At 47.0% G+C, this 130,899-nt stretch overlaps 7 protein-coding genes across 18 annotated transcripts; 5 read left to right on the forward strand and 2 right to left on the reverse strand.

The window, feature by feature from the left end:
* Window positions 1–6,190: 6,190 nt before the first annotated feature.
* Cavin1 (caveolae associated protein 1) lies at window positions 6,191–20,939 on the reverse strand. The gene is given in 3 exon segments (XM_090350903.1): window positions 6,191–6,737; window positions 6,739–7,011; window positions 20,305–20,939. Coding segments are annotated over 3 exon segments (1,179 nt in total). The 5' UTR covers window positions 20,779–20,939; the 3' UTR covers window positions 6,191–6,305.
* A 12,975-nt stretch (window positions 20,940–33,914) lies between these two features.
* Window positions 33,915–82,307, forward strand: Atp6v0a1 (ATPase H+ transporting V0 subunit a1). 7 transcript variants are annotated; one of them, XM_090350905.1, is made up of 23 exons: window positions 33,915–33,984; window positions 36,192–36,351; window positions 42,848–42,926; window positions 44,009–44,106; window positions 45,087–45,215; window positions 52,072–52,175; window positions 53,580–53,706; window positions 55,262–55,344; window positions 56,902–56,995; window positions 58,163–58,375; window positions 60,107–60,257; window positions 61,457–61,596; window positions 61,889–62,046; window positions 62,686–62,776; window positions 63,978–64,096; window positions 64,899–65,115; window positions 65,955–66,062; window positions 66,858–66,932; window positions 70,548–70,655; window positions 71,618–71,635; window positions 76,036–76,153; window positions 76,455–76,626; window positions 82,116–82,307. In XM_090350905.1, the coding sequence occupies exons 2-23, from the start codon at window positions 36,235–36,237 to the stop codon at window positions 82,207–82,209; spliced, it is 2,613 nt and encodes an 870-aa protein (XP_090207031.1). In that variant the 5' UTR covers window positions 33,915–33,984; window positions 36,192–36,234; the 3' UTR covers window positions 82,210–82,307. The 7 variants fall into 7 exon arrangements, with proteins under 7 accessions (XP_090207031.1, XP_090207033.1, XP_090207032.1 ...); XM_090350907.1 differs by having other exon boundaries at window positions 52,093–52,175; XM_090350906.1 differs by lacking the exon at window positions 71,618–71,635.
* An 11,987-nt stretch (window positions 82,308–94,294) lies between these two features.
* Naglu (N-acetyl-alpha-glucosaminidase) lies at window positions 94,295–102,381 on the forward strand. Its single transcript, XM_090350912.1, has 6 exons — window positions 94,295–94,680; window positions 95,542–95,689; window positions 96,250–96,396; window positions 96,525–96,610; window positions 98,339–98,595; window positions 100,945–102,381. The coding sequence occupies exons 1-6, from the start codon at window positions 94,298–94,300 to the stop codon at window positions 102,153–102,155; spliced, it is 2,232 nt and encodes a 743-aa protein (XP_090207038.1). The 5' UTR covers window positions 94,295–94,297; the 3' UTR covers window positions 102,156–102,381.
* A 795-nt stretch (window positions 102,382–103,176) lies between these two features.
* Hsd17b1 (hydroxysteroid 17-beta dehydrogenase 1) lies at window positions 103,177–106,203 on the forward strand. 2 transcript variants are annotated; one of them, XM_090351728.1, is made up of 6 exons: window positions 103,177–103,420; window positions 103,728–103,895; window positions 104,021–104,200; window positions 104,361–104,454; window positions 105,716–105,893; window positions 105,981–106,203. In XM_090351728.1, the coding sequence occupies exons 1-6, from the start codon at window positions 103,324–103,326 to the stop codon at window positions 106,194–106,196; spliced, it is 933 nt and encodes a 310-aa protein (XP_090207854.1). In that variant the 5' UTR covers window positions 103,177–103,323; the 3' UTR covers window positions 106,197–106,203. The 2 variants fall into 2 exon arrangements, with proteins under 2 accessions (XP_090207854.1, XP_090207855.1); XM_090351729.1 differs by having other exon boundaries at window positions 105,716–105,884.
* Window positions 106,204–112,279: 6,076 nt separating this feature from the next.
* On the forward strand, window positions 112,280–116,457 carry Coasy (Coenzyme A synthase). Its single transcript, XM_090350913.1, has 10 exons — window positions 112,280–112,359; window positions 112,595–113,299; window positions 113,859–114,073; window positions 114,302–114,433; window positions 114,573–114,762; window positions 114,842–114,906; window positions 115,043–115,127; window positions 115,639–115,736; window positions 115,826–115,972; window positions 116,075–116,457. Exons 2-10 carry the CDS (start codon window positions 112,606–112,608, stop codon window positions 116,132–116,134), a joined length of 1,686 nt encoding a protein of 561 aa, XP_090207039.1. The 5' UTR covers window positions 112,280–112,359; window positions 112,595–112,605; the 3' UTR covers window positions 116,135–116,457.
* An 858-nt stretch (window positions 116,458–117,315) lies between these two features.
* On the forward strand, window positions 117,316–123,282 carry Mlx (MAX dimerization protein MLX). 3 transcript variants are annotated; one of them, XM_090350916.1, is made up of 8 exons: window positions 117,316–117,409; window positions 117,757–117,793; window positions 118,270–118,359; window positions 118,615–118,721; window positions 119,149–119,248; window positions 119,396–119,495; window positions 119,857–120,058; window positions 122,202–123,282. In XM_090350916.1, exons 1-8 carry the CDS (start codon window positions 117,368–117,370, stop codon window positions 122,256–122,258), a joined length of 735 nt encoding a protein of 244 aa, XP_090207042.1. In that variant the 5' UTR covers window positions 117,316–117,367; the 3' UTR covers window positions 122,259–123,282. The 3 variants fall into 3 exon arrangements, with proteins under 3 accessions (XP_090207042.1, XP_090207043.1, XP_090207044.1); XM_090350918.1 differs by lacking the exon at window positions 117,316–117,409 and adding an exon at window positions 117,557–117,577; XM_090350917.1 differs by lacking the exon at window positions 118,270–118,359.
* Psmc3ip (PSMC3 interacting protein) lies at window positions 122,892–128,950 on the reverse strand. 3 transcript variants are annotated; one of them, XM_090350920.1, is made up of 8 exons: window positions 128,843–128,950; window positions 128,664–128,764; window positions 128,459–128,548; window positions 124,616–124,727; window positions 124,056–124,165; window positions 123,832–123,885; window positions 123,635–123,694; window positions 122,892–123,556 (listed from the first exon to the last, which is right to left on the reverse strand). In XM_090350920.1, the coding sequence occupies exons 1-8, from the start codon at window positions 128,874–128,876 to the stop codon at window positions 123,500–123,502; spliced, it is 618 nt and encodes a 205-aa protein (XP_090207046.1). In that variant the 5' UTR covers window positions 128,877–128,950; the 3' UTR covers window positions 122,892–123,499. The 3 variants fall into 3 exon arrangements, with proteins under 3 accessions (XP_090207046.1, XP_090207047.1, XP_090207045.1); XM_090350921.1 differs by having other exon boundaries at window positions 123,652–123,694; window positions 124,056–124,201; XM_090350919.1 differs by having other exon boundaries at window positions 124,056–124,201.
* Window positions 128,951–130,899: the final 1,949 nt, after the last annotated feature.

Raw genomic sequence — 130,899 nt, forward strand, 5'->3', positions numbered from 1 at the left:
GGCAAAAAAAAAAAAGAAAAAAAAAGAAAAAAAGAAAGAAAGAAAAGCTGGAAGTTGTGCTGTGACTAAAATGGTAGAGCCCAAGGAATGCCCAAGGACAGTGCTCAGGCCCTGAGTTCAGTCCCCAGGACTGGCGGGGGGGGGGGGGGGAGGAAGGGGAGAGAGAGTCCCAGAAGGGTATGGTAGTGTGTATGTGTGCCCATAATCCCAGCACTCAGGAGGTTGAGGCCAGAGGGTCACAAGTTCAAGGCCAGCCTGGGCTACATAATAAAACTTTGTCTTAAAAAAGAAAGAGGGCTAGAAGTGTGGTCTAGTGGTAGAGTGCTTGCTTAACGTGCACAAAGTCCTGGACTGAATTCTTCCCTACCACATATACAGAAATAGACAAAAGTGGTGCTGTGGCTCACATGGTAGAGCGCTAGCCTTGAGAAAGCCCAAGGACAGGGGCCGGGAGTTTGGCCTAGTGGTTAAAGTGCTTGCCTAGCATGCATGAAGACCCGGGTTCGATTCCTCAGTACCACATACATAGAAAAAAGCCGGAAGTGGTGCTGAGGCTCAATTGGTAGAGCTCTAGCCTTGAGAAAGTCCAAGGACAGTGCTCAGGCCCTGAGCTCAAACCCAGGACTGGCAAAAAAAAAAAAAAAAAAAAAGCCCAAGGACAGTGCCAGACCCTGAGTTCATGTCCCAGGACTGGCAAAGAAAGGGAGGAAGGAAGAGACGGAGGGAGGGAGGGAAGAATGAATGAGGGAAGGAAGGCAGGCAGCAAGCAAGGGAGACTCTGGTGGCTTCATACCTGGAATCCTAGCAACTCAGGAGGTTGAGATGTAAGGATTGCAATTGAAAGTTAGCCTAGGGGAAGAAAGCCTACAAGACTCTTATCTCCCACAAACTACTAAAAAAGAGCTGTAAAAGGAACTGTGGGTGAGGCTACAGTGTTAGCCTTGAGCAAAACAAAACCAAACAAAACAAAAATCAAGACTGGAAAAAGGCAGGGAAAGGGAAGAGAGAGAGGGAGAGGGAGAGAGAGGCAGAGGCCTGAGATTGCTACCAAATTCCAATGAAGAATATATAACCACACCTTAGGAAAAGCAGTTCCAAGAAGTTTGTGAAATAAACTCCTGTTCTTCCCTTTACATGTTATGACTTGCCTGAAAATACTTGGCTCCTAATTCTAATCCAGACAGAACGGATTTCATTGGCTCAACAGGACCTTAACAAATTAGCCATGTTCAAGGGCTTCATTCTGGTCAGCTGTGTACGAAGGCACAAGGCTTTGCAGAGCTGGACAAATCAGTTACCTGAGATAATGTTTATGGAAGCAGATTGAACCAGCAGTGGCCTTTTATTCTTTTTTGCTATACTGGGGCTTGAATTCAGGGCCTCATATTCTTGCTTGCTTTTTCTGCTCAAGGCTGGCACTGTACTACTTGAGTCAAACTGTCAGCTTGTGTGTGTGTGTGTGTGTGTGTGTGTGTGTGTGTGTGTGTGTGTTGCCCTGGGGCTTGAATTCAGGACCTGGGTGCTGTCTGTTTTTCTTTTTTCTTTTTTGTCAGTCCCACTCAGGGCCTAAGTTTCTTTTGTTCAAAGCTAGTACTCTACCACTTGAGCAACAGCACCACTTCTGGCTTTTTCTGTTTATGTGCTACTAAGGAATGGAACCCAGGCTTCACACACGCTAGGCAAGCACTCTACCACATTCCCAGCCTACATCTGTTGTTTTCAATAGCTAGATACCTCTTGGTATTCTAGCTCATTAATCCTTTTCCAGGATTTTCTCCTCCCAACTCACCAATCATACACCAGAATGTAACCCCTTTGGTCACATCTAAGATATGATCCTATCCCCCTGGCCATAGATAATTAAAGTAATCTAGGGGGGGATACTAGTGTTAACTGGGTTTAATCAGACTGTGTGTCAAGAATCTGGAATTTGAAACAGTCTCAGAGCTTGGAAATCCTAGGAGCAGGAGAGAGAGAGAGAGAGAGAGAGAGAGAGAGAGAGAGAGAGAGGAGAGAGAGAGAGGGAGAGGGAGAGGGAGAGGGAGAGGGAGAGGGAGAGGGAGAGGGAGAGGGAGAGGGAGAGGGAGAGGGAGAGGGAGAGGGAGAGGGAGAGGGAGAGGGAGAGGGAGAGAGGGAGAGGGAGAGAGGGAGAGAGGGAGAGAGGGAGAGAGGGAGAGAGGGAGAGAGAGAGAGAGAGAGAGAGAGAGAGAGAGAGAGAGAGAGAGAGAGAGAGATCCTTCAACAACTCCTGCAAAAGTCCCCAGAGATTCTCTAATTCCTACTCTTCCAGCCTGTACTCCATGATTCCTTGAAGTTCAAAGGATATCTTGGCAGCCATTCCACAGGAACTTACTTGTTCTCTTTGAGCTGGCCAGTCATGTGCCACATAGCAATGTTTCAGTCAATGATGGATGATATATACTATAGTGGTCCCCTAAGGTTATTACTTCCTAATGATGTTGAAGCCCCTTGTGTTGTATAAATTACACTCTGGAACATCACTCTGCCATGTTGCACACTGTCGAAAATCCATTAAGGACTTCAAACAATGTGTAGCTATACTTCTAACTGAATAGGAAGAACCAATGTAATAATATCCGAGACATTTTCTTAAAGATCCAGTGGCCTGAAAATCAAGTTCAATGCTGCCTCTGCCTTCCAGCAATGTCTCCTGAAAGCCTGCCCATGTTTAGAGTAGGAACTTAAAAGCCCCTTTCCTCCTGTTTTCCCATAATCCCCAAGCAGAGCTGGTTTTCCCCATTACCACCTCGCCCCACCCCTGACATTGACATTGAGCCTTGTTTTTCCTCCTACAAGCAGCTTTTTGAGCTATTTTGAACATCTGCCTCTCCCACTAATTGCAAACTCTTTCGAATCAAGAGCTAGATTTTGTTGTCTTTGTCATCACTGGCTCCTAGCACAGTTACAAACAGATCATTGGGAAAGAACAGTTGGTTGTTTTGTCTGCCTGCCTTCCTTTCCCTTTTCTCTTAAAAGAAGCCAACATAATTTCCCTCTGGCAAATAATGCTTCTTCACTTTTTTCTTTAAAAAATAAGAAAAAAAGAAAAGAAAAGCCCTGGTATCACATCTTTATGTAGCCCAGGCTGGCCTCGAACTGCAGACACTCCTGCTTCCCAAGTGCTGGGATTATATTGGTGCATCACTATGCCCCCCACCCTTTTAATTTTATTTATTTAATACTTATTTGCTCATTTAAGTGATTGAGAATGACACCAGGGCCTTGCTGTTTTGCTATTCTGTACCCATAGGCTTTCTTTTACACTTAATTACAAGTTTCACGTGTTCACATGTCTATTTGGCCAGAGACATACTTGGCTGTGCATACTTAGCAATGGAAATCATTGCTAAGATGCTAGCTGAAAGGATCTGGAAATACATTCACTGCACTGTGGTTGCTCTGCTGGGGAGGCCACAATCCTGCAGTTGTTGAGGGTCCTCTTCACTGCTATGTGGGGAGAATTTAATGATTAACAGAAATTAATGTTGTAACAAACACAGAAGAGCAAAGATACAAGAGAGATGAGTTCCTAGTAGCATCTTATCAGGAAGCTGTGTATGTCAGCCACCCTGGACCTATTTCTGGGGACTTTTTCAATTTTGTAAATTCCCTCTGAGCTTATTTTTGGCTTTGATGTTTTGTTTGATTTTGCTGAGAGTGGTTTGAGGCAAGTTTATGCCACTTGCAAAGGAAAGGATCTTGTAATTCACTCATTGGACAGTGTTATTGATTTTTTTTCTTTATTCTTTTTTTTTTTTTGCCAGTCCTGGGCTGTGAATTCAGGGCCTGAGCACTGTCCTTGGGCTTTCTCAAGTTTAGAGCTCTACCACTTGAGCTACAGCATCACTTCGGCTTTTTTCTTTGTTACCGAGCAATTGAACGGCAGTCTTCATGCATGCTTGGCAAGCATTCTACCACTAAGCCAAACTTCTGCTCCCCTTTATTGATTTTTTTCTTTTTACAAGGAGTTGTCAGGGTCAGAAGCATGGCCTAGTGGTAATATGCTTGCCTAGCATATACAAAGCCCAGGGTTTGATTTTTTAGTACCACATACACATACAAAAAGCTGGAAGTGGGGCTGGGAGTTTGGCCTAGTGGTAAAGCACTTGCCTAGCATAAAAAAAGACCTGGGTTCAATTCCTCGGTACCATACATATTAAAAAAAAAAAAAAAAAAGCCAGAGTGGTGCTGAGGCTCAAGTGGTAGAGCTCTAGCCTTGAGAAAGCTCAAGGGCAGTGCCCCAGGCCCTAAGTTCAAGCCCCAAGACTGGTAAAAATAAATAAAATAAGAAGTTCTATGAAAGTCTGAGAAAGGGATGGTTAGGATGACTAGGCTAGAACAGAGAAAAAAAAGGTATTTTAATGGGAATGGTTGAGTAGCGGTTTTATTTGGAATTCAACCTCGTAATAGATTAAATAAGTACTTACATGCCACAGGGCTTAGATCCTTTCTAGAAAAAAAAAAAAAAAGGTCCAATACATTATCATTCTCTCCTCCACCCCTAGCCCAGCCAGCTGAGTAAGTATAACGGGCCAGTCCTCTCTCTTTCCCCCTCTCTTTCCTTCCCCCTATCCAGTCTTCTACCTAAATTAATTGCTTTGGAGAACATAACCTCACACAGATCCTTTTAGAAAAGCAGGTTTTATTGGTCGGGCTGCTCACCAGGACACAGCAACATAAGAGGCTCCCCAGAACCCACAGGAAACTGCATCTGCCCATCAGCACCAAGGGACCTCGTCCCACAATCCTGCATCTCCTTCAGCTGACAAATCTCCAACCATTCAAAGGAGAGAAGGGAATCAGGAAAAAAAAAAAAAAGGGAAAATTTTAAGGTTTGTGTCCCCAGACTCCTTCCCTCCCACCCCCTTAACACAATTAGCTATAATCCTAAAAGGAAAAAAAAAAAAGCAGAGCCAAGAAGACAAGGAGTTGGGCAGAAAGTGAAAGCCCCCAGCAATCCTTTGGGGCTGTGACTTGGGAAAGGAAGAGGGCTGTCCTTACTCTGACAGGACTTTAAAGGAGAATAACACGGGAACTAAAATGTCCTGCGGATAACCTGGTCAGCAGATGACAGAAATCAAGCCTCAGACTGCCCCAAATGTTTCAGTAAAGGCACTCCCCAAAGAGAGGGAACCAGCAGGGTCTGGACAAGACCTACAACTGTATGTTAGAGAAAGATCTGCAATTGCTTCAGTGGGAACAGCTGTTCAGTCTGCTCTACCCCACCCTGCCCCGACCTCCCCTCCAGCTATCAGCTCACACACAGCCAATCCATTAGCAACCCTTGCTCTTTCCCCCAGCCTGGCTCTTAACTCCCAGCTCTCCTGCAGCTTGCTGCTGCCCCTCTGGGACCCTAATTTCATAGAAAGACACCAGTCAAGGGATCTCCGGGAGAGTCATCCCTTGTTTCTCTTTGCATCACCCCTCATCCATGCTGCCTTCCCTATTTCTGAAAATGGTCCTGGGGTCCTGGGACTCCCCTTCCAGTGGGATTTTATCCAGTGTTTTCCATGCTACTAATAAAGACGCTTCTCCCTTCATCCTTTTCCTAGTTCCTCCTTCCTCCAAAAGCCATAGCCTTGTGCTCCAGTGTGCAGACAGAGTGCAGGTGTGTAAAAGTGCCCCTCCCTACATGTGTCCCCACCCTCTTCTTTCCCCTGGCACTGCAGCTAACCCACCACCCAGCCTCAAGTTCCCACAGAGACTCTCAAATCTTCTTGTAGGAGTCTATGGGCATGGGGGCTCTTTATGATAATTGCATTCACTCTTCCTGCAGTAATTTTGTCTTCAGAGACTGCTGGGGTGAGAACAAGAAGAGCTCAAAGTGCAGGAATGACATAGCCCGGTGACCAGGTGTGGTGGCTGGCGGCAGGCCGTTTCCAGCCCCACCCCCACCCCCATGGGACCCTCCAGGGATCACCAATATGGAAAAACATAATCCTCTCCAGGCTACGTCCACGGTGGGGACTGGGCCTGCCTCCCGCCCACGAACCGTGATTGGCAGGCCCACTCCACAAAGCGGGACGAGGGGAGCAATGGATACTTTTAGAAAATTCTCAACCGGAAAGGGGCCGAGGAAAATGCAAAAGAGCAAGTTTGGAGAGGGGAAAGTAGGGAGGTAGGGGGTGGGAGAGCTGCGGCGGGCGGCGGCGGCGGCGGCGGCGGGGGGGGGGGGGGGGGGGGGGGGGGGGGGGGGGGGAGGCGCGGCGGACCCAGCCCATCCGGGCCCGGCCCCCCCCACCGCGCACGCGCACGCGCACGCGCACGCGGCGCGCGGGAAGGGCTCAGTCGCTGTCGCTCTTGTCCACCAGCACGGCGTCCGACTCCTCGGTGATCTCCAACAGCGTGTGCACGTCGGGGCTGCTCCCGCGCAGCAGGTCGGCGGCCTCCCCACGCGGGGCGCCCTCCTCGTCGTCCTCATCGGGCGCCACCTCCACCATCTCGGTGGCCTTCAGCACCTCCACCTCCCCCTCGCGGATCTTCTTGACGTGGAAGGTGAAGGGCGGCACCTTGTAGACGGCCGTCTTGGAGCGCGCGTAGACCACGTGGTCGGGCGTGAAGGACTTGCGCAGCTTGTCACGCGACGTCTTGAGCTTCTCGCGGCGCTCGGCGGGGACCAGGCGCGTGCCCAGCTTGTTCATGCGCTTCTCCAGCGTGTGCCGCGTCTTCTCCAGGTTCTCCTTGGTCTTGAGGCGCGTCTTCTCCAGGTTCTCGCGCTGTGCGCACCTTGGTCTTCTCCATCTTCTCCTTGGAGAAGGCCTTCTTGAAGTCATCCACGCGGCGCAGGCCGCTGCGCTTGATGCGCTCCGCGCGGGACTCCTCGATCACCTCCTCCACCTCCACCGCCTCGTCGGAGGATGAGTTCCAGCACCGCGGCGTCCTCCTCGGGCGCTCGCCCTCGCCCAGCTCGTCGCCTTCCTTCTCCGGCAGCGCCTCCGACTCCTTGAGGGACTTGCTGACGCTCAGTTTCGCTGGCAGCTTCACGTCGTCCTGGGAAAAGATCAGTGCAGGATGAGCGCGGGCCTGGGGCAGGGGCCAGGCGGGCGCGGGGGGGGGGGGGGCAGACCCCGGGCGGTTGATCCTGGGGACAGAAGGGGGACCCTTACCTGCGTGCTACCCCGGGAAATCAGCCACCTGCGACTTAAGTAGTCCCTGAGCCAGCAGCACCAGGTGGGAGGGTGGCCGGCATTATAATTGCACTTAATGTCTCGGAAAGCCTCCAACCCCCACAGCTCTTAAAGCCACCGGAAAAGGCTTGATTTGGGGAGATGCAGTGTAACTTTAGAAGTGGCATGGCGCCCTCTGGTGTCCAGAATTACGTAACGCCCCAGCCTGGCCAAAAAGCAAGAGTTTAGTTGAGACAATCTGATTTGGAGACAGGGGATGAGCTCACAGGCCATAGGGTAGCTTGAAGGTGGGGGCTCGGCACTGCGTTTTTTCCAGCCACTTAGAGCCATTTCAGAAACAGGGAAGGAGACTTGAGCCAAACTCACTCCCCTCCCTCTCTCTCTCTCTCTCTCTCTCTCTCTCTCTCTCTCTCTCTCTCTCTCTCTCTCACACACACACACACACACACACACTCTTCCACAACTTTCTCATATTTTTTGGCTCCACCAGTGGTCATGATCCCCCCCCCCTGACATGTACAATATCCCCACTTTCAAAAAGCAGAGGACGTTGAGCACAGAAAGGAGCCTGAGCCAGAACATAAACAGGAGCTTCTATTAGACTGGCTTCAGCTACTTCAGACCAGCAGATGAGACAGTAGTAGTTTTTCTAAAAGGTTTTCTGAAGACGTTTTCCCAAAATTGTAAGAAAATCCCATCTCCTAAAAAAATGAGGCAACACAAATTGACCCCTCTCTTGCACAAGCACACACACACACACTGCTTGGAATCTCTTTGGATTCCACTGGAACCACTTGTTACAGAATTCATTCCCTCCTCCCTCCCCCTCTTCTTTAGTTTTCCTTTGCATCAACATCCCTCCCTGCCCCCCCCCCCCCCAATTTCCTGGTTTACACTGAAAACTAGGAACACCTCCTCCCAACTTCCTTCCCTCCCTGTCAATAACATTAGCAGGGACAAAGAGAGAAAGCTAGCTCCACCTCTTCTCTCAACTGGGCAACAGCTCTGTTGGGCATCAAGCCACCTCTAGCTCTCCATTACCCTACTACACCTCCCAGCAAGCAAGGTGTCCTGGGCACAAAGCATGCTGGGACTTGTAGTCTCTACCTGCCATAAGTGGCTTAGTGCTATCATGGGCATCCTGGGCATAGTTCTGCCTCTTATTCACCAAGGCAATGACAGGGAAAGGTTTTGTTTTTTGTTTCTGAGTGTAGGAAGGTTGCAGCTTCTCAGCACTCCCTCTGATTTCAGCTGTATCTTTTGAGTCTCTGTGTATGCCTGGGCACAAGTACCTAGGACTCAGGGTCTTGTGCTCTCTCTTGGCTTTTCTCACTCCAGACTAATGCTCTACCACTTGAGGCACAGCTCTGCTTCAAAGTTTTTAGTGGTTAATTGGAAGACTTTTCTCCAGTCTGGCTTCAAACCTCAGCCCTCAGATCCTATGATTACAGAGGCCTGAGCTACCAGCATCTGGCTCTTTTGTAGTCATCTTCCTGTCTGCCACTGGAGATTTCTACCATTAAGAATTCATCATTTTAAGACTCACTTGAATTAAATTCTGTTGCTAGCAGACCACCCCTGTGTGTGTCCTACTGAAAGATGAGGTAAAGATTCTCCTTTCCCTAAGCTCAAATACTGTGGATAGATGGGGGGAATTGAAGAATGACTGCAGAGAAGAATCAGGATATAGTCCCAGCTGCTAGAAAGCAAATTTTCTTTCTCCTGCCCAACTCCTGAAGGCCAAGCTGGTTTTCCTGGCCTCCTCTGGCTTTCTAGATAAAGGGTTTTTGCCAACTACGGAGGAAAAGGAGATTGAGAAGAGAGCTGCATGCTTCTCCTGGCCAATTCTGTCTTCCTGGCACCCAAGGAAAGCTCTTAAAGTACAGTATCAGGAGCAGTCTCAATGTGGGGACATTTATTCTTGAATTTAGGGGCATCTACCCAGACCAGAAAAGTAGTTGGGGGGCATAACACATTTACCATGGGCTTCCACCTTTTTGGTGGAAGGTTGGAGACAGGAAGGAACAACTTGACCTGAATGCCTGGACAATGTCTTGTAGGCCGGCTCTGGAGAGAGTGTATCCTTAGCATTTCCCTTCCATTAGTGGATTTCTCCCCCTTCCTTTTTCCAAGTCAGGTTTCCCCCATGACTCACAGCCTTGGAGTGTTGTCTTGGGCCCACCCAGTCTACCAGTTGCTACAACAGCCAAGAGTACACAAAAAGCACTTCCCCCTACCCCAGACACACAAGGTCAGGCACCTTTGTTCCACGCCTGCTTCCCTGGCAGAATTCCTAGGCCCATGGAGGGGCCTTAGGGGGTATAAGGAGATGGTTCTGCTTATTTCATTTTCCCATTTGTATTAAACAAAACCACCACTCCCAACAGGCTTGTTTTCCAGAGTTACCTTTAATGACCAGATCTGAACAAAAACATGCAGTTTCCCCTGACCCCTGCCAAGTACACACAGCCCCCCCCATACCCAGAAGGCATGAGTCCAGGATGGAATTAGAGGAGCCCCAGGACAGCTCCCACCTCTTCCACTCTACCTCCACCTCTAGAATCTGCTATAGAAATTTAAGATCTTCTGGCTTAGGAAGATCTTTATAAGATCATAATTTGAGTGAGCACCTACTACATACCTGGTCCTTGGCCAGGCATTTCACATTTGTTAAGGAGAAGGGAAAAGTGCCAAATGGCTCTAAATAGCCATTTGATTTAGTGCTAACCAGCTCTGTCTCCACTCACTGCTGGGGAAGACACTGGAGAGGTAATTCAGAGAACCAGGAACAAGGATCAAGTGGTTAGAGTTCTGGCCTAGCAAGAGCAAGGCCCTGAGTTCAATTTCCAGGATAGAGAGACAGACAGGAACTACTGCCTAGGGAGGTAGGTTAAAAGGATGTGCAGAATGAAAGGAGAATCCAAAGACCCTCCGCTTTAGGCTGCCAAGATAAGGAACCACCAGGCACTGGTGGCTTGTGCCCGTTATCCTAGCTACTGGGAGGCTAAGCTGTGAGAATCAAAGTTTGAAACCAGCCCAGGCAGATGAATCCATAAGACTCTTATCCCCAATTAATTGGCAAAAAAACTGGACATGGAGCTGTGGCGTAACTGATAAGAGTACTAGCCTTGAGCAAAAATATAAGGGACAGAGCCGAACTCCTGAGTTTAAGCTCCAGTACCAGCACCAAAAGAGAAAAGAGGGCCAGGAGTTTGGCCTCGTGGTAGAGTGCTTGCCTAGCATGCACGAAGACCCAGGTTCGATTCATTGGTACCACATGTACAGGAAAAAAAAAAAGCCAGAAATGGTGCTGTGGTACAGGTGGTAGAGCTCTCTAACCTTGAGAAAGCCCAAGGACAGTGCTCAGGCCCTGAGTTCAAGCCTCATGCCTGGCAAACAAATAAATAAATAAATGAAGGAAGAAAAGAAAAAAAATGCCCCAAAGTGCTTCTTACTGAGATATTTATGGGAAAAGAATTAAAAAAAAAAAAAAAGCCTCACTATAGGGAAAGGGAGAAAGGAAGCCAGAGCCAACTAAAATATTCCTCCTCTTTCTGACCCCTTCCCCCTCTCTTGAGCTGGCAGCTTCTGAGAGCCCTGCCCAAGGCAGAATCTGGCAAGCATAAGGGATTCCTTTGCGAAATGTTTTCTGAAAAAAAAAAAATGGAAAAAGTAAGTCTAAATGTTTTCCTCAGCTACAAGGAGCTGGTAGAGAAGGCACAGAACAGTCCCCCAGGCCTAGGCCTCAAGAGGCGCTCCCCCAAACAGGCTCTGAGCCAAACTGGCCTGTCCCTGAGGAGGCCAGGAAGAGAAAATCCAAAGCCACACCCAGTTTCCTGCAGCTTCATGCAGGGCAGATTTTAGGTGCAGTTTTTGGGTGCCGGGAGCTCTATCATTAAAACAGCTACCAGCTGGGAGGTACCTCCATAGTAGAGAGCTTGCTGTGCACATAGGAGGCTCTGGGTTCCATCCCCAGCACTAAGAACAAAAAACAAATGAAACAAAACAGGCTGGGCGTGGTGGCACATGCCTGTAATCCTAGCTACTCAGGAGGCTGAGATCTGAGGATAACAGTTCAAAGCCAGCCATCCTGGACACTAAAGATTCTAAAGAACATGAGACTTTTATCTGGAAAACAGGAAGTGGTGCTGTGGCTCAAGGGTTAGGGCGGTAGCCTTGAGCCTCTGAAGAGCTCAGGGACAGTGCCAGGCTCAGAGTTCAACCCCCATGACCCACAAAAAACAAAAACAAACAAAAAAAAAACTGAAAACAAAACTTGTAGTTCTGCCTATAATAAATACTAGCAACTCATGAGACTGAGATCTGAGAATGGAGGTTTGAAGCCGGCCCAAGCAGACAAATCTGAGAAACTCTTATCTCCAATGAACCAGCAAAATGCCCAAAGTAGAGATGTGGTTAAAATGGAAAAGGGCCAGAGTTGATTGGGAAAAAGCAAAGGGGAGAGCATGAGGCCCTGAGTTCAAGTGCCTGTGCTGGCTGTGGGAGGGGGGAAACCCGGAAAGCCCTTTCCCTTTCCCTCCCACCCCATTGTACACATCACATTCACCCCATGTCTCCAATGTCTATGAGCCACTCACAAAGGCAGTGGCTTAGAAGGGCTGCCCATCCTGGCTGATGGAGGACTGGAGTGACATCCCATGCCCAACGGCCCCAGAGGACTAACAGATCCTAGATGCCCCCACCGGCTGTTGGCTCCTCAGTGGTAGACCAGGGCCCAGGTTCTGGGTAATAGGGCAGTGTCCTAGGCGTCTGCTCAAAGTCTGGGAGCTCAGGCTTCAGGTCAAAAGGCTCAGTCTCAGGCAGAAGGTCAAAAGGCACGATCTTGGGTAAGGCCCCGGCAGAAGGTGCATTCGGCTTCTTCTCAGGCTAAGATGAGGAAAAGGGGTTTAAATTGGGCTTGGGATGGGTGTGGATGGGGTTGAAAGAGGTCTCTGTAGCATGCTGGTAAGTAGGGAAGGGAACACATAATGTATTAGGGCAAGGGGGAAAAAAACACCCACATTTAAAATGCTTCAGCCCTGGGGCTGAAAGGGATGGGACAAACCCAAGCCCATGAATTAATAAACAGCTTTAATGGAGCCTCCCTTCCTCTCCCTAGAGGCCTCCCTGGTCCTGTCTGTGGGCTCCCATCTTCTGCCCTTACTGGGTATGGCTGACTACTCCTACTAGGGCTAGAGAGATGAGGAGACGCTGCTGGGTTTTTTTTCCTACTGGATCAGTGTGTACTCTAACTGGTAAAGAGAAGGTACACATTTCTTTGTCTCCTTGTTCCTGAAGGTAAGGTGGGTACTGGGTGCTGTTCTGGATTAAAAGAGAAACAGACATGCGCAGTGGCTCATACCTTGAATCCTAGCTATTCAGGAGGCTGAGTTCAAAGAATCATGGTGGAAAGCCACTGCACGAAGACAAATCTGAGAAACTTTCATCTCCAAGTAATCAACAAAAAGATGGAAGTATAGTGTGAGGTGTGGCCTAACTGGTAGAAGTACAGCCTTGAGTAAAAAAGCTAAGAGGCAGGTAGTGCTCAGGTTCTTGAGTTCAAGCCCCAGTATCAACACACACACACACACACACACACACACACAATGCACAGGGAAATCAGAATCTAAAACTAAGCTTTTTTTTTTTTTTTTTTAATCTTAACCACAGGTAGATCTTTGTCCTGGGGCCCCATTCTTCCTCCTCAGGAGCCAGTAAGAAGACTGCTTCTGATTGAGGAGAGGGATAGCTAAGGACACAGCAGAATTAAACAAACAATAGCAGCATTTATTAAGACCTGTATAGTCACAAAACCCCAAAGTAGCAAAATAGCAGGTCCTAACCTGACAATGAGAGTCTGTCAAAGATGCAGATAAAAGAGAAAACCAAAATGCCTCTCTTCTACACAGGCAGAGTCCAGGCTGGGGAAAACTGTGGTCAGCCAGAAGCTCAATCCTTATATTTTCCACCTTCCTACTCACTGTCACTGGGATGGGAGACCCTGCAATGCTTTTGCTTCAGCACTCATGAAGTTAATAGCTCTAGTGTTGACCACTTGTAGCCAACAAAGTGTGCATGTACTCACACCACACGCAGTCACACAGAGATAGCATCCTCATTCTAGGAATTCAGTCTCTCAGAGAATAAGGAGCCCTCAGGTTAAGGGTAGCCCTCATCCTGATTTCTGCTGCTTGCTTTGGAACAGGAGATCAGGGTGGGAGCATTCACTGAAGCAGAAGGAAGATCTAGCCCCAGTTTGGGCCTCCCAATCTTTTTTTTTTTTTTTTTTTTTTGCCAGTCCTGGCTTGACTCAGGGCCTGAGCATTGTCCTTGGGCTTTCTCAAGACTAGAGCTCTACCACTTGAGCCACAGAACCACTTCCAGCTTTTTTCTATGTATGTGGTACTGAGGAATCATTCCCGGCAAGCATTCTACCACTAGGCCAAACTCTCGGCCTGGCCCCTCAGTCTTATGTAACAAACAAGTGACTTCTTCTTTCCTAATCTATACAAGGAGAAAGATAAAGCTGATTGCCATTAAGGATCCTTCCAGGGCTGGGAATGTGGCTTAATGGTAGGGTGCTTGCCTCGCATGCATGAAGTCCTGGGTTTGATTCTTCAGTACTACATAAAAAGAAAAAGCCAGAAGTGGCGCTGTGGCTCAAGTGGCAGAGTGCTAGCCTTGAGCAAAAGAAGCTCAGGGACAGTTCGAAGACCTGGCAAAAAAAAAAGAAGGAAGGAAAATTCACAGTTATATGATTCCAAAAATGGTACAATCCACCACTCATCTCTGAAGCTGTTGCTCAGCAGTGATACTCCATTCCCTCTCGCTATCAGTAGCCCCTCTGTACTAATGCCTCACCTTTTGACTTTGGCCTTTACAATATTCATTTTTTGGTTGTTGTTGTTTTGGACATTAGATACATGCAGATACTAAAATTTTTGTCTTGGGGAATACTCCTAAAACAAAAATACCGTTTCTTGGATTCAATGACCAAGAAAAATAACCTAAACTCAACTTTTCTGGAGAATAGGTATAGTAGGCACATTCTCCAGTCACTAGATGTTTTTGTGGGGGTGGGGGGGGAGGTGTCATGGGGCTTGTACTCAGCCTGGATGCTGTCCCTGAGCTCTTCAGCTCAAGGCTACCACATTACCATAGAGCCAAGCCCCACTTTCCATTTTCTAGAGGTTAATTGGAGATAAGACTCTCAAATCCTTTTGTGCCCAGGCTGGCTCTGAACTTTGATCCTCAGATCTCAGCCTCCTGAGTAGCTAGGATCACGGGTGTTAGCCACCGCCCTGGCTCCAGTCACTAGATTTAAAGGCTGAAAGGGGTCTGAACACTAAGCTGAGAGGCTTGAGTTTCTTTTGGAATAAAGTAACCTTGATTCCCATGTCATCTAGGAAGGGAAGAGCTAAAGGCTGGGTTAGGATTTAGGGCAGAGGAATCAGCAAACCCTCATTCCAGACCTGCTGTCATCTCCCTTGGTGCCTATTAGCCACATAAGTCTTTAGAGGCTTCTCTACCCACCAGCACCTGCAGGTCTGATGGCTCTCAAGTGCTAGACAGCAGCTTTGTCTCATCAAAACTATTCCAAGCCAGGCACTAGTGTCTGTAATCCTAACTCAGGAGGCTGAGATCTGAGGATCAAGGTTCAAAGCCAGCCTGGGCACAAAAGTCCATCAGACTCCAATGAACCACCAAGAAACCGGAAGTGTCTCTGTGACTCAAGTGGTAGAGAGCTGGCTTTGAGCTGAAGAGCTAAGGGACAGTGCCCAGGTCCAGAGTTCAAGCCCTATGACCAAAGCTCGGGGGGGTGGAGGTAGGGGTGGGAGGGGCAAGGAGGGCAGAAGGGGGAAACGATTCCAGAAGTCCCGTGCCAGTGGCTCACATCTATAATCCTAGTGACTCAAGAGGCTGAGGATTACAATTTAAATACAGACCAGGCAAGAAACTATGTGAGACCCTTGCCTCACATAGAGTGCAAAATTGAGCAAAAAATACTCAGGGATGGCACTCAGGCTCTGAGTACAAACTCCAGGACTGATACATATTCAAAGTACACACTATTCCAAAAGCTAGTCACCTGTGGCTCATGGAGAATGCCTAGTTCCTGCATTCAAGTGCACACACACACACTATTCCAGACATAGGCATAGTGGCTCAAGGCTATAATTCTAGCTGCGTGGGATGTGGAGATCCGGGATTGAAGTTTGAGAGACTATGTCTCAACCAAGGGCTATACACTGTGGCACACATCTGTTGCTCCAGCTACTGGGGAAGTACAATGGCTGGGCAGGGATATGTACTTATTATCCCCAGAAATGTAGGGAAGCAAAAAGAGAAGGATCACAGCTCAGGCATATAGTGAGAACCCACCTTGAAAATAACTGATGCAAAAAAAAAAAAAAAAAGCTGGAAGGCAGGCACAGTGGCTCACACCTGTAATCCTAGCTACTTAGGAGGCAGATATCTGAGGATCACGGTTCAAAGCCAGCCCAGGCACAAAAAGACTTGAGACTCTTATCTCCAATTAACCTCTAGAAAAGGGGAAGTAGGGCTTAGCCTTGAGATGAAGAGCTCAGGAACAGCACCCAGGCTGAGTTCAAGCCCCATGACCCCCCCCCCACACACACACACAAAAAGTGGTGGAGTGATTGCCTAGCATGCATGAAGCGAAGCCCTGGATTCAATTCCTCGGTATCACATACACAGAAGAAGCCAGAAGTGGTGTTGTGGCTTAAGTGGTAGTGTGCTAGCCTTGAGAAAGCCCAAGGACAGTGCCCAAGCCCTGAGTTCAATGCCCCAAGAACTGACAAAAAATAAGACCTGGAGTCATGGCTCAAATAGCTATCTAGAAGCAAGAGGCCATGAGTAGCCGGGCATGGTGGCTCACATCTGTAATCCTAGCTACTCAGGAGGCCGAAATCTGAGGATCACGGTTCAAAGCCAGCCCAGGCACTAAAGTCCGTGAGGCTCATATCCAATTAACCACCAGAAAACCAGAAGTTGTGCTGTGGCTCAGGGGTAGAGTAGTAGTGTTGAGCTGAGGAGCTCAAGGACAATGCCCAGGCCCAGAGTTCAAGTCCCACAACGGACCAAAAAAAAAAAAAAAAAGAGGCCATGAATACAATTCACAATTCAGGTACTACATACTAACAAATCCAGAAAATATGTATTCCCATTCCATCTCCCTTTCTGGAAATGTGTGTGTGTGTGTGTGTGTGTCTGTGTGTGTGTGTGTGCGCATTTATTCTTACAGGAAATTGAACTCTGGGTGGGGTCTCATGCTTTCCTTTAGCTTTTTTGTGCAACGCTGGTACTCTACCACTTGAGCCATAGCTCACTTTCAGATTTTTGTTGATTAATTGAAGATATGCAGTCTCACTGACTTTTCAGCTCAGGTTCTCTTCAAACTGAGTTCTTCATATCTTATCTTCCTCCAGTAACTAAGGTTACAGATGTAAGCCACTGGCACACATCTCTTTCTGGATGCTAAAATAGCTCTGAAAAACATCTACATCACTGCCTCATAGGCTTGGCTCTGTAACATTCACCAGTTACCTGGTGTTTTAAGAGTTTTTGTTTTTTGGCCAAGAATGTGGCCTAGTGGTAGAGTGCTTGCCTTGCATGCATGAAGCCCTGGGTTTGATTCCTCCAAACCACATACACAGAAAAAAGCCAGAAATGGTGCCATGATTCAAGTGTCAGAGCGCTAGCCTTGAGCAAAAAGTATTCAAGGATAGTGCCCAGCTGAAAGTTCAAGTCCCAGGACTGGCAAAAAAAAATAGTTTGTTGTTTTCCAGGACTAGGATTGGTCACTTTTGCTCAATGACTGCTGCTCTACCACCTGAGTTATGCCTCTAGCCCCAGAATGGTATTTTAGAGCAAAACCTGGCCTGACTCTCAGTAGTCCCCAGTCCATGCACTCCAATTATCAGTGCACTCTGATTACTAGTACAATTCGCTCTTCTTCATTCACTACCTGTTGCCTAGCTAAGCATCAGCTGACAGGATGGAATGCTAAACTGCTGGCTTTTATTTGTGGCAGATAAGCGAACCCCAACCCAGAAACTAGGTCAGGCCAGAAGTCCTGATTCTACAAGACTCTTCAGTGTCCTTCCCTACCTCATTCCTCATCATCCCCTCCCATCTGCAATGAGAAATACAACATCTCTTCCTTACCTTTCCCTCTAGAAACATTACAGCATCCTAGAAACCACTTCTCCAAATTAATCCATCTCAATAATTCCTCTCCTTCTCCCCTTTTCCCCCTCTCCAATCTCTTTCTTCTCCTGGTTACCCAAGCTTCCTGACTCCTTAGCCTAACTTTCTCATAAATGCGGCCCCATTCTTCCCTATTAGGCCTGCCAAGGCACACAGCTATTTTTACCTCATTCTTTCTCAGGCCTTAGACCTCCACAGACTTGAGGAGGAGAAGCATCTGTTTTTCTAAAGAAGTGGAGGCTCCACTTCCTTTTCCCCACCTTAGACATTCTGTACCACAGCTCAGAGAAGTTTGGCAACCCTGAACCCCACCCATCTTGCTGTTACTGTTTCCTTACCTCTAAGATCCTGTCAAGATCAGGAGCATTTAATTTCTTAGTTATTTCCCCAACAGGTTGAAGGATCAACTTAATCTGCTCTACCCTCACTTTTTTCTCCTCTTCCTCCTTCTCCTTTCTGAAGTGCTGGAAATCAAACTTGCCCAAACTAAGTAAATACCCTACCTACCTACAGCCTTAAGCCACCCTTCTGCCTCAGTTCTCTGCCTTCACTGGACCTGGCTTGGTACACATGCAGTCAAAGCCATGCTGTTATGGATACTCTCCCCAACCCACTCTGCAACACACCCTTGCTATTGTAGACCCTGATCCCTGCACAATGGTGTAAAGAGTGGGACACAGGGATTGTCCTCGGCCTTAGAAGAGAAGTCAGGTCTCCATAACTATCAGAATCTCTGTCTTTAGCACAGGGATGTTTGCTTCCAGCTGAGAACTTTCTCAGGTCTTTTCTCCAGGTTCTACAATCTGGGATCTTTAAAGTGAGATCTCCCATGGTCTTCATGGGAATCCTTTACCACCCTGGGCCCTGGAGAAAAGACAGAGCTGACCTGCTGCCCCAGACCTCTGGGTTGCCTTTCTTCCCTGTATTTCCCACATGGTCAGGCAGATTAAAACAACAAACAATTCAATTCATTCCCCCCCTACACACACACACACACTCTACAAGCAGTTAGGGTAAATGGGAAAAGCTCTGGGTGTACTAATGTGTACTAATATGGAAAGCAAAGGGGCTGGGATATTAGCTGAAATGGTAGAGCAATTTCTAAGTAGCCCTAGATTCAGTCCCAACACCACAAAATAAATACATGCAAAGAGTTTTTTGTTTTGACTTTAAAAATAGGGCTATAGGGCTGGGAGTTTGGCCTAATGGTACAGTGCTTGTCTAGAATGCATGAAGACCCGGGTTTAATTCCTCGGTATCACATACATAAAGAAAAGCCAGAAGTGGTGCTGTGGCTCAAGTGGTAGAGCTCTAGCCCTGAGAAAGCCCCAGGGCAAAAAAAAAAAAAAATTAGGGCTATATAACCCAGCTGGCCTTGAACTTGTGATCCTCCTGTTTCCACCTCCCAAGTGCTACAAATACAGGCATGAACCACTACATTCCCACCAAGAAGGAAAGCTTTGTAAAGGCCCAGGACCATGTGGGAGAAAGGCTGAGCAGTTAGTAGAAGGGAAGTGGGATAAGTGTCATGTCTGCCTCTGACCCACCACCATCTCCTCACAGAGGGGTCAGCTCATCACCTCTGTGTCTCCTTTCTTCCCAAACACCTGTCCCAGTCTGCCTATCTCTTGGTTCCCTGTGGCAAGATCTCATCTCAGCTCAATTGGTCACTAAGAACCAGCCTGACCAGGCCCCGGAGTGGTGGGCAAAACCACTGCTCCCTTCAGGTAGCTGGCGAACGGCTTTCCTTTTTTTTCCATTCCCTCAGAGACCAGAGTGCAAAGTAACCCCTAAAGCCCTCAAGATCCTGACACCTTGGGACAGGAACATCAACCAGGCCCCACCAGGCCTAGGGTGATGGGAGAGGGCAGGGCCGGGCACATTCCTGCCCAGCCCTCAACTCAGACACACTGCTAATGGGATTAAAAAAGGGGAGTGGAGAGGAGCAGCAATACTGACATTCCCAGATTTATCTGAGGATCCTGATACGAAAAAATAAAATAAAATAAAATTGTATCCCTTAGAGAAGAACGGGGAGTTAGGCAAAGGAAGCATCTAACTGCCAAGGGACCTGAGGAGGGCCAGAGGGCAGCCTAGGGCTCAGCCCCTCCTCTCCCCCACACTCGGCCTCTCCAGGCCAGTTCCGGGCCCCCGCAGGTATGTGGGGTGATTCACCGCGCCCAGACCCCGGGACTCCCAGGAGGCTCTTCACCCCGCCCTCGCCGCTCCCCTCACTCCTCCAGCCCACGCCCACCCCTTCCCGTCCCACCCGCTTCCAGCAGGCCAAGGGCGCGGGTGGGGTGCCCCGTGGGGCTACCTTATCCCAAGCTGGGAAGTGCCAGGAGCCGGGGTGGGGAGCCGAGGCTGATGCGGGGGCGCGGGGATCGGGCGAGGTGGGCTGGCGGTCGCGTCCCTCGCCTGGCGCAGCCCCCGCGAGTGCGTGCTTGAGCCCTGAATCACCCGCTATATTGGGCCCGAAGCGCCGGAGGCCCCAAGTCCGGGCCTGGCCTCCAGTGTCCGCTTACAGCGGACCCCAGCGGTCGCCAGGGACCCTCGGAAATTCCCTTGAAACTGCACCCAAATAGGAAAGCTTTTGACAGAACCGAGTCGGGGGACAAGGGGCTGAAGGCTGCGTTCCGGGGTCCAGTCCCCCCAACTCTCACCCAAGTTCCGCTTCTGAGTTTGAGGCCAGAGGGAGGGGCCTGGGCGGGGAAGCGCCGAGTGCAGAGCGCGCCCCCTCGGCGCTCCGCAAGGATGTCCCGCGGGACCCCTCCCCGCACCCCGCACCCCACCCGAGTGGAGCTCTCCAAGAAGAGGGCGGTGGGCCTGGCGGGAGAGCCACGCAACGGGCGCCGATGACGAGGGCTGGGTGTCGGGGTGGGGGACGGGGCGGGAGGCCCGGGAGCCGTCCGACCCGCGGGCTCACCTGGTAGATCATGACTTTAAAGTTGCGGCGCCGCAGCAGCTCGGCCTCGTTGACCTCCAGCTTCTTGATCTGGCCGGCCTGGCGCTCCAGGCTGCCGCGCACCGTCTTCACGTTGACGCTGACCTTGCGCACCTTCTCCAGCAGTTTGCTCACCGTGTTGCTGGTGGTGGCGTGCGCCTTGCCCAGCTTGCTCAGCTCGCCCTGGATGCTCTGCACCGCGCCCTCCATCTCCGCCTGCCGCTCCTCCAGCTGGGTTTGGGTCAGCTGGATCTGGTCGACCGCGCCGATGATTTTATCCAGGAGACTCAGGACCAGCACGCCGTTCACCTGATCCGATTTGATCAGCTCTTCGGAGCCGGTCCCCGACGGCTCTTCGGCAGTCGGAGCCCCCACTGGAGAGGGCTCCGGACTCTCGGTGGCATCGGGGAAGCCCGAAAACGGTCGCTCGACGATCTGGAGCGTGATGTCTTCCATGGCTGACCCGGAGCCGTGCAGGGAACCGGCCGGCTGGGTGGAGCGGGAGATCGGGAGAGAAGGAGCGAGAGTGGGAGAAGAGCGAGCGAGAGCACGGAGAGCGGAGGAAACTCGAGCCACGTCCGTGCGCACCGGAACGGCGGCCAGAACTGTGGGGCGGGGGATTCGCGCACAACCCAGCTCTCGGGCCAAACCCGGAGTCGGGCTGCTCATTGGCTGGCTCCTTCCCAGAGAGGGAGGGATCGGGGCAGAAGGGGGAGACCGACGGCGAGGAGGGAAGCTAACGACGGGGGTGGGGGGGGACACCAAGAACCGAGCGCCCCACCCGGCCTCGGATGGTTGGAATAGTTGGCAAGCGAGACTCAGCCCCCCCCCCCCCGCCCCGTTAGTGGAGGCGGCGGCCGGAGCGGGGACTGGGGCGGAGGAATGTGAGCTGGAAAAAAGGAATCAAGTCCTCAGCGTGTGCTCTACTTTTCCTCTTTTTCTTTTTTTCCCTCATCTGCAAACCCACTTCAGCCTTTTAAGATCTACAGCTGAGAGTCAGGTGGGCCTGGAGAGCCTGGATCACACTTAGGCGGGGTGTGGCTTTCGCCAGTGCCTGCAGGGCCTCCCTCTCTACCAACTCCTTCCAAGGGGCCTCTGACTCCCTTTCCTCCCTTTCCTCTCGCCCCACCCCCTCGCTCAAAGTTAGCAACCATTACCCTGCGGAGTTTGAAGGGTGGTTTGTGGAAAGGAAGGGAGGAGTATAATGGAGTCGCAGCACTTGTGAGGGGCTGCAAAGCTCTTCTCCAATGCTCTGCTCTTTAGAATTGACCTCAGAAAGAGCAAAGTTGCCACCTGCCTAATCACCCTAGCTACTCAGGAAGCTGAGATCTGAAGACTGTGTTTCGAAGCCAGCCCAGGAAGAAAAGTCTGGGAGATTCTTATCTCCAGTAAACTATTCTGATAAAGTGACCCTGTGGCGCAAGTGGTAGAATGCTAGCCTTGAGCACAAATCTATTCAGGGACAGTGCCCAGGACCTGAATTCAAGCCCCAGGACCAGCAGAAAAAGAAAGACTCACCTCTCTTCCATCTAAAAAATCGCCACCTTCTTTGTTCCTCTAGCAGACAAACTCAGAGAATAGGATGTGTGTGTCATGTCCATTTGTCTCTGTAGACCCCAGAGACTAGCAGTAAGCAATCAGGACAATCATGGATTCATTCTCTCCCCCCATCTCTCCCCACCACACACCTTTGCGTCTATTCTGGGGCTTAAACTCAGTAACCTGAATAGCTAGAACCACCAAAACCCAACAGATTCTATCTTTGACAGACAAGAAAAGGAAAGCTAGAGGCCAGGAGTGTGGCCTATGGTAGAGCGCTTGCCTAGCATACACGAAGACCAGGGTTTGATTTCCCTGTACCACATACATAGAAAAGCCAGAAGTTGTGCTGTGGCTCTAGTGGTAGAGCTCTAGCCTTGAGAAAACTCAAGGACAGTGCTCAGGCCCTGAGCCTAAGTCCGAGACTGGCAAAAAAGAAAAGGAAAACTAAAGAAAGGCAGGTAAGAAGCCATGTTGGCTTGACCTGTATACTCCTGTTCCTCTCCTCCACCCGCTCCCCCTTTTTTTTGTACTGGGGCTTGAACTCAGGGCCTTGGGCTTTTGCTTTTTTTTTTCCCCACTGGAGGATGGTGCTCTATTACTAGGAGCTGTGCTTCCACTCCTGTCGTTTTGCTGCTTAACTGATGAGTCTCATGGATGTTTTGCTCAAGCTGGCTTTGAACTGCAATCCTCATAACTCAGCCTTCTGAGTGAGCATGACTACTTCATTGATGCTGTCTTAAGTCAGCGGGCTGGCACAAAGGGACGAGCAGTTCTTAAAGGCCTATGAAGGTTCCATAGGACAGAGTTCTGCAGGCAGAGACTGCCCTGCTCCCACATCTGGCCCTCGGCACAGCAGAGGCTCTGAATCCCTGGAGCCATTCCAGCCCCCTTTCCCACAGAAAGGCTGTAAACCTTTTCCCTGCTTGAGAAACCAGGCTTGGGTTTCCCCAGCAGGATAGATGATGGGCTCGGCAAAAGGTCACTTCTAGCCTGGCATCTACTATCATGAAGTGTGAAAACCTATTCTATGGGGGACCCAGGTATCATCTAACTGTTCAGAGAAGCTACTGATCCAAAAATCTTCATAAAGTTCCATTAAAAAACAAACTGGTTAGAACTGGGTGTGTTGGCTCACCCCTGTAATACTAGCTACTAAAGAGGCTGGGATCTGAGGATCAAGGTTCAAAGCCAGCCCAGGCACAAGAGAACCTGAGACTCTTACCTCCAAATAACCTCTAGAAAATGGGAAGTGGGGCTTGGCTCCAGGATAGGGAAGAGCTCAGGGACAGAGCCCAGGCTGGGTTCCAAACCCCATGACTCACCAACCCCCCCCCCCAAAAAAAAAACCCAACTGGTTAGAAAGCCTGTAATCCTAGCTACTCAGTAGACTAAGATCTGAGAATCCAAATTTGAAACCAATCCCAGGCAGTAAAGTCTATGAGACTCTTATTTCCAATTAACCGGCAAAATGCTAAATGAGGAATGTAGCTCAAGTGATGGAGTGTTAGCTTTGAGCAAAAGAAGCTCAAGGATAGTGTCAAGACTCTGAGTTCAAGCCCCAGGACTAGCACAAAAAATAGAAATAAAGGAGCCAGGAGTTTGGCCTAGTGGTAGAGTGCTTGCCTAGCACACACAAAGACTCAGGTTCAATTCCTTGGTACCACATACATAGAAAAAATCAGAAGTGGCACTGTGGCTCAAGTAGTAGAGCTCTAGCCTTGAGAAAGCCTAAGGACAGCACTCAGGTCCTGAGTTCAAGCCCCAAGACTGGCAAAAAAGAAAAAGAAAAGAAAAAAAACAGGGTGCAGTGGCTCTTGCCTGTAATCCTAGCTATTCAAGAAGCACAAAAGGACCTGAGACTCTTAGGTCCAATTAACCTCTAGAAAATGGGAAGTGGGGCTTAGCTCAAGGGTAGGGTGGTAGCCTTGAGCTGAAGAGCTCAGTGACAGCACCCAGGCCAGTGGAGATCAAGCTCTATGACCCACAAAAAAAAAAAAAATGCCAGTATTTCAGTATTTGTGGATGAGTCAAGTTATGCCCTAGGGATCATCTAAAGAATGCGGTTCTGACTCATTTGATGCCTTCTTAACAGAGAATTTTTGTGAAAGGGCCCTGCCCCTATAGCTATGGTGGAGAAAAGTCCACAGGCACTAGCTTCTCTCGCTGCTTCCCTACTTCTTAAATGCCATTTAATTCCAACAGATGGCGTGCTAATCTTCCTGTACTGAGTTTACAGTACCAGCAGAAACAGATTAGGAGTATACCACTCCATTTCAGTGAAAATAAGCAGTTTCTCTTCTTGTAATTGCATTCAGCATGCCATTGCTTGCATTCAGGGTTGTTTCTTTACATTTTCCATTGCTCATTCTCCTTGATGAAAAACACACTCTCCATTATGTCCTTTGAGTTGCCAAGAAAGAGACCAAAATTTAAAAAGGATTTAAAAAGATTAAAAGCTAACAATTCCTTTGGCCCCAGGTAGAGACCACCAGGACACAATCATGTCAGCAGGTAGAATCTTAGTACTCTATCATATTCCATATTCCATTTATGGGTGTGTGTGTGTGTGTGCCAGTTTACGAGTTTTGGGTCTTAAACTCAGGGCCTGGGTCCTTTACCTTTTCATTCATGAGTAGTGTTTTGACACTTTAACCACAGCTCCACTTCTAGATTTTTGGCAGTTAACTGGTATTAAAACTCTCAATCTCCAAAGGTGCTAGGATTATAAGCATGACCACTGGTACTCCATTTACATCCATGCTTGTGTTCAGTAAAGGACACCTATTTTCCAGGAACCAGCTAGTGCATAAGGGACTTTAATGATGATGAATAGTTTTTTTGTTGTTGTTGTTTTGTTTTTATTTTTTTTTGTCTGAGTGGAGATACAGCATAGCAAGAGATACTGGAGCATAAGTTATCTGTGATGAAATTAGTGCAGCAGCTTAGGGAAGGTAGCCATTCCTTATAGGGAAGTGGGAGAGGATTCCTGGGTAGAGGGATGCCTAGATATAAAGGGAAGGACTCTCCCCTCTCAAGCCTGGTAACAACATGAGGTGTGAAAGTACACGGTGAAGAAATCAAGAGTTGTTCATCTCCTCCTATCTCGGCTCTGTTCTCCTTCTTATCAGTTTGCAGAAGGGAAAAGCAGCCAAAGGGATGAGATGTTCCACTCAGCTCTGGATCTGCGCTGGACAAACCCTGGGGATACAGTGTGTTTTGTTCATAATAAACGGTTGGCATGGATGATGTGTCTTCATGTCACAGAAACCAAACTAGTCCTCAGCAGCTGGCTCACAGCTGTCACAACAGGGATTTTTTTTCTTGCCAGCTTTATATAAAGGCATTGTTTTTGTCTCTATGAAACACACAAAAACTTCCCATACTATTTGTATATTTCTCTCCCTCAAAACAGGTGAGGTGACTCATGCCTGTGACCTCAGCTAACTGAAGAGGAATTAGGTAGGAGACTCATGATCTGAAGCCAGCGGGAACAAAAAGCAGGAGTCTGTATCTGAAAGGTAACTAAAGCAATAAAGGCAGGGGATGTGGCTCAAATGGTAGAGAACTTTTCCAGAGGAGAGGCTATGAGTTCGACTGAAAAAAAATTAACTAAATAAAAGGGAGGTGATCAATGAGGAGGCCAGGCCTACAATGCTACTATTTGAGATAAGATAATTGTGGTTCAATGATAGCCCAGGCAAAAGTTAGGAGACAGCATCTAAAAAAAAATAACCTGGGAGTTCATTTCTGTAATCTCAGATAGGAGATAATGATGAGAAAAAAATTAAGATTTTGGGACAGCTGGGCAAAGTGGTATACACATGTATCATCAGGATGCCATTAGAAGGGTAACAGTAGGAGGGCAGCTGGGGCAGAGGCATGAGACCCTCTCTGAAAAAAACAAACTAAAAGAGCTGGACTGAAGTGGTAGAGTGCTTACAAGGACTAAGCCCCATAGTTTTAGCTACTTAGGACACTGAAAAGATGATGGAGTGCTTGGGGCCTGACTCAGTGATATCACACCATCCTATCAAGCTAAAGGCTTTGAGTTCAAACTCTGTACCATCAAAACTTTTAAAAGTTCTTCCTGAACCATTTGAGTAATGATAACCTAATATATCTTACCATCTCCAAATTAGTGTGTATGGTTGGTGTGTGTGTGTGTGTGTGTGTGTGTTGTGTGTATGCGTATGCATATATATATATATATACATATATATATATATACATACATACATGTGCCAATATTGGAGCTTTAACTCAGGACCTCACAAGCCTGGTAACCTCTTGAGCCACAGCACCACTTCCAGTTTCTGGTAGTTAATTGGAGCTAAGAGTCTCACAGACTGTGGTGCCCAGGCTGGCTTTGAACCTCAGTCCTCAGATCTGAGCCTGCTGAGTAGCTAGGATTACAGGTCTGGGCCATGCCAGGGCCTTTTGAACTTGCTTTTTCTGCTCAAGACTGGCACTCTACAACTTAAACCTCATCACCATAACCTATTTGGTGGTTAATTGGAAAAAAGGGTTTCACAAAATTTCTAGCCCAGGCTAGCTTCAAACTGTGATCCTCGGATCTCAGCTGCCTAAGTCCCTTTTGATCATGAAGTATATCCAGGTAACCTAACTGCAAACACTACTGGGCATGAATTATTCTAATAGTTCAGTTTCCTATTTTTGTTCAAACCCAAGATAAAGCCATTCAGATCTTCTCTCTTAGTCTTTAATGGATCCAGGAACAGAGTCTGGGTGGTTTGCCTTTCCATACCAATCAGAGGCCCCTGGGAGCTACAGAAATTTGTGTCTTGGGGGAAATATGAGTCACTCCACAGATGTACAGCTTGACTCTCACACCCAAAGCACAATGGAAATGTGGAAGTTGGAATGCAGTACCAGGAATCTATATCCCAACAAGAGTTCACACTCTTCCTGTTCTATTACATTGTGAAATGGAAACAGTTTCCTGAGGAAAGGGTCAGAAGGAAAGTATACATAGCTGTTAACACTGTACTGGGCTTGCAGAGACCTCCTTGTTTAAAGGTTTGGAAGATCAAATTCTGATCAGAAACTTGAAAAGAAGGAGTTACCCTCTTTCAATGGAAAAATTTTTTTTAATTATTTTTCTAGCTGGGTGTGGTGGCTCACCCCTCTAATCCTAACTACTCAGGAGACTATATGAGTCTATATGACACTATATGAGTTCAAAGTCAGTCCAGGCACTAAAGACCATGAAACTCTTATCTCCAATTACCCACTAAAAAACCGGAAGTGGTGCTGTAGCTCCAGAGGTAGGGTGGTAGCCTTGAGTTGAAGAGCTCAAGGACAATGCCCAGGCCCAGAGTTCAGGCCCCACAACCGACAAAAAAAAAAAAAAAAAAAAAAAAATTCTAGCCAAGTAAATTCTAGCTGCTCAGGAAACCAAGATCTGAGGATCGTAGTTCAAAGCTGGTCTAGGAAGACAAATCTGAAAAATTTTTATTTCCAATTAACCACCAAAAAGTCAGAAGTGGAATTGTGACTAACGTTGAGCAAAGCCAACCCAAGGATAGCAGCCAGGCTCTAAGTTCAGGACTGCCCCCTCCTTCCATACCACCAGAGGCGGGTTAGGGGCTTAGCTTAGTTAGAAAGCACTTGCTTAGCTGGTTTTGAACCAGGACTTAGATCTCAGCCTCCTGAGTAGCTAGATTACAGGTATGAGCCCCCGGCACCTGACCCTGGATTCTATTTTTAGCACTGTACATATAAGCCAGCACTGGGAAATGAATTCAGGACTCAGGGCCTGACCACTGTCCCTGAGCTTCATTTTGCTCAGGGCTAGCAGTATACCACTTGAGCCACAGTGATACTTCCAGCTTTGTTTATATGGTGCTGAGAAATCAAAACCAGGGCTTTGTGCATGCTAGGAAAGCACTTTACCACTCTACCACTAAACCACATTCCCAGACACACACACACACACACACACAGGCACGCACGCACCCATGCACGCATGCACACATGCACACACACATGCCAGTACTGAGGCTTCCACTCAATGCCTCAAATGCTTCATGCTTTTGCTTGGCTTTTCCACTCAAGGCTAGAACTCTACCACTTAGGCCGTAGCTCCTTTTCTGGGTTTTTGCTGATTAGAGGTAATAGTCTCATAGACCTGCGTCAAGACCAGCACTCTACCACTTGAGCCACAGCACCCCTTCTGGCCTTTTCTGTTTCTGTGGTACTGAGGAATTGAACCCAGGGCTTCATGCACGCTAGGCAATCACTCCATCACTAAGCCACATTCATAGCCTTCTCACGTCCTTTTAATAGAAGGATTTAGGCTAAGTATTAAGTTCTCATTCCATGTTCATTTACTTGTTTATCACAGAAGGATCAAGTCTAATCTGCAGGAAAACTTTTTACAATCAGAGTAACTATGTACAGCAGGCAAATAATAAAGTTGAAATTTTTTTTGTCAGTTGTAGGGCTTTGAACTCAGGGCCTGGGCGCTGTCCCTGAGCTCCTCAGCTCAAGGCTATCACCCTGCCTCTTGGGCCATCACCCCACTTCTGGTTTTCTAGTGGTTAATTGGAGATAAGAGTCTCACAGACTTTAGTGCCTGGGCTGGCTTTGAACTACAATCCTCAGATCTCAGCCTCCTGAGTAGCTAGGATTACAGGTAAGCCACTCAGTTCAGCTTGAATTTCTTTTTAACATTGTTCCCTGGGGCTAGCAATGTAGGTCAGTGTTTGAGCACATGTTTAGCATATACAAAACCCTGAGTTAGAGTCCCTGGACTTGCAAAATTAAAAGTGAACTGTTTACTGTTCTATAGGGTGTGTGTGTGTGTGTCTGTGTGTCTGCCTGCCTGCCTGCCTGCCTGTCTGTGTGTGCCAGTTCTGGAGCTTGAATTCAGGGACTGGGAAGTATCTCAGCTTTGTTGCTCTTAGCTAGCATTCTACCTCTGGAACCACACCCCCACTTCTGGCTCTTTGATAGTTAATTAGAAATAAATGTCTCCAGGATTTTCTTTTTGGGGGAGGAGGGTGGCTTTTTTTTCTTTTTCTTTTTTTCTTTTCTTTTTTTGCCAGTCCTGGCTTGAACTCAGGGCCTGAATGCTGTCCTTGGGCTTTCTCAAGGCTCAAGCACCACTTCCAGCTTTTTCTAGTTGTGGTACTGAGGAATTGAACCCAGGTCTTCATGCACGCTAGGCAAGCACTCTACCATTAGGCCAAACTCCTGGCCACTGTGTATGTGGGGGCGGGGGAGCTTTAATTATGTTTTCTTTTTTATTTTTTTGTGGGTTATGGGGCTTGAACTTGGCTTGGGTGGTGTCCCTGAGCTCTTCAACTCAAGGCTACCGCCCTAACCTTGAGCCAAGCCCCACTTCCTGTTTTCTAGAGGTTAATTGGAGATAAAGAGTCTCAGGTCCTTTTGTGCCCAGGCTGGCTTTGAACCTTGATCCTCAGATCTCAGCCTCCTGAGTAGCTAGGATTACAATGAGCCACTGCACCTGGAATTAATTAAACTGTTTAATTGTGAGGGTAATGTATAGAGGGGTTACAGTTACATTCATCAGGTAATGGGCACATTACTTCTCAAACCTTGATTCCCTTTCTCATGTTTTTGTCCCCCTTTCCCTCCCTCCACCCCCTCACAATCATTCTTGTTTTCCACCTTCCCTATTTCAAATAAATAAATGTATATATAAACTGGGTGCGGTGGCTCACACCTGTAATTCTACCTACTTAGGAGGCTGAGATCTGAGGATTCCAGTTCAAAGCCAGCTTAGCCCTAAAGAACGTGAGACTCGGGCCGGGAGTTTGGCCTAGTGGTTAAAGTGCTTGCCTAGCATGCATGAAGACCCGGGTTCGATTCCTTGGTACCACATACACAGAAAAAAGCCGGAAGTGGTGCTGAGGCTCAAGTGGTAGAGCTCTAGCCTTGAGAAAGTCCAAGGACAGTGCTCAGGCCCTGAGCTCGAGCCCAGGACTGGCAAAAAAAAAAAAAAAAAAGAACGTGAGACTCTCCAGTTAACCACTAGGAAATGGGAAGTGGGGCTGTGGCTCAAGGGGTAAGGAAGTAGCCTTGACCTGAAGATCTCAAGGATAGAACCCAGGCCCAGAGTTCAAGCCCCATGATCCACCAAAACCAAACCAAACCAAACCAAAACAAAACCAAAAAACACATATATACAATAACAAATAACAAGTAAATGTATATACAATATAGGTATATACAGGTAACAAAGTCAGATACAGTAACTACATAAGATTAACCATAAGGGGGAAAAGAGAAAAGATATAACTTCACATAGTACATTAAGAAGAACAATCACAAATCCAGGACTTTCTTTTCATTTCCTTTTTTTTCTATTTTGAGGGCACTGGGTTTGAACTCAGGACCTCATACTGGCATTTTACCACTAGAACCCTATTCCCAGTCAATTATGATACAATTTAATGAAGAATTTACAGTAGGACTTTCTGTGGAGACAGAGTAGATTATTAACAGGTATTATAAGAGAGGAAGAATGGGAGGGGAGAACTAGGGAGTGACAACTGATAGGTGTGAGCTGACTATGCTGACTCTAATTACCTGATCCCCAGGCATCTGGAAGAAAGTAGAACTTAAAGGAATTCTATTCCACTTGCCCCACTCTTTGTGTGTGTGTGTGTGTGTGTGTGTGTGTGTGTGTGTGTGTGTGTGTGTGTGTGTGTGTGTCAGTCAGTCCTGGGGTTTGAACTCAGGACCTAGGCTCTGTCCCTGAGCCATTCTGTACTCAAGGCTAGTGCTTTATCACTTGAGCCACAGTGCCACTTCCTGCTTTTTTCTGTGTATGTGGTACTGGATAATCGAACCCAGGGCTTCATGGATGCTAGGCAAACACTACCTCTAAACCATATTCCCAGCCCTCCTATTCCTACCATCTTCCCCACCTTTTTTTTTTTTGCCAGTCTGGGGCTTGAACTCAGAGCCATGGGTACTGTCCTTGGACCCATTTTGTGTGTGTGTGTGTCTTGAAGCTTGAACTCAGCCTGGGTGCTGTCCCTGAGCTCTTCAGCTCAAGGCTACCAATCTACCCTGGAGCCAAGCCCCTCTTCCTGTTTTCTAGAAGTTAACTGGAGATAAGAATCTCAGGTCCTTTTGTGCCCGGGCTGGCTTTGAACCTTGATCCTCAGATCTCAGCCTCCTGAGTAGCTAGGATTACAGGCATGAGGCACCATGCCACCTGGGACACTTTTTTGCTCAAAGCTAGCCTCTGCCACTTGAGCCACAGTGCCACTTGAGCCACAGTGCCACCTCCAGCCTTTTCTGTGTATGTGGTACCAAGGAACCCAGGCCTTCAGGCAAGCACTCTATCACTACGCTACTCCTCCCCCCCACCCTTTTCTTCACATAAACAACCTCTATTCTGGGTATAAATCACAGATATTCCCTTGGAGACAGGGCTCAGATCCTTGTTTCCTAATGACAGAGATAGATGTTTGCAGATCCTATTGTTTCCCTCACAAATGATTAGCTATCTAGGCTTGAATCCACTGATCATTCAGAACAAACTGCGAGTGAACTAAACTTTCCTAAGCTTTTTCAGCCTTTCTGCTAGAGTCCTGAACTTTGGCCCAGGCTCCCTCAGCTTGAGCCAGATAGGCTGGCCTCACAGGCAAACATTATCTTATTGTTTTCTCTCTAATCAAGGTAGCTTTCATACCATTTCCCACACCAGCTTCTTTACAGCTTTGTTTACCCATCTTGATAAAAGAAAAAAAAAAAAAAAAAAAAAACTTCCTTGCCTAGCCCTTGAGATGCTTGCAGGCCTTAGAATCATAGCTTTCTCTCTCTCCCTATCTCCTGAGGCTTGAACTTAGGACCTTGTCTGTGGGGCAATGCCCAGGCTCTGGGGTAGGGCAGTAGCCTTGAGCTAAAGAGCTCAGGGACAGCACCCAGGCCCTCCAAGCCCCAGGACTGAAAGGCTGGGAGCATAGCCTAGTGGTAGAGTGCTCACCTAGCATGCACAAAGCCCTGGGTTCAGTTCCTTGGTACCACATACTCAGAATAAGCCAGAAGTGGCACTGTGGCTCAAGTGGCAGACTGCTAGCCTTGAGCAAGGACAGTACCTGGGCCCCTGAGTTCAAGCCCCAGGACTGGCAAAAAAAAAAAAAAAAAAAAAAGCATATACTTTCAAGAAAGCCAGGAAAACAGTTCAAAGGAAAAGCCATGAAAAATTTGTGGTTAACAAGCATCTGAGGGTAATTCTTTTAGTCTTTAGAGGAAGGAAGTGACAGTAATTGTGCAAGTTTCTTAAAACTTGGCCAGTTTTCAAATGTGGGTTCCTATCTGCCTTGCCAGGAAAGCTGAGAGAGACAGAAACCAGGGAAAAGTGAGTCTGTTCAGATGTTGCTTTTTAGAAAAACTGCAGGGCCCAGGGTTTGGCCTAGTGGTAGAGTGCTTGCTTAGTATGCACAAAGACCAGTCTTTGATTCCTTGGTACCACATATATAGAAAAATCTGGAAGTGGTGCTGTGTCACAAGTGGTAGAGTGCTAGCCTTAAGGAATGCCCAAGGACAGTGTTTAGGCCCTGAGTTCAAGTCCCAGGAATGGCAAATAAAAAAAAAAAGAAATGTATTCAATACCTTACATATGTAATTTATAACTCACTCTGTATATCTCCCTGACAATACAATTAAATTAAAAATAACAATAAAGTAAATAAAATTTTAAAATTAAAAAAGAAAGAAAACTGCAGTGAAGTCAACTTGTGTCCTCACTCACCAGAAAGAAAATTTCAGCAAAATGCCCATATATGTCCTTCATTATTTCATGTAGGCCAGTACTTCAAGGTTGACAACCTTTTTGACAGGCAGACAAAGAATTATAAGTGTCAGGTTTTTTTTTTCTTTCCTAAATTTGAAATTTTTTTCCCTCATAACACTTGAATCTCAAAAGGTTTCCACCATGCACAGACCAAATAAACAATTTCCCAAGTTCTGATGTGATTCTGGTGATTACAAACCCAAGAACATTGCTCCTTTCACACAGAAAAGAGACTCATTATTAATATTTGAGCAACTGTAAACCCCTATGTGGTCCAATGGATCCTCAGTTATCTGCCAAAGAAGGTTAAAAATAAGACTTTCAAGACTAGTCACTGGTGGCACACTCCTGTAATGCATAGCTATTTAGGCTGAGATCTTAGGATGGGGACTGGAAGCCAGCCTGGGCTTAGAAAAGTCTGGGCGACTCTTCAATTAACTGCCCCCAAAGCCAAACATGGGGCTGTGGATCAAGTGGTGGAGAGCCAGCCTTGAGAGAAGAAGCTCAAGACAGTGCCCAGGCCTGAGTTCTACAGTCCCAGTACTGGCACATACACACAACACAAATTAAATAGCCTTTTACCATGTAGGGTTCTAAGAGGTTTTTCCTCCTAAGAGAAAATGTAAATCCAGTTGCTGGAAGAAATACATCGCATACTTTTTTTTTTTTTTTTTTTTTTTGCCAGTCCTGGGCTTGAGCTCAGGGCCTGAGCACTGTCCTTGGACTTTCTCAAGGCTAGAGCTCTACCACTTGAGCCTCAGCACCACTTCCGGCTTTTTTCTATGTATGCGGTACTGAGGAATCGAACCCGGGTCTTCACGCATGCTAGGTAAGCACTTTAACCACTAGGCCAAACTCCCCCATCGCACACTTTTTAAGGCTTTCCTATTTAAGCGGAATGGACTATTTCTTAGGAATCTCTGTGAACCAATTCTTTTTTGTTGTTGTTGTTAAATAAAGGGAGTACGCAGTCTAGCCAAAAGAGAAGCGTTAGAGACAAAAGATTTAGAAACCCAGGCAACCCAGAAACCACCCAGCCCCGCCCCACAATCCTCCCAGCTGGAGTCACCGGATTGGGATCAAGATGGCGTCCACAACATGAGACTCGCCCGGGCCCCTTGCAACTCCGCACTGCGGCAGCCCCAGCGAGACAACACCTGATTGGTCAACGTCGATGAGATCATCCTGTGGGCGGGGCCCTGCGGGGGCGGGGCCTTACTGACGCACGCACGTCGAGGCGCTTCTGCCCAGAGCCGAGGAGGAGGAGGAGGTGGAGGAGGCGATCTCGGCTGCTGTGGCGGCGGCGGCGGCGGGGCCTCAGGTGGGAGGTGAGCGTGGGTTATCGGTGTAATGCGTCCGGGGACGGCCTTCGAGGGACGCAGGAACCCTTCTTAACATTTATTTCGCTTGTCAGGAAGAATTAGGTCGCTGGGAGAAAGTGGGGGGTCCACCTCCCTCCGGGGTACCCCTGTGTGTAGCTGAGGAGCCGGGGGTTCTCCATCCTGTGGAGGATCTGAGTCCCCTCGCCACACACCGTGCTTGGAGGTGGTGGGGTGAGGCAGAAGAATCCAGGGGTGGGGGGTTCTCCAATTTGATATTATCTCCCCCCCCTGTTTTTCCCCATCTTCCCAGGAGACAGGGTTGGGAGCCCTGAGAATTGCTGCTCTTCTGTGAGCAGAGGGGAAACGGAGCAGGTGAATCCTACCTGGCGGGGACTGGAGGACTGGATTCTTGCGGGCGGTGGGGTTCTTAGAAGGGGGGGCGGCGCGCGGGAGGGGTGTGTGGAGCAATATTTGGACTCATATTTTGCAAAAAAATAAAAAATGCCATGGCTCATTTCCTTGTGCGACAGCGTTCTCCCTCGTCCCTCCCCTCTCCCAAAAAAATAATAATCTCTTTCTGCTAAATTTATTTCCGTGTGATTTCCTTGAGACGGGGTGGGTAGAGATGATTTAAGACGACCTGTAATCCTTGGAGACTTGTCATTATCGGCAGCCCCTGACCTATAATAATCAGGCATTCATTTGATGTTCTGAGGTTGTGGGACGGAGCCTGGCTGAAGGTGGAGGGCTGGTTTGGATGATTCAAATGCACCTACCTCATCTCTTGAAAAACCCTTGCTTTTAGATGAGTGTGTTGGTTTTTTTTTTTGTCGCCCTTGAACGTCACGTGTACAATGTCCTTCAGATTTCTCAAAATGTCTCCCTGTCTTCCAGAAGAGTGAATTGTCCTTTGATGTCCATCTCACCCTATGTCATAAGGAACGCGGATGACCTTGTGACATTAAGAGGAAAAAAAAATGGTGTATATTTTTGCTGAGGGTAGATATTGTGCAGTCTGTGCCTTAAGATTAGCTGATGGAGGATAAAGAATTTGCAGTTTCAGGACCACTGATAGCGCCAGTTGTCTTTCTTATCCTGCAGCTTTGAAAAATAGATGGAAAAAATGTAAAATAGGGCCGGGAGTTTGGCCTAGTGGCAGAGTGCTTGCCTAGCATGCACGAAGACCTGGGTTCAATTCCTCGATACCACATACATAGAAAAAAGCCAGAAGTGGTGCTGAGGCTCAGGTGGTAGAGCTCTAGCCTTGAGAAAGTCCAAGGACAGTGCTCAGGCCCTGAGCTCAAGCCCAGGACTGGCAAAAAAAAAAAAAAAAAATGTAAAATAGATGGAAAAACACAACCTTTCTTGGCTCATGCATGAGATTTGGCAGATGGAAGAAGTTACTTACCTTGAAGATGAGATGAGAAACAGCTCTAGGGGTAGAAAGCCTTTTTTCTGTGGCTTATTAAAACTGCTTTGTCATTACTAATATGTTTCTGTGTGACTTGATTTCAGAGTGATCTTAATATACTGGCAGTATGGGATCTTGAACTCAGGGTTAAAATTGGAGATAAGAGTCTCTCACAGACTTTCCTTTCTGGGTTGGCTTTGAACTGGCATTCTCAGATCTCAGCCTCCTGAGTAGGTAGGATTGCAGCTCATGTTTGAATTCTTCAAAGACAAATAGTATTTTCTGAGGAGTTTGGAAGGTTAAATCGTTTATAAAAGTAAAGTAGCATTGGGATTTTGGTTGTTGAAAATGGGCTTTGTTAGCAGACAGTCCTGTGCTTAAATTAATCTTAAATTAATGGGTTTTGTTTTGTTTACTTTTGCCAGTCCTGGGGCTTGAACTCAGGGCCCGGGCACTGTCTCTGTGCTTTCTCAAGGCTAGAACTCTACCACTTGAGCCTCAGCACCACTTTTGGCTTTTTCTAAGTATGTGGTACCAAGGAATCAAACCCGGGTCTTCATTCATGCTAGGCAAGCACTCTACCACTAGGCCAAACTCCTGGCCCATGCAGACATCTTTTTATAATCACCCTACCCTGAGCCACAGCCCCACTTCCCGTTTTCTAGAGATTAATTGGAGATAAGAATCTCAGGTTCTTTTGTGCCTGGACTGGCTTTGAACCTTTATCCTCAGATCTCAGCCTCCTGAGTAGCTAGGATTACAGGTGTGAGCCAAAGTCACAGCATTTTCTCTCTTATTTCAGGTTGCAGCAAAATCAGAGAGTGTGTTGACAACTTTCTGCCACCATGGGGGAGCTTTTCCGCAGTGAGGAGATGACTCTGGCCCAGCTATTTCTACAGTCAGAAGCTGCTTATTGTTGTGTCAGTGAATTAGGAGAACTTGGGAAGGTTCAGTTTCGTGATGTAAGTAGTTGTGGGGCTGCTTCTTGATACCACCGAACTGTTTTTCTTGTTATGTCTAATGGTTTTACCTTGACTATTTTGTCTTTGTTTGTAAAAATAAAAGAATAATAATACAGAATGGTTGTTTTAGACAGTGCCAATTTCACATCGTCATTCTAGAAGTAAAAATGTTTTCCATTAGTCCTTCCATGCCTTGCTAGCACTTTCTTTGAAAACCATACTAAGCACTCTCAAGATGCTTGCTTAGAAGAGGAAGGATAGGAAACTAACTTCACTTTTTTTTTTCCCCAGTCCTGGGGCTTGAGCTTGGGGCCTTTTATTTTTCCCCCCTCAAGGCTAATGCTCTACCACTTGAGCCACAGCAACACTTCTGGCTGTTTCTGGGTATGTGGTACTAAAGAATCAAACCCAGGGCTTCATGCATTCTAGGCAAGCATTCTACTACTAGGCCAAACTCTTGGCCCTTCATTTTGTTTTGAGTTCCTATAAGCAAAATCTCTAGCATGCAGGTTTAGATACATTGTGTCAAAGTAGGTACTTATACTGATAATCCATTTTATTTTGAATACTTAGTGAAAAGAGCAAAAGAAAATGAGCAGTCTAAGAGTAAAAGTATGAAGCAAGTATGAAGCAAATATGAAACCCTGAGTTCAAACCCCAGTATTGCCAAAAGTGAAAAGTGTGTACTATGAGGTTTATAATCTGAGAAGTAGCACTGTGGCTCAAAGTGGTGTATTACACTGCTGAGGGCCATGGTCCCTAACTCAGATCCTCCAGTTATAATCTCAGAGTTCCATCCATGTACCTCTCATTCATCTTGGTTATGATTTTACATTTCACGTTGGTGTAATTTCTCTATTCCTCTATGACGTATGCATCATGAAGATAGGCATACCTCTGGTTTTGTATATTATTGTATCTTCTCTTTTTTTTTTTTGTTTTGGTCAGTCATGGGGCTTGAACTAGGGATAGGGGCCCTGTCCCTGAGCTCTTTTGTTCAAGGCTAGTACTCTACTGCTTTAAGCAACAGTTCCACTTGTGTTTTTCTAGTGGTATAGTGTACCCTTGAGCCAAGCCCCAGTTCCCATTTCCTAGTGGTTGATTATAGATAAGAGTCTCAGATCCTTTTTTGTCTGGGCTGGTTTTGAACCTTGATCCTGAGTAGCTAGGATTACAGGCTTGAGCCACCACACCTGGCTGGAGATAAGAGTCTTATGGGGACTTTTCTTCTTGGGCTGGCTTCCAAACACAAATTTCAGCATTCAGAGTAGCTAGGATCACAAGCATGATCCACCAACACCTAGCTTCTTAATTTTTTTTTTTGTCAGTCCTGGGGCTTGAACTCAGGACCTGTGCACTGCCCTTGAACACTTTTTGTTCAAGGCTAGTGCTCTGCCACTTGAGCCATAGCACCACTTCCGGTTTTCTTAAGTTAATTGGAAATAAGAGTCTCACAGACTTTCATGCCCAGCTTGGCTTTGAGCTGTAATCTCAGATCGTAACCTTCTGAGTATCCTGGAATACAGGTGTGAACCCCCGGCGCCTGGCTCCTTAATGTTTTGTTTTGTTTTTTAAAGCTATGTTGAAATATTTATAATATTCCATTAAATTCACCTACATATAATGTGTGCTTCAATAGTTCTTGATGTATTTCCAGATACACCCATTTCCCATTATGTTGTAATTTGCTTTTGGCATGTTTAAAGCATGAAAGTTTGCAATTTCAGTTTAGAAGTAGTCGTCTATCTTCTCTGTAAAAGGTGCCATTTGAGTTCTAGGGAGACAGTAATGAGTAAGAGGTTTCAAAATGTCTTTAAACTTTCCTTTTTGCTTTTTTCTTTGTGTGTTTTTTTTTTTTCAACTCAGAGTCTGGGTGCTGTCCCTTAGCTTTTTCATTCAAGACTTGCACTCTAATACTTAAACCGCAGCTTCACTTGTGGCTTTTTGCTGATTGGAGATAAGAGTTCTCAAGTTTATCTGCCTTAGGAGCCACTAGCCCCTAACTCCTTAATTATATACGTCTGTGGAGTGCAGTGATTTTGTTTATATGTGTTTGTGTGTGTGTAATTAACATGCATATCTATTATCATTTTTTGTGGTAGGACACTTGAAATTTGCTCTTTTTTTTTTTTTTAGCCAGTCCTGGGCCTTGAGCTCAGGACTGAGCACTGTCCTTGACAGGCTTTCTCAAGGTTAGAACTGTACCACTTGAGCCACAGCACCACTTCTGGCTTTTTTCAATGTATGTGATACCAAGGAATTGAATCAGGGTCTTCATACAGGCTAGGCAGGTACTCTACCACAAGACCAAACTCTGGGCCCCAAAATTTGCTTATTTTGAAATGTATGAGACTCAGGAGCATAGCCTAATGGTAGAGTGCTTGCCTCATACGTATGCATGAAGTCCTGGGTTTGATTCCTTGTTGTATATAATATAATATTATATATATATATATTTTTTTTTTCTTTTTTTGGCTGGTCCTGGGCTTGAACTCAGGGCCTGGGAACTGTCCTTAGGTTTTTTTCAAGACTGGACCTCTACCACTGGAGCCATAGCACCACTTCCAGCTGAGTGTGTGTGTGTGTGTGTGTGTGTGTGTGTGTGTGTGTGTGTGTTGGTCATGGGGCTTGAACTCTAGGCCTGAGCACCGTCCCCCTACACCTGGGCCTGGGTGTCGTCCCTGAACTCTTCAGTTCAGGGTTACCTTCCTACCCCTGAGCCACAGCCCCACTTCAGTGATTAATTGCAGGTAAGAGTCTGATGTTCTTTAGTTCCTGGGCTGGCTTTGAACCATGATCCTCAGATCTCAGCCTCCTGAGTAGCTGGGATTACAGGCGTAAGCCACCCTTCCTAGCAGTTTCCAGCTTTTGTTGGTGTATGTGGTACTGAGGAATCGAACCCCGGACTTTGTGCATGGACGGCAAGCATTCTACCACTAGGCCAAACTCCCAGCCCCAAGTATAGTACGTTATTACTAAGTTACCTCTTGTGCAGTAGATCTCAAAACTTTTATCTCCTATCCTGGGAATGTGGCTTAGTGGTAGAGTGCTTGCCTTGCATGCATGAAACCCTGGGTACAACTCCTCAGTACTGTATAATCAGAATAAGCCCAAAGTTGCACTGTGGCTCAAGTGGTTACAGTGCTAGCCTTGAGCAAAACAAGCTCAGAGACAGTGTCCTGGCTTTGAGTTCAAGCCTCAGGGCTGGAAAAAACAAAAACAAACCTATAAAACTCTACCTCCTAGCAGGGCATGGTGGCTCATACCAGGAGGCTGAGATCTGAGGATCTGGGTTCAAAGCTAGCCTGGGCACTAAAGACCAGGAGATGCCTATCTCAAATTAACCACTAGAAATTCAGAATTAGCTCTGAGGCTCAAGGGGTAGGTTTGATAGCCTGGAGTTGAAGAGCTCAGGGACAATGCCTAGGCCCTGGGGTAGGGTGGTAGCCTTGAGCTGAAGAGCTCAAGGATAGTACTCAAGCCCAGAGTTCAAGTCCCATTATGCCCACCCCCCACACACAAAAGATTTTATTAACATTGATTTCTTTGGGGGGGCAGTCCAGGGACTTGAACTCAGGGCCTGGGCAATGTCCTTGGGCACTTTTGCTCAAAGCTAGTGCTCTGCCACTTGAGCCACAGCACCACTTCTGGCCTTTTCTGAGTATATATTACTAAGGAATGGAACCTAGGGTTTCATGCATGCTAGGCAAGCATTCTACCACTAGACTACATTCCTGGCCCTAATACTGATTTTTTTTGCATCATACTTTAAAAGTCAAGTTTAACAAACAAGTATTCACGAATAGAATCTCTATATGCAATCGCTGGCACATAAATTTAAGAACAAAATTAAAATTAAGTTTGTATGTTGTAGATACATATCAATCTATATAATGTATCAATATGTCTATAGAATACATCCCATTGTAGATTTATTTGTTTATAGCTATATTTATATCTCTAAGTTCATGTCAATGACCTTGAGTATCCAAGTATTGAGTCATCGCTGTTTTTTTGTTTTTGTTTTTGTTTTTTGCCAGTCTTGGGCTGTGCTCAGGGCCTGAGCATTGTCCTTGTGCTTTCCTCAAGGCTAGAGCTCTACCACTTGGGCTACAGCACCACTTCCAGCTTTTTCTATGTATGTGGCACTGAAGAATCAAACCCAGGTCTTCGTGCATGCTAGGCAGGCACTCTTACCACTAGGCCAAACTCCCAGCTAGAGTCATCGGTCTTGTACTGTTTGTATCTAATATCCACATATCAAGGAGACCATGCACCTTTTGTTCCTTTGGTCTTGGCTTATCTCACTCAATATGATTTGTTCTGGTTTCATCCACTTCTCAGGGAATGCTATTATTTTATCTTGTCTATATAGAATTCCATTGTATATATGTACCACATTTTTTGTATCCATTCGTCTGTCGTGGGGCATCTGGGTTGTCTCTATCACTCAGCTATTGTAAATAGTGCAGTGATGAACATATCCTTATCATATCCTGGGTTATGATGCTCAGGGTAGATGCCCAGGTGTGGTATGGCTGGGTCCTAGGGAAGGTCTGTTTTTAGTTTTTTTCAGGAACCTTCAAACTGCCTTCCAGAATGGTTGTACTAATTTACATTCCCACCTGCATGTACTTGCTTTTTAATAGCATTATGACAAAATGTAATTCTTGGAGCTAAAATGGTTCTTTTAATCACTAATAATGTTTTTGTCTTAGATTCCATTTGTCTAATATTAATACTATTAGGTCCTTAAGATGGGTGTGGTGTCTCAGTCGGAGACTGAGAGGAGACTGAGACAGGAGGATCACTTGAGCCAGGTGTTTAGGGTGAGCCTGGGCAATAAGACCGTGTCACAAAATGAATGAATAACTTACTTGAAGAATGAACAATTGTATACAGAGGTATAGTTGAATTGCATACAGGGATATAGTTGTGTGCATATTTGTATAACACATATATAAGTGTACATATTATATTCTAATATGACCTATATGTAGTATTTACTATATATACATATTTCATTGTGCTCATATGAGTACATATAGTATATACAACTAATATGGCAGTATGTGATGAATTCCATAAAAAATACAAATACAGAAATGTGACATATTTGAATACATGTGTATATATATATATATATATATATGATCAAACTCATTAATAGTTTTATTCAAGGTTTCAGAGTCAGAACTGAGCTTTGCATTTGCAAATTCTTTGCATTTATCCTGAGCCTACTACAGTATCTGGCACATATGTGATATTGTACGTATTTTGAATAATTGTACTTTTTTATTTTGTGTGATATTTATGGAACTTGTTGTATGATTATTGGTTCCTTATGTTCTTCTTTACCTATTAGATTGCCTATTATTATGTAGGAACTTTTTATTTTCCCATGTATATCCTAGAATATATATCATATTGCTTTGAGAATTATGTATGGTGTGTAAATGAATAAACTAGCCTGTCACCAGGGAGTTAAGACTAGTGGGGAAAAAGCAAGGAAAGAATGCTTTTTATCTTCTCTACCTGGGAAGAAAAAAGAGAAGGAAGATTGTGTTCTATGATATCTATTCTCCTAATTTTAGGTGTTAGGAAAGGAGCTCGATGCATTGCCTGATATGCTTTCATTCCAGGAATGTGTTGCAGCTGCAAGGAACGAAAATTTTTACTTTGCTCGTGTGACTGGTCACAAAACAATTTATTTTTTAAAAATTAAAAAAAGCAAATTGGAGTTTATTAAAATGATATCAAAAGAAGCTATCATCAAAATGCTTTAATATGAATGAGTTTTATCTACCATGTAAATTATTCTGTCACAGGTACAGTTCTCTTAGAATGCTTCTGACAGTTTCCTGGACATCTTAATAACTATACTTCACTGTAAAGTTCCTATAAAACTGAAGCTATAGCTCAGGGAGTAAGAGTACTTGCCTAGCAAGTAGAAGGTACTGAACTTACTGTCAGATAATAGCAAAATGGGATTAAGAGTGGTTAACTGAGAAGTTAGAAATAAAATATCATTATTATAAAATAGTGTCCACTTATGGTTTCATATAAACTAAACAGCCCCAAATCTTGTTACTTCCACATTCAACTTTGGGGACACTAAAAGGGCTCATATAGTACACCACCTCACAAAACCGTTTATATAGATCATTAGGTGATTTTGATTAACAATATACACTGACACAAAATTAGACTTTCACTGAAAGATTTGCTTGTTATAGGAAATGGATGCATTTATTGTAAAGTATTTGTTTTTTGTCAGTTCTGGGGATTGAACTCAGGGTCTGGATACTGTCTTTGGACACTTTTTGCTCAAAGTGAGCTCTCTGCCACTTGAGCCACAGCACCATTTCTGGGTTATTCTGTGTATGTGGTACCAAGAAATTGAACCCACAACTTTGTGCACGCCAGGTGAGCACTCTACTACTATGCCACACTCCTGGTCTTATTTGACGTTTTTAAATGGGTTTTTGTTTTTCAGTTAAATCCAGATGTGAATGTTTTCCAACGGAAATTTGTGAATGAAGTTAGAAGATGTGAAGAAATGGATCGAAAACTTCGTATGTACATTTTGGTTTTGTATGATGTTCCTAAAGTTTATGTAGATTACAGATAGGACTTTTAATAAAGGAAGTATTAACAGGAGGAAAAAAGAAAAATCTGTTATTGAGATATTAAGATGAATAATGTATATAAGTAGATTTTGTGGGGGATGGGAGTTTGACCTAGTGGTAGAGTGCTTGCCTAGCATGCATGAAGACCCAGGTTTAATTCCTCAGTACCACATACACAGAAAAAGCTGGAAGTGGTACTGTGGCTTACGTGGTAGAGCTCTAGCCTTGAGAAAGCCCACAGTGCTCAGGCCCTGAGCTCAAGGCCCAGGACTGGCAAAAACTACATTATAGAATGCTGAGAGAAGGAAGTAGAAATTGTCAGTTACAGATATCACCTTTTTGTGTGAAGGGGTGGGGGGGAGGTCATGGGGCTTGAACTCAGCCTAGACACTGTCCCTGAGCTGTTAAGCTCAAGGCTACTGCCTTACCTTTGAGCCACAGTCCCTACTTCCTGTTTTCTAGAGGTTAATTGGAGATAAGAGTCTCAGGTCTTTTTGTGCCCAGGCTGGCTTTGAACCTTGATTCTTAGATCTCAGCTTCTTGAGTAGCTAGGATTACAGGCATGAGCCACTGTGCCTGGCAGATGTCACCTTTTAACTTGGCCTAATGAATGAGTTCTTTATTTCTTCATTCCTCATAGGTTTCCTTCAAGATAAGTGCTATCTGTTTAATAACCAAAGTGCCTAAAGAGCAGATAGTCATAGTAAGTTGTCCAAGAACATAAGTAGTCATAAGATTAATGTCAAATGCTTGTTTATATTACTTTCTCCGGGCCCACCGTGCTGGCTTGGGCTTGAGACTCTTATCTCCAATTAACCTCTAGAAAACAGGAGGTGGGGTTTGGCTCCACAGTAGAGTGGTAGCCTTGAGCTGAAGAGCTCAGGGACAGCACCCAGGCAGAGTTCAAACCCCATGATATGCTAAAATACTTTGTAGCCAGGTTTTAATGCTTAGTATTTTTCCTCTGATAGTTGGAGTTCCAGGCTTGTGTAGCTACCAGTGAATGTTTTTGACTCTTGTTATTTTAGGATTTGTTGAAAAAGAGATAAGGAAAGCTAACATCCCCATTATGGACACTGGTGAAAACCCAGAGGTGCCCTTCCCCCGGGACATGATTGACTTAGAGGTAAATGATTCTGAGAAAACCAAGTATGGTGATTGTTTTTTTTTTCCTAATTAAGTACAGAAATTACTTTCTGAGTAGGTAATAAGTATTGATTGTAAGTTTCTTATGAGTGGAACTGATGTAAATTCCTTTTTTTGTGGTAGCAGGCAGTATCTCCAACAATAGCATATGCTAGTAAATAAATGTTTACTAGTTTAATGACCCTTATTGGATTGATGTCAACTTATCTATTTGTTTATTAATCGTAGAGTAAATGAATAACCTCTGGGAATTTTTATATTTGTCCTCCTAAAATATTTACCAGAGGATTATGCCTACAATCCTAGCTACTCAAGAGGAAGAGATTTGAGGACTGAGGTTTGAAGTCAGCCTGGGCAAGAAAGTCCATCAGACTCTTATCTCCAATTAACTACCAAAAAAAGCCAGAAGTAGGGCTGGCTGAAATGGTAGAGCACTATTCTTGAGCAGAAAAGGGGGGTGGGGGAAGGCTCAGGGATAGCACCCAGTCTCTGAGTTTGAAAACCTCAGGGCTTGCACAAAAAAAAAAAAAGACATTTATAGAGTGTACAATAAAATACATAGACAAGCCAGGCACCAGTGGCTCATGCCTGTAATCCTAGCTGCTCAGGATGGTAATTCAAAGCCAGCCCAGACACAGAAGTCCATGAGACTCTTATCTCCAGTTAACCACCAGAAAACTGGAACTGACACTGTGGCTGGAGTAGTAGAGTACTAGCATTGAGTTCAAGAGCTCAGGGACAGCACCCAGGCCCAGAGTTCAAGCCCCATGACCAAAAAAAAAAAAGACAATGATTATGTGATTATGTTAAACAGAAATATTGCATAAAGAAAATTGGTCCAGCAAAATCAGAAGCATTTTCTGGGTAGGTAAAATATGTCGTTGACAGGGTAAATTCATTGAATTCAGAATAAGCATATTGAGCTTAACTTGATTTAACTTTTTTTCCCCCCCTCTCTAGGCCAATTTTGAGAAGATTGAAAATGAACTGAAGGAAATCAATACAAACCAGGAAGCTCTAAAGAGAAACTTCCTGGAACTGACTGAATTAAAATTTATACTTCGCAAAACTCAGCAGTTTTTTGATGAGGTCAGACTATTGTTTCTTTTAGTTCTTGAGCAGCTGATAATAATACCTGCATACATGGGCCATGATTTGATTCCAGTAATTATTTTAATTTGCTAATTTGGAAGCAATACCATTTTTGCACCTTTTATTTAAAGAAATGTCAGATTATGTTCCATTCTCATGCAGTACATAGCCAGCCATGGTTCTATATATTTTCACATTTTCTGCTAATTTTCATCTTACGATGGGGAAAGAAAGGAGCCCTAAAATCATTGCATAAATGTGAAATTTTTACATTAGATGCAGTTTAGCATTATAAGGTAAGTATGTTCTTAAGGTTTAAGCTTAAGAAAGCAACATCTGGCTATATACAAAATAATAATTATTTAACCAGCAAACCTTTTCTATATTTGTATTTTATCTTTGTGTTCACTTTTGAAGCTTTGGGTACATTTTTCAATACTTTTAGAAAACACATGTTACTGATTTTCTTTTACTCAGGTTTCTCAGTATGTTGTATGGAAATATTGGCAAGCTTATTTGGACTTTCCCCAAATACAACTTCATCATTTTACAGGGAAAAATATTAAAAAGTTCCTGGGTTAAATAAGTAACTAAGTTGACAAATGGTAGTTTGCTCAGATGACCCCCTTGAAAGGACTCAAGAGTCAGGCTTAAAAAAGACTGCTTTCTTCCAGCTAAACCTGAAAAAAAAGTTAGCTTTCATTCTGAAAGCAATTTTTCTCATGACCTAAAATACTGGTAAAATTTTCTGACTGATGTCTTAGTCATGATTAGTAGCATTAGACAATAGTAACTTCTAGTTATTACTATAGTGTATAATTTATTTTCTTTTTTTCTCTTTTTTTTTGCCAGTCCCAAGGCTTTAACATCAGGGCCTGAGCACTGTCCTTGGATTTTGTCAAGGCTAATGCTCTACCACTTGAGCCACAGCACCACTTCCGGCTTTTTTTATGTATGTGGTATGGAGGACTAGAACCCTGGTCTTTATGCATGGACGGCAAGCACTCTTACCACTAGGCCAAACTATCAGCCCCTAGTTTATTTTCTTTCTCACCCCCTTTTTTTTTGGTCAGTTATGAGGCTTGAACTCTGGGCCTACGCACTGTCCCTAAGCTCTTCAGCTCATGGATTCTCCCCTACCAATTGAGCCATAACGCCACTTCCAGTTTTCTGGTGGTTATTGGAGATAAGAGTCTCATGGACTTTAGTACCCGGGGCTGGCTTTGAACCGAGATCCTCAGATGTCAGCCTCCTGAGTAGCTAGGGTGACAGGCATGAGCTACCAGCACTGGCCCCTAGTTTATTTTCTGTACATAGCAAAAATACTTGGCAAAGCTTTTAAATACAGAGGGTCTGTTCTAGTGAGCATCTGATTACTGCCCCTTACACCTACTTTTAATTTCTGTCTCTTGAAAAGAAACCATGTCTCTGTATGTAGTTCTCTAAGTTGGAACACTTCCCCAACCAGCAGCAGTAGCCTCACCTGGGACCTTGTCAGAAATTATCAGTCCTATCCCAGACCTGCTGAGTCAGAAACTGTGGGGACAGACCCAGTCATCATTTTAATAGGTCAGACTGAGGCATGATAGTTTGAAAACCACTAGTCTAAAGAAAATCTGCTAAGAATATGATATGTTCCTCAGCCATTACAGATTTTTTTTTTTTTTTTTTTTTGCCAGTCCTGGGCTTGAGCTCAGGACCTGAGCACTGTCCTTGGACTTTCTCAAGGCTAGAGCTCTACCACTTGAGCCTCAGCACCACTTCTGGCTTTTATCTATGTATGTGGTACCGAGGAATCGAACCTGGGTCTTCATGCATGCTAGGCAAGCACTTTAACCACTAGGCCAAACTCCCGGCCCACCATTACAGATTTGACTCAGAGAAGCCACACCAATTAAAAAGTTCCATGGGGGTAAGGGCAGAAGAAAGCTCATATGAACTTAATCGCTAGGTCCTCTCAAGAATCAGACTAGTGATGTATCAGTACAGGTTTGGTATGAAAGTTCAGCTTGCTCACTGAATTGAGAATTTGAGACTGGTGATAATGTCTTTCATTAGTTCCCAAAATCATAACATAAGGGGTTATGGACAATGATTAACTCTTTCCAAATGTTTTAGGTCTTTTGCAACAGACATTTTTGTTCATTAGAACAAACTACAGGCATTTACCACCATATTTAGCGCCCCACTGCTTCTTTTGTGTGTGGGTGTCAGTGCCACTGAGCTCTTCCACCCAAGACTAGCCTTCTACCACTTAAGCCACAGCTCCACTTAAAACTTTTTTGGTGCTTAATTGGAGATGAGTGCCATAGACTTTCCTGTCTAGGCTGGCTTTGAACCATAATCCTCAGCCTCCTGAGTAGCTAGGATTACAAATGTGAGCCATCAGTGCCTGGCTAGCTTTTCCCCTTAGTTGTTCCCTTTAGTTTACTGCTGAAATGTGATATCTTCCATCTCCTGTAATCCCAAAATTTGGGAGATCTATTCAAGTGACTGAGATCAGAGAATTTAGGTTTGACGTTAGCACTGGCAGAAAAATTTGGAAGACTCTTTATTTTCTATAGCCAGGAAAAAGACCTGACTTGAGGCATGGTTCAAGCGGTAGAGCACTAGCCATGAGCAACAGTTCAAGGCGTTGAATTTAAGCTATAGTACAAGCACCGATTAGCTAGTTAACTAACTAGCTACTTTTAGTCAAAGAGGGTAAAAATGAAAGGAACCTTTTATAAAGATGATTCATAATTTCAGATTTGAAAATTATAAATTGGGGATTTTTGTTTGTATGATTACTAAGTCTAAATGTTAAATGGTTAATGTAGATTCCAGATCTTTATGATGCTCCTGCCCCATTCCCTCCTTCCCTGGGCTTGGAAGTACTTTGCCCATGAGAGCTGCTCCTCGTATATTACCATCCATTTCCCTTTCATCCCTAGCGACCTCACAGCAGTGCTAACATGTCACAAGAGCCTCAGAACTAGTGCTCTTTCTCTCCACGTGCACTATCAATGCTTTGCCCACCTAGCCACAGTTGCAAAGTCTTGGCCGGATTGCTTCCCAGAGGTCTTGCTCTGCTGCTGCTGTAGGCTCAGAGACCTTACAGTGTAGTTCTAGCTGTACATGTATGTTTGAATGACACAAAAAGAGTCAGGTGGTACACATCTGTAATCTTAGCCCTCTGAAGACAGGATGATCTTGAGTTTGAGACTAGCCTTCGTCTATAGAGCTAGTTCACTACGTGATTTGAACCTTGTCTCAGAATAATGATGATGATGATGATGCCAGAAAAAAAAAAATGACCAAACCTAGAGCCCTAAAATATCAGAAACTTAGTTTCTCATCAGATTTTTTTTTCAATGCCTGGAATTTTGATATTTGCAAATGACCTAAAACACTTTCAGTAGTAATCAATAATCTACAGGAATGACTTATCAGAAAATGGATAAATCAGAAAATATTCTTTTCATATTTAGGCATAAGAGTTACAATTGGCAACATGTATAGAAAATGCTGATGAATATTCTTTTGATTTAAGATGATTAAAAATTCAACTTTAGCCATTTCTTATCCAGAACATTTAAAATGACTTGTTAATGATTATCCTTTTCTCAGTCTTCTTGCTTATGAAGAACTGTAAGAGCTGGAGAGGTTTCTCTGCATCTTTTACCATAAGCACCATAACATAAGAGAACGTAAAGAAGACTGGAAAAGTAATGGTTAATGGCATGCAGACCCCTGCCTTCCTTTCCTTCTCAGTTTTTCATCCATCTGCTTTCTTTATTTTTCTTTCCCATCTGCCATCTCCTTTGGGGCTTGGGTAAATACCTCAATGGTGAAATGTAACTTCTTACTGCAGATGGGAGGTAAAGTGTTTGTTCTTAGTAACTGGTATGGCTTGGCTGGATGTACTGTATGCACTTAGGTGTTATAGAAACAGAAGTGAAGTTCTGCTCTCCTACTTCATTTTTGTTAGACTTGGCTTGAATGGGAGAAGGGGTGACCCAGAGAGTATAGCAAGTGACTTAGAGAACCTTGGAAAATACTTTTTATTGTTATAAGAGAACCAGAAGTTTCTATGATCTAAGTTTTGTATGTTCAACAGCATGATTTTAGTGATTGCTTCCAAGGGTCTAACTTCTGGTCATCCTGGTTTCCCATCAGGCACAATTTTATTTATAAATTTTGACCTTTCCTTCTAAGACTTAGCATTCTTATATATGAAATAGTGAAGTCAGTAACTAGGATATTGAACTTTCTGCCTACTTCTATTTTTCTGATTGTCTCTAGAGTGCCAGATAAAGAAGCCTTTGATAGTTTAGAAAGTCTTTGGAGTATTCTAGTTTCTATGTGCTATCTGTTGTTGGTCAGTTTCCTCTTCAGAGTATGTATGTTTGCATGTGATGATGACAGTTTACTTGAAGGGTGATGTGTGAACCATATAGTCCAGGAAGAGAGAGTTTTTGTCTAGGTCTATCCCAAGAATAAATTTAAACATCATCTGAATACTCAAAGTAAGTTACTTCCAGTCAACTAGTTTGAAGTTAAAACAGAAAGAACCTTTTATGTTCCATGTAACTAGCATCCCCACTGTCTCATCTTAAATATTTGCAATCTCATTGAAGTGTTTATTTACCCTTGTTATGTGCCTGTCTTTTGCTTTGCTTCATACTTCACAAAATAATTGCTTTTAGTTTTTTGGCCTTTAGACTTACCTGGTTTGAACTTAATTTCCCTTTTCTTTGCTAAATTAATAGTCGTATAACTTTTTATCAAGGATAAGCATATGGCATGCTTTCATAGTATAGTTGACAGGAATAGGTTCAAACTGAAATTTTCAGATGGAGAAAAATTCTAACATTTTATTTTGAATAGGAAGGTTGTTCTGGCTTCTTTGTCCTTGGTCAAATAATTGTGTGTGGATATTAAAGTTGGAGAAGTCAGGCAATGGAAGTGTTGATGTTGATTGGACACTTATTTTTTAGAGTAGCTTTTCCATTCTGAGGTCAGTGAAGGGTGACAGGACCATTTGTATAGAGGCAAGGAGATAATGCACCTCTATATGGGAAGATCCTTTTTTTTTAAATTTCATTTCATTGTATAAATTGTCGTGGTGGAAATCATTTTAAATTCAGCCAATTAATCTAGCCCAGTGCCTCTAGATTGCTAGTTATTTGCTGGTTTTTCTTCACTTTACTTGATTCTTGAGCTGTCTTAAGAATTCTTCTATAAAGCCTTTAAGAATTTTTTTTGGTAGTTGTGGGACTTGACCTCAGAGCCCGGGCACTGTCCCTTGGACACTTTGCTCAAAGCTAGTGCTCTGCCACTTGACTCACTGCACCACTTCCAGCTTTTTTTTATGTATGTGTTACTGAGGAATAGAACCCAGGGCTTTGTGCATGCGAGGCAAGCACTCTACCACGATGCTATGTTCCTAGCCCTCTATGAACTTTTGATATTCCTATAGTCCTAACCAAAAAATAAGACATCAGATAATGTTTTCAGGCCTATTCATCTGTTGTGCTTCTTATCACTTTGAAGAAATGCTTTTTTTTTTTTTTTTTGGTGCAGGTCCTAGGGTCTTAAACTCAGAGTTGAGATGCTTTCCCTAAGCTTTTTTTTTGCCCAAAGCCAGTGCTTTATCACTTGAGCCACAATTTCACTTGTGGCTATTTTTTTTTTTTTTTTTTGGTAGTTAATTGCAGATGAGAGTCTTGTGAACTTTTTTTTTTTCCTGCCTGGGCTAGCTTTGAACTATGATCTTCAGATCTCAGCCTCCTGAATGGCCAGGATTATAGGTGCAAGCCATTGTTGCCCAGCAAAGAAATACTTTCCTAATACCATGTTTTGGGGTTTTTTTTTGTGTGTATTTTGTATGTGTTTGAATTTCTTTCTTTCTTTTTCTGTCGGTTGTAGGACTTGAACTCAAGGCCTGAGTACTGTCCCAGAGCTCTTTTGCTTAAGGTTAGGGATCTACCACCTTGAGCCACAGATCCATTTCTGGTTTTCTGGGGCTTGATTGGAGATAAGGGTCTCACAAACATTCCTGCCTGGGTTGGTTTTCGAACTGTAATCCTTAGATCTCAGCCTCCTGAGTAGCTATAATTACAGATGTGAGCTATCAGTGCCCAGATTCTTTTTTTTTTTTTTTTTTTTTTTGGTAGTGCTCTGCCACTTGAACTACAACTCCACATTCACCTTTTTGGTAGTTTTATTGGAGATAGGAGTCTCACAGACTTTTCTGCTTGGGCTGGCTTCAAACAACAATCCTCAGATCTTAGACTCCTGAGAAGCTAGGATTCAAGGTATAATCTACTGGTGTCCAGCCTGAATTTCTTAAAAGCCTAGAGAACCTAGAAATTTGGAGATGCTCCTTTCTTCAGACCACAATATGTTCACGATAGCACAGCACTTTGTTCCTTACTGGAGAATCTGTGGCTTTCACATTCTCACACAAGGCAAGTTCTAGTTGGTAGACATTAGAGTAGCATCAGAGCTGTGGCTGCTCACATTCCAAGGGATTTCCTTGTTCGTTCAGGAAAACATTGAGGAGAAAAATGGCTTCCACCAAGTAACAGATTTATACATGTCATCATCACTTAATGTTTTTTTCTATTCTTTAATTCTAAAATCATTTCCCCAGAAGCTTTACTGAGGAAATTATGCTTTCTTTACTTTCTTTTCTTTGTTTTATTCCCCTCTTCTTTCTGTAGGTATGTCCTTTTGGTGGTTTGTTTGGTATTTTATTCTTTTCTTTTCGTTTCTCACTTTTTTTTTTTCCTGAACCTGTCTCCTGGTTCCTCGTTCCCTGCATGCCACTAACTATTTTCATTAGATATTAATTGATTTGTGAATTCAGGCTGAATTGCATCATCAGCAGATGGCGGATCCAGACCTGTTGGAAGAGTCCTCATCCCTCTTGGAGCCAAGTGAGATGGGAAGAGGCACACCTTTAAGACTTGGGTAAGTATCGCTTCAGCCTTTCCATTCCTAATAGGATCGTATTCTTCTTTGCTATTTCCAGGAGCAGTGAGGCTGGACATTGACTTGCTGCCTTGGATGCAGTCTCTTATGAGCCTGTTGAGAGTATTTCTCAGTCTCTAGATTGAGTTGTCAACTCTTAGCTAGGTCAGCTGTGATCAGGATAAGACTGACAGGCCTTTGACCTGCTAGTGTCATGTGTAGTATATAATTTTTTTCCTTCTCTCACTTTTTTGTCATGATAAATGAGGTAAGCCAGCTCAGAGAGATGGCATGTGTTTTCTCTGATATGTAGAAGCTAGATCTCAGATATCCTAGGACATGATAAATTATACAGGACTCTAGGCACTCACACACAGTGAGACCGAAAGAGGATACTCATAGAGGAACAACACAAAGGCACAATGCCTGTGTGCCTCTGATCATTTTTCTTTTCTTTCTTTTTTTTTTTTTTTGCCAGTCCTAGAGCTTGAACTCAGGGCTTAGTACTGCTTCTTGGGCTTTCTCAAGGCTAGGGCTCTACCACTTGAGCCACAGTACCACTTCCAGCGTTTTTCTATGTATTTGATACCGAGGAATCAAACCCAGGTCTTCATGCATGCTAGGCAAGCACTCCAGTAGGCCAAACTCTCGGCCCCCTATGATCATAATAAATAAAATGATACTCATGGAAATGAACTTCAGGAAGTGGACACGAGGGGTTTTTTCTGTTGTTTTGTTTTCTTTTTGTCTTATTCATTTATCTGTCTTTAGGAGGGTAAGGAAGGCACAGAAAGACAAAGGGTGACCAAGTACAGCAGTGATACTCTTTAGACACTATGTTAAAAATGATCTGTATAGGGCTGGGAGTTTGGCCTAGTGGTTAAAGTGCTTGCCTAGCATGCATGAAGACCCGGGTTCGATTCCTCGGTACCACATACATAGAAAAAAGCCGGAAGTGGTGCTGAGGCTCAAGTGGTAGAGCTCTAGCCTTGAGAAAGTCCAAGGACAGTGCTCAGGCCCTAAGCTCAAGCCCAGGACTGGCAAAAAAAAAAAAAAAATGATCTGTATAACTTATGGGTGGGAACAGGAGTGAAAATGGGGAGAAAGCAAGGGAAGGGGTGACATTGTCCAAAAACAAATGGACTCTTTCCCTGACTTACATAACTGTAACCCCTCTTAACATCACCTTTATAATAACTATAAAACAATTAAACAAAAACTTCCCAACCCAGAGTTGGGGATTTAGCTCAGTGGACAAGCACTTGCCTGGCAGGCCAAGGTCTTGAGTTCAGTCCTCAGCTCTACAAAACAAAACAGGTGTTCTCTCTCTCTCTCTCTCCCCCTTCCCCCACTACCCTACCCATATCATCAGCTGGAGTTCCTTATCAGACTCTTTTCCCACAGCTTCGTGGCTGGCGTTATTAACCGGGAGCGTATCCCTACTTTTGAACGCATGCTTTGGCGGGTGTGCCGAGGGAATGTGTTCCTGCGACAGGCTGAAATCGAGAACCCCCTGGAGGATCCTGTGACTGTAAGACAAGGAAATTGTGTCCTGTGGACTAGGTCTTATAAAGGGAGCCCAGAGCAGTAGCACAGCATGGCATCAGCCGAATCCTCCTCTTCACAGAGGAGCCTTCTGTTTATCCCTGCTTTGATCTGAGAGCTGAAGACTGCTGCTCTCATTTAACTTAACTCCTTACATGCATACTTCTGACGTGCACATGACATATGCATATTTTCAAGCCTTATTTCTCTATGGAGGTATTATCTTTATTGGAAATTTTATTTCCAATTATTTTTAAGTTCCAGTTTTATGTATTTCCTGTTACTAATTGGGGGTTTAGAGAAAAATTACCTTTTATGAAAACTAATTCACAGCAAACATGTGGTTCCAAATGTATTAATGTTATTGTGAAAAAGAAGAGAGATTTCCTAATGGAGAGATTTAATGTTTACAAGCTGATAAAAATTATTACCTACTTGTTTACTGGAACATTCAGAAATACAACTTAAGAATAAATATAGCCAGGTGCTGATGGTTTACACACCATATTACACCCTTAATATTCAGAAAGTTGAGATCTGAGGATTGAGGTTGAAACCAGTCCAGCAGCCAAATCTGAGAGACTTTTATCTCCAATTAACCAGCAAATAGCCAGAAATGGAGGTGTGGATCTAGTAGTAGAGGGCCAACCTTGAGCAAAAAAGCTACTATAGGAGAGTCCCAGAACCTGAATGCAGGATCCCAGTACTGGCACCAAAAGTTAAGTTAAAAAAAAATAAATACTGTGCCGGGCACCTGTAATCCTAGCTACTCAGGAGGCTGAGATCTGAGAATCACAGTTCAAAGCCAGCCCCAGGCACTAAAGACCATGAAAATCTTATTTCTAATTAACCACTAGAAAACCAAAAGTGGATCTGTGGCTCCAAAGATAGGGTGGTAGCCTTGAGCTGAAGAGCTCAAGGATAGCACCCAGGCCCAGAGTCCAAGCCCCATGACCAACAACAACAATAATAAATACATACATACATATATATTATACATACATACACTGTACAAGATAAGATTATTTTCCCCACAGAGCACTTTGGGAAAGTAGGAACAGCCTAGCAGTTTGGCATTTGATGGAGTTCATAACCTATACCTATTGGAACAGAGTGAATCCTAGTTTCGGAAATGAATTTACTACAAAAATTACACTTTTTAAAAAAATTATTGTTATTTAGAAGGTTAGAGTTGTTTTTTCTCATCTAGATTATCTTGTAAATGTCTTAAATTAGTAACTTTCCTGTACAGGAAAACAACTTGACTTTTGGGACATGCGGGGTTGGGTGGTATGTGGTTTTTAGTTCCTACAGAGTGAGAACAAGATGATACTTCAGGTTAAACCCTTTACTGGAGCTTGAACTCAAAATCTTGTCTTTTTGTCTGGCCTTTTGCACTGGAACCACACCTCTGCTTTTTTTTTTTTTTTCCTAATGCTTGCAATTCAAAGCCAGCCCCTTCCTAATCACTCAGAAAGTTAAATGTTGAAGAGATTTTCATCCATTCCTACAAGTGTGAATTCTTGTGTTTCTGGGCCTAGGGTGACTACGTGCACAAGTCGGTGTTTATCATTTTCTTCCAAGGCGATCAACTGAAAAACAGAGTCAAGAAAATCTGTGAAGGGTAAGAAGCACCTGCCATTATCTTAGAGGGCTCTGCTATTGTTCAACTAATGAGGTTTAGGATTCAGAACAGTGAGCTTTGACTTGTAATTCTATCATTTATTTTGTGTGAATGTGTGCCAGCACTAGAGCTTGAAATCTGAGCTTGTCAGCGCTCTGTGTCCTTTTTCACTAGTGACTGGTACTCCACCACTTGAACCATGTTCCTTTTTGTGTATTGGGTTATTTTTGGTGCTGATATTGGGCTTTCATACTGAGCTGATACTTGGCGCTGTCCCTTAGCTTGCTTTTGCTCAAGGATAACATTCTACCACTAGAGCCTTTTTTTTTTTTTTCCCTTTATTTATTTTAGTCCTGGGGCCTGAGCTCAGGGCCTGGGCACTGCACTGTCCCTGAGCTTCTTTTGCTTGAGGCTGGCATTCTACCACTTGAACCACAGCACCACTGTGACTTTTTCTGTGTATGTGGTACCAAGAAATTGAACCCAGGGCTTCATGCATTTTCGGCAAGCACACTACCACTAGGCCATATTCCTGGCCCCTGGTCCAGCTTTTATTGTTGTGGTGGTTAATTAGAAATGAAGTTGCATGGATATTTCTGCCCAGCAGAAATGAACCACTGCTGGCCAAATATGTTGTTTAAAATGTTTGATCTAAGGTGCGCGGCTCGTGCCTGGGCACAGTGGCTCACGCCTGCTCCTAGCTACTCAAGAGGCTGAGGTCTGAGAATCGCAATTCAAAGCCAGACCATGAAACTCTTATTTCCAAGTAACCACTAAAAAACTGAAAGTGGATCTGTGTTCCAGGGATAGGATGGTAGCCTTGAGCTGAAGAGCTCAGGGACAGTGCAGTGCCCAGGCTGAGTTCAAGCCCCATGATCCACCAAAAAAAATTAGGTCTATTTTAAACCATTAGAAAAAAAAATCACAGGTATGTGTTTGTTATATTGTCATCAAAACCAGTTTTCTTTATTCTGGAACAGTGGTTTTACATATGCCTATGGTATAGAGCCATAGGCAATGCGTTCTTAAATTTTTGAAATTCTGCCTTATTGACAGACTTTTTTTCTTTTTCCCCAGTGCTGGGGCTTGTACTCAGGGCCTGAGCACTGTCCTTAGTTTTTTCAAGGCTAGAGCTCTACCACTTGAGCCATAGCATCACTTCTGGCCTTTTTCTATTGAAGAATCGAACCCAGGTCTTTGTGCATGCTAGGAAAGCACTCTACCACTAGGCCAAATTCCTCCCCCCCTCAAAAAAAAAATCCAATAAATTTTCTTACTATTTTTTTAGTATCTTAAGAGAACTACATAGCTATGAGAATTTCAAAGCAGTTCAGCTGTTATTACTCTGTCTGCAAGCTACTTCACATAATTAGTACTGGTGAATGCATTAGCCTTACCTCATCCTGTTTGATCTGTTAGAATTTTAAATTCCTTTTTGAGATAGTTTGATTTGAGTATATTTAAAAAAACAAAAATGGGGAGAGGGAAATGGGTACAAACAAAGCAAAAACAAAAACAGAACTTCACTGTTCCTCATGCCATCTCCATACATTTTAGGTTCCGAGCCTCGCTCTATCCCTGTCCTGAGACACCGCAAGAAAGGAAAGAGATGGCTTCTGGAGTCAATACCCGGATTGATGATCTCCAAATGGTACACCAAGGGCCTAGGGGAATTTCGTTTTTGTGAACTACTGCAGTAGAGGTCTTTTGTCTTTCCTTAAATCACTGAGTTTGTTAGGCACCTTTAGCAGTTGAGAATATAACAAGAAATTAAGGGAGGGAGAGAGAGGAGAAAAGGGATGGGGAGGGGAGAGATGTCCATGCATAAGTCAGCCTGGGAGCTGAGCAAGTCTCAAGGAATGACTTAAAAATAGCACTGGTTGTCCTCAGTCAAGTCATGAATGCTATGTGCATCAGGATTAAATCTCTGTGAGTCTGGGATTACGTGTGTGTGTGTGTGTGTGTGTGTGTGTGTGTGTGTGTGTGTGTGTGTGTGTGTGTGTGTGTGTGTGTGTTGGTACTGGGGCTTGAACTCAGGGCCTAGGCACTGTCCCCTAGCTTTGTTAGCTTCAAGGCTGGCACTCTATCATTTGAGCCAGAGCTTGCTTCACTTTTGGCCTTTTGGTGGTTACTAGAAGCTAAGAATTTCTTGGACTTTCCTGCCCTAGCTAGCTTTTAACTGTGACTCTAAGGTCCCTACCTCCTGAGTAGTTAGGATTATAAGTGTGAACTACTGACACTCAGCAAGTCCTATATGTATGTATGTATATGTGTGTGTATATATATATATTTTTTTTTTCCAGTCCTGGGACTTGAACTCAGAGCCTGGGCACTGTCTTTGAGCTTTCGAGCTTTCCCAAGGCTCATTTCTGGCTTTTTCTGTGTATGTGGTGCCAAGGAATCAAACCCAAGGCTTCATGTTTGCTAGGCAAGCTCTGCGACTAAGCCATACTCCTAGCTTGCTTGCTGTTCTGAAGTGTGGGATTGTCTATTTATAAATTTGAGGGCCTGTGCTTCCCACCTCTTCAATTCAGGCTTCCATGAAAGTGAAAACCAGGGACCTACATTTGTTGTGCTTTGGGTTGGTAGATGAACAGAGAGAAAGCTAAAAACTGTTTTCTCAGGTATCTTCTCAGCTGGAAACTAAAATAAAATGTACGTTAGTAAGTAGCACTAATATTTCTTGTAATTTAACCAAGAGAAAAAAATGTAGCCAGAGAAAGAATAAGGTAGTTCTTTAGTATCTTTAAAATAAAGAAAAATGCCATGCCTCTTTGCCTTTCCTGTCTTGAGTTCTTGTTCTTTTCTCTTTCCAAAGGTTCTGAATCAGACAGAAGATCACCGCCAGAGGGTTCTGCAGGCAGCTGCTAAGAACATTCGAGTCTGGTTCATCAAAGTACGGAAGATGAAGGCTATCTACCACACCCTGAACCTGTGCAACATAGATGTGACCCAGAAGTGCCTGATTGCAGAAGTCTGGTGCCCTGTCACTGACCTTGACTCCATCCAGTTTGCGCTCAGAAGGGGCACGGTGAGTTCCTCAAAGCTAACCAGTGACGCTTTCACTAGGAAGGAGGTTCTGACCAATTTCATGTTCATCTTGGCTTTTAGGGTTATTTTTATTTTATTTTTTGATTGGTCGTGGGGCTTTAACTCAGGATGTAGGCTTTACCCTTGAACTGTGTTACTCAAGGCTAGCATTTTACCACTTTGAGTCACAGATCCACTTCTGGTTTTCTAGTTTCTGGTTTTCTGATAAGACTCCCATGGTTTTGAACTGTGATCCTCAGATCTCAGCCTCCTGAGCCACCAGCTGCCAGTTTACTTTTTGTTGTTGTTGGTAGTGGTGGTCATGCAATTTGAACTCTAGGCCTGGGTACTATCCCTGAGCTCTTCAGCTCAAGGCTACCATTCTATCCCTTGAGCCAAAGTGCCACTTTCAATTTTCTGGTGGTTAATTAGAGATAATCATCTCACAGTTTTTAGTGCCCAGGCTGGCTTTGAACCACAACACTCAGATCTCAGCCTTCTGAGTAGCTAGGTTTACAGGCATGAGCGTCCGCGCCCAGCTCCAGTTTACTTTTAGAGTTCTTAATACTATTATGCTTCTTGTATCCTCTAGTCTGTATATATACAAAATAGCCTACAGGAAATTATTTGGTGATAGCCTAGGTGAAATGATTTGATAATATGCCCATGATTCTTCAGCTTGGCTCATGACCAAACATCAGTTTCCTAGAGGGATTCAGAGAAATACAGATGTGCCTCAAATATCTTACAGCTTATTAAGATAGGTGGACATTCTTACTAAAATGGAATGTAAAAATAAATACAAAATAAAATAAACTTTAAAAAAAGACTGGAATGTATGTAGAGAGAGGGCATAGCTTTTCTGATGAAACCTTCAGAATGAATAAGACATTTATCAGCAGTGATGAAAAGAACACAATATTTAAAAAAAGAAAACAATATGGACAAAAGCAGGAAGAATGATACAGTAGTGTGTGGTGGGTAAGAACAAGAATTATAATGGTTTAGAGTAGGAACTGACCAGGCATGGTGGCTCCCGCCTGTAATCCTAGCTACTCTGGAGGCTGAGATCTGAGGATCAGGATTCAGAGCCACTCTGAGCACTATGGAACCTGAGACTCTTATCTCCAATTAACCACTAGAAAACCAGAAGTGAGGCTGTGGCACTAGGGTAGGGTGGTAACCTTGAGCTCAGGAGCTCAGGGACAATTCCTAGGCCCTGGGGTAGGGCAGTAGCCTTGAGCTGAAGAGCTCAGGGACAATATCCAGGCCCAGAGTCCAAGACTCACAGATGGAAAAAAAAAAAAAAAAAGTAGGAACTAAAACTGTATTAGGTTTTTGGAACCTAATTGTGAATGATGGGTTTGGGGTTTTTTTTTTGGTTAGTCATGGGGCTTGAACTCAGGGCCTGGGTACTGTCCTTGGGCTTTCTCAAGGCTAATGCTCTGCCACTTGAGCCACAGCACCACTTCCAAATAGTTCCATGTTTCTGAGTTTCATTTTTGGCTCCACATTTTGCTGGGTCTAAAAGCATACATTAATGTTCCTGGTTTATTTATGGTAAGTATGTTCTTCCCAGAACTTAATTGAACTTTTATACTTACCCTAAATTCCTCCAATAATGAACAAGATCACTTTTTATTGGTTTTATTCAGATGATTTATTCAAAAGAAAAAAATACATTTTATGTGTACAGTTTGAATTTTGATTCATGTGTGTTGACATTTTCCAGGAACACAGTGGTTCCACTGTACCCTCCATTCTGAATAGGATGCAGACAAATCAGACTCCCCCGACCTATAACAAAACCAACAAGTTCACATATGGCTTTCAGAACATAGTAGATGCTTATGGAATTGGGACTTACCGAGAAATAAATCCAGGTAAAAACACTGCATCTTTTTCTTCCTGAAGATTTTGTTTGATTCTTTTAATACCTCACTTTTTTTTTGTGGTTGTGGAACCTGAACTTTGGGCCTGAATGTTGTCCCTGAGCAATTTAGCTCAAGGCTACCGCTCTATCCCTTGAGCCACAGTGCCTCTTCCAGTTTTCTGGTAGTTAATTGGGGATAAGAGTCTCCAGGACTTTAGTGCCTGGGCTGGCTTTGAAATGTGATCCTCAGATCTCAGCCTCCAGAGTAGCTAGAGTTACAGGCATGAGCTACCACACCCAGCTACTATCTCACTCTTATATTCATTGATCAACTGGCTTAAAATTGAAGATGATGTCAAGTCCTCAGTTGACATATAATTCCTGTGGAGCAAGTGTCAATTTGACGTGAGTAGTAAGTTTATTTACTGCCTTAAGAGCTCATTCAATTGAATTCTCTGGACCATGAAGCCCCAGAAACGCTCAAAATTCTTTTTTTTTTTTTTTGCCAGTCCTGGGCTTGAGCTCAGGGCCTGAGCACTGTCCTTGGATTTTCTCAAGGCTAGAGCTCTACCACTTGAGCCTCAGCACCACTTCTGGCTTTTTTCTATGTATGTGGTACCAAGGAATCGAACCCGGGTCTTCATGCATGCTAGACAAGCACTTTAACCACTAGGCCAAACTCCCGGCCTCAAAATTCTTTTAGTTGAGCACTAGTGTCTGGCTCAGGAGGCTGAGATCTGGGGAAAGTCCATGAGGCTCTAATCTCCAATTAACCACAGAAAACTGGAAGTGGCACTGTAGCCTTGAGTGAAAAAACTCAGGGAGGGACTGGGAATGTGGCTTCGCGGTAGAGTGCTTGCCTAGCATGCATGAAGCCCTGGGTTCAGTTCATCAGTATCACAGAAACAGAGAAAGCCAGAAGTTCAAGACCCATGACTGACCAAAAATAAAGGGGTTTAAAAGAAGGGAACCAGAGAGTAAAGCATGTCATCAGGGCTAACCCTTCATTTCCTGTCTTCTCAGTTTAAACTGCATCAGCTGCTTTTCATGGGTGCATAGATCCTGCCTTGAAAGATATTTCCTAAGAGTCCATCTGTCTGGCAGCTGAGAAATATGCTACTCCCATTGATCTTAGAATACAGAGAAGAATGTAGTGTTTGAGAAATTCTTGTGCTTTCATGTACTTTGTGGTTTCTTTGTTTTTAATAGCTCCATATACCATCATCACTTTCCCTTTTCTCTTTGCTGTGATGTTTGGTGACTTTGGCCATGGCATTTTAATGACCCTTTTTGCTGTGTGGATGGTGTTAAGGGAGAGCCGGATTCTCTCCCAGAAGAATGAAAATGAGGTAATGTTCAAGTGATATCTATATTAAACTGAAAAGTTGCTTCTTAAGCATTCATTATGAAATGAATAATCTAGAAGTCAATGAATTTATCAGAAGGAAATAGAGAAGTTCATTTGCACACTGAAAAGACCATGTGGTAAATTTCTCTTAGCAATGTAGTTCTGACTTTAATTCAAGCTTTCTGAATTGGATTGGGTAAAATATTACAAAAGATTAATATGTTCTGAATAACATGGTTACAATATCAGCTGAAATAGTACATTCTCCATCACTTCTTTCTTCTGCTTTCCAGATGTTTAGTACTGTGTTCAGTGGCCGGTATATTGTTCTCTTGATGGGCATATTCTCCATCTACACTGGCCTCATCTACAATGACTGTTTCTCCAAATCTCTTAATATCTTTGGGTCATCTTGGAGTGTACGGCCAATGTTCACTATATATAATTGGACGTAAGTTGCAAAAATAAAAGTCAAAACTAATTCTTTTTATATTCAGCTCATGTTTTTGTAAGACAAGTGATAAACTAACCACCCCCTTAGGAAATACTTGGCATTGTCTCTGTTTCAGAACAATACACGGGCTGGGAAAGTGGCTTAGTGGTAGGGTACTTGCCTAGCATGCATGAAGCCCCGGGGTTTAATTCCTTAATACCACATACACAGACAAAGCCGAAAGTGATGCTGTGGCTTGAGTGGTAGAGTGCTAACCTTGAGCAAAAATAGAAACTCAGGGATAGTGCTCAAGCCCCAAAACTGGCCCCTCCCCCCCAAAAAAAGCATGCAGTGTCATCTCTTAGTTATGCTTTAATCTGAAGTGTTTTGTGATTTGTTCAGCAAGTATCAAAGAATTAGGACTATAACTTAACTGCATTTACTTCTCTGTATAGTAAATATAGGTCCTCCAGATTCCCCACTTTGTTGTGTATATTTTTTTTTTCTTTGTGTCTCAATCCTTCTCATCTTTGGCTATTAGTTCCTCCCTCTTTTATTGAAGAGATTAGTTATTTACAGTTTTTTAGGGAGATCAGTTTTTCCACTTCAGTAGATTCCCTCTCTTAGTCAAAAAGTAAGTGTGACTTTTCATGGTAGGGAGGACACACTTCGGGGGAATCCTGTTCTCCAGTTGAATCCAACTGTCCGCGGAGTTTTTGGTGGCCCATACCCATTTGGCATTGATCCGGTAAGAGTACTTCTTTTTCTGTATGCTGTCTCCAAAGTTTTTAATGTAGCCCTGAAAGGAGAGAATTAAAGTGAAAGTGAAGATAATTATTATTTTTTTTAGTGGGGCATATTTTTTGAAAACTTCAGAGTTTATCCAGATTATAGAAACCTAAATGCCTTGGAGAACCGTGTGTGTGTGTGGGGGGGTGTTTACCATTTTGTTTCTTTCTGAGATAGCTAATAATAATAATATTAACTGTGGGAAAAAAATGAATTTCAAGACTTCCATTTCTTCATTTATTTCTACTTAATTTGATTTTTCTAATTTTTTTTAGTTGACCTGTGCTTCATGCTTATAATCCTAGCTACTTAGGAGGCTGAGATCCAAGGATCATGGTTCAAAGTTAGCCTAGGCAGAAAAGTCTGAAAGACTCTATCTGCAATGGACTACTCAAAAAAGTTTCACAGATTTTCCTGCCTGGGCTATCTTTGAACCATGATTCTCAGATTTTAGCCTCCTAAGTAGTTACAATCGCAGACATGAACCACCAGCAAGCACCAGGCTCATATAATGTATCATATTTCTTTGTCTTCTTTTAAGATTTCTACTTTATTACGGTGTCAAGGAATGTGATTATGATAGATATTAATCAAGTTTTCTTTTTTCAAGTTTTTTTCTTTTTTTCATTTTTTTTGTCATGGGGCTTGAATTCTGGGCCTGGGCACTGTTCCTGAGCTCTTTAGCTCAAGCTACTGCCCTACCCTTGAGCCATAGCCCTGCTTCTGGTTTTCTAGTGTTTAATTGGAAGTAAGAGTTTCTGGGGCTCGGAGTTTGGCCTAGTGGTTAAAGTGCTTGCCTAGCATGCACGAAGACCTGGGTTCAATTCCTTGGTACCACATACATAGAAAAAAGCCGGAAGTGGTGCTGAGGCTCAAGTGGTAGAGCTCTAGCCTTGAGAAAGTCCAAGGACAGTGCTCAGGTCCTGAGCTCAAGCCCAGGACTGGCAAAAAAAAAAAAAAAAAAAAAGAGTTTCAAGGTCTTTAGTGCCTAGGCTGGCTTTGAACTGCTGGTGTTGAACTGTGATCCTCATATGTCAGCCTCTTCAGTAGCTAGGATTATAGGCATGAGCCACCTCACCTGGCTAAGAAGTCTTTTCTTAAATATATGAGTAATTTCTATTGGAGAATTCTTTGGTACCTTTTGTTTTCTTGGGTTATAGATTTGGAACATTGCAACCAACAAACTGACCTTCCTCAACTCCTTTAAGATGAAGATGTCCGTTATTCTTGGTATTGTCCATATGATGTTTGGAGTCAGCCTGAGCCTTTTCAATCATATGTGAGTCACTCTGTTCTCGTCATCATAAAACATCTTTGTGGATCAGTAACTCAGAACCTGATTCGGTATTGTAGAAGTAATTTGTAAAAATACCAAGATCTTAAATGAGTACCCAGTAACTCATAGTTATTCAGGTGACTGAGATCTGAGGATCCAGGTTCGAAGCCAGCCTGGGCAGAAAAGACCATGAGTCTCTTTTGTTGTTGGTGGTGGTGGTGGTCATGTGGCTTGACCTCAGGCCCTGGGAACTATCCCTGAGCAGTTTTGCTCAAGACTAGCTAACACTCTATCACTTTGAAACACAATATCACTTCCAGTTTTCTGGTGATTGATTGGAGATAAGAGCCTCACAAACTTTCCTGCTGAAGCTGGCTTTGAACCATGATCATCATATCTCTTGAGAAGTTAGGAATATAGGCATGAGCCACCAGCGCCCAGTCTCCAGTTAACCACAAAAAAGCCAAAAGTGGAGCTGGAGCTCAAATGGTAGAGCACTATCCTTGAGCACAAAAACTCAAGAATAGAGCCCAGGCCCTGAGTTCAAGCCCCAAGAACCTGCACAAAAGTATGTATGTGTTATTTAACAATTTATAATTGTAATAAAAATCCTTGGAAAAAATCTTCAGCAATTTTTATCAAACTGAGTGAATTCTTTTGTTGTTTTTGTTGTTATAGATTGAACCTAGGGCTTTGTAATAGACAGAATTGTGTGAGAAATCTTGTGAGCCTTCTGTTCCTCTCAATGATGGAATATCCTTTGAGTCTGTTCATTCTTACATTTTTTTTCTCTTTTCCCTTTTAGCTATTTCAAGAAGCCTCTGAACATCTACTTTGGATTTATCCCTGAAGTAATCTTCATGTCCTCATTGTTTGGCTACTTGGTTATCCTGATTTTTTACAAGTGGACAGCCTATGATGCCCATTCATCTGAGAATGCACCGAGCCTTCTGATCCATTTCATAAACATGTTCCTCTTTTCCTACCCAGAATCAGGCTTTCCAATGCTGTATTCTGGACAGGTGTGTCAACTTAGAGGAGTGCTGTCCTATGTGGTTACCCAAGTCAAAAAGTGAAATGAAGCAGGGCATGGTGGTTCACACCTGTAATCCTAGCAACTCAGGAGGCTGAGATCTGAGGATCACAGTTCAAAGCCAGCCCAGGCACTAAAGTCTGTGACACTCTTACCTCCAATTAACCACCAGAAAATTGGAAGTGGCAATGGCTTAAAGTGGTAGAGCACTAACTAGCCTTGAGCTGAAGGGCTCAGGGACAGCTTCCAGGCCCAGAGTTTAAACCCCACAACTGACAAAAAGAAAAAAACAAAAACAGACCCAAGTGAAGACTCCTTTCTATCCAGACTTCAGTTCAGACCATCCTCCTTTGTCTTTGGAGGATCCAGTATAATTTCTGTGTTCAGAAAGAATGCAATTTAACTGGGTATCAGTGGCTCACGCCTCTAATCCTAGCTACTTAGGAAGCTGAGATCTGAGGATCAAAGGTTCAAAGCCAGCCTGGGCACAAAAGTCCATGAGACTCTTACCTTGTTAACCACCAGAAAATGGGAAGTGGTGTTTTAGCTCAAGTGGTAGAGTGCTAGCCTTGAGCTGAAGAGCTCAAGGACAGCACCCAGGCCCAGAGTTCAAGCCCCACCATCGACCAAAAAAAAAAGGAAAAAAAGAAAGGATGTGATTTAGAATTACCACCTTATGGAGCAATTCTGGAACTTTCCATTATCTTTTGATCATTTTTGAGAAACCAGATAGTGTTGTTCATAGATAGATAAGAAAACAATGGGGAAAATTGTGCTGTGCATTGAATGATGGATTTATGTGTGATGTGCCTTGTTCTTACATGGCAGAAAGGAATTCAGTGTTTCCTGGTAGTGGTGGCCCTGCTCTGTGTCCCCTGGATGCTGCTGTGTAAGCCACTGATCCTTCGTCATCAGTATCTGAGAAGGAAGCACATGGTGAGTATATTCCTACATTGGAATTAATAAGCTTTTTTTTTTTTTTAAGATCAGAGCAGTTTCCCAAGGAATATGATTAACATCTGTAGGTTCTTAAAATGCATTTACTTTGTATCCCAGCATGAACACTGGCCTGTGGAAGTCAGAGAAATAAATATTTGTTGTTCAAAGATCTGGATTGAGCCCTTGAGTGGCTCAGGTGGAGAGAATAAATCATGTGTCTGCCACCTTTTGCGGTCACGATTTACTAAGACTGTGCTCTGCAGAATCCAGGCCTGTTATATGCAGCATCAGCCAAAGCAAGGCTATGCAAGCTGCAGACGATGAATCAACTCGTGTGGTTTGCCTGGGAAACCACAGGACTGATGCTGAGGCATTTTCTTTTAAAACAAGGCCATGATACTTTCTCTGACCAAAACATCCTGGAAAAAGGTTTGGTTTAGAGCACACTGATTTTTATTTTCCTTTTTAAGAAACAGCATACATACACTTATTTACTAATGTATGTGTGCATATGAATTCTACACACATACCTACAAAGTTGGCCAGTGTGTAATTTCTGACTATCCAAAAATGCTTATTTACTGCACTGCCTGGGGAAGCCCCAAAGACCTTGTTGCATGATTCTCACGTGGCTGTAAGATTATTCCTGCTGTTAGAAAGCAGCTGAGTTACAAGATGCTCCTTCTCCCTTTTCCGACCATCTTCATCCTTCCACGTCCCCTCCATTCGTCTTCCCCCTTCCCCCTCCCTCTTTTGTTTTCTTCTCCTTTCTTTTCTTCCATTCACTATCAGGAAGGGCAACCTGTGGAGGCCCCAGTCAGCCCAACCCCGAGCCAACAGGGACTAGAAGCAGCAGCGGCTGCAACAGTGAGTGCATTAAACCCATCACACCAAACACTTCGTTGAAAGAGGTGGCAAACAGTGCAGCAGAATTCTTTTTAACCCTATGAGAGCATGGCACTTGTGTGCCCTCAGGAAGTGTGTCCTTGTAACTCATTGAAACACTGGAAGAGCTTTCCACCTCTAAAGAGTAGATTCTGGTATCGTCTTTACATTCGTCTAAAGTTTCTATTCAGGTATATACATGAGAACACAGTGCTTGTTGTACTGTCTCTGAGACCCATCATCTTATGGGAAGGGTGGCAGCTCTTGGATTCATCCACTTTTGTGTCTGCATTCTGTGACCCTGTCCTGGAGATTTGTGAGCATGCAGGCTAGACCATCTCTGATTCTTGAGTTGATTTCTCTGTACTTTAGAATTCTGCTTCCGAGAGATGTGTTGATGTTGGTCCTTTTTAGCAATGACTTACCCTTTTTAGAGTGAGAGTGTATACTTGTTTCCTTTACTGTGAGACTCCGAAGCCCTTGGGTCCTCAGCTGTTTCATTGAAACCTCCGCTCTCCCATGTGTCTTGTGCGTACAATACATCTGGTGTAATAACCAAGTTCATCTTCTGTCTCCATTTCCCTCCTTCTGTTATTAACTTGTGATTCGGTAACAGCTCTTTCACCTTTAGCACATTTTAATACTTGCTTCAGAGATCTCTTTTCACCACCATCTTGTAATGTGCTCTTATCAGCCTACCACATTCTAAACATGTAAAAGCTCAGGAGTAGTGATTACTTGTGTACTCCTGTGAGGAAAATGAAATGTTTATACAGATGGCTACTTCTCTCATTATGGGCTCCTAATCATTTTAGATTTGGAAAACTGCTTAGCCATCCTGCTAGAACTAGTGTAAAAGGGATGGTTTTTTTTTCTTTTTTTTTTGTTGGGGATCAGCAGGAATTTTAATTTTGCTCCTTCAAATTGTTTTCCATCAGGGATTTACTGTCTCCTTCCCTACAAATAAAAAAATGAAACACACCTATCTGTGGTTGATATTCTGGTCTTCCTGCTAGCCTCAGCACTGCAAGGTGCTTCTGAGACAATTTCATTGCTTTGAAATCTAGAATCTCTTCTGTGACACTCTGAGTTAACATGGCCAGTCAGCAAATGTGCACGGTCATTGAGCTTTTCTCCCTGGGACAAGAAGATGTTGTTCTTACTATACTTGCAGTCCTTTTGTGGACTTCTTTTGAAGAAGAAAATCTTGTTATACTTGAAGTCCTCCTTTTCAGAGTGGTCATGTGTCATTTGTGACCAGTCTGGAAGTACTCAGGCTATAGTAGTTCCCATATCTGGCCAAACATCTGAATCACATGGTAAACTGAATTTGTTCCATAAGAGTATTAAATAAGTGGAAGAAATACAAGTGACTTATAATTCTTATGATTCTGACCCAGATAATTCCCTACTGACATTTAAAAATGCAACAGCTACACTTGGCTAGAGGGTGCTTATAGTACTAACCACAAAGACACATTAGTCCCTGCTATACTGAGGCATTGTTAACAACCGGGAGCTTTTTGTCTGTCATCTGTGTGTGTTAGAAGGAGCAGGATGTTTGGAATTGTGTTTTAGATTGAAACAGTTTAGTAGTATTGGGTTTGAACTGAACTTTAGACTCATTCACCTTGATTTTAGTTTTTTGTTTAAACTTTATCTTAGAGGTTGTTTCATAGTGGTACTCACTGTAAAGTAGCCTGTAGAATGTTCTCTTGAATATGCCAAAAATGAGAGAACCACTCTTGTCATGGATGATGTATTGGTTGTTCCCAGTTTTTTGCTGTTAGAAACAATGATACAGAATTAATCATTGTTCATATACACCTTGTTAAAGCTTTCCAGCCATACCATTATTGATTCTCAAGGATGCATGTGCTTTTGTTATTGTTGTTGTTATTGTTGTTGTCAGTTGTGGGACGATAGTAGTTCTTAAATAAAGATTTCCTGTGTCCTACCCAAGACCTAAAGAGCAGCTTCTGAAGTGATTCGAATGGAGCTGGTTGCCCGGCAGCATGTAAGGACCATAGGGAATGCTGAGAACGACGGGACACTGGCCAAACCCCTTACACGCTTTCAGGAGCTGCTATCCAGATAGCCCTCCATATCTTTCTTAGACAGAAGTCATCTAAAGTATGAGGGAGCCCCTTCCAAACTCATATTTATTTATTTATTTATGGTTCTTGTCCTAGGGCTTGAGCTCAGGACCTAGACACTGACTCTAAGCGTTTTTGCTCAAGGCTAGCACCTCTACTACTTGAGCCACAGCTCAATTCCAACTCTTTTTTTTTTTTCCCTCCCTAGGGGTTGGGGAGGAGGTCATGGGGCTTGAACTCGGTCTGGGCACTGTCCCTGAGCTCTTCAGCTCAGGGCTACTGTCCTACCCTTGAGCCAAGCCCCACTTCCCGTTTTCTAGAGGTTAACTGGAGATAAGAGTCTCAGGTCCTTTTGTGCCGGGGCTGGCTTTAAACCTTCATCCTCAGACCTCAGCCTCTTGAGTAGCTAGGATTACAGGTGGCTTGGTTCCAGCTTTTTGTTGGTTAAATGGAGATTAGAGTCTTACACACTTTCCTGCCTGGGCTGGCTTCCAACTGCGATCCTCAGCTCTCAGCTTCCTAAGTAGCTAGGACTGCAGCTCCTGGTGCCTGGCTCCAAGTACCTTTTTACTCAGCTGTCATTTTAACTCAGTTCTTCCTGGATTTTGTACCCAGAGGACTTTTCCCTCAATAAACCCCAGGATTTTTATTTATGATTATTTTTTGTTTTGTTTTTATTGTTGCTTGGGGATCTTCGGGGGGGGGAGTTTGAAGCTAGGGCCTCAGGATTGCTTGGTTTGCTTTCTTGACTGGCATTCTACCACTACCACTTGGGCCACTCTTCCAGCCCAATTGTTTTGTTTGTTTGTTTGTGTTTTGTCAGTTGTGGGGCTTGAACTCTGGGCCTGGGCTGTCCCTGAGCCAGCCCAGCCATTCTGTGAATGGACATACTGCTGAAGAGTGGAGAGTAAACACTCAGTCAGTACCTTCCGGTATGCCTATAGTAGAGTAATTTTAATGTCATGTGTTTTCTAGCCACAAATGAATGTACAGAAAGCTGTAGAAGAGTTGTCTTCCCCAATTTAAGGAGTCCTTTGTCCTAGTAAGAAACCCGTACATATTTGAGAGAGATTGCTGGGATTCTTGAACTCCTATTGAAATTTATCACTAAACTTACCCTGTCATTTGACTTACCCTCCCTCTTAGAAAGTCTAATCTTCAGTTGCAGTAAAACAGGGCTCCTAGCAAGCTTTACGGATGAGCTGCACTTGTTAGGAGAATTTGTTCATGTTCACCTTTTGACGAGGGTGAGGCTAGTGGTGTATCTTGGTGAAGTCAGATGATGTGATAAAGGCAAGTTACACCTGTGGGGGCTGGAACAAGGTTGGGATGGGAACAGTTGTTTGTCTTCACCACAACTGTTCAGTTGGTGAATTTTGCTTTTGTTGTTAGGATGTATGCCTTTCTGAGGTTTGTATGTACTAACCATCACCCTTCCCCACCTCACAGAATGTCACTTTAAAGCTCAGGCAAATTCTACTCTTTCTGTTCATCTGTGTAGGGAACTCTCAACTTTGGTGGGATCAGGGTGGGCAACGGACCAACAGAGGAGGATGCTGAGATAATTCAGCATGACCAGCTCTCCACCCATTCAGAGGACGCGGAAGAGGTAAGATCCAGCGCTGTGGGCATCTTTTCCTTCCACCTCGGTCGGGTCAGTCTAGTCCTGTTTTCCTAAGAGTCTCACATCAGTCTTCTCCTTAAAAAAAAAAAAAAAAGAAAGAAAGAAAAGAAAAGAAAATACTCGTAGTTGCTCACCTTCTGGGCCACTTAGGGCACCACAGCAGGCCTCTCTCCAAGCTCTTGGTGTTATCCAAGGAGCCCGAAGAAGCTTTGCTCTGCTCTTCTTGATTTTCCTGTTGCATGTGACCTTAATTACTAACCGCTCTCCTTGGCCCAATCAGCACCCAGCATCCCAGCTTTTGTTACCAGAAGCACAGAGCGCTTAGGATAGCTTCCTCATTCCTTGATCTTTCTGAGTATTATTCTACTTACACTACTTACCAGCTGTAATCACTGATAGCTTTTAAGGCCTGCCTCTCTGATGTGTTCTTATTGCAGGTATTTTGTTGGAGTTTTTTGTTGTTGTTGTTTTGTTTTTGTTTTTTTTTTGCTGTTGTAGTTACTTGCCTTCTTTTACAGGGAGAGTGGAAACAAGTCAGGTCAAGCTGGTCTTTCTCTTCAGTCACTACCTCTATTACCGGTTGTTGAATCCACTCTCCTTGACCAGCTACTCAGAGCACAAAGCCTCCAAACATAACTATTAAACCTCATCCACTCATCATGTTCTTTTTAAAGCAAATAAGATAGAAAGGAGATGGAGGACCCAGCTTGGACTATTGAGTCTATCTGCCCACTTTGAGTCTGATTTTTTTTTTTTAAGGCCAACTGTCAGGGTGCCTTTTAAAACTATGTGACTTAATGCTCTAACTCCCTGTATCTGCTAAGGAGGCCTGCTTCTGACATGTTAGGCCCATTTAATATTACTGGTTATTCCCAAGGTATGTTCTCATAACTTGTGATCTTGTTTGTGGCGTGGCTTCCCACTAAGTGTTGATTTGTGTTTTCAAGCCTACCGAGGATGAAGTGGTAAGACCAAAGCCTTCATGTTTATCTAGAGCTTCTCTTTTCCCATCCTTGTGATCACTCTGCTGTCCCTGCCACACCCCAGGGCCACGCACACATGACCCTGTGCATCCTGCATTTCATTGGCCATGTCTAACCAGTTTGTGAGCCTGTGTTCTGACAAAGCTCATCTCCATTAACTGCATCTCATGCTGGTCATCTCTGTCTTTGTGTCATTGACTTTGCTGATCTAATACCTCTGAAAGTGGCTTTGGAGGAGCTGCAAGTAATGTCTGAACTGGCATTCTTGTAGTGACTCCTCAGGGTTAAGTCCCATGGGCCTCCACCTTCCCCTCCTGTGATAGCTATCTCTGCCCTGCTCCTCTTGAGTGCTCACGAACAAAGCTTACCTTTCCTCCCTATTTGAGATGCAGCCTGCCTCTTCCTGCTGCCCTCATCAGCTTGCTGATGCTTCAGCTTGAGACCGCATACACCCTTGCTTAGGGTCAGCTCTACCTCCATGTGACCTAAGTGAGAAGCAGACAGCTCTCAAAAGGAGGTTTTGCCTCTCAGATGCATCCTGGGAAAAATAATCTATCTGCATGGGAAGAGTTCATGCCTCAGGCACATATGGAAAATTGCAGAATCGAAAGAAATTGGACTGAATTATTTAGGCCATGTCTAAAGTGCACGGCCTTCGAGCTGGACAGTAATTCATTTAGCAACATATGTTTTGCATTGAGTTTTTACAAAGCCTTGCTGCACTGTTTGCATCTTTCCCCAAAACTTCTCTCTAAAGTCCCTAGACTTATGAACTCAACCTTTCCCGCTCTTGGCTCTCCTGATCCTAAAGGGCAGAAGGATGGAATGGGAAAACCTTTGCTGTTCTGTGTATAAACAGGCAGTGCTTACTCTTTGTGAAGTCTGGAGAGGTTCCTTTGCTGGCTTCAAGGACATCCTTTGTTTCTGGACCTCTCATTTATGCAGTTGCTGGCTGACATGCGTTGCATGGCAGGGGGTTAGGGAGGCAGTATTCCATGTTGGTGAAGAGCCCAACCCTCTCCCAGCACCACTATCTCCAGCAACACTGCAGTGAACATATCTTTTTCATTGAGCTCATGGTTCTATAGTCATCATAAGAATGGTTCAGCCAACCATCTAATACCAGTGTTCTCATTCATAGCCATATCCCTGAGGGTTGGAGATGATGGACTTAGTTCAGCCTTCCCAGCCTCCAGCCACCCAGCTTGCTCAGGTCCAAGTCCCTTGGCTTCCTTAGTAGTCATAACTGATATTAGGGTTTAAACTTAGCCTCTGCTCATTCAGGTAGCTCGCTGGTCTGGCACTCTACTCCCCTGAACCATGTATCCAGCCCAGCTTTTTGCTGGTTATTTTGGAGAAGGAGTCTTGAAGACTTTTCTGGCCTGGCTTTATACCATGATCATACTGGATCTTAGCCGCCTAAGTAACTAGGGTTATAGGTGTGAGTCTTCAGTATTCAGATAACATTTTTATCAGGAAAATGTAGATAATTAGCAATGGCTTAATGATTTCAAACAAAATAGATCCTTTTGAAAGAAAAAAAAAGTTCAGTCTACTAGAATGTTCCCACTTTGCTTGGCTATAAAAACTGTTTCACATAGGGCATTGTTCCCTTTCTCTAGGAGGCACTCAGCCAGCTGCAAACCAGAGCCAGGTCCCTGGTATCTTAAGAAATCTGTAACCACTCAACAAGAGTCAGTGTTCCTACCCCCACTGTCATCTCAGCAAGTGCATTCACCAGCCCATCTATACACTCACCCATCCATCTTTGCGTTCCTTCACCTCCATGTATTAGGCACTCACTACATCCAGTGCTGTAGAAACAGAAGAAAAGTAGTCCTTGCCTTTAAGGATTCCCATGCAGAATGTTGGAAGAGCCAGGGCAACAGATACAATAGATGTGTGCCCAGGATGCTGTAACAGCACAGAAAAAGCACCTGACAGAGTGGAGTGAGGAGACCAGGAGAGGATTCCCTCTGGGAGCAAGTGTTGAGCTGTATTAGGCCAACCAGGAGTCTGTAGGGAGAGAGAAAGGAAGGGAATAGACTCACCAATGTCCATAGTGTTACAAAAATGAAGTGAATCTTGGGGTCACTTGGCCCATCCTGTGCTGAGCAAGGGTTCAAGTGTGGCTGGAACTGGCTGGAGTTGGGAGACTGGTGAGAGGTGAGAATAGAGATTGGCAGAGATCAGGTATAATAAAATTGAGGTCATTTGGGGTATAAGAAGCCTTGGGACTTGTGGATCTGGGGCTGACACTGACCCAGGCACATGGGCACTGCAGCTGTAGAGTTGTAGGGTGGGAGAGGAGCAGTCTGCAGGCATGGACACCTTGTAATCAGAAGTGACCGAGGAAAGAACTGAGCAACCTGAATTGAAGTGCAGCATTTATAGGAGGAATTGGGAAGGGTAGCTGGGGCGGGGGGAGGGGAGGTGATGGGGTACTTTTCAGGGCAAGAAACTTAAAGAGAGGAAAAGCACAGAAATTCATGAGGTATGAACAGAGGTGAGAAGAAGCAAGGCATTTTCCTAACATGCTAACTTGCTGGAGCTGGCCCTCTCCCCACTGGCCTTATCCTTATAGCTTTACAGTGTAGACCCTGAGCTGAGGGCCAGGGCAACTGGCCGAGTCTTAGAGCTTGTAGACCCATGGCTGTGCTGGGTTGGCCTCTTAGGAGCAGCTCTGGAAGTGACCACCACAACCTCCTGGTCTTTGGTGGGCTGTTGATTGCTTTATTCGGTACTTCTAGAACATTCCTTTTTGTTGGTGGTGGTGGTCATGGGGTTTGAACTTAGGTCCTGGGCGCTATCCCTGAGCTCTTCAGCTCAAGGCTAGCACTCTGCCACTTTGAACCACAGTGCCACTTCCAGTTTTCTGGTGGTTAATTGCAGATATGAGTCCTACAGAGTTTCATGCCCCAGCTGGCTTTGAACTGCAATCCTCAGATCTCAGCCTCCTGAGTAGCTAGGATTATTTGATGCAGTTCTAAAAGCAAACTCCTAGGTGACCACTTTTTTTTTTTTGGTCAGTCTTAGGGCTTGAATTCAGGCCTTGAGCTTTTATGCTCATTTTATGCTTAAAGCCAGTGCTCCACTAGTTTGAGCCATAGCTTTCTACTTCTAGTTTTAATGTAGTTAATTGGAGATAAGTATCTTAGGAACTTTCCTGCCTGTGCTGGCTTCAAGCTACAATCTATAGATCTCAGCTTCCTGAGTAACTAGAATTATAGGTGTGAGCCACAAGCATCCAACCACCTTTTTTTTTTCCAGTCCTGGGACTTGAACTCAGGACCTGAGCACTGTCCTTGAGTTTTCTCAAGGCTAGCACTCTACCACTTGAGCCACAGCCCCATTTCTAGCTTTTTCTATGTATGTGGTACCGATGAATTGAACCCGGGTCTTCATACATGTTGGGCAAGCCCTCTACCACTAGGCCAAACTCCCAGCCCCTTTTTTATGTTTTAATACAGATTCTCACTATATGGCCCAGATAGCCTCCATCCTTTCCATCCTCTTGCCTCAGCCTTCCCAGTGCTTGGATCACCAGCCTTCAACACCAGACCTGGCCACCTCCTCCTCCTAGAAATAATTCTTAATATTGAGAGGAAGACAAAGAAAGATCCTGAGGTGGTAGTGGGGATTGCACAAGATAAGCGGACCGGCCACCTATGGGAGAATTTTAAGATGTGTCCAGAATTTCCTTAATCTTCAGAAGTCACAAAAGAAAAAGGAAAATGTCTTGACATCATGGAGCTGTGAAAAGGATAAGAGTCTGTAGAGACTTAGACTTCGACAGGCATTTTCCAGCCTGTCTGTGCCTGTGCTTGCCACTGCCACATTCCCTGGTTTTCATTTCCCAGCCAGCATCACCTTGAGGTAGGAAGCTGCTGGGTAGGGTCCACTGGTAGTCCTGACCCAGTGTGTACCCCGCTGTGGAGCTCAGTGCCCAGCAAGAAGAGCAAACAGGTTGGGAAGGATCTCATTAAGATATGATTCAGGGCTGGGAGTGTGCCCTAGGGGTAGAGTGCTTGCCTAGCATTCATGAAGCCCTGGGTTTGATTGCTTGGTACCACATACACAGAAAAAAAAAAACAAAACAGTGGTAGAGCTCTAGTCTTGAGAAAGTCCCGGGGCCCCGAGTTCAAGCCCCTGGACTGGCAAAAAAAAAAAAAAAAGATACGATGAAGTGTGGTTTGCTGAGAGGTTGGGAGTCCTGGGGTTGGGACTTGGCCAGGCAGGCTTTCTGAAGGAGTCATCTCTGCAGTCACCCAACGTCAACACCAGATGCTCCCAGGCCCTCCCAAGGTAAGATGCCAACCACGTGAGGAGTATGGTCCTCTGCCCTGGCCTCATAGATTCTCTCTGATTTCCTCCCACGACAGTTTGACTTTGGGGACACCATGGTCCACCAGGCCATTCACACCATCGAGTACTGCCTGGGTTGCATCTCCAACACAGCATCCTACCTGCGCCTCTGGGCCCTCAGCCTCGCGCATGCACGTGAGTAGATTTCGCTCCAGTCCGGAGCTGCAGTTTCCACTCCTGGCAACTCCCTTAGTTGAGTGAGGTCTCCCCCAGCATGGAGATCACAGAGGGGTTCTGGACTTATTCCAGCTCCTGAGTCCAGGTGACAGAGTACAGAGTAGAATCAGCACTTCTGCCAGGTCAGCCAGCCATGGTGATGCCACCAAAACTGAAGGAATTCAGGATGCAAGAAGCCCTCCAGGTGAGGGACAGCAGAGTGCAGTAGCAGTCTGAACTAGCTCTTGCCAGCCTGAGCTGGGCTTTGTGTCTCCCGCAGAGCTGTCTGAGGTGCTCTGGACCATGGTGATCCACATCGGCCTGAGTGTAAAGAGCTTGGCTGGAAGCTTGGCCCTCTTCTTCATCTTTGCCACCTTTGCCACCCTGACTGTGGCCATCCTGCTCATCATGGAGGGCCTCTCGGCCTTCCTCCACGCACTGCGGTTACACTGGTAAGAGCAGCCGGGGTGGGGTGTGCAGGGGGAGGGCAGGGTCCTCAACAGAAGGGAGTGAACAGCTTTCCTACATGGAAGCTGAGGGAAGGGCTGGCTCTTGGCAGTACCCCAGCACCTACCTTGGCATTGAGCCTTGGAAAAAGGCCACAGAGAAGCCCAGCTCATCTTTTTCTGGGTCCCAGGGAGAATTCCCTATGAGTGTGGTCAGGCTCTCCACTCTCTGCCATTAACATTCTTTAGCACCTACAAATCTGATGGGATTTGTGTTCTGTGTGTAAGTGGTTTTTCTGACATGTAACTCCCGTCCTCAGAGCAGCACAAGCAATACAGGAGTAGACAGTCGAGGAATGAGCTCAAGAGTACTGCCTCCCAGCTCTGGCCCTGTGCCAGTGCTCTTTGGTCTGGTTAGGACTCTGGCAGCTCTACTGTGGGGTGGGGGCTCCTGGTCTCCTTGTGTAGCTGGTACTTCAGAAGGGCAGGCTGAGGTGGGTCTTCTTCAGTGTGATTCTTAGTGGCTATAGAGGAGAATGGGAAAGCCCAGGTCTTGTCTTCGCTGTGGCTGTGATTTCAAATCAGCTATAGGACACTCAGTTAAGTTTGAATTTCACATAAACATTTCCTCTTTTTTTTTTTTTTTTTTTTTTTGTCAGTTGTGTAACTTAACTCTGGGCTGCACATTGTCCCTGGGCTCTTCAGCTCAAGGCTGCCACCCTAGCCCTAGCCCTGAACCACAGCACACTTTCGGTTTTTTGAGATAAGAGTCTCATGGACTTTCCTGCTCTTTCATGCCTGGGCTGGCTATGAATTGCAGTCCTCAGATCTCAGCCTCCTGAGTTGCTAGGATTATAGGCATGAGCCTATAGCTCCAGATAGTATCAGTATATGCTGTGTACATTTCTTGTAATCCTAGCTACTCAGGAGGCTGAGATCTGAGGATCAAGGTTCAAAGCCAGCATGGACACAAAAGGACCTGAGACTCTTATCTCCAGTTATCCTGTAGAAAATGAGAAGTGGGGCTGTAGTTCAACAGGTGGGGCCATAGCCTTGAGCTGAAGAGCTCAGGAACAGCGCAGGCCGTGTTCATGCCCCATAACCCACACACACACACAAAAAGAACGTACTGATACTAAAAAACAGACTCTCCCTCTTTGAACCTCCATTTTCTCCTTTATGTTATGCCTTATGTTATGTTATGCTCTCTTTTGGGAGCTCAAAACCCAGACTCTAGGGCTGGGAGCATGGCCCAGTGATAGAGTGCTTGCCTAGCATGCGTGAAGCCCTGAGTTTGATGCCTCAGTACCACATACACAGAAAAGCCAGATGCAGTACTATGGCTCAAGTGGTAGAGTGCTTGAGAAAGCTCAAGGACAGTGCCCAGGCCATAAGTTCAAGCCCAAGGACTGGCAAAAAAAAACCAAAAAGCAGACTCTAGAAGCTCTGGAACATGTTTCCATACGAATCTCCTCCCTCTCCCCTAAACATATACTGTTCTATAGGTGAAAGGGTCATTGACCCTAATCAGAAACCTCAGGTGAGGTGGTATGTGTGGTGGTAGTGATTTCAAGGCCAAAAGGATACAGTGACCATTTCTTGGGAGTCCTCCATTGTCTAGCCCATTTAAGTCTCTTCCCCCTCCACACCCCATTTTTCTTGTGGCCTCTCACAGATTCTCTAGGTGGCTTTGCTAAATGATTGAGAGAAAAGAAGGGTGAAGTTTGGTTGGGACCACTCTTCCCCCAAAAGCTGCTCTTGGTGCTTCTTCTGTGCTTCTACACATCGCCTTCTCTGGCCTGGCCCTCTTCCCCTCCTGGCCTCCTCATCCAGTGCGATTGTTTACTTCGGAGCCGCCATGGTGTGTGTGTTCATACTGCTGGCAGCTTATCAGCTGGCCCTCCTCCCCTCCTGGCCTCCTCATCCACTGCGATTGTTTACTTCGGAGCCGCCATGGTGTGTGTGCGTGCGTGTGTGTGTGTATGTTCATACTGCTGGCAGCTTATCAGCTATTCCGGAAGAGGGAATGTCTGTGGAACAGCCCGTGATGACTCACTTTTTTTGACCCTCGTGGTCTCCTTACTTTCCTGTCCATGTCTCTATCTCCTGAGCCCTGGACCCAGAACAGTGACCACCCTACCTTGATTCCAACTGATAATTGAGGGTCGTACGCTCTGGACAGAATGAGTACTGCTCAAGGCTAGAACAAAGACTCGTGGTTGAAGCAAGCACACTGTGTCCTGGGGAAGAGCACCCAGGCATGGGCCTTCTCACCAGAGTAAGCTAAGACAATTTTAGATGCCAGGTTTTATTGCCAGAAGAATTATTTCTTCAGGCTCACCTGTGACCCTCAAGAGAAGTTGTCTCCTCCTGTCTTCCTAAAGGAATAGGCTTCTGAGGAAGGCTGACCTAGGTTCACATCCCAATCCTGCCACACCAGACAGGTGGCCATGAACAGATAGAACAGCACCTCTCTGTATCTGCCTTTGTCTCCTGTGGAGAGAGGACAGGGTTGTTGTGAGTAAATAGGTAATGGTGCCCAGACCAAGTATCTGTCACATCTTACTCAAGTGTGCCGGAAAGAGAGGACCTGGTTTAGGGTATGCCAGAAAGAAATTGCTTTTAGCTGCTTAGAAAAAAAGGGGGACCCCAAAGGAAGCAGAGGGTACACCGAATGTCCCTTGGGTATAGTTTCCAAGGAGAGGGCCTGCTGTACATGTTGCACTTTTATTCATTTGCCTGCTTTATGGTAGAAGTACTGGACAGAAGCTGAAAAATAGTGGAAACCTCCTTTATGAAGCTTTCAGAATTCTGTCTTTGGAGGGTTGGTGACTGTGGCACAGCTGGGGAGTCTCCACTACCAGAAGTGAGTGAAATGAGTGGCGATTTTGCTCCCTCTTCTGGCCAAATGTGTGCTCTGGGTTCTTGGGTCTTCCCCATTGTCGAGGGCTACAGAGGCAGAAACTCAGAGCCGGGCCCTCTGATAAGGGGTGGGGACAGCTCATCCTGTGAAAAGTGGCCTGGGGGCACTGCTGCTGATTGTCCTGTCAGCCAACATAGACATCTTCATACTTAATCCAACAGATCCAGAGAAGGAAAACTGCTTTTCCCGTCACCCCACCAGAAAGTGGAGAGGCTCTAGATCTCCTTCATCCTTTACCCAGTCAGAGAAATAAGGTGTCCTGTTAGGTGGCAGGATGAGCTCTTTGGGGCCTCTGTTAGTCCCTCTTGGTCACTAGATATCCTTTGCCAAATGGCTGCTCTGGAAGGGGAGATAGAGAACCCTATATGGCTTCTCGAAGCTCTCCTCGCAAGTTAGAAACTGGAGGTGCGTGTCAGTAATTGGGCAGAGCCAGGCAGTAGCCTGTATAGGAAGAGCTTTCTCTCCCAGGAGACTCCATGTCCCCTTTCCTAGGAAGCATGCACTTCCCTGTCTCGGGGGAAATGGGTGGAGAGACTGATGGAAGCTGCTTTCTGCATCTGAGCTAGGAGCTGACCTGAGGACCACTAGAGAAAGGAGAAATCAAGTTGTTGTTGAGCTGCAGGTAGAGCTGAATGGTAGAGTGCCTGATAGTATGTGCAAAGCTCTGGGTTCCAATCCCCAGCATGGCAGAAAACAAGGATAACCCGGCAGTGGTGCCCCACCTGAAGATCACCGATTTAAGCAGTCGCTGGTGGGAAGGGCTGTGTGGAATTGGCTTGAGGGGGAGCCCATCTGCCCATTCCAAGGAGGAGTCAAGCAAAGGAGAGCCAAAGGGTGACCCCACAACCCTCCGAAAGCCATGCTTCTACTCCCCTTGCCCCATTGGGAAATGAGGATTCTGTATGTGAACATTCAGATGGAAAGGAGTGAGAAGCAAGGCCCTACCCCACTCTCCACCAGCCTCCTCCAGAAGTAGCCTGGGTAGCTGGGCTGGGCAGGACTCTTTAGAAATGTGGGGTGTGGGTGAATTCCGATGCTGGCTTGGAACTGCTCTTGCTCCATTGAACTCCTCTTTGGATCCTGTGTTCCCTGTGGAAGGGGCCCCAGCTGAAGCAGAGGATGGCTGATAGAGCTGTAATAAGGCCAGTGCAGCCCCCATCCCTGACTGTTCTTTTTCTTCTTTTTTTTTTTAGTCGGTTGTGGGGCTTGAACTCTGGGCCTGGGTGCTAATGTTTTACCACTTTGAGCCACAATACCACTTCTGATTTTCTGGTGGTTAATTGGAGAGAAGAGTCTCACAGACTTTCGTGCGGGGCTGGCTTTGAACCGTGATCCTCAGATCTCAGCCTCCTTAATAACTAGTATTACAGGCATGAGCCACCCGCGCTTGGCTTCCTGCCTGTTCTTACAAGGGTTATGGTGTCTGTCCTAAGAGAGACAGCATGCCAAATGGAAACTATGCCTCAGAGCAGCTCTCCTTGGCTTTTGTCTCCTCTGAATCATGCCTGCTTCTGTCCATATTTGGTGGTTCTTTGGCTCGTGGGCAGCCCTCCATGGGTGTGTGCTGGAGGAAGTCCTGCTCTGAGCTTCTTCCTGCCCCTATGAGTTTGAAAGCCCCCAGAGGAGACAAGCAGGGATGGATGCCCAATGGCCTGGGAAAGGAGTTAAGGCCCTGTTTTTCCTTCTAGTCCCCAGAGAAGAATTCTTTCTCAGATGTTTTTGTAGTGGGAGAATATTTTTGCTTGGAGAAGGCTTCCCCTCCTAACTTCCCCCTTTCCTGGGAATTTCCTCTCCAAAGTTGAACAACTTCAACATTCACTTGTAGCTCCCTTTAAGAACAGTTGTGTTTGCCCAGGGTCCCTAGAGGGGCTTCCTTTAGAGGTGAGCCGTGTGAACCCTTACAAGGAGGGCTGTGCTCTAGTAACTTCACTGCTGCCAACTACCCAGTGCCTTTTGCACGCTCATCTACAGACTTCTGCATAAGTACACCTTCTGCCTAGCAGGGCAGAGAGAGGACAAGCTCATCCCCTCAGCCTCTGCTGAACTTTTATTGAGGGCTGTTCAGGCTTCAGAAGCTGGTCCTCTTCTCAGGAGGCTGAGACCCGAGGATTGCACTTTGAAGCCAGCCCAGGTAGGAAAGCCCATGAGCTTATCTCCAAGTAAACATCAAAAAAGCCAGAAGTGGAGCTATGGTTCAAGTGGAAGAACGCTAACCTTGAGCAAAATGAAGCTTGAGACGGTGCCCAGCCCTTGAGTTCAGTTTAAGCCTCTGGAACTGCAAACACCCCACCTTCTCCTCCCTTCGCCCCCCCCCAAAAGGCAAAGCCAGTCCTGAGAATATTACTCACTCAGGAAAGAGTCTTGGAAGAAAGTGTATATGGGACATTTTTCTAATCCAGATGAAATCCCAAAAAGCTTCAAGGGGTTTCTGTGAGCTGGTATGGCGGCATCCCTCTATAGCCTTAGTTACTTGGGAGTTCAGGGCCAGCCTGGGAAACCTTGTGTGACCTTGTCTTCCAAAGAAAACAATGAAAAGCCATGGAATGACCACTTTTCTCTAACTTCTTTCCAGGGTTGAATTCCAGAATAAATTCTACAGTGGGACCGGTTTCAAGTTCCTGCCCTTCTCCTTTGAGCACATTCGGGAAGGGAAGTTTGATGAGTGAGCCCCTGGGGGCTGGGGAGGCATATGCCCCAGGTACCCTCTCTCCACCACGACTAGCTGTGTTCCCTTTGCCTGTTATGATCCCTGGGCACCAGGGCCCTGTGTCACCCTTGCCATCCCTGCCCCAGCTGTGAGTCATTTAGCTAGAGGTGGCCCTTGGGCCTCTCACCACCCCCCAGATTTTGTGTGTCATGTACAGATTTTCTAGAGGGAAGCTGGTTCTGGTGTTCATGCCCAATGGGCATCAGCATTGTCCTCCTAGCTTCCATCCAGCCACAGCCCTTCACCTTCCAGTGACAGCCAGTCTGTGGGTCCACTTGGGCGAGCAGCGCCTTCTAGGCTGCTGGATGGAGGAAGTAACCCTGTATCCATGTTGACCCACCTGCGCCTGCTGTCGGAGTCCCTGTGAGCCAGTGCAGCGGAGCGCGGCGAGTTCTCTGCTAGAAGACGACGCTCTTTGCCAGGTCCCAATCAGGTTAGCAAGGGTGGTCCAGGAAGATGGTGTTTATGTGCTGTTCCCCAGATACACCCACTCCCATGCTTGTTAATCAGGAATTGAACTGGCCCCCTGGGGACCAGCATGAGTTGACCTTTCCCTGTGATCCCCAAGGATCCTAGGATTCCCCACACCAACTCCCTAAACATCCCTACACCCCTCTCCCTCTCCCCCTCCTCTCCCACCTCTCCTCATTCAGCACAGCATAGCCCAGCTGGGAGCACACAGGACAGAGGTCCTGGCCAGCTTGCCAGCACACAGCCTCCCTTCCTTGGCTGCTGCCCAGCGGGCACCAGGGCTCTGCCCAGCAGGGCAGAGGGTTCAGATTGATTGATTCTCCTGGTGGAACCCCTGAGACCTTCCCCATCTCTGATCAGGAATTTTGAGTGCAGGGTTGGGGTCACCGAGGCTGGTTCTGCTGGCAGGCCTGCCTCAGTCTGCCCACCAGTCTCCCTCCCCACTCCCACATTGAGTCCCACTCTCCGAAATGGTGTTCTGGGCAGGGAAGATGAGCATCACATACAGTCTGGTTACTGAAGGCATCTAGCAGGACTGCCAGTGCCTGTGCGGTGAGACCTGCTGCACAGCCCTGCCAAGGGACTCCAGCACCCCCACTCCCCAGTCTATGGCTGTGGATCTTAATCATGTGCTGGCTGCTCCAGCTAAATCCTCTGCACTTCCTCCCCTGGAGAGGACCCCACCAGGCCCGCACTCTCCTACCCCGCTGTTCCTGAGTGAGTTACTGAGCTGCCCAGGCTGAGATTGGCACCCGCTCACTAGGACCTAACCCAGACCTTGTACAGAGCCCTCTCCTCTCTGGTGCCTGGTTTCCGTGGTGCCCTTTGCTCTGTTTACAGTGTGCTTTGCAGTGGAGTTCTTTGTCAGGGGCTTGCCCAGACCTTGTGTTGTGACCCTTCCCATGCTGAATAAAGTGTGCTTGACTCCTGAGAGGCTGCTGCCTTGCTCTGTATCCACAGCCCCCATTACTCAGCCATGCCTCACCCCTCCACCTCCCACCAGAGCCAGTGCTGCCGCTTTTCTTTCTGATCACAGGGCACAACTGCCATGGCCCTGGCTGGGCAGTGAGTTTGTGACATTCTCGCCTTATCTCAAGTTTCCTGGGCGCCCTCATGCTGCCTGGAGCCAAAGCAGCTTAGCACACACTTGGTCTCGTCCCTCCCTGCACAGCCCAGCAGCCTTGGAGAGAGGTTTGGGCATCTACCCTTCCTCCTTTCCCTCTTCCCCAGGCCTGCTTTCCAGGGCTGGGTGGCCTGGCTATTTAAGCCCTGAGGGCCACTAGGACAGGAGCTGCTGAGGTAGCCAGGCCAGAGGTCAAAGCCACTGACTGGGCCTGGAGCACCACCTGCCCCTCCCAGCTGCCTAGAAGATGCACTTGCTTCTGAGTGCTGGGGAGGGGTGCGTGCTCAGAGCAGAGGCTGCCCAAGAATGTGAGCAGCAGGCTCACAGCTGCTGTCCTTGGAGAGGCACGGATGGCCCTTTTCCACGGTCCTCCCACCAGCCTAAGCCGCTCCTCCCTGCAGCTGTACCTGCTGCTGAAGCAGGCCCTGGGGTGCTCCCCTACAACACCTGGCTCCCTAAATAGATCCTTAGGCCAGGTACAGTGGCTCATGCCTGGAGGCTAAGATCTGATGATCACGGTTCAAAGCCTGTCTAGGCAGGAAACTACACGAGACTCTTGCCTCCAGTGAACCACCAGAAAACAGGAAGTGGCACTGAGGCTCAAAATGGTGGAGTGCTAGCCTTGAGCACAAAAGCTCAAGGACAGCACTCAGGCCTGGGGTTCAAACCCCATGACCAACAAAAGAGAGAGACAGAAAGAGACAGAGATGGGGGAGAGGGAAAGAGAAAGAGAGGAAAGTCTTAGAGTCAGAGAAACCGAATTTAGAATCCAAGAATAATGCTCAATAGATTTTTGACCAAAGGGCCAAGATAATTCAGTATGAAAAAATGGTCTTCATCAAGTGGTGCTAACAAGACTGGATAGCTAGCCAAGTGCTGGTGGCTCATGCCTGTAATCCTAGATACTCAGGACGGTGAGATCTGAGGGTCATGGAAAAAAGCCAACTGGGGCAGAAAAGTCCCCCTGAGACTCTTGTCTCCTATTGGCCACTCAAAAACGAAGTGGAGGGACCAGGAGTGTGGCCTAGTGGTAGAGTGCTTACCTAGCATGCACAAAGCCCTGGGTTCGATTCCTCAGTACCACATACACAAAAAAAAAGCCATAAAGTGGTTCTGTGGCTCAAATGCTAGAGCACTAGTCTTGAGAAAACTCAAGGACAGTGTCCAGGTCCTGAGTTCAAGCCCCAGGACTGGCAAAAAACAAAGCAAACAAAAACTGGAAATAGAGTTGTGGCTCAAAGTGGCAGAGCACTAGCCCTGAGCAAATAAAGCTGAGAGACAGCACCTGGACCCTGAACTCAAGCCCCATAACTGGAAAAAAAAAAAAAAAAGCCTAGATACCCACATATAAAAGGGCAAATTTCGAGTGCTACCCACACCATTATGCAGAAATCAACTCAGCTGCTTGGCACAGTGGAGCATATCAGTAATCACGGCACTCAGCATACTGAGGCCAGCCTGAGTTGCATAGAACCTAGCCTGGTTCTCTGATGCTGGTGTCAGTGGCTCATACCTGTAATCCTAACTACTCAGGAGGCTGAGATCTGAGAATTGAAGTTTGAAGTCAGTCTGGGCAAGAAAATAATCAGTGAGACTCATTTCTAGTCAACTAGTAAAAAGCCAGAAGTAGAACTATTTCTCAAGGGGTACAGTGCTAGTCTTTAGCAAAAAGGAAAAAGCTCAGGGACAGTGCCCAGGAGCTGAGTTCAAGTCCCCAGGACTGGCACCAAAAAAAAACTACCCCAAAGTGGATCAAAGACCTAAATGAAAGAGTTGAACCGTAGCCTAAGGGGTGTAAGATTATAGGAGTACATCCTGATGATCTTGAGTTAGGCAGTGCACAAATAACAAGGCAGAAATGTAGATAAGTTAGACTTGAAAAATCAAAGACTTCAGTGATCAAAGATCAGAACCAGCAGAGTGCTGGTGGCTCACATCTGTAATCCTAGCCAGTCAGGAAACTAGGATCGGAGGATCACAGTTCTGAGCCAACCTGAACAGGAAACTCCATGAGACTCTTAACCAGCAAAATGCTGTACTGAAGACGTGGCTCAAGAGGTAGAATGCCAGTCATGAACAAAAAAGCTGAATGAAACTGGGCACCAGTGGCTCACACCTGTAATCCTAGCTACTCAGGAAGCTGATAGCTGAGGCTCCTGGTTTAAAACCAGGGCTGGGAGTTTGGCCTAGTGGTTGAGTGCTTGCTTAGCATGTAGTAAGACCTAGGTTCGATTCCTCTGTACCACATACATAGAAAAAAGCCGGAAGTGGTGCTGTGGCTCCATTGGTGGAGCTCTAGCTTCGAGAAAGCCCAAGCACAGTGCTCAGTCCCTGAGTTTCAAGGCCCAGGACTGGCAAAAAACAAACAAAAAAAAAAACAGCCCAGGCAGGGAAGTCTATGGTGAGACTCTTGTCTCTAATAAACTACTCAGAAAAAGACAGAAGTAGGGGCGGGTAATGGGTACCAAGACATGTGAAAGGGTATCAATGTATGTGAATTAATGCACCTTCTATCTGGCAAGTATCATGTAACCCTTTTACTAATTACAATAAAAAAAAAAAGACAGAAGTAGCATTGTGGCTCAAATGGTAGAGAACTAGCCTTGAGCTAAAGATCAGGGATAGTGCCCAGGCCCAGAATTCAAGCCCCAGGCCTGGCACACACACACTACAGGTCAGAATAAAAAAACCTAAAACAGCTAGGCACGGCGACTCACTCCTGTAATCCTAGCTACTCAGGAGACACAGATCTGAGGATTGCAGTTCAAAGCCAGCCCCGGCACAAAAGACCATAAGACTCGTATCTCCAGTTAACCACTAGAAAACCGGAAGTGGGGCTGTGGCTCAAGGGTAGGGCAATAGCCTTGCGATGAAGAACTCAGGGACAGCACCCAGGCCACCCCCAAAAAACGGCCATCATGTTTCTGGATCTGTGACTGCTGGTGCCTCAGTACAGAGGTCACTGCCTAGCCTTCACGACTGAGTTCTCAGTGTCACAGAAAAGAATGTGAGCTCACGTCAAGGTAGAGACCAGAATGTTTCTTAGTACACAACCTACACAGGGGTGTAGGCACATCTTGTAACAGATGCTCTTAACATCATGGGAACTTAGGGTGAAAAAGAGCAAGTTGTGGTTTGGGTCAAATTCTCATTAGGAGAAATGCTCTTTCTGATCTGACACCTGGCATAGTCATTGCTGCTCTTAAGCAGTTTTACTAATTGAGCCAGAGATTGTCAAGCTGGCCTGCTCACTTGAGTCATTGATGTCTGGAAGTCTCTTCAAAGTAGGGATAGATTCTGCCATATACACCCTTCAAGACAGGTGTCCATTCTTAAGATAAGTATTTTAAATACAGTTTGTGCCCAGAGAACTCATTTTCCCAGGTGTCTGTATGGATTAATGCCTTTCTTTAAGATATCCTTGTTCAGTTCCCAGAGCACATAAATTATTTTGGGAAAGCAGTCAAGGTCAGAACTGCTCTTTTTCCTTTTCCTTTCCTTTTCTTTTTTTTTTTGAACCAATACTGCAGCTTATGAGAGAATATAGGTTTAAAGCAAAGAATATTTGCTTGTGTTTCTAATAGAGCTACCCTTGAGTACTGTTTGTGTATCTGAATTCCTGGGTGGCCACTGTTTTCTCATGCCTTAATTTCCCTAATTTACCCTACCACTGGAGAAAATATATGTACAGCTTATCTGATAAGGGACTTAAATCTAAGATCTGTAAACAGCTCTTCTCTAAAAAACTCTAAAATGAAGACAGGTTTTTTGTTGTTGTTTTTGTTTTGTTTTTTGCCAGTCCTGGGCTTGGGCTCAGGGCTTGAGCGCTGCCCTTGGACTTTCTCAAGGCTAGAGCTCTACCACTTGAGCCTCAGCACCACTTCCGGCTTTTTGCTATGTATGTGGTACGGAGGAATCAAACCCGAGTCTTCATGCATGCTAGGCAAGCACTCTACCACTAGGCCAAACTCCCGGCCCCCAGGTTTTATTTTGTTTTTTTAAGATGACCATCTGAAAGCTGAGTAAATCCATGGAAAGATGCACATCATTAGTCATTATGTAAATGAAAGTCAACCATAATGTGATACACAGCACACCCACTAAAAAGCCTGTCATTAGTTGATAACAGATGTCTAGAAGTTAGGGCCCTTTCACGGCTGGTAGAAATGTAAAATGGTGCAGCTGCTTTGGAAACAAACCTGGCAGTTCTTTAAAAACTATAAACATGGCTGGGAATATGCCTAGTAGTGGAGTGCTTACCTAGCATGCATGAAGTCCCGGGTCCCATTCCTCGATACCACATACACAAAAAAAATCCAGAAGTGGTGCTGTGGCTCAAGTGGTAGAGCTCTAGCCTTGAGAAAAAAGTGTCCAAGGACAGTGCCCTGAGTTCAAGCCCCAGGATTGGGGAAAAAAAAAAAACTATAAACATAAGCACAGGCACGCAAGCCTCTGATCCCAGCTACTCAGAAAGATAGCATTTCAAAGCTAGCAGGACAGAAAATTCATTATCTCCTACTAACTGCGCAAAAAACTGGAAATGGAGCTGTGGCTCAAATGTTAGAGTGCCAGCCGTAAGCGAAAAAGCCAAATAAGAACTCAAGGCCCTCAGTTTATTAAGCCCCTGTATCAGTACATGCATGTATACCTGCACACGTACACAAAAGTTAAACATAATTAAGGATGCCAAGCCAGGTGCTGAAGGCTCAAGCCCGTAAACCCAGCTACTTAGGAGGCTGAGATCTGAAGATCCTGGTTTTAAAACAAACCCAGGCAATTAAGTTCATGAGACTGTTTAACCACTAAAACCAGAAGTGGAGTTTTGTGCACTAACCTTGAGCAAAATGGCTCAGAAAAAGCACCCAGGCCTCGAGTTTAAGCCCCATGCCTGGCACACACACATAAAAGATACCATGTGCAGGGGCCGGGAGTTTGGCCTAGTGGTTAAAGTGCTTGCCTAGCATGCATGAAGACCCGGGTTCAATTCTTTGGTACCACATACATAGAAAAAAGCCGGAAGTGGTGCTGAGGCTCAAGGGTAGAGCTCTAGCCTTGAGAAAGTCCAAGGACAGTGCTCAGGCCCTGAGCTCAAGCCCAGGACTGGCAAAAAAAAAAAAAAAAAAAAAGATACCATGTGCAGTGATTCATGTCTGCAATCCTAGCTACTCAGGAAGATGGATATAGGATCATGATTCAAGGCCAACCTAGGTAAAAAGCAAGAACCTGTCCCAAGCTGAGTGTGGTGACAGGTGTCTGGGATCCCAGCTGGGCTAAAAGAACAGCTACGAGGATGTTAGTTCAAGGCCAACCCAAGCAAAAAGTTGGTAAGATCCAGGTCAGTAAACTGGTGTCTGTTGGTCAACCCAGCTACTCGGAGGGCATAAATACCATCTCAGTTCAGACTTTGTCCTGGCAAAAATGTGAGATCCTATTCAAAATAAATAAATAAAAGAGATGAGGGTAAGACAAGATATCATGTAATCATGACTAGGACGACCCACAGAGGCCCTGTCTCAAAAAAAAATAGGAATAAATTTTATTCTCAGTGAAAAAAGCCAGAGAAAGAATATTTGTTTTATTATTCCTTTAATGAGAAATTTCCAGAACAGATCCAGTAAATCTATGGAGAAGGAAACAGGTTGGCAGTGGTCACCAGAGGCCAGGTGTGGTTGGAGCTGGGGGATGGGTGAGGGGTGGGGAGTGACTGTTAATAAGGAGTTTCTTTTTCTTTTTCTTTTGCCAGTCTTGGGCTAGAGCTCAGGGCCTGAGCACTGTCCTTGGACTTTCTCAAGGCTAGAGCTCTACCACTTGAGCCTCAGCACCACTTCTGGCTTTTTTTTCCCCTACGTATGTGGTACCAAGGAATCGAACCTGAGTGTTCGTACATGCTAGGCAAGCACTCTACCATTAGGCCAAACTCCTGACCCCATGATAAGGAGTTTCTTGAGGGATGGACAAAAATGTAATCTTAGCCTCTGATGATGGCTGCACAATTCAGTGATTATACTAAAAAACCATTGCATTGCACACTAAACTGGTGATGTTTGGTACGTAATCTCAAAGTGGGAGGAGGAGAGGCTTCCTTGGGAAGAATTCCCCTCCAACTTCAGCTCATTTAGCGGGAAAGTAAGGCCCATGGGCCTTGGCTCAGAATCTAGTGACTTTGTGCGGCTTCCAGCTAGCTAAAGATGTGCTCAGCACATCTGAGTATGAACATTGAACGCCTGTAATCCTAGCCACTCAGAGCTGAGATCTGAAGATCACAGGTCAAAACAGCCTGGATGGGAAAATCCATGAGACTCTTATCTCCAACTAACCAGCAAAAAGTGGAAATGTGGTTTAAGTGGTAGAACATCAGCTTTGAGCTAAAGGAGAATGTAAGTGGAAAGCTTTGAGTTCAACCCTCAGTACTGGCATGCATGTGTGTACACACACACACACAAACACACACACACACACACACACACACTGGAAACTGAGCTGAAGCAAAGTCCAGACCACTGGGGTGTGGAAAGGAACAGGATGGCACCAGGGCTAGCCTGTTACGTAAAGAACCTGCCCTCTTCTCGGACTCTTTCATGCAAAATCCCTGAATTCCAGACATCTGCTAAATGATCTAGAAATAAGAAGGCTGCTGTAAGCCTGGCCCTTTAAGTTAGATCGGCCTGCCACCCAGTTCCCCGCCTTCCTTTCGTAAGCATGTCCTGCTCTGCTCCCTGGTGGCAACACAGAGAAAGACTCACTCCTCAGGCAGAATGGACTGGTACATAGTTGGATTTAAAGAAGATAACTAGAGGCTAGTGGTAGAGTGCTTGCCTAGCATGCATGAAGACCCGGCTTTGATTCTTCAGTACCACATACATAGCAAAAAGCCAGAAGTGGTAGAGCTCTAGCCTTGAGAAAGCCCAAGACAGTTCTCAGGCCTTGAGCTCAAGCCTAGGACTGGGGAAAGAAGAAGAAAGAGAAGGAGGAGGAGGAGGAGTTGGTAATTAGACAGTCAGAGAAGAGAATCCTGAGGCTCTTCAGAGAAGGTGCAATCCTGGGGCTCTTCTGGAGTGCACGAGTAGAGAAACAGGCTTCTCAGGGGCAAATGACAATGAGATAAAGAGTAGGCTGACACCAGCCAACTTATTCTGTACAAGTGGAAAGAGTAATAAAATGGGGCATAGGCTCAAATTACCAAACAGTACAAAAGGCTCTCTTGTAAATCTATCTTCAGCATCCAGAATGCCCACACCTACTGGGGAGCAAGTACTATTTACAGAGTCTTTTTGAGTGTGTGTGCCAGTCCTGGGGCTTGAACTCACAGTGTCTGTGTAGTCCTTGAGCTTTTTTGCTGCAGGCTAGTTCCTGTCACTTAAGTCAGGGTTGCACTTCTGGCTTTTTTTGGTGATTAATTGAAGATAAGAGTTTAGTGAAGGAAGTGGCAATTTGGCTCAAAGTGGTAGAGCCCTAGCCTTGAGTGGAAAAAGCTCAGGGACAACACCCATGCCCTGAGTTCAAGTCCCACAACTAACAAAAAAAAAAAGGTTTCATGGAGTTTTCTGCAGAGCTAATTTTCAACCATTATCCTCAGATCTCAGCTTCTTGAGTAACTAGGTTTCCAGAATTGTAGACATGAGCCACCATCACCTGGCTACAGTCTTTTCTTTTTAAACAGAATTTTAAAAATGAACGAACAAACAAAAGAAAGAAAGAAAGAAAAAAGAGCAGGGGCCAGGAGTTTGGCCTAGTGGTAGAATGCTTGCCTAGCATGCACAGACTCAAGTTCAATTCCTTGTACTACATTCACAGAAAAAAAGTCAGAAGTGATGCTGAGGCTCAAGTGGTAGAGCTCTAGCCTTGAGAAAGTCCAAGGACAGTGCTCAGGCCTTGAGCTCAAACCCAGGACTGGCAAAAAAAAAAAAAAGCAATAGAATTTATTCATTGATTTGTTTGGTCTTAAATTCCTAGCCTCAAATGATTCTCTTGTCTCAGTTTCCCAAGAAGCTAAGACTCCCGGTATGTACCACCACACCTAGCTTGACTGCTTTTGTCATTGTTCTTGTTTGTTTTAATGTAGTTTGCATTCTGAATCAACACAAGCATCCTGAGGGGTATGAGTATCACGGTGTATGTGACACCTTTCCTCACCACCAGAACAGTCATGGCCCAGATCCCTTCCTGTAATAAACTAGATAAGAGAAAATGTAGGACTGGTGCTTGTGGCTCACACTTGTAATCCTAACTACACAAGAAGCTGAGATCTGAGGATCATGGATCAAAGCCAGCCTGGGCACAAAAAAGTCCGTAAGACTCTTACCTCCAATTAATGATCAGAGAACCAGAAGTGGCACCGTGATTGAAGTGGTAGAGTACTATCTTAAGCAAAAGAGCTCAGGGACAGCAGGGAAACAGTAGTGGAGGCAGTGTTTAACAAATCTCCCTGGGTTGGGAATGTGGCTTAATGCTTGCCTAGCATGGATAAAGCCCTGGGTTTGATTTCTCACTACCACATACACAGAACAGTGGGGCTCTTGCTCAACTTGCAGAGTGCTAGCCTTGAGCAAAAGCTCAAGGACAGTGCCCAGGCCCCAGGACTGACCAAAAAAAAAAAATCTTCCCTGGCACAAAGCAGGGCTTGAAGAGGTCACTTGGGGATGGGTAGGAGAGATCTCGGGGTGTTGAGAATGGAGTGAGACAGTTCTTCTAGCAGTAGGAGCTGCTTCGAACCAGGATCAAGGAGGGGGGTGTGTGTGTCAGAGCCTTATGCTAGTTCAGCAGACTCCTGCTCTTCTGAACTATACGACCCTTCTCTGACCCTTCCCTGTCCCTAAGCTCCTCCTCCATGAAGGCTGGGCAGTCTGAACAAATCAACATCAGTCTCCAAAAGGACTCAGAATCCTTTTATGAAAAGCACTCTTTCCCAGAGCCCACCACAAAGTGTCTACCTTCAGCCCTGGCGAAGCCATCCCTGAGAACTTGCACTGCTAGGGCCATCCTAGTTCCAGCTTCTCCCCTGCTGTGTATGGACCTAGCCCAAGTCACTGCCTTCTCCCCCTGATTCTCAGCTTTCCAACTGGTGAATGAAGGTGATTCAGTCCTGTGGCTTCTGCCCTTGGAAGGTCATATGGAAAACAAAAATTCTTCTACACCCACTTGAACCTGCAGCAGGCCAGGCTGAGCTCCCTGGGCCGTCCACAAGCACCTAAGCTCTGGGCTCCTCCAATGTAGCAAGTCTTGGGGGTGGGGGGAGAAGAGAGGGAAGAGGGGACTACATCCATGTGCCCCAGGCTAAGTAAGAGTCATTAAAGGCATGGGAGCCCGAAGTTGGGAGCTAAGAATAAACCTTGTATTAATAGGTAACTTGAAGTTTCTGATTGCAGCGACTCATGCACTTAACCTTGTCCTCATGATTTGCATAACTCTAGATAAGTATGCCCAGGATAAATAGTTCAAGAAAAGCATCTAGCAAAACTCTTCCTACAACTAAAAGGAGACCTAGTTAAAAATAATGTGCTTTTCTGCTCTAAACATAAATCACAGTAAATTCTCAGACCTATGCCACCTATATCAATTAAGGACTTAGTCTCTGGGAATAACAAATTTAATAATTTCAAGAATATAAGATATAGGGGCCAGAAGTTTAGCCTAGTGGTGAGTGCTTGCCCAGCATGCACGAAGACTCACGTTCAGTGCCTTGGTACCACATACATAGAAAAACGCCAGAAGTGGGTGCTGAGGCTCAAGTGGTAGAGTTCTGGCCTTGAGAAAGTCCAAGGACAATGCTCAGCCCTGAGCTCTCAAGCCCAAGACTGGCGAAAAAAAAAAAGGATGTAAGATATGGGGCCAGGGGGCTGGGGATGTGGCTTAGTGGTAGAGCGCTTGCCTGCCATGCATGAAACCCTGGGTTCCATTCCTCAGTGCCACATACACAGAAAAAGCCCGACGTGGTGCTGTGGCTCAACGGGTAGAGTGCTAGTCTTGAGCGAAAGTAGCGTAGAGGCCGGGTGTGGCGGCTCCCGCCTGTACTCCTAGTTACTCAGGAGGCTGAGATCTGGGGATCACGGCTCAAAGCCAGCCGGGGCGGGAAAGTCCATGAGACTCTGGCCTCCAACGAGGTGGCAGAGCAGACGCAGCCCAGGGCCAGCGCCCAGGCCCCCAGTCCTGTGGCTTCTGCCTTTGAAACGTCAAATGGGAGAGAAAACAAAACACTCCTCTACCGGGATCCCCCGGAGCACCTGCCAGAGGGACGCACGGGAAGCCAGGCGCCTGGGGGCCGGCCAGCCCTCCCCCGACGCCCCGCCGACCCGGGGGCGCGGCCCGGGAGCGGCGAGGGCCCGGAAGCCCGGTCTCCGGGGCGGGTAGCCTGGGCGCGGCCTTCGATCACGTGTCCCAGAGGCCACAGCTGATTGGACGCTGGCTGCTCCCGAGCCCGGATCGGCTGCCCGCCCAGTGCTGGCCGGCTGAGACCATGGAGGCGGCGGCGCTGGCCGTGGCTCTGGGACTCCTGCTGCTGGCCCGGGCCGGGGGCTCGGCGGGCGACGAGGCGCGGGAGGCGGCGGCCGTGCGGGCGCTCGTGGCCCGGCTGCTGGGGCCCGGGCCGGCGGCCAACTTCTCGGTGTCGGTGGAGCGCGCCCTGGCGGCCGAGACCGGCTCGGACACCTACAGCCTGAGCGGCGGGGGCCGGGCGCCCGTGCGGGTGCGCGGCTCCACGGGCGTGGCGGCCGCCGCAGGGCTGCACCGTTACCTGCGCGACTTCTGCGGCTGCCAGGTGGCCTGGTCCAGCTCTCAGCTGCGCCTGCCGCGGCCGCTGCCCGAAGTGCCCCAGGAGCTGACCGAGGCCACGCCCCACAGGTAGCCCACCGCCCGGGGAGCGCGCGGGCAGCTCCCCCCAGCCCCGGGGCACCCACTCGGGCTGAGGTCCCGCCCCACCCCGGCACGGGCTGGGCGTCAGGAAGCCTGGACACTTGCCCACTCCAGAAGGAAGCATTGGCTCCGAGGTCCAGCAGCCCTGACTCCGAGGTCCAGCAGCGCCCCTCTCGCAGGGATGTGTCCCGGAGCAAATCGCTCGGCCTCTCAGAGCCAAACGAAAGGACGAACGTAACGACCCACCGCCGTGTAGGGCCGGTTGTGAGTTTGCACAATGATGGGCATAGCTGTTGAGCTGTGACCAGTAAAGTCTGTTTCCTCCCTGCCCGGTCCTGGGACTTGTCCTCTACCACTTGGGCCACACCTCCACTTCCAGCTGGGTGATTAGAAATAGGGGTCTCAGGACTGAGACCCTCAGAGTTCTGCCTCCTGAATAGGTAGGATTGCAGGCGTAATAATAATAATAATAATAATAATAATAATAAGCTCACCAGCACCTGATGTTTGACCTCTTTTAGAAGATGCTGAAGACTGGTGCTCACCAGGCTTACAGGCCTCTGTTGGAGCCCTGGCTTTGTGCAGGCAGGACACCCGGCCCCTTTTCCAGGACAGGGAACAACTATGCCGTGTAACACTGACACACTAGGACTGGGAAAGTGTTGAATGAAACGAGGTCCACAGAACCTGCCAGGCTAGTGTCAGCTCCTGAGGAGAATCCTGGAGGAAAGCAAAGGGAGAAGCCAGTTTGGGACTATTCCCCCACTCTGCTGTTGGGGGCAGGGGCAGGAGGTTTCCAGGGTGATGAGGCATCCTGTCTACCTTCAGCAATGATCCCCCTCTCCACAGGTACCGGTATTACCAGAATGTGTGTACCCAGAGCTACTCATTTGTGTGGTGGGACTGGGCCCGCTGGGAACGCGAGATCGACTGGATGGTGCTGAATGGCATTAACCTGGCACTGGCCTGGAATGGCCAGGAGGCCATCTGGCAGCGGGTACGTGCCCATGGGTCCCCTCCCCACTCTCCTATCCACCTCATGCGCGTCCCTCTCCTTGTGCCTGTCCCTAGCCACAGCACAGTAGTACCTGGTGTACAGAATAAGCTCTAGAAGGGTTGGTAGACATGATGATGCCCATCCTTCACACACTGAGACTGCCACTGGTGAGATCAACACATCTGAGTCCTTACCCCAACACTGTAGAACCCACGTGAGACCCCTCAGGTCCTACACACACGTACACAGCTGTTCTACCTCATGAGCAGTCCTGGTCCCTCCGTTCCTGGCAGCTTATACAAGCATCCTTGCTCCATAAGCCTCTTCAGGCCCTGGTTTGGGGACAGTTTCTTTGTGCCCCACTTTCTCATCATGCATCCAAGGCAATAGTCTCCTAGACTTATCTGCTCCCAGATCTCTTCTCCATGGACTGTGGCTCTTTGTGCAAACTTTTGTCTCAGTGACTCCAAGGCCCAGCACAAAGAAACAGTGGACGAATGCCTGTTGAATGAATGGAGATGGGTGTGTTCATAAGTGTGGGGAATCTGCTTCCTCCTCAGGTGTACCTGGCTTTGGGTCTGACCCAGTCAGAGATCAATACATACTTCACTGGTCCTGCCTTCCTGGCATGGGAACGCATGGGCAACCTGCATACCTGGGGTGGCCCCCTGTCACCCTCCTGGCACCTCAAGCAGCTTCACTTGCAGGTAAAAAGATGGGGAAGGTCGGGCAGGTTGTCACGGGCAGGGAGAGTGGTATTTGGCCAGCCTGGGGGCTGGTAGTAACTGTTCCAGAGGGCAGCTGAGGTCCTGCTCACAGCTGCTCTTCCTTCTAGCATCAGATCCTGGACCGGATGCGCTCTTTTGGCATGACACCCGTATTGCCTGCATTCGCAGGCCATGTCCCCAAGGCTGTCACCAGGTGAGCTGCTCCCTCATTCCCCTCTCAGCTCGGAAAGAAAAGTTGAACTCAAGGCCTGGGCACTGTCCTTGGGCTTTCTCAAGGTTAGAGCTCTACCACTTGAGCCACAGCACCACTTCTGGCTTTTCTATGTATGTGGTACCGAGGAATCAAACCTGGATCTTTGTGCATGCCAGGCAAGCACTCTGCCACTGGGCCAAACTCCAAGCCCAGGAAAGTGACTTTTTAGCTGTAAGACCTAACTTGAAAACTCGGCGCAGGTGGCTCATGCCTGAAATCCTACTTAGCAGGCTGAGGGTCACGGTGCAAAGATAGCCTGGGTGGAATGTCCCTGAGACTCTTTATGTCCAACTAACTAGAAAAATGTCAGATGTAGAGGTATAGTTCAAGCGGTACATCACCAGCCTTGAGAGAAAAAGCTAAGGGGTAACACCTGGAATTTAGTTTAAGCCCAGTACCAGCATACCCCCCAAAAATGAAGAAAAACTTAAAAGCTAGGGATGGTAACAAATTCCTGTATGCCTGTGATCCCAGATACTCCGGAGGCACAGGCTGGAGGATCAAAGTCAGAGGCCAGCTGTGGAAAAGTTAGCACAAGACTTCATCCGAAAAAACAAACTAAACTCCACACATTGAGGATGTGGCCCAGGTGGTAGAGCATTAACCTAGCATGTGTGTCTGCCTCCCTGGGTTCAATTCCCAATACCACAAACTAAATAGTAAGTTCTGGACGTAGGCCTAGGCTTGACTCCTGCAGTCAACTAGCCATGTGACAATTACATGGCCACTTCCTGCTTCTGTCTCCCCACTTGTAAAATGGGATCCTCACTTACTTTGCCATGAGGGTCTGGGAGTGTGAGGTAATGCAGAATGTTAGCAAGTGCCTGCCCATCAGTGGAAGTGAGGGTCACGCTGGTCTCCGTCCTCCTGCTCCTCTGTGCTCCCCACCCTTCCTCCCTCCTGTGGCCAGGAAAGTCATCAAGGCCCAGAGGAGACCTGCTCTCAGAAAGTTTTAAGCCCACTCCCTGCCCCCTGGTAGGGGCCTCCATGGCGCCCATGCACACCTGGCTCTCACCAGTACCTGCTGGCCTCCATGCTGCCCCTTTACCTCCCTCTCCAGGAGCCAGGAAGCTCATTCACTAACTCATTCATTCATCATTCTGTGAATATTTGTCCAGCTAGATGAGGCTACCAGGCCCAGCTCTGTGTTGGAATGCAGCAATGAAGGTACCCTAAGGCTCTGTCCCATGTGGGAGATAGGGACTAGGATTCAGTGACAAGAGCAGGAATACATGTGGATTCCTGGGAAGACAGGGAGAAAGAGCCCAGGACAGAGGCAGTACTGAGCCCAGTCTTCAACACAAAGTGTTCCTTTATGCCAAAGCAGAAGGAAGCGGGGATGGGGGGGGGGGAGGTGGTAAGGGGGAGGGTAGGAGGAAGGGAGGGAGGGGGAGAGAGAGAGAGAGAGAGAGAGAGAGAGAGAGAGAGAGAGAGAGGGAGGGAGGGAGGGAGAGGGGGAGAGAATACAAGCACAGTGGGAAGGAGAGCAAACAGGAAATACTTAAAGCATAGTAAGAAACATAAATGCATGCAGAGGAAAGGAGAAGGTAGAGAGCTCAGCAAGTGCAAAGGCACAGGGTCATGAAAAACCAAGCCGCATCTTCTGGCTGGAGAGATGGTGGAGGCCTGTCACTCTCCAGGCAGTCTCTGAGCTTTTCTTCCCACCAGGGTATTTCCACACGCCAATGTCACCCAGCTGGGCAGCTGGGGACACTTCAACTGCTCCTATTCTTGCTCTCTCCTTCTGGACCCTGAAGACCCCCTGTTCTCCATGGTTGGAAGCCTCTTCCTTCGGGAGCTGATCAAGGAGTTCGGCACGGATCACATCTATGGGGCTGACACCTTCAATGAGATGCAGCCCCCCTCCTCGGAGCCCTCCTACCTTGCTGCAGCCACTGCTGCTGTCTATGAGGCCATGACCACTGGTATGGGGCCTGGGGAAGGTGGGGAAGAGAGACATCAGCCAGGGTGGGCAGAGGACAAAAAACAACTCCTCCCTGTAACTCCCAGCACTTGGCAGCTTACCCAGCTTGTGTGTCCATGCCATCTCTTAATTCCACTGGGGTGGAAACCTGGGTGAGAGATCCAGCCAGCACTGCAGTGCATCTTCCCCATCTTCAGAGGACACAGACGTTAGCTTCAAGTTAAACAGGGAATAATCAAGGGCAGGGGGTGATAAGAGCAGTCCAAATCCCAGGTGTAGCCTGGAGCGCCATCAGCTCATCAGCTCAGTCTTTGTCCTTGGAGGAGTTACTGAGATGTTGTCACTTTCTTACTGGAACAGAACCGAAGCAAGGCCGGGCCCCTGAGCTCGGGGGCTGTTTTGGTTAAGATGATAAGGGGAAGGCATTTTCTGTTGGTGGAGTAATTTGCTTCCACACAAGAGCTGATGATGGGATATTCTCTTTCCTCATGCAACCTGGTTATTGAAAAGGGACTACAGAAGAGAGGAGTTCAGATATAAAGAACACAGACACAAAGTTGAGGGACTTTTAGTTAATTCACAGGACTCAGCAAAAGTTGTTTTTTTTTTTTTTTTTGCCAATCCTGGGGCTTGAACTCAGGGCCTGAGCACTGTTCTTGGTCTTTCTCAAGGCTAGCACTCTACCATTTGAGCCACAGCACCACTTCCAGATTTTCCTATGTATGTGGTACCAAGTTATCAAACCTGGGTCTTCATGTATGCTAGGCAAGCACTCCACCATTAGGTCAAACTCCCGGCCCCAGCAAGAGCATCTTTTAAGTTCTCTTTTATGAGTTTGAGAGGTGACTTCTGGATCAAGATCCCAGCACCAACAGCTCCTGGCTGTTTGGCTTCTGACAAATTAGCTTCCTCCCGGTGTCCCAGTGACTTCGGATGTACAATGGGTGGCCACATAAGAAGCACAAAGTATGGTCCTTTAAAACATCATTATAGTGCTAGCTGCTGAAAAGATTTTATTTGATCTCTGCTTGTTGATGAGGTTAACATTTTAGGTGATCTCTGATCACTGACTTAGCCAAAGGTTAACATTTGTATCCAAAGCCAGCTAAGGTTTTCATAATGGTGCAGAATGTGAACCAAAGGCCCAAGTGAGGAAAAGCTTGATGGGGAAGGCTCTATGTCTGTCAACCAAGAAGGGAGCAGATTGGCTAGGCTCCTTCAAGCACTGCTCTCTATGTGTGATCTAGAACCAGTGGCTTGAACACACCCAAGTGTATGAGTCCAGTTGCCATGCTACCGCAAAGTTTTGGAGTTGGGGCTGGGAAAGTGGCTTAGTGATAGACGGCCTGACTAGCATGCATGATTTGATTTGATTTCTCAGTACCACATGAATAGAAAAAAAGCTGGAAGTGGCGCTTTGACTCAAGTGATAGAGTGCTGGCCTTGAGCACAGAGAGGCTCAGGAACAGAGCCCAGGCCCTGAGTTCAAGTCCCAGGACTGGCAAAAAAAAAATTCTGGAGGCTGGGCTTCTTTATACAGAAAAGAGGGCTGTAATTTCAAGGACCTGAATCCGGTGATAATCTTCTTGTTGGCATAGTTCCAAAGTAGCACAGAGCACCACATGCAAGGAGATGGGAAGTGCAAGCCTGTGTGTTCTCTGTTGTCTCAGAAAGCCACCAAGATTCAGTCACAGGGGCTCTCCCCAAAAGACCTCATCATCTTCCCAAGCTCTCCTCTCTAAACACCATAGTTGGATTCAGTTTTCACTCCCTTAATAGCTCACAAAAGGGATTTAAAAAAACAACTGTGGGTGTCTCCGTCCTATAATCCTAGCTACTCAAGAGGGTGAGATCTGGAGGATCCTATTTAAGAGCCAGCCCAGGAAACAAGTCAGCAAAACTTCATCTCCAAAATAACCAGCAAAAACAAAAACAAAAAGGAAAAGCTGAGCTGGAGGCACAGCTCGAGTAGTAGAGCCCTAGTCAAGCAAGAAAACATGTCAGCACAAACAGTATTCAAACCATAGCACTGCTAGACTGTTAGGTCCCACTCGGCTCCTGTAGAAAAAGTCAAGAAGCTGGGGCTCAGGAATCCAACCAGGGCGTAGCAAGCCCTCTGGGTAGGTCAGATGCTGGGGAGGTTGGGAGGGGGTAGGATGAGGAAAAGCATGGGGTTGTAGAGTCTCATGGATGGGACATTGCAGAGGAACTATGTCCCCTGACAGCCATTTATCTTCTTTGGAGCTGTGTTCTCATGTGTAGAATGGACTTGACCTGCATTCCCATAGCTTCCTCCAGACTCATCACCCCTCTTCTCTTCCTCCTCATCCTCCCCCCCCCCCCACTGCAGTGGACCCTCACGCAGTATGGTTGCTACAAGGCTGGCTCTTCCAGCACCAGCCAGAGTTTTGGGGTCCTGCCCAGATCAGAGCTGTGCTGGGCGCTGTGCCCCAAGATCGCCTCCTGGTCCTGGACCTGTTTGCAGAAAGCCAGCCCGTGTACCTCCACACAGCCTCCTTCCACGGCCAGCCCTTCATCTGGTGCATGCTGCATAATTTTGGGGGTAACCATGGCCTGTTTGGAGCTCTGGAGGCTGTGAACCGAGGCCCTGAGTCTGCTCGCCTTTTCCCCAACTCCACCATGGTGGGCACTGGCATAGTCCCTGAGGGCATTGGCCAAAATGAAGTTGTTTACGCCCTCATGGCTGAACTGGGCTGGCGGAAGGATCCAGTGCCTGATTTGGAGGCCTGGGTGATCAGCTTCGTTCGCAGGCGGTATGGCGTCTCTCAGCCCAACGCAGAGGCGGCCTGGAGGCTTCTGCTCAGGAGTGTCTACAACTGCTCGGGTGAGGGCTGCAAAGGACACAACCGCAGCCCCCTGGTCAGGCGGCCATCCCTCCAGATCAACACCACAGTGTGGTACAACCGCTCCGATGTGTTTGAAGCCTGGCGATTGCTGCTGACAGCTGCTCCCTACCTGACCAACAGCCCAGCTTTCCGCTATGACCTGCTGGACATCACCCGACAGGCCGTCCAGGAGCTGGTCAGCTTGTACTATGACGAGGCAAGAACTGCCTACCTGAATCACCAGTTCCCTGCGCTCCTCAGGGCTGGCGGTATCCTGGCCTATGAGCTTCTGCCTGCCCTGAACGAGGTGCTGGCTAGTGACAGTCGCTTCTTGCTGGGTAGTTGGCTGGAGCAGGCCCGGGCAGTGGCAGTCAGTGAGGTTGAGGCCTATTTCTATGAACAGAACAGTCGCTACCAGCTGACCCTCTGGGGGCCAGAGGGCAACATCCTAGACTACGCCAACAAGCAACTGTCTGGACTTGTGGCTGATTACTACCAGCCTCGCTGGGGCCTCTTCCTAGAGACTTTGGTGGACAGCCTGGCCAAGAGCATCCCTTTCCAGCAGCACAAGTTTGACAAGAAAGTCTTCCAACTGGAACAGGCCTTTGTTCTCAGCAAGAAGAGATATTCTAGCCAGCCCCAAGGCGACACTATAGAACTAGCCCAGAAGATCTTCCTCAAATATTCCCCCAAAGGGTTTTCTGGCTCTTTATGATAGCCCTGTTCTCCAGATACCATTGCTGGACCGGATATGGAGCCTGGGGCTGGAAAAGGATCAGAGGCTATCCCCAGGCCTGACGGGAACCACGGAAGGGTCTGCCTGTGGAGCCGGCAACCTCCTAGCCTGCAGGGAAATAAACTGTCCTCCATCACCACCACCTGAAATTTGGGATTAAAGTACTGTCTTTTTTTTTGTCAATTTAATAAATGGATGAAGCATCTCAGGTCTGTCAGAATTGGATCCTGCCATCAGTGCATTTCTCTCCACCTCTTGCCTCAGTTTCTCCATGTAAATTCTAACCTCTGACCCATGTAAATTCTAACCTCTGTCAGTCCCAGGCTTGAACTCTGATCCTGGGCACTGTCCTTAATTGACTCCCACCCTGTTTGCCCTGACATCAGGCAAGCCATCAAAGATACTGCAGACTGCCTTACTCCTGTTGAACAATCCACCTAAGCCTGATTGTACACATTGCATTGTGGACCCACCTGAAAAGGCCCCCTCCCCACACACACCTCCCTAGACCTTTGCCTTTCTGCTCAGAACCCATAAAAACCCAGCTCCTGTCCCACCTCTGCAGTCTCCAAGCCCACAGGCAGACTGTGCCCCTCCTCACCTATGGGAGATGGAAGCTGGCCTGTGTCCTTCCTTTCTCTTCCATTTTCCTAATACACAAGGCTAGTGCTCCACCAATTGCTCCACAACTCCACTTCCAGCTTTTTCTGTGATTAATTGGAGGTAAGAGTCTCACAGACTTTCCTGCCTGGGCTGGCTTTTCTCTTTTGATCCTCACATATCAGCCTCCTGAGTAGCTGAAACTATCAGCTGGAAACTCAATTGTTTCTGGGAAAACCCAGGAAATTGCCCATAATAGAACCCAGGCCACCTACTTGCAAAATCTGCTCTCTACCCCACCTCTCTTGACCGTAACTAGGGCAGTTAATGTTATACTCAGGGGCCTTTCTCAGCTTTGACCAGCCCGTAGGGAGGGGAGAGCCAGGCTGGGGTCTGGGAGGACTCAGCCTTGAGATTGTGGAGCAGACGCACAGACAAAACAAGGGGTGGAGATGCCCTGCAGGCAGGGGTGGAGCAAAGCAGGTGATATCCTAGGGATTTTCACCTAGGTTCCAAGTGAGCTTAAACCTCGCCTGAGCCTGTCACCATGGACCGTTCTGTGGTGCTCATCACTGGCTGCTCCTCAGGCATCGGCCTGCACTTGGCTGTCCGTCTGGCCTCGGACCCTTCTAGGAGCTTCAAAGGTATGTGGGGTGTGGGGTGTGGGGTGGAGAGCTGTGGCTTAGTGGTAGAGAGCTTGCTTAGCATGCACGAAGCCCTGATCCTTCAGTATCCCATAAACAGAAGAAGCCGAAAATGGCGCTTTGGCTCAAGTGGTAGAGTGCTAACCTCGAGCAAAAGAAGCTCAGGGACAGTGCCCAGGCCCCGAGTTCAAGCCCCAGGACTGGGGGGGAAAAAGAAAGGCCTATGTGAGGAGCAATCACGGAGAAAATCTAAGCGCTCCCAGAGGGAAGCAGGATGCTCAGATCGCTATGCTCTGTGCACCGGCAGTGTATGCCACGCTGAGAGACCTGCAGGCGCAAGGCCCCCTCCGGGAGGCTGCCCGGCTCAAGGGGTGCCCTCCCGACTCTCTGGAGATACTGGAATTGGACGTGCGGGACTCGGATTCCGTAGCCCAGGCTCGGGCGCGGGTGACCGAGGGCCGCGTGGATGTACTGGGTGAGCTCACGGAAGTGCCGTTTGCGGGAGCCTTTCCTGCCCAGTGGAGCCCGGGGAAGAGGTGGGGGCGTCTGCAGGCGGCTGCTGAGACTTGCGGGGTGGGGTCGGGGTCCCCCTCCCCACAGTGTGTAACGCGGGCCGGGGCCTGCTCGGGCCGCTGGAGGCACACGAGCTGGACGCCGTGGGCTCCGTGCTGGACGTGAACGTGGTCGGCACCGTGCGCATGCTGCAAGCCTTCCTGCCGGACATGAAGCGGCGGCGCAGAGGACGGGTGCTGGTGACCGCGAGCATGGGCGGCATGATCGGTGCGTGGGGGCGTGGCCGTGACGTCAGGGCGCGGGCGGGGCCAGAAGGGCTAGGCAGCTCCCGGGCCGGCGCGGGGTGGGCGGAGCTTGGCGGTGGGCGGGGCGCTTGGGGGCGGGGCGCTCGAGGGCGGGGCTTCCTCAACCTCGGGTCCTCTTCTAGGGCTGCCCTTTCATGCTGTGTACTGCGCCAGCAAGTTCGCTCTGGAAGGTTTATGCGAGAGTCTGGCGGTTCTGCTGCTGCCCTTCGGGGTCCAGTGAGTCTCACACACCTCCCCCGGAACCCTCTGACTCCTGACCCTGGAATCCCAAGCGTTCCTCCTGTCCTTCCTCTCCCAGCTCACAGGCTGCAAGCCAGGCACTGTGCACTTTGGGACTTGGTTCGGGCGGCGTGGGTTTTGTTTTTGTTTTCTTTTTGTGGTTGTTCTCAACAGGCTAGGACTGTTTATTGAGGTACAGCAGTGAGGGGCAACAAACCTCCCCATGGGAATGGAGGTGTGTGCAAGGAGGTGGAGCCAGAATGGGTAAAGAGATAGAGGTTACTTAAGTAAGTATACTATACTTATAGTAGAAGGAGGGGTGACTGTAGAGTGGGTAGAATATTTCCTTATCCAAGGTCTCAGGCCTTTTCAATGTTTAAACAGCACTACATCTGCCTTGCCTAGATAGTTTACCTTCGCAGGATCCAGTTCTGTCTTCCAACTTCTTTGATCCTTTCCTGGCCTCACAGCTCCGTCTCCGAGCCTTACAGGCTAGGTCCTCAGTAGAATGTTTACCCCTAGGCTCAGGTTGGATTTTCCTGTGTCTAAACACATCCATGCATAGGGTAATAGGGTGGGAGTCAATTCTTCAAATAATGCGTATGAATTTCAGTTGCTCTACATGCACACCAACCCTTGATCTTGACAAATTCTTAACCTTTTAACATCTTTCAATCTCAAGGGTATCAAAGAGGATTCTCTGTATACTAAAAAAAATGTATTCCTCTTTTTATAAACTGCCCATTTTTCTCTTTTGTCATTTTTAGTGTTGTTCATCTGTTATGTTTTTTGTTTGTTTTTCCATTGATCTGTAAGTCTGAGGTATGTTTTTGTTTGTTTTGAGGGTCGGTCTTGGGGCTTGAGCTCTGGCTCTGTTCAGCTCCATGCTAGCCGGTTTTCCAGTGGTGCATTGGAGATGAGTTTTACGGACTTTCGTGCACGGTCTGGCTTTGAACCTTGATCCTCAGATCTCAGCCTCCCGAGTAGTTAGGATGCCAGCCGTGAGCCAGGGCGCCCGGTCGGGCGTGGGTTTTGTGATGCATCTCCTCGGCCCAGAGAGGCTGGGTGACCGGCCTGGGCTACACAGCTCCATGTCACCCAGCCAGGCTGCGATTCTGACGCCTGGGCCTCCCTCAAAGCATTGGAAACACTTTGCTTCTCTTAACCGTCCGGTCCTCTCCCTTGGCTGCACCGCTGCGCCGGGGGAGGGGAGGGGACCCGGGATGGGGCCACCACCCACTTGTCCTGTCACCCTCAGTGTAAGCCTCATCGAGTGCGGCCCGGTACACACGGCTTTCTATGAGAAGCTGGAGGGCGGCGCCGGGGGAGCCCTGGACCGCGCGGACGCCCAGACCCGCCACCTCTTCTCGGTCTTCCAGCGCCACTTGCAGCACATCTTCCAGGAAGAGGCGCAGGATCCGGAGGAGGTGACGGAGGTGGGTGGCGGGTGTCAGGGGGCGCCGGGCGGGGCGCGGGGCGCCGGAGGCGGGGTGACCACGGCGCCCTCCCCCGTCCCGTCCCAGGTGTTCCTCACCGCGCTGCGCGCCCCGCAGCCCTCCCTGCGCTACTTCACCACCGAGCGCTTCCTGCCCCTGGCCCGGCTGCGCCTGGAGGATCCCAGCGGCTGCAGCTACGTGGCCGCCATGCACCACACCATCTTTGCTGACAAGCAGGTGGAGGGTTCTGAGGCCCCAGCCGGGCCCCTCGGGGAGCTCGGCTCTTCTGCTGCCCCTAAATAAAGGCTTTGCCAACCGTTGCCTGGTGAATCAAGCTTTTCCTTGGGGAGGGAGGTAATTTCCAGGGGAATGAGGCTGGGGTGACCTCTGCACTGTGTGGCCATTAAATGACAGGGCGGATCATATCCCCCCACGTACCCATCTATCCCCCCATTTATACCTACAGGTGCCCCGGGGAGGGGTTGACTCCGGGTCAAGCCTCAAAGCCATGCAGGGCCTGGGTTAAAACTGCTCTGGAGGCACAGTGATTGCACCAGTAGAGATTAGGGCAGAAAGGGAGCCTCCCTTAGTTTTTGGCCCTTAACCAAAAACTGGCCCTTAGCCCTTTGATCCTGGTGAGTTATGAAGCCTCCTCAGGCAAAAGAACACCTTTTGGTTTTGTTTGTTTGATTGGTTCTTGGGGCTTGAACTCTGAGGCCGGGCACTGTCCCTGAGCTCTTTTGTTCAAGGTTAACACTTTACCACTTTGTCACAGCACCACTTCCAGTTTTCTGGTGGTTAATTGGAGATAAGAGTCTCAGCGACTTGGGCCGGGAGTTTGGCCTAGTGGTTAAAGTGCTTGCCTAGCATGCATGAAGACCCGGGTTCGATTCCTCGGTACCACATACATAGAAAAAAGCCAGAAGTGGTGCTGAGGCTCAAGTGGTAGAGCTCTAGCCTTGAGAAAGTCCAAGGACAGTGCTCAGGCCCTGAGCTCAAGCCCAGGACTGGCAAAAAAAAAAAGAGTCTCAGCGACTTTCTTGCCCGAGCTGGCTTTGAACCACTGTAGGAAACTTTGGAACTGAGCTATGAAAGCAGGAAAGGATTAAGAGGTTGGAATGCACCTTGTCAGTACTCAGAAGGCTGAGAACTGGGAAGGTCAAAACAGGCAAGGCAGGACAAAAATTACCACTAACTGCATATTTAAAATGTTTTCAAATGACCTGAAAAGGCAATGGTACTAAACATACATAGAAAAAAGCTGAAAGTGGTGCTGAGGCTCAAGCAGTAGAGCTCTAGCCTTGAGAAAGTTCAAGGACAGTGCTCAGATCCTGAACTCAAGCCCAGGACTGGCAAAATAACAATAACTATCTTCAAAATGCCAAAAAAAAAAGTTACCCTTAACTGGACCCAATGATGTATAAGTCCCAGCTGATTGAACTCTATGATGCTTGAGAAAATAGGAATAAGATGAATGCTTGTGTTATAGTTACTGCTTCTTGCTTCCTAACTACAGGGAGTAAGTTATTACTATGTACATAAACTATGTCTTATGTTAATGACTGTAACCACAAGAGTGACACTTTGTGTTCTGTACATACCTATAGTAACCTTCCCTGACTGAATTAAATAAACTTGCTTATGGGAGAAGCCAATGAGTGTCGGACCCCTGGCACCCTACTTTTCTTTTCTTTTCTTTTTTTTTTTTGCTAGTCCTGGGCTTGAGCTCAGGACCTGAGCACTGTCCTTGGACTTTCTCAAGGCTAGAGCTCTACCACTTGAGCCTCAGCACCATTTCCGGCCTTTTTTTTTTTTTATGTATGTGGTACCGAGGAATCAAACCCGGGTCTTCGTGCATGCTAGGCAAGCACTCTACCACTAGGCCAAACTCCTGGCCCCGGCACCCTACTTTTCTATCCTCTGTCTCCTTTCTCATTTCTTTGGCTCTAGTATCCTGTTACTCTCTGATTGTGGTTAGCAACAAACTGTGATCCTCTGATCTCAGTCTCCAGAGTAGCTAGGATTACAGGAGTGAGCCACCAGTGCTCAGCCCTATATCAGTTATTTTTGTTGGTCATGGGGCTTGAACTCGACCTGGGCACTGTCCCTGAGCTCTTCAGCTCAAGGATACTGCCCTACTCTTGAGCCAACTCCCACTTCCCATGTTCTAGAGGTTGATTGGAGATAAGAGTCTCGGGTCTTTTTGTGCCTGGGCTGGCTTTGAACCTCGATCTTCAGATCTCAGCCTCCTGAATAGCTAGGATTACAGGGATGAACCACGGAGCCCCGCCTGTGTCACTTCTTATCTGTACACTGAGTATGGCCTCCTAGCATGGCTGGCTCACTCCCAATAAAGCCTGAATGTCTTCACCAGCCAGGTTAGAATTACTATGGATTATTCCCCTGTATAGCTTACATGTAAAGAAGAAACAAGGCCTGTAAATGTGTAGAGAAGAATCCAAGGTTGGGTACTGGTGGCTCACATCTGTAACCCTAGCTATTGAGAAGAATCTTTAGTTGAAGACCCGCCTGAGCAACATAGCAAGATCCTGATCAAAAAGGCAGCAGTAGCAAAAGCAGGAGAAAAAAAAGTGTGGGGGGGAAATGAATACAAAACAATATTCAGATTCTGATGTGTCCTTGTTCAGAAAACATTTTGGAGCCAGGTACTAGTTTATAACATCTGTAATCCAGCCACTCAAGAAGCTGAGATCTGAGGATCAGTTTAAAGCTGGCTCAAACACATACATCTAAGTGTGTGTGTGTGTGTGTGTGTGTGTGTGTGTGTGTGTGTGTGTGTATGTGTGTGTATGTGGTTTGAGTCTTGACCTTGACCTGAGCACTGTTCTTGAGCTTCTTCTACTCAAGGCTAGAATTCTACCACGTGAGCCACAGCTCCACTTCTGTTTCTTTTTTCCTTCTTCGTTTGTTTGTTTTTGGAGAGTTTTTTTTTTTAAATAAATCTCTTGGACTTTCTTGCCTGAGTTGGATTTCAAACCATGATCTCGGATCTCAGCTTCCTGAGTACCTAGTGCATGGTGGCTCACACCTGTAATCCTAGTTACTCAGGAGGCTGAGACCTCAGGATTGAGGTTCAAAGCCAGCCCAGGCACTAAAATCTGTGAGACTTTTATCTCTAATTAACCACTAGAAAACCAGAAGCGATGGTGTGGCTCTAGGGGTAGGGTAGTAGTCTTAAGCTGAAGAACGCAGGGACAGTGCCCAGACCCAGAGTTTAAGCCCCACAACTGACCAAAAAAGGAAAAAGAAAAGAAAGAACAGAAAAAAAAAAAAAGCTAAATGAGAGTATGAGGCCCCAAGGTCAAGCCCCAGTGTCCCCACAAGAGAAACCCCAAACACAACAGATAAAACCTTAGACTGGGGTATAGTTCAGTGGTAGAGCACTTGCTGTATTGTTTGTGGGTTTCAGGGCCAGGAGTGTGGCCTAGTGGTAAAGTGCTTGCCTAGCATGCATGAAGTCTCGGGTTCGATTCCTTGGTACCACATACATAGAAAAAAGCTGGAAGTGGTGCTGAGGCTCAAGTGGTAGAGCTCTAGCCTTGAGAAAGTCCAAGGACAGTGCTTAGGCCCTGAGCTCAAGCACAAGACTGGCAAAAAAAAAATGTTTCACAGCTTTTTTAAATTTTTTTTAATTTTATTAACCACCCTCCTCCTACGGCACAGGAAGGTCAGGACTTTTTGTTACTGTCTAATTACTGGTCTAGAAAAACTTGCATGTGGTCTAGTGGTTGAGTGCTTGCTTAGCATACATGAAGACCCAGGTTCGATTCCTCAGTACCACTTACGTAGCTGGAAGTGGTGCTATGGCTCAGGTGGTAGAGTTCTAGTCTTGAGAAAGCCCAAGGACAGTGCTCAGGCCCTGAGTTCCATCTCCACGAATGGCAAAAATAAACAAACAAAAAAGTCTTGCATGTGGGAAGAAATGAATGCTTTGGAACATACTAACAGTCTTTGCTTTCTGCTTCTTCAAATCAAGCCCTTAATTTGCAACTTAAGGAAGAGGATGGTGTAGGGGCCGGGAGTTTGGCCTAATGATAGGGTGCTTGCCTAGCATGCACGATGCTCTGAGTTCGATTCCTTGGTACCACAGACACTGAAAGATGCCGGAAATGATGCTGTGGCTCAAGTGGTAGAGCACTAGCCTTGAGGGAAGCCCAAAGACAATGCTCAGGTCCTGAGTTCAAGCCCCAGGACTGGCAAAAAAAAAAAAAAAAAAAGGAAGAGTGTTGTCATTCTAGCCAAGAGGCTGAGATATGAGGATGAATCACAGTTCATAGCCAGCCCAGGCAAACAAAGTCTAGAATCTTATCTCTAAATAACCAGCAAAAAGTTAAAGTAGGGCTGGGAATTTGTAGCTCAGTGGTAGAGTGCTTGTCTGCGTGCATGAAACTCTGGGTTTGATTCCTCTGTGCCACATAAAATGAAAAAGCCAGATACGGCACTATGGCTTAAGTGGTAGAGTGCTAGCCTTGAGTATAAGAAGCTCAGGGGGCCGTGGTAGAGTGCTTGCCTAGTATGCATGAAGACCAGAGCTTGATTCCTTGGTACCACATAGATAGAAAAAACCGGAAGTGGTGCTGTGGATCAAGTGGTAGAACGCTAGCCTTGAGAAAACCCAAGGACAGTGCTCAGCCCTGAGTCCAAGTCCCAGAACGAGCAACACCAACCCTCAACCCTACACATCTGCTTTGGAAATCATCTGACTTTGGAGTCAGTGATCAAAGAGTCGTAAAGCCATATACACTGGGTTGGTGGTGTCTGTGCCAGAACTGGCTTTTTCCACTGAAGGCTAACATCCCACCACTTGACTCATATCTCTGCTTTAACTTTTTTTTTTTTTGGCCAGTCCCCTGGGTCTTGAATTCAGGGTCTGGGTGCTTTCTGTGGTACTGAGGAATCAAACTCAGGGCTTTGTGCATGCCAGGCAAGCACTCTTACCACTAGGCCACGCTCCCAGCCACAAATAGCCTTCTTAAGCCATAGTAAATCCTTCCCACTAAATCTCCAACTTTAATCTTTCCTTTTTCTCCTGGCAGAGACATAAGAAGCTCTAATGAGACAGGTTGGATAAATGGGGATACAGGGAAATGATATTTGAAGCAAACATTAAATGGGCTAGACTCAAAATTGAAAGCCAAGCCTGGTGCTAGTGGCTTAGGTCTACAATCCTTGCTACTCAAGAGGCTGAAATCTGAGGATCAAGAAGCCAGCCTAGGCAGACAAATCTTTGAGACTCTCATCCCCAATTAACCAGCAAAAAGCCAGATGTGGAGCTGGGGCTCATATGGCAGAGTGCTGGCCTGGAGAGTGAGAGGATGGCACCAAAACAAAACACAAATCCAGACTAAACCCTTCAAAGCGGGAAATGAGCTGCTTTTGCTCAAGGTTAGTGCTCTATCACTTAAGCTACAGCTCCACTTCCTTCCTGTGTTTTGATGGCTAATCAAAGATAAAAATCTCACCTTCCTGTCCAGGCTGTCTTTTTTCTTTTTTGGCCAGTCCTGGGGGACTTGGAACTCAAGGCTCGGGTGCTGTCTGAGTCTGTGTTCAAGGCTAGCACGCTACCACCTAAGCCCACAGCGCCACTTCTGGCCTTTCCTGGAACGGAGGGATTGAATGCAGGGCTTCAGCCACCTTTCCAGCCTGCCGAGTAGCCAGGATAAACAGGCTTGCTCCACTGGCACTGGGCTTCTCTTTTTCGTTTCTCCTCGCCTACCCTGTTCTCCTGGAATATTGCCTTGAGACTCCGTCTCTGAGATACCCTGAAATGTCTTTTCCCGAGTGGGCCTGAAGGACCTGGGGTTCTGTGTGTTCACTGGGGGCGGGGGCAGCCCGGCTCTGTCCTCTGTGACACTACCGAGCCCACTCGCACGTCTCCACGTCCGCTGCCCGTCTGTCATCCCAGCTACTCGGGAGGCCGAGGTCTGACGATCGCGGTTCAAAGCCAGCCCGGGGACTACAGTCTCCCGCACAAGACCGAAGGTAAAAGCGCTACTGGAGCACCGACGCTCGGGGACAGCGCTCGGGCCTTGACTGCAAGGCCCACGACAGACAGAAAAAAGCCACAAGGACTTCCATGAGCCCCGGCCCATTCGGGGGCTGGGGCGGGGCTGCTGCGTTACCGCTCCACAACCCCGGCGTGGGAGGGCTCGGGGTGGGGCGAGGTGCAATAACCCCCTCCTCTCTCCAGGCCGTCCGTCCTTCCACCCCGGAGGGCCCGTCTCGGAGGGCTGGTGTCCCCCGCCGGCGTCCACGCCCTCCCGCCCCCGCCGTCAGCCCCGGCTGCGAGGCGTCTCGCGAGAGTTCCTCTCCGAGCGCAGGTGGAGTGGTTTGGCCTCTCCGGCTTGCCGTCGCGGTCGCGTAGCTCCGGGCGAGGTAGTGCTTCCGGGCCGCACCTTGGGCGTCTCGGCGGCGGGGAAAGCGGAACCAAAGCCCCGAGGCTGCAGTGAGTCCGGGAACCCGGCTGGGCCCTGGAGCGCCCCTTTGATCCCCTCTCTCAGCTCCTTCCAGACCCCGGGGGCCCGGGATTCCCAGACCCCGCCCCCCCAGCCTGTGACACCCCGGGATTCCCGTCCAGTTCCCCGTCCCTCCGCCGGGACCCCTCGTCCTGGGTGTCAGGCCTCATGCAGGCCCCCGTCAGGCCTGCACGGTCACTCCCTTGTCTCCCTGCCCGTGCGCAGGCCTCGTCACCATGGCTGTGTTCAGATCGGGCCTCCTGGTGCTGACGACGCCTCTGACCTCCCTGGCTCCCCGTCTGGCTCCCATCCTGACCTCAGCGGCCCGCCTGGTGAACCACACGCTGTACGTCCACCTGCAGCCGGGCATGAACCTGGCGGGGCCGGCCCAGCCCCAGCCCAAGCCCGTGCAGATGACCTTTGAAGTTCTGGATTTCATTGCGCACTTCTATGCTGGCGCCAGCCTACACAGGCACCTGGACGTGAGAATCCTGGTCTCCAATATCCTCCCCAAGAACCTCTGTATACGGTCCACTTCGGTGCAGAATCTGGCCCACCCGCCGGAAGTGGTGCTGACAGATTTCCAGACCCTGGACGGAAGCCAGTACAACCCCGTTAAGCAGCAGCTCGAGCGTTATGCCACCAGTTGTTACAGCTGCTGCCCACACCTAACTTCCGTGCTGCTGTGCCCTGACTATGGCACTCAGGAACCGCCTGTGGAGTCTTTGAATGTCCCCTTACACGCTGCCATCAGACCGGTTTCTCCCATTCCCAGGGCTCCAAAGCAGCCCGTGCGTGGCTACCGCCGTGGGGCTGTGGGTGGCACGTTTGACCGTCTGCACAATGCCCACAAGGTGTTGCTCAGCGTGGCATGTGCCCTGGCCCAGGAGATGCTTGTGGTAGGAGTGGCAGACCAAGATTTGTTGAAGAGTGAGTGCATGGGACCCTGGATTAGGGCAGTCAAAGACTTTCCTTAGATTCTTTTACTATCTCCCAAGTGCCAAGATCAAGCAAAGGTGGGGCCCTTCTGACTTCCTGCTCTTTCCACCTATTTCAGTGCCTCAGTGCTAAGGAAGTTTTGTTGAGTAAATTTAGTCCCCCCCACCTACACTGAGCTCATTTAGAAACCCCTAAATGTGGAACCAAGAATCGGTGCTTTACTGTTCTCCAGGTAACCAACTAAAGTGTGACACACTGGGAATAAATGGCACAAATGCCACAGACAGTGCTCAAGGAGGGTGTGGTTTTGGAATGCTCCATCTAACTGATGCCCCCTGGCACTGCTAGTTATCAAGTAATTTCTTGGTAGCACAAGACTTGTTTGCCCATCTCCTCTTTAATCCTCTCCTCCCTCATGACAGACTCCTACTTTGACCTTTTCCTCCTGTTATTCCCCCTCTGGAGATACACAATACTTAGGGATACACTCCCCCAAAGTGGCCCAAACTTCCTCCCTAGTAAAAAGACCTGTTTTTCTGGGCTTCCCCAGGCAAGTTGCTCCCTGAGCTGCTTCAACCTTATGCACAACGCGTGGAACGTCTGACTGAGTTCCTGGTGGACATCAAGCCCTCCTTGGCCTTTGACATCATCCCCTTGCTGGATCCCTATGGGCCAGCTGGCTCTGACCCCTTCCTGGAGTTTCTGGTGATCAGCGAGGAGACCTATCGTGGGGGCATGGCTGTCAACCGCTTCCGCCTTGAGAATGTAACCCTTGAGGGAAACTGCCAGAGGGAATGGATGGGAAGGGGGAAAGCCACAGTGGGGGGCTGTTGGAAGTAGCTGCACCCTGGGAGAGAGAAGGGAGGGCTCAGAGTCTGGTTCCCAATTTGCCCACTGAGTTGGAAATGACACCTGGAGTAGGTAGGAAAGGATGAGGGATGTGTTAGAGACCACATCTGTCCTTCATCCTCTTTTCACTGCTCTTTCCCTCAGCAACTGGAGGAGCTTGCCTTATATCAGATCCAGCTACTGAAGGAGCAGAACCACAAGGAAAACGAAGAGGATAAAATCAGCTCCTCCACCTTCCGCTATCGAATCCTGGGCAATTTGCTTCAGCCTCCACATGTAAGCCTTTCCATCCTTCTGTCCCTCCTTACTCCTTGGGTGTGCTAGAAATGCTAGAGAGTAGAAACTAAGGGGTTCATCCACAAGCATGAGCTTGAGGGACTCAATAACTGTGGGGTTCCCATTCATCTATCCCCAGAAGAGACCAGAGCTTCCCTTAGGTCTCTACGTGCTCGGGCTGACTGGCATCAGTGGCTCTGGGAAGAGCTCAGTAGCTCAGCGGCTGAAGGGTCTGGGGGCATTTATCATCGACAGTGACCAGCTGGGCCATCGGGCCTATGCTCCAGGTGGCCCTGCCTATCAGCCTGTGGTGGAGGCCTTTGGAACCGGTAATAACTGGTGGGTTGGAGGTGGCTTGAGGTGAGGAGATTGCTGGGCCTCTTTGCTTAGTCCTTCTCTGTTATCCAGATATTCTCCACCAAGATGGGATCATCAACAGGAAAATCCTGGGCAGCCGGGTATTTGGGAACAAGGTAAACGCACACCTCTCCAAGGGCTCCCCAGTCACCCGCTAAGTTTATACTTTGGGATCCGGTGACCCTTCCCCTCTCGCCTCCTGGGCTGGCTCCATGTCGGAGGGAAGATAACCTCTGCCTCCTCCCTCCCCAGAAACAGATGAAAATACTCACAGACATCGTGTGGCCAGTTATCGAAAAGCTGGCTCGAAAGGAGATGAATGTGGCTGTGGCTGAGGGTGAGTAGGAGGGGTGGCGGGTGCAGCCACAGGAGACACTTAAGGGCTGGAATGTAGCTCAGTGGCAAAGTGCTTGCCGAACTCGGGGCCTGAGCACTGTCCTTGGGCTTTCCTCAAGGCTAGAACTCTACCACTGGAGCCAAAGCACTTCTGGCTTTTCTGTATATGTGATACCAAGGCATCAAACCTGGGTCTTCGTGCATGCTAGGCAGGCACTCTACCACTGAGCCAAACTCGTGGCCCCCAGTTTTATTTTTTTTTTGTTTGTTTTTTTTAAGGAGATACTTAAGTAGATTCTCTCCCTGAGAGATATCCTTTCCCAGGCCAGAACATCCACGTTCCTGGGGGGACCATTTTGTGCACTTCTTTGCTTTTTAGGCAGCACTAGGGTTTGAAGTTACAGCCTGTCCTTGCTAAGCAAGCACTTGACGTATTTCCCCGGCCCTTGTGGGCTTTTTGCCTGGTGATAGGTGTGAGAGTGCTGCTGGCACTGACTGGGGTCTCCCTGCAGGAAAGAATGTGTGTGTGATTGATGCTGCCGTACTGCTTGAAGCCGGCTGGCAGAACATGGTACATGAGGTGTGGACCGTTGTCATCCCTGAGACTGAGGTATCTGGACCCTACCCTACCCCATCCCTACTGCAGATTACGTCCTGCTCTGATCCAGTGGGCTGAGCTGGGTCCTATGCCCTGCCCAGGCTGTACGACGTATTGTGGAGAGGGATGGCCTGAGTGAAGCTGCTGCTCAAAGTCGGCTGCAGAACCAGATGAGTGGGCAGCAACTAGTGGAAAAGAGCCACGTGGTGCTAAGCACCTTGTGGGAGCCTCATATCACCCAGCGCCAGGTTGGTGTCCAGGGAAAGGCTGGGTTGTAGAGAGGGATTGTCCAATGGTTGGCCGTCTGACCCTATCCTGTTTTCCCTTCAAACATTTGGTATTGTTCCAAGGTGGAAAAAGCCTGGAATCTCCTGCAGAAGCGCATTGCCAAGACTCAGGCGCAGGCCTGACAAGAACTTCTCTTTGGGACCAATCTGGAGCCTGAAGCTGGTAGATCCAGTGGTGAGAGGAATAAGCACTCTGATGCGCACACTATCTCAGGCTGAGAAGGGCTTTGGGCTAAGCTATGCAGGATGTAGCTGGGCCTGGTGAACACAATATGCCCCTTTAACATGCTGGCACTTGACCAACGGTAAAGACGTGGATCATGGGGGAGCCTGTCTGGGGTCCCATCCCCATTCATGCCTACAGGGTGTTTGATGCTCATCACTAACTACAAGTCAGAACAAACATGGGAGCTTGTAACAGTATTAAAGGTGAATGTTTCCATGCACTACTTGTTTGGTGTCCGCTTCCTGCTCCTATGCCACTAGGAATCTGTGATCTTTCTGCCACAAGTACAGAGCTCAGACCTAAGCCAGAAGCCATGAGTGCTGTGTTTAAGTGCATGGCCTATGAAGCTAACCAGGCTGAAGATGGCCTTGGCTCTGCCTACCGTGACTACCTGTGTGCTTTTGAATAAGTTAGACTTTATGAACACTTCAGTTTCTTTACCTATAAATCTGAAAAACTTAACTGGCTTTCTGACACGAATTGTTTAATGTCACAAGTGCTCTTCTAGAGAGTGACTGGGGGCGGGGGGGGGGGGGGGGGAGGGGAGGGCGGTGTTGGGAAATCAATGCCAGGGATGATGGCACTGTCTTCAGAGAGTTTGTGGCTTGGTGGGGGTCAGATGTGATATGGAAAATCTCGGCCCAGCTGCTGGCATACTGACTAGGAATAATAGGGGGCCTGGTGAGCTGTGCTCGTGCACACATAATCTGCAATAATATTCACACAAGCGTTTCTCTGTGTGCGGTGCATGGAATTCAGGCTCTTGCATGTGCTCTGCTTGGGTTCTACCACTGAGCTGTACACTCCCAGACCTGAAGACAAGCCATCGGAAAGGATCCCATTTCACAGAAGGTGCCGCCGCCGCTCGCCGCCATTCTAGAGACGACGGGGGTGGGGAAGGGCCGGGACCAGCGGGGAGCAGACCTTTGACGTCGCCGCTGTCAGCGTTAGCACCGAGGCCGGCGGAGACACCTCCTGGCGGCGTAGAGTCCCAGCTGCGCATGCGCAGCCCTCGGCCCCGCCCCTTCGCCAGCGTGGATTGGTGGGCTTGGGTCACGTGGACGCGCCGCCTCGCTTCCTCGCCGCAGGGGACCCGCCTGTCGGCTTGTTTCCGGTTCGGTAAGTCCAAGATGACCGAGCCCGGCACTTCTCCGGAGGACCCCTGGGTCAAGGCAAGCCCCGGCGAGGGGAGGGCGCGTGGGGCCGGTGCACGTGGGGGCTCAGGACTATAAGGGGCTTCCCTTCTCTCCCTAAAGTCTCTCCCGACCCCGGGGCTGCAGGGAAGGGAGCTCCCATCCCGCGTGTGCCAAGGTGGAGACACCGACGAGGCGTGCATGCCGGTGCGAGGGAACGAGCGGGCTGGCTAGGTGGGGGTGGGGCGGCGCTCCTAGGACCTCCCTAAGCTTGGCTTTCAGGGGAACCACTCCGCTATCCCTGCACCCCGGGGATGCGCTTATGTGCGCGTGCGCCCTGCACTAGAGGCAAAGGCCTGATGGGCCTCCCTTGCTTGGTGCCGCAGGTGGAGTATGCCTACAGCGACAACAGTCTGGACCCTGGTGAGTGCCTTCCCCCACGGTCTTCAGATCGGCAATAGCACCTCCTTTTCCACTCCATAGATTCTTGTAGCCTTGCCAGCCACACCTGAGCACAGTCCACTGTCCCCGACCCAAGGTCCTGTCCCGAGAAGGGAGGGAGGAGCTAGAGGATGGGCAGGAAGCAACCCAGGGTGACACTTGGTTGTCTGCTCTGTAGACAGAAAGTGATGGGAATAGTGACAGGTGGTCACTGTCTCTCATCGTGCCTAGATGCCCCTTTGTGAGCCAAAGTGTGTAAGTGCAAGTCTGGGGAGCCATTGTAGACCCTGGGGACAAGAGAAAGCAGCATGGTGTGGGAGGAAAGTGGGAGGCCTAGAATGGCTGGCTTTGGAGCTGAAGGGAGAGGTCAGCGTTTGAGGAGGCCATTGTGCTCACGGGTGTCTTAGGACCTGGCAGGGTTCCCCACCTCTTAGTGATTGGGGCCTCTCTTTTTCCAGGGCTTTTTGTAGAAAGCACCCACAAAGGGAGTGTAGTGTCCAGAGCTAATAGCATCGGTTCCACCAGTGCCTCTTCTGTCCCCAACACAGGTAGGCAGCAAAATACGCCCTCCTACCTGGGAGGATCCAGCTATGCACCATCTTAGTATCTTGTCTAGACAGGGATGCTCCAGCTATCTACCTAGGGATGCTACAGAGTCTCATTGACTTCTGCCTCATCCTGGATATTAGAATGTCCTGTCCATATGCCATCTCCTTGCACCAGGTTCTTCTTTTTAGTTAGGGAAGGTGAGCTAGCTGAGCCTGCAAAGTAACCTCTTTTTGTCCCCCAACTCTTGAGAATAGATGACGAGGACAGTGATTACCATCAGGAGTCCTACAAGGAGTCCTACAAAGACCGCCGGCGGCTAGCACACACCCAGGCTGAGCAGAAGAGGAGGGATGCCATCAAGGTGACTGGAGGCCTAAGCTTCAGACAACAAGCCCTCCTCTCGAGGGCTGAGTTTGGCCTAGTGGTAGAGTGCTTGCCTAGCATGCGCAAAGACATGGGTTCGATTCCTTGGTACCACATACATAGAAAAAGCCAGAATTGGTGCTATGGCTCAAGTGGAAGATCACCATCCTTGAGAAAGCCCAGGGACAGTACTCAGGCCCTGAGTTCAAGCCCCAGGTCTGGTCAGAAAAAACAAAACAAAACAAGCACCCTATCTAGGTCCCTCCAAAGATCCCCAAAAGCCTGGGGGCAAATTAAGCTGGTCCCTGGGAACAAGACTCAGCCTTCTACTCTCGAGTTTGTGTACTTGGAAGTAGAGAAAAAGCTTTGTGTCACCTTGTCTTCATCCCTCAGGGTAAAGAAACTCATTTCCCATGTTTCCACAGAGAGGCTATGATGACCTTCAGACTATCGTCCCTACCTGCCAGCAGCAGGACTTCTCTATTGGCTCCCAAAAGCTGAGCAAAGCTATCGTTCTACAGAAGAGTATGGCCAGGGGATGTGGGGAGAGGGGGATCAGGGCCTGCAGGGGTGGCTGTAATGGGAAATGTGGGTATCGAGGGACAAGCAACAAAATTAGCCTTGTCCTACTTGAGATATCCTCTGTACCTATCCCACTTATCTCTACCCCAGCCATTGACTACATCCAGTTTTTGCACAAAGAGAAGAAAAAGCAGGAGGAGGAAGTGTCCACACTACGCAAAGATGTCACAGCCCTAAAGATAATGAAAGTGTAAGAGGGGGTGTTGAACGGGAATTAGAGCTTCTGATGAGACTCAAGTACATACCTTCCCCTATTCCAAGGCCACATGTGTTCATTATCCCCATTTTCTGAGCTAGCCACTGAGAAGCAGGCTTCTCTGTTCCCAAGGGCCCCTTACACATAGCACTCAGGAAAGAAGTGCCTAGCAGAGCAATGCTGGGAAGGCTCTAACGAGTCACTATTTCAGACTGAGCGGTATCTGATGTTGAATACATCCCCCAAACTCTGGGAATCCCCTTCGTGTGGAGGGGGGATACAGGGTTACCCCGCCTTTTTTTTTTTCCTGAGTTAGTTGAACCGCTACAGCGTCTGAAAGTTTGCATGCTTTCAGGAACTATGAGCAGATTGTGAAGGCACATCAGGACAACGTCCACGAGGGGGAGGACCAGATCTCTGACCAGGTCAAGTTCAACGTGTTTCAAGGCATCATGGACTCCCTATTCGAGTCCTTCAATGCCTCCATCTCTGTGGCCAGCTTCCAGGAGCTGTCAGCCTGTGTCTTCAGCTGGATCGAGGAGCACTGTAAACCTCAGGTAAGGACAGCACTGCTCACAGTGTCTAGTCTTGCTATTCTCAGGTAGTGGTCAAAGCTGTTTGTTCAGAAAAGCAAAGTAGCTGCTGTTAAATTTCTCTAGTCTATGTAAAACTTTCAGCTTTTTGTTCCCTCCTTGGTTTTTGAAGGCCTCATCTGGCAAGTGTGCTGTGACTACACGGGGTGAGGCCCAGTGCTCAGTTTGAGTGTGGGTTATTGCTGCCTCATTAGCCACTCTTGCTCTCCAGTATGGAAATCTCAGTCACCATCAGTAATTACTTTAGGTTTTTGGAAACATGTAGATCCTAGAACCCCACTGTTTGCCTGTTTTAGTATCTGGGGTAACATGGGGATCAAGTTTGGGCAGTATTGGGCTGGGAGTTTGCCTAGTGGTAGAGTGCTTGCCTAGCAAGCACCAAGACCTGGGTTTGATTCCTTGGTACTATATCCATAGAAAAAGCCAGAAGTGTGAGGACCAAGACATGAGAAAGGATATCAATGTATGTGAATTAATGCACCTTCTATCTGGCCAATATAATGTAACCCTTCTATTAATTACAATAAAAATATATGAAAAAAAAAGCCGGAAGTGGTGCTGTGCCTCGAGTGGTAGGCCTTGAGAAAACCCAAGGACAGTGCTCAGGCCCTGAGCTCAAGCCCAGGACTGGCAAAAGAAAAAAAAAAAAAATTGGGGCAGTATTTATGTGGAAGAAAAGGAAATAGTCTCACAGTTGTGAAGGGTAACGGGTATTATCTTTTTTTTTTGGTGCTGGTCCTGGGGCTTGAACTCAGGGCCTGGACTGTCCCTGAGCTGTTTTGCTCAAGGCTAGCACTCTACTACTTGAGCCACAACGCAACTTCTGGATTTTTTGGTGGTTAACTGGCTATGAGTCTCACAGACTGATTTCGAACTGCACTGCTCAGATCTCGTTCTCCTGAGAAGCTGTAAAGGATTACAACTGTGAGCCAGTAACAGCGGTCTTGTTCTCAGGTTCTATTATTTACTTTTAATGGAGAGATGTGCTAATGGTACTGCACTTGCTTTATGCTTTGGAGCCCCACTGCTTTTATTCAGGCTTGAAATTTTTTTTTTCTTTTTGGCCAGTCCTGGGGATTGAACTCAGGGCCTGGGCACTGTCCTTGGACACTTTTTGCTCAAGGCTAGTACTCTGCCACTTGGGCCACAGTGCTACTTCTGGCTTTTTCTATGTATGTGGTACCCAGGAATCAAATCCAGGGCTTCGTGCATGCTAGGTGAGCACTCTATCACTATGCTACGCATACAGCCCTAGACTTGAAGTTTTTTTTTTTTTTTTTTTTTTTTTGGTGGGTCATGGGGGCTTGAACTCTAGGCCCAAGTGCTGTTCCTGAGCTCTTCAGCTCAAGGCTACTGCCCTACCCTGCCAAGCCCCACTTCAAGGCTACTGCCCTACCCGGCCAAGCCCCACTTCCCATTTTTCTAGAGGTTAGTTGGAGGTAAGAGTCTCAAGTCCTTTTGTGCCTGGGCTGGCTTTGAACCTTGATCCTCAGATCTCAGTCTCTTGAGATTACAGCTAGGATTACAGGCTTGAGCCACTGCATCCAGCATTGAAGGTTTTTTTTTTGAACTTTTTTTTTTGGCCAGTCCTGGGGCTTGAACTCAGGGCCTGACCACTGTCCTTGGACACTTTTTACTCAAGGCTAATACTCTGCTACTTGAGCCATAGCACCACTTCCGGCTTTTTCTGTGTATGTGGTCCTGGGGAATTGAACCCAGGACTTCATGCATGCTAGGCAAGCACTCTACCACTAGGACTAGGCTATGCTTCTGGCCCCTAGGCTTGAACTTTTAATTGAGTTATGCGTTCAGTCATGGGGCTTGAGCTTAGGGACTGGGTATTTTCCTGGAGCTCTTTTTGCTCAACTAGCACTCTACCACCTTGAGCCACAGCTCCACTTCTGGGTTTTCTGGTGGTTAATTAGAATTGAGTCTCATAGACTTTCCTGCCTGGGCTGGCTCTGAACCATGATCCTCCCGAGATTACAGGCATGAGCTACCAGCACCCAGCTTAATACTCATATGAAAAGAGCCATGGGTGTCTAGTTAGACAAAAGCTGCTCTGAATGGTCACCTGAGCATTGTCTTTCCTTGCTGCCCCCACCAGACCCTACGAGAGATCGTGATTGGGGTCCTGCATCAGTTGAAAAACCAACTTTACTGACAGCTCCTGGAAGCTTGCAGAGCAGCCAACAAGAGGCCTTTGAGTCTACTGTCAGGCCAGGGGACTGCCCAGCCTCCGATGGGACTGCAACACCTTACACCAGTTGGCTGGTTTCTACTTGGTGTTTGGTTTTCCTAGCTCTACTTTATCTTTAGTGGGGCTGGCGTGTTTGTTTTGTGAAAGTTCCTGATTAATTTATTATATTGACCATAAAGTCAAATCTACCCAGTCTTCCCTCTCCTGATAGAATTCCTTAGGACAGGAATTTGTTCTGAGTACCTTAGAGAGTTCCTGGCCTTTCAGCCCTCAGATTTCTGCTCATGATCCACATGTATTTGGAAGCTGTTTGCCGCTGTTTTGGTGCCTTGGGCAATATTTGGCTCAAGTTTGGACATATTGGCAGTAGTTGAGTGGCAGAGGAGGAGGGAAAAGAAACAGTTCCACTGCCACGAGGGTGAAAGGCCACCTAGTACCCATACTAGGATTGCCTGGTCAGTCCTGATGTGACCTTAGGTTACAGCACTTTGGTCCTCTCTGCTGTGGGCACGGGGAGGAACAGCCTCCCTGTGTATCTAGCATTTTTGTTCCTTCAGGCAATGGCACTGCATGGCAAAGGCAGATATGATACAGCACTACATATTTGAAATTTTATTTTTTAAAAAATACTAACAATGCAGTTTTGCCACATTTACAATTTTGGAAAATTAAACAGACAAGCCTCAAAGTCACCACCTCAGCTTTTCTGCCCAGCATGTCTGGGTCTCTACCATCTGCCAGTGTTGCCTATACTTCTTCCAGAACTTGGGGCGGGCAGAAGGGTGCAGAAGATACTCGGATCTTCTGAGGTTAGTCCTGGGGGATGCTTTGGGCTCCTCAAATACGGATATTTGGTAGCAGCTTTACCTTTGTTTCCCAAACTCCCTGCTGCCTTCCTCACGTTTGATATCTGGGAGGTTTGAATACCAGAGGAAATATTTTTATATGAAATTCTGTAACAATAAATATTACCAAATGCTTTCCTGTAGCAAGTTACAAATCCTTGTGTTAAGCCCACGCCATTGCAATGTGGACAGCAAAATGGGCTGGCCATCTCTGCTTGGCTGCCTGCCAGCCCTGAGGCCCTCCACTCATACTCCGCCTTCCTCTGTCTGCACTGCTGTGCTCAGGTGAACAGCAGGAACAGCAGAAAAAACAACAAAAGGGCCAGACTGGGGATCTCTGTGTTCCAATCCCTAGTTCCCTCAGGGATCTGGGAGCTTGACGTTACAATCTTCATCTGTCTCTATCCCAACTTCCTCCTGTGTGACAGGGAAAGAAGTAAATGAGACACCCTTGGGCAAAGGTCCCCTGGGGGAGCAGAGGGGAGTGCAACTCACAAAGAACTGCTTCTTGCTCTTGGAGTAGCCTTCAAGGATTGCATCACACATCTCTGTGGCCTGTAAGAAACAAAGTCACCCCTTTTCAGATGGGCAGGACTGGGCCTGCCTGTTGGATCATGATAGAGGGGCAGCAGTTTCTCCAAGGCTGCCATTTCCTCAAGTGCGTCCAGTGCTACCCTGGAGTTCCCGCTCACCATCCTCTTCCGCTTCCTCCATTCCTTGCAGTATTGCTGCCTTTCTCTGTATACCTAGGGGGGAGAAAGAAACAGTTCTCTGAGTCATGCAGCCCGCAGGAGCCAGCTGTGTGTGTGTGTGAGCCAGCTGTGTGTGTGTGTGTGTGTGTGTGTGTGTGTGTGTGTGTGTACACGTTCATGTTCATTCCAGACCTGCACAGCAGCCTCCAGTCTTCCTGCTTTACCTTCTCCTTCTCTTCTGGAGTGACATGGTTGGTCGCTGCCTTGATGTTCTTCAGTCTCTCTGTGTAGCCAGCACACTCCTTCTTTAACTCCTGAATCTCTTTCTGCATCTCTGGAGTGGTCAGGCTGTTAGTTAGCTCCTTCAGCTCTGAAATCACATTCTTTAGGGTCACTTGTTATCCCTGAGGTGGGAAATAGACTTTTATCTTGCTCTGGGATCTATCCAGATAATAGTGCCCCCACTTGCCCCTCTGGAAATGCTCAAGAAAATAAGACTTACAGAATAATCGGTTTATCCTATTTTTCTTTCTTACTGATCTACAAGCAGTGGAAGGGCAATAGGCTGAACAGGGTGATGTGTAACTTGTTAAATAAGCAGGAATAAATCCATACACAAAGCCATTTACTAATAGCATTTCTTTTAATGTAGTGCCTCAGGCAGCCCAAAGCACTCTGAGCTGCAATAAGACCTATAGTCAATGAGCCATTCCCTTAGTAATTCTGGAATTCTAGACCAAACCCAATGCCATGGACACTCTGGAGGGGCTCGCCAGTTTCCTACCAGTTTCCATGTGCCGGCAGCTCTGCTGCAAGCTCTGCACCTTAGCAGTGAGGGCCACAATTTTGGCATCCAACCCATGGAGATCGGCATCATTCACATCATCAAACTGGTCCTGCCAGAAATGAAGGGAAATACAAGAGTGCGAGACAAAGATGTCCATCAAGAAAAACAGAATGCTGTGTGTGTGTGTGTGTGTGTGTGTGTGTGTGTGCTGGTACTAGGCTTTGAACCTGGTGCTTAGGTGCTGTCCCTGAGCTTTTTTTTTTTTTTTTGGCGGGTCATGGGGCTTGAACTCGCCTTAGGTGCTGGCCCTGAGCTCTTCAGCTCAAGGCTACCATCCTACCCTGGAGCCACGCCCCACTTCCCTTTTCTAGAGGTTAATTGGAGATAAGAGTCTCAGGTCCCTTTTGTGCCTGGGCTAGCTTTGAACCTTGATCCTCAGATCTCAGCCTCCCGAGTAGCTAGTATTACAGGTGTGAGGCACCGCACTGGCTTCCCTGAACTTTTTTACTCAAGGTTAGTGCTCTACCTCTTGAGCCAGCTCCACTTCTGGCTTTTTAGTGGTTCATTAGAGGTAAGAGCCTTATGAGTAGCTAGGATTACAGGCATGAGCCACCAGCAACCCTGCACAAAGTGCTACTTTTTAGAAACTTTTTTTTTTTTGGTTGGTCATGGGGCTTGAACTCTGGGCTTGGGTGCTGTCCCTGAGCTCTTCAGCTCAAGGTTACTGCCCTACCCCTACAGCCAGTCTTACTTCCCATTTTCTAGAGATAAGAGTCTCAAGTTGTTTTCTTTTTAATTTTATTGTCGAGACGATGTATAGAGGGTTGCAGTTACATTCATCAGATAGTGGGTTCATTACTTCTTGCACATTGATACCCCTTTTCATGTTTTTGTCCCTGTTTCTCTCTCCCATCCCCCTCCCTTCCTTTCCCTATTTTCACGTTCTTTAGTAGTGCCCAGACTGGCTTTGAAGCACTATCCTCAGATCTCAGCCCCTTGAGTAGCTAGGATTACAGGTGTGAGTTATCACACTCAGATATTTTGTTTGAGACAGTGTTTATGTTGCCTGGGGTACACTTGAACTCATGATTTTCTGCGCTGGGAGTAGAGGCAGGTGTCCCCACAGCTGGCTGAAAAAGTACTTTGGAGAAATCATTCAGTTGAATTCTAGTCCCCAGAAGGAAGGAAAGTTGAAACCTAAAGCCTGTCCTCAAGAGTATCCAGATTGGCAAGATACCGACTAGGGAAATTAGTCATAAAATCTCTTATGAGCTGAGGGAGTAAAATAACATTTTCCTTAAGGTGGGGAATCTAGATCATGGAATAGGCAATCAGAAGAAGGGCAACAGGAAGAAACTGCCAGGTGAAGAGATCCAGGTAACTACAAAGGTGAGGGACTTCGGGGAAAGCCTAAAGATTAGCGTTTGTGAGAGGACCACTGGGGATCCCTGAGCATCGTCACGTCAGTTGGGGATGGAGGAGCAGGTTAGGAAGGATGGCAGAACCAGCATGGGCAATTTGGGCTGTTCTTTTAGACACGGTAGACTCTTAAAACCGAACCAGAAACTAAACTCAACTAAATGGATTTGTTAATAAAATTTTAGTTATGCCCATTATTTACAATAATTGCTATAGACTTTTGCTCTGCCATACAGAGTTGAGCAGTGACAAAGACTTAGGTCCCACAATCTAAACATACTGAAAAAAAGTTGGATAATCCTTCTTTTAGGGAGATTTTTCAATAGTAGTGTACAAATGAAATAGTTTTAGAAAAATTAGCCTTGGAGAAGGTTTGGTTCATCTAAACAAACAAAACATTTAATATCTCCTAAGCTCTACATGCTGGGGGGGGGGTGGTAACAGGGTGCTAAGTAAATCAAAAGGAGAGATAGGGCCTAAAGGAAAAAAAATTTACGTTTTTGTTTTGTTTTTTGACCAGGAGTCCTAGGGATTGAACTCAGGGCCTGGGCACTGTCTCTGAGCTTTTGCTCAAGGCTAGCATACTACCACTTGAGCCATAGCACCACTTCTGGCCTTTTCTGTTTATGTGGTACTGAAGAACTGAACCCAGGGCAAACACTCTACCATACCACTAAGCCACATACACAGCCTATGGAACTTTAGACAACCCACCTCAATAAAGCTAAGGGCTTGACCAAGGCAGTTAGAGCACCAAGGGAAGGCTTTGGGGGAACTTGATATGTGAATGAAATCATAAAGGATGAGTAAGAGCTGATCAGTCTAAAGGTGCCAGCAATTTAGGTAGGAAGAAAATGAATGTAAAGCACATCAGAATTGTCTAGTATTAATGGGTAGAGAAACAAGGGCAGGTAACACTGGCTAGGCCATATTTCTAGCTGCCTTTTTACCATTTTGGTGGAGTACTGGGGACCATGGAACAGTTTTAAGTAGGGAGGGTACATGACCAGATTTGTATTTACATAGATCATTCTGGCTGGAAAGCTGAAGACAGACATTCAAGTGAATGAGATCTGCTAAGAGGACACTGCAATACTAATAGAGCAATGACAGAACAGTGCTGGCAGATGAAATGAGTGGATTCAAGAAGGGAAAAGTTTGGGGGTGGGAGCGTGGCCTAATGGTAGTGTGATCACCTAGCATGCACAAAGCCCTGGGTTCAATTCCCTGGAACCACATACACAGAAAAAGCCAGAAGTGATGCTCTGGCTCAAGTGGCAGAGCACTTGCCTTAAGCAAAGTGTCCAAGGACAGTGCCCAGGCCCTGAGTTGAAGCCCGAGGACAAAAAATAAAAATAATAATAAAAAAATAATGGGTGGGATGGCACACACCTCACCATTTGGGAAGCTGAGCACAAGAGGATCTAGTGTTCAGCCTGGATGACAGTGAGACCATATGTCACAAGTGTCACAAACATAAAGAGTTGGGCCCTGGTGGCTCATGCCTGTAATCCTACCTACTCAGGAAGCTGAAGATTGTGGTTTAAAGCCAGCTTTGGCAAGCATTTATTCTCCAATTAACTACCAAAAAGATAGAAATGGAGGGGCCGGGAGTTTGGCCTAGTGGTTAAAGTGCTTGCCTAGCGTGCACGAAGACCCGGGTTCGATTCCTTGGTACCACATACATAGACAAAAAAGCTGGAAATGGTGCTGAGGCTCAAGTGGTAGAGTGCTAGCCTTGAGAAAGTCCAAGGACAGGGCTCGGGCCCTGAGCTCAAGCCCAGGACTGGCAAAAAAAAAAAGAAAAAAAAAATTAAAAAAAAAAAAAAGATAGAAATGGAGGTGTGGCTCGAGCGATACAGTGCTAGTCTAGAGCAACAAATGGTCAGGGACAGTGTCCAGGCTTAAATCCCAGGACTGTAAAACAGAAAATAAAACCCATAAAACAAACAAAAAAATCAGCTATATTTGAGGCCCGTCCAGACCTGAGAAAGTTATTTCCAATATTCTGGTTTGGGTGGAGAATGAATCCATTAATCATGAGAAATGCTAGTTTTTTGGTGGGTAGGCGAGACAGTCTACTTTGACAGTATTAGTTCTGATATTTATGTCTGAAAGACCTCCATATGACAGTCTTGCTGAGCAGTCTAAAGTTGGTGCATGGGCTTAGGGAGGGAGGTGAAGGAAATTCCTTTGGCAGAGAATAGGGTCAGGCTGTCCAAGCAAAAATGGTTCTTGGTGGAAACAATTTAGGGTCTTCTGTCCTCCACTGTAACCCGAAATCAGTTTGAGTTCTAGGGAGGAAATATACATCTTGATTTAAAGATGTTTCTGAGGCCCTTTCAGTGGCATAGAACAGATTGTCACAGCTGATTCAATGTGGCGCTCACGTGGCTGTTCATCTGCACAGGTTTTTCTTACCTGATCGGCAAAATAGATCTTCTGCTTGCCGTATGATTTCTCTTTGATCTTGCCTTGTTGGGCCAGCTGCTCCAAGGCCTTCACCACCACCTGTCAAGAGGGGAGGACGGGGCAGTCAGGAGTCTTTGGGTGATTCCCGGCAGGGACAGGGAAAGCCGCGAACGCTCGGGAGAGCAGAAGCCGGGCCTGGCCACAGGGTCCTCACCGTCTTGCCCAGTCCGTGTTCCTTCTGCAGGTTGCCGAACATGTCCTGAGCGCTGTAGGGCCGGTTCTGCTCCTGCAGATACCTCAAAAGGATCCCAGGGGCTGAGGAGGAGACGAGGCAGAGTCACTCAACCACCCCCTCGCCCGCTCCCCTCAGGGTCTCGCCAGCGCCGCCGTTACCTCCGGCCGCCGCTTCAGCACGGCCTTTACTCATCTTCGCTCTCGCGGTCAAATTCAGACAACCGGATGTGGCGGTTGCTCTAGGCGACGACTCCTTCCGGCGACGGCGGAGCGGGCCTCGAGCGGTGATTGGCTGGAGGGGAAGCCTTCCGGAAGAGAGGCGCGGCCCTTCGCGGACGCCGTCGTCAGTTCCGCCACAGGCGTCGCCGCCCTCCGGCAGCTTCCAGCCTCCGCCCCGCACCCCAAAGAGGCCGAGGTATCTGCGATCCCCTCCCGGCCGAGACGAGTTCCGGGCCAGTGCTGGAACGGGAATCGACTGCAGTAAGCTTCGCGGGCGCAGGGTTGTCACCCACTCAGCGCTCCCTGAGCCCCGCGGACGCTGCCGCTTCCGTTTGGCCGGAGTTGAGGCTGAACTCTGCGTGGGCGCTGCTCCCCCGTAGCTTTTTTGCTCACACCTCCGCTTTAGGGTTTCTGTAGGTCATTTGGAGATGATTTTCACGGGCTTTCCTGCCCGGGCTGCGTTCTCCTATCTCAGCCTCCCGAGTAGCTAGGATTACAGGCGCGAGACCCCGGCACTCCTTTCTGCCCGTTTTTATCATATGTAAAATAAGACCAATTGTGTAAGCGGGAACTCAACACTCATTTGCCCACTACCGAGCCTGGCACACAGGAGGCGCTCGAGACCTGGCTGTGCTTTGATGGTGAGGCAAGGGTGGGAGGAGGCTACTCAAGCCGCAGTCTCCCTTTGATGCAGGCAATCTCAAGCAACACCTGGCAGGTGCTTTCCATTCTTGACCACAGTGGTCAGTGAGACAGAATCTGAAATAGTATTTCTAGTTTCGGAGGTCAGTTGAAGACCAAAGAGGAAGAGCACAATACTGTGTGTGTGTGTGTGTGTGTTGGTAATGGGGCTTGAGCCCACAATAGTTATTGTCTCATGTTTTGGAGACAATATTAAGAATTAGAGCTGGGATCACACCTGTAATCCTAGCTACTCCGGAGGCTAAGATTTGAGAATTGTGGTTCAAAGCCAGTCCTGGCACTAAAGAACTGAGACTCTTATCTCCAATTAATCACTAGAAAATGCGAAGTGGGATTGCTGCTCAAGGGGTAGGGCCATAGCCTTAGAATTGAGCTGAAGAGCTCAGGGCTAGCGCCCAGGCCCAGAGTTCAAGCCCAATTACCGATTTAAAAAAAAAAAAAGGAAATGCAAACTAAAACCAGCCAAGACTGCTAGTTACACTCATGTCTGAACTCTAGACATGGCCTCATTGTAATGGTTGCTCAGTCACAAACAGATTGGCAAGAAAGTCCATCACTCCTAAGCTAGCTTTTCTGAGATTGTCACATCCTCAGATTGATCATTACTCTGGTGAGAAGACGAATCTAGAAGGCCACCATTCAATATCAGCCTTTCAAGCCAGGTGCTGTGAAACTCATCTCCAATAAACTACCACAAAACCTGGAAGTGGAGCTGTAGCTCAAGCAGTAGAGAGCTAGCCTTGAGCAAAATAAGCTGAAGGACAGTATCTAAGCCCTGGTTCAAGCCCCAGAACCAGGGGAGGAAAAAGTCAATATAAGTCTCCCAAAGATAGATACCATACAAGATTTATTCCCAGCACCTACTCACCTGGCCCACCCCCAAATTCACAGTGGAGGATTAAAGAGATTCAGAGCAGGATCCCCCAGCTACAAGAAAAACCTTCCGAAGATTTTGCTCAACTTCCTTCCCCTCCCTCTTGCCACCTCCTAAGGCCTAAAGCTACAGACACTCATGCAAACACACAAAATCCCACTCCTTTCCCATACCTCCTTTTCCCCCTTCCCCACCATTATTGGAGCTCTTCTCTAAGACATCTGAGCTCCGAGAAGGGAGATGTTATTCAAAGTCTGAGAACCCTAAGGTGGGGAGATGCCATCACTCCTAATCTTCTAACAGGATAAGTGACTGTGAAACAGGAACCTAGCTCTTTCTATTAACTATTTTCACTCCTTAGTCTCTAGCTTGTCTATCAACCAAGAACAAACAGCACACCCCCATCTGCAGCACATGAAAA

This window comes from Megascapheus bottae, chromosome 17 (assembly GCF_031878675.1).
Source record: "Megascapheus bottae isolate mThoBot1 chromosome 17, mThoBot2.hap1, whole genome shotgun sequence".
NCBI lineage: Eukaryota > Metazoa > Chordata > Mammalia > Rodentia > Geomyidae > Megascapheus > Megascapheus bottae.

Bases quoted from the DNA above. Each gene is read 5' to 3' on its own strand.
- Psmc3ip (XM_090350919.1), bottom strand. From the start codon at position 128,876: ATGAGTAAAGGCCGTGCTGAAGCGGCGGCCGGAG. The intron at 128,549-128,663 runs GTGAGGACCCTG...CCCTCTTGACAG, and splicing joins AACACGGACTGGGCAAGACG to GTGGTGGTGAAGGCCTTGGA. The intron at 123,695-123,831 runs GTGAGCGGGAAC...TGTTTCTTACAG, and splicing joins GGAGGAAGCGGAAGAGGATG to GCCACAGAGATGTGTGATGC.
- Coasy (XM_090350913.1), top strand. From the start codon at position 112,606: ATGGCTGTGTTCAGATCGGGCCTCCTGGTGCTGACGACGCCTCTGACC. The intron at 114,763-114,841 runs GTAATAACTGGT...TCTGTTATCCAG, and splicing joins GGTGGAGGCCTTTGGAACCG to ATATTCTCCACCAAGATGGG. The intron at 114,907-115,042 runs GTAAACGCACAC...CTCCCTCCCCAG, and splicing joins GCCGGGTATTTGGGAACAAG to AAACAGATGAAAATACTCAC.
- Hsd17b1 (XM_090351728.1), top strand. From the start codon at position 103,324: ATGGACCGTTCTGTGGTGCTCATCACTGGCTGCTCCTCAGGCATCGGC. The intron at 103,421-103,727 runs GTATGTGGGGTG...GTGCACCGGCAG, and splicing joins CCCTTCTAGGAGCTTCAAAG to TGTATGCCACGCTGAGAGAC. The intron at 103,896-104,020 runs GTGAGCTCACGG...CCCTCCCCACAG, and splicing joins GGGCCGCGTGGATGTACTGG to TGTGTAACGCGGGCCGGGGC.
- Naglu (XM_090350912.1), top strand. From the start codon at position 94,298: ATGGAGGCGGCGGCGCTGGCCGTGGCTCTGGGACTCCTGCTGCTGGCC. The intron at 94,681-95,541 runs GTAGCCCACCGC...CCCTCTCCACAG, and splicing joins ACCGAGGCCACGCCCCACAG to GTACCGGTATTACCAGAATG. The intron at 98,596-100,944 runs GTATGGGGCCTG...CCCCCACTGCAG, and splicing joins CTATGAGGCCATGACCACTG to TGGACCCTCACGCAGTATGG.
- Atp6v0a1 (XM_090350905.1), top strand. From the start codon at position 36,235: ATGGGGGAGCTTTTCCGCAGTGAGGAGATGACTCTGGCCCAGCTATTT. The intron at 60,258-61,456 runs GTAAAAACACTG...TGTTTTTAATAG, and splicing joins TTACCGAGAAATAAATCCAG to CTCCATATACCATCATCACT. The intron at 76,154-76,454 runs GTGAGTAGATTT...TGTCTCCCGCAG, and splicing joins CCTCAGCCTCGCGCATGCAC to AGCTGTCTGAGGTGCTCTGG.
- Mlx (XM_090350916.1), top strand. From the start codon at position 117,368: ATGACCGAGCCCGGCACTTCTCCGGAGGACCCCTGGGTCAAG. The intron at 117,410-117,756 runs GCAAGCCCCGGC...TTGGTGCCGCAG, and splicing joins CGGAGGACCCCTGGGTCAAG to GTGGAGTATGCCTACAGCGA. The intron at 120,059-122,201 runs GTAAGGACAGCA...TGCCCCCACCAG, and splicing joins AGGAGCACTGTAAACCTCAG to ACCCTACGAGAGATCGTGAT.